Source organism: Scyliorhinus torazame, chromosome 3 (assembly GCF_047496885.1).
Source record: "Scyliorhinus torazame isolate Kashiwa2021f chromosome 3, sScyTor2.1, whole genome shotgun sequence".
NCBI lineage: Eukaryota > Metazoa > Chordata > Chondrichthyes > Carcharhiniformes > Scyliorhinidae > Scyliorhinus > Scyliorhinus torazame.
In genome coordinates, this window is record NC_092709.1 from 273,155,981 (window position 1) to 273,300,159 (window position 144,179).

At 49.6% G+C, this 144,179-nt stretch overlaps 1 long non-coding RNA gene across 1 annotated transcript; it reads left to right on the plus strand.

Annotated features, from left to right (window-relative positions):
- The first annotated feature begins 27,459 nt into the window (after nt 1-27,459).
- On the plus strand, nt 27,460-105,038 carry LOC140409604 (uncharacterized). The gene is made up of 7 exons (XR_011940423.1): nt 27,460-27,515; nt 63,056-63,141; nt 99,942-100,154; nt 100,806-101,084; nt 102,084-102,146; nt 103,744-103,903; nt 104,505-105,038. It is a non-coding gene; the product is annotated as an uncharacterized lncRNA (long non-coding RNA).
- Nucleotides 105,039-144,179: the final 39,141 nt, after the last annotated feature.

Sequence of the window (144,179 nt, forward strand, 5' to 3'; positions counted from 1 at the left end):
AACTCCGGGAGCGTGCCAAAATCCTCTTTGTCGTCCTGTGCGGGAAGGGGGGGGGATTGGTCTGGTGGGGTCAATGGTGGCGGCGCGGTGGGAGGGTGGGGTGCATGGGTGGGGTGGAGCCTGATGGTGCCAGCTCCCTGAGTGAGACAGCATCTTGGCGGCCGTTGGGGCACTCCATGTAGGCATATTGAGGGTTGGCGTGGAGCAGGTGAACCCTGTTCACCAAGGGGTCCGCCTTGTGGAGTCGGACTTGCCTATGGAGAAGGACCGGTCCTGGAGCTGCGAGCCAGGTCGGGAGCGACACCCCGGATGTGGACTTCCTGGGGAAGGTAAAAACATGTTCATAGGGTGTGGTATGAGTGGCGGTGCACAATAGTGACTGGATGGAGTGTAGAGCGTCAGGGAGGAACTCCGGCCAGCGAGAGGCTGGGAGGTTCCTGGACCGTAGGGCCAGCTGGACGGCCCTCCAAACCGTCCCATTCTCCCTTTCTACTTGCCCGTTTCCCAGAGGGTTGTAGCTGGTCGTCCTGCCGGAGGCGATACCCCTGCTGAGCAGGAACTGACACAGCTCATCGCTCATGAATGAGGATCCCCTGTCACTGTGGATGTAGGCGGGAAAAACGAACAGAGCGAATATGGTGTTGAGGGCCTAGATGACGGTGGCAGATGTCATATCGGGTCATGGGATGGCGAAGGGGAATCTAGAGTACTCATCGACCACACTGAGAATGTACGTGTTAGGGTCAGTGGAGGGGAGGGGCCCTTTGAAATCCACGCTGAGGCGTTCAAAGGGACGGGAAGCCTTCACCAGGTGCGCACGGTCTGGCCGGTAGAAGTGCGGCTTGCACTCCGCACAGAACTGGCAGTCCCTGGTGACTGTCCTTACTTCCTCGACGGAATAGGGCAGATTGCGAGCTTTGACCAGATGTTACAATCGAGTGACCCCCGGTGACAAAGGCTGTCGTGTAGGGCCCGGAGTTGGTCTACTTGTGCGCTGGCACATGTACCTCGGGATAGGGCATCTGGGGGCTCATTGAGTTTACCGGGGCAATATGAAATCTCGTAATTTTAGGTGGAGAGCTCGATTCTCCACTGCAAGATTTTATCATTTTTGATCTTGCCCCGCTTTGTGTTATTGAACATGAAGGCTGCCGACCGCTGGTCAGTGAGGAGAGTGAATCTCTTACTGGCCAGGTAATGCCTCCAATGCCGCACAGCTTCAACGATAGCTTGGGCCTCCTTTTCGGCAGATGAGTGTCGTATTTCTGAGGCATGGAGGGTGCGGGAAAAGAATGCCACGGGTCTGCCTGCCTGGTTTAGAGTTTAGAGACTTGCCTGGTCTGAAGCGTCGCTTTCTCCTTGGAAAGGCAGTGATTCGTCCACTGCGCGCATCCCGGCGATGTCTGCTCTGATGCGGGCGAAAGCATGTTGTGCCTCGGCCGCGAGAGGGAATTGGGCGGGCCTTGTCCGCATAGTTTGGGATCTACTGGGCGTAGTAGGAAAAGAACCCCAGGCAGCGTTTGAGGGCCTTGGGGGAGGGGGAGCTCCATGAGGGGGCGCATGCAGTTGGGGTCGGGCCCGAGAAGTCCGTTTTGGACGACATAGCTGAGAATGGCTAACCGGGTCGTGCTGAACATACACTTCTCTTTGTTACAGGTCAGGTTGAGAAGTGAGGTACCCTCAATAATGATGCTTAGAGATTAAACTGTAAAGAAGGCTTTATTAGACCAATAACTATGCTACAGCTATGGACGAGAGCTGACTGCTATACAGACCATGAGGCAGGTCTTTATGTATGGCTCCCAGATGGGCGGAGCCAGAGGCGGAGTCCCCAGGGTTCCAAGCCCGGTCTTAAAGAGGACATCACCTTACATGATGATAAGACAGTAACCGTTCATCACATTCACCCCCTGTTTAAAAAGGAGTCCGGCGGGGGTGAAGTGCCATCATAGGTCCATCCATCTCAGTGGCCGGATTGTCCTCCTCAACCTCCTCAATTTGGGCGGTGGTGCGGCGGGCACGGACGTCCCGGTTGAGGGCACATCCGGCAGCACAGCGGTCGGAGCTTCGGTCCGGGTCGGGGCAGAGGAACTAAGCAGGGCCGGCGCCGGCGGGGTGTGTAAAGGGGGGGCGCAGGGGGGGGCGCACGGTAGGAGCTCACCAATGGGTGGTAGGGCCGGAAGGGGGTGTTTTGTAGGGGGCGACGGGTCCTGCAGGGACCGTTCATCACAAGAAGATTGGAAGTGCGGAGGATTTTATCAAGGCTGGCATTGTGGTCCTGCTGGTCATGACCGCAGATGGTGACGTTATCTAAGTACGGAAAGGTGGCCCGCAAACCGTACTGGTCGACCATTTGGTCCATTTCCCTTTGGAAGACCGAGACCCCGTTTGTGACGCCGAAAAGGACCCTAAGGGCGTGATAGAGCCGACCGTCCGCCTCGAAGGCAGTGTATGGCCGGTCCGACATCCAGATGGGGAGCTGGTGGTAGGCGGATTTCAGGTCAATTGTTGAGAAGACCCGGTACTGCGCAATCTGATTGACCATATAAGATATGCGTGGGAGGGGGTACGCGTTGAGCTGCATGTACCGATTGATGGTCTGGCTGTAGTCCACAACCATCCTGTGTTTCTCCCCAGTTTTAACCACTGCCACTTGGGCTCTCCAGGGGCTGTTGCTGGCCTCGATAATACCCTCCTTAAGCCGGCGCTGGACTTCGGACCTGATGAAGGTCTTGTCCTGGGTGCTGTACCGTCTGCTCCTCGTGGCAACGGGCTTCCAATCCACAGTTAGATTGGCAAAAAGGGATGGGAGATCGACCTTGAGGGTCGCAAGGCCACAAATGGTAAGTGGGGATAAGGGCCTGCTGAATTTGAGGGTGAGGCTCTGGCAGTTGCATTGAAAGTCCAGACCCAACAGGAGTGCAGCGCAGAGATTAGGAAGGACATAGAGGTGGAAGTTACTAAATTCTACAAAAGCCTTGGATCGGGATGGAGTGGGATCCGGATGCTAGTGAGATCCTTTGATTGGCAGGGTGGACCGCGAGAGAGCAGCGCCTTACCGTGTCTGGGTGAACGAAGCTTTCGGTGCTCCCAGAGTCCAGCAGGCACGAGTTTGCATGGCCGTTGATTTTAACCGTCGTCGACACAGTGGCCAGGTTGTGCGGGCGAGATTGGTCCAGCGTCATCGAAGCGAGCTACGGGTAGCCATCGGATGCGTCGGGTGGCGAGCGTGTGTGGTTCCGATGTCGGGATGTCCAGAGACCCTGTGGGGGACAAGATGGCGGCGCCCATGGTGCGCACATTGCGGTGTCGGGACAAGATGGCGGCACCCATGGTGCACACATTGCGGGGTTGGGACAAGATGGCGGCACCCATGGGGCGCACGTGGCCGAAGGGTAACAAGATGGCGGCGCCTATTGGTCGCACATGGACCCAGGAGGAGAAGATGGTGGCTCCCATTGTGCGTCTGGCATGGGAGAGGGTGCGATAGTGGGCTCGATCGCAGCGACTGCGCGGGCCTGGCACACAGCCGCGAAGTGGCCCTTTTTACTGCAGGCTTTACAAACTGCAGTGTGGGCCGGGCAGTGTTGGCGGGGGTGCTTCTGCTAACCGCAGAAGTAGCAGCGGGGACCCCCGGGATGCATGGATCGGTGTGCGGCGCAGGCGTCTTGCGAAGGCAGGGCCCCGGCTGAGGAGGTCATCGGCGGGGTCCAGGAGGGGTAGGAAGGAGTAGAAGGGTGGGCGGCGCGGCGGGAGAGGTACGATTGTACGTTATGGGACGCGACCGTCATGGAGAGCGCTAAGGTTTTCGTCTCCGCCAGTTCGAGCATGGCCCCTTCTAGCAATCGTTCTCGGATGCGGTCTGACGCAATCCCCATCACGAAGGCATCGCGCATGAGGAGATTTGCGTGTTCGGCGGCCGTGATGGCCTGACAGTCACAGTCCCGGACGAGTGGAATTAGGTCCCGCCAGAAGTCTTCGATGGACTCACCAGATGGTTGCGAGTGGGTGGCAAGTACATGCCTGGCGAAGAGCGTGTTCGTCATCTGCGCGTAGTGTTCTTTGAAGAGTTCCATTGCTTTTGTGTAATTTGTGGCATCTTGGATCAACGGGAACACGCTGGAGCTCAGTCTGGAGTACAGGACGTTTATCTTCTGAGCCTCCATTGGCCCGGGGTCTGCCGCGTTGATGTAAGTCTCGAAACATGCTAGCCAGTGAGTAAAGTCTTTCCTGGCGTCGGGCGAGTGCGGATCCAGCTGCAGGCGATCTGGTTTGATTCTGATATTCATTCTGTGGAAAAATCTGACTGCGATAAATTGATGCACGATCAATTGCACAAAGACGCAGATTGGGTATGATTCTATGATAAATTCTATGGTATTCTATGGGTACAACTGTGGCTTTATTGCAGTCTGATGCATGGCCTCCTGCTGCAGCTGGCGAAATGGCAGGGCACTGGAGGTCATACATATTTATACAGACCTTCGTCGGCGGAGCCAGCCGGCAAGGGCTACCGGCGAACCTGTAGTGCAGGTCCTACCTTACATCCCATAATACAGTGGTTCACCACAGAGGTCACATTACTAACTATATGAAGAATTGTGCACAGGCATAGCACCACAGGATTAACAACTGATGTTTGACAGTTCACCTGGGTGGGGGCCAGTGAATCCTCACCTCTGTGCCATGAGCCGACCTCTATGGTGGTCACTGATTTTTCCCCGGCCACCCCTGCGACCTCCAGGGCCTGTTCCTTGTAGGGGGTGAGGACTCTGATGTTCGGCACCTCTCTGCCCATCAGGTCCCTCTCCCTTGGTTGTGGGCCAATCTCTCCTGTGGGGACACAGAGGGGGCATCTTTAGCCGCAGGCGTGGTTCATCATGGGGGGGCTGGGTAGGGGGGTGCTCAGGTGTTGAGGGAGGGGCTTTGGGGGGGTTGGGGTGATACGCCGTATGAGGAGAATGGAGAGTATGGAGGATGGTGAGGGTGGAGAGCATGGGGTGGAAATGGGGTGGCAAGGGCGGAACTGCGGACATGAGTGGGCGGGGCCACGGAATGGTGCTGGGGGTGTCGATGCCAGGTGCATTCTTTTGGGGGAGGCGAGGGATCCAGGGAAAACTCACCCATGCAGACCGGTGGAGGTTGTTGACCTTACGACACTCGATGCTGGTCCTCCTGTTCACACTGCCCGAGCTGATGGCCGCTGCCACTTCCTCCCAGGTGGCAGTGACTGCCCTGTGACTGACCCTCCGAGCCTCGTGGGGGAACAGGGCACCCCGTCTGGCCTCGACCCCATCAAGAAATCTGCCCAGGTATGCATCCCCATCATTGGGCTGGTCATCTCGGTGGCACGGCTGCGAGCTGAGTGGGGTTGGCTGTGCAGGGGCAGTTTAAGTGTTGCTCTCCCTTGTTAGCAGGGGGGTGGCGAGCGCAGTACTGGCGAATCAGCCGGCGGGACCATGATTTGCGACTTGTAGCCCATGGGACCTCCTTAAGTCGACCAATGAACGTTATGTAGCGGTGACGGCCTTGCCGGGGCTGAGCGTTGGAGAGCTCGCGGCAGTTCTGCTCGCTACAACACTTCGAAACCTTTTTGTAAAATCACACCCGTAGCTCTGTTCAGTGAGTGATAGCCACCGCAGTCGGAGCAGGGCATGCCCTGTCCTGCAAATACCTCTCTTTCCCACCATTTTGCTGTTTCTTTCTGACTGCTCGTTCAACATACAAATGCTGATGGCTGATTCCAAGGTTAAATCTTTGCATACTTAATGTTAAAATTTATGATTCTGAGACCAAGACAGCAGCTAATTCATGTCTTCATTGACTTTGATGTCTTAACAAGAAATGTAAATATTCAGGCAGCAAAGGAAAATTAGTTTAAATTTTAAAGTAATTTAAACTGGTTGAGATAAGGAAGTTTGGAGAGACAAATTGACAGATTGTTGTCTGTAATATATAGGTATCGTGGTAAACCGTAGATGGTTCCTTGTTGTGTGGAGATGCTAAAGTTTTCTTTGGTGGTCTTGATAAATATTCTTGTCAGGTTACCAATTCTCGTGCTGTTATGTAACTTTGACCAAGTCAAGGAAGAGTTTATAAGAAATAGTACACCTAAAGCTTCTGAACATTTGATAGGAGTGATTATATCTCCCTGAACCCCATTTCGTGATACCATTGCAGAGTTATGTTAGAAACATCATACTTGATGGCAAAATGAATGTTGCATAGATATTTCTTCTTCGAGCATGGAGCCTCGAACCAGCTCTTAAAAACAAGCATGGAAAGACTTTTTGTAATGGTATCCATACTGGATGTTATGAGACTCAGGTAAAGAAACATCCCCATTTGTATGCTAAGGATAGTGGCCCAACCATTCAGAAACTACTTCGGAAAAGAATCAATACCAACCAAGCAAGTCACTCAGCGCAGACACATACACGGCATGTAACAATAGCTTTGGACTGTTTCCAGAAGAATGAAGTGTCTAATTAAGGAATAGTGTAAAGCATAACTGTGACAGGGGATTGTTAGTTCTGTTAAAAGTCGGCGGGCACACGCTAGAGACAGAAGTGAATTTTATGTGGCCTGCCTACTTTTACATTCAGCGGGCAGACAGATTGGCCAGGCAGCCTTTACATTTTAGCTGTAACATCGATCCAGGGTGGGATGAAATATCAGGGCTGAAATAAAATTTTAAAAAGGTGTCTGGGGACTGAGATTCGTGTTTCGCAAATTAGCCAGCCAACGTGAAATCATCTTCTGCTATCAATCGCTAGCAGAAGGACTTTTCATGCCCGCTCTGAGCCCACCGACTGCACACGCCTAACGGGTGGAAAATCCAGGCCTTAGGTTTTCCATGAAATAGTGGTTCGTCAATGTTGCTATTAATTTGTTTGTTTCAGTAAAACTCTTAAAACTCAAAATCTTGTTATGTGACCATTCCAGTCAGTCACTGGAAATTCAAATATCATTTGAAAAATTACTTGTCTCTACAGAGATTGTGAGACATATGACAAAACGCTATTTATTATTTCGAAATAAAGGTCCCAGGAAAGTGACCTGTAATTTTGCAGATGATTCAAATACACGTGGCTGTAAGTACCTCAGAAGAGAATAGTAAATCACAGGCAAATGTAGTCACAATGGGGAAACACACATATCTGAGAAATATCTCTTTATATGGATAAATATGGTTCTATGCATTAGTCAGGGACAAAACATAGCATATGTTCAACTTGTGGGTTGTATACTGATGGCTACTAAGGCTAAAGACCTGGGAGTCAGTGTGCATGAGTCACTGAAGGTTGAATTGCCAGTGTTGCAGTCAAAGCTATAAAATAGCAAATAGAATAGGATTAAGTACACAATATACACATGTTTTATTGTCTCTTTATGAGGCTTTCATTGGTCCTCATCCACAAACATCTGCCTGAATTTTCAGTCCCAAAGCAGGAGTGCAGTCAGGACAATTCCTGGCTCCAGAAGCCTGACCAGGGACAAAATGCTCCAGATGATCCAATTTGAGGTCCAGTAATGGTGGTGGGTGTGCAGGTGCAAATGAGAGTCATGCTGGGTGATGCTGGGTGTGGAAGACCTGCCTTAGTGCTCCAGCACTTTGTTGAAGATGTCAAAAGATGATTAGAACAAAAAACAGTCCTCACCCCTCACCCATTCCCCATGGCCCATCCATGTATACTCATGGCCCCTCATGCCCTCCATACCAACCCATGTCCCTCACCAACTACTCTTTATAACTATGAGGCCAAATCAGTCAGTATCCATCATAGATGAATCTCAGGACCCATGCTGAGTTTAAATAAAATTCTTACGTGCCTACTGATGTATTCACTATTTTTAAAAACACTCTTATTCATAAAAGCGCATTCACTATATTTAAATTCCTCTCCAATAACAACTATCATTTGTATTCATAGTGCCACTTCAAATACTTTTAAATAACTGTCAATCAAACTGTGAACTGATAGGCACCCCACTATGATAATTATAGGTTATCAAATCAGTCATGCATCTCAGCTCCTGTACTGATAACCTCCTGGCTTATGTCAACAGAGTGAAATAGCAAGTACCCATATTTTTCAATGCTGGAGTGCCTTTCCCTAATATTTAAAGGGCAGGACATTTTAATGCTTTGACAGTTCTCTTGACAGTTCTCTTGAAATTTCCCATGAGATTGTAAATTTTATTTGCATATTCATGTTCATAGAACATAGAACAGTACAGCACAGTACAGGCCCTTCGGCCCACGATGTTGTGCTGATCATTTATCCTAATCTAAGATCAACCTAACCTACACCCCTTCAATTTCCTGCTGTCCATGTGCCTGTCCAAGAGTTGCTTAAATGTCCCTAATGACTCTGACTCTACCACCTCTGCTGGCAGTGCATTCCACACACCCACCACTCTCTGTGTAAAGAACCTACCTCTGACATCTCGTCTATACCTTCCTCCGATCACCTTTAAATTATGTCCCCTCGTGACAGCCATTTCCGCCCTGGGGAAAAGTCTGGCTATCCACTAAATCCATGCCTCTCATCACCTTGTACACCTCTATCAGGTCACCTCTCTTCCTTCTTCGCTCCAGTGGGAAAAACCCTAGCTCCCTCAACCTTTCTTCATAAGACATGCCCTCCAGTCCAGGCAGCATCCTGGTAAATCTCCTCTGCACCCGTTCCAAAGCATCCACATCCTTCCTAGAATGAGGCGACCAGAACTGGACACAATATTCCAAGTGTAGTCTAACCAGGGTTTTAAAAAGCTGCAGCAAAACCTCACGGCTCTTAAACTCAATCCCCCTATTCACGAAAGCCAACACCCCATACACCCCATACACCTCCTTAATAACCCTATCAAGCTGGGTGGCAACTTTGAGGGATCTATGTACGTGGACCCCAATATCCCTCTGTTCCTCCACACTTCCCAAACAATCCCAAAAAGCAACTGACCTCTCCTAAAGGTTTCCTGGTGCCAAATCCAAAAAGGTACCTTACCTCTTGGTGTGAAGAAATACTCTCTTCACAGAATTGATGATCTTTGGGACAAATTGCTGGCATGTACAGTAAGGCAGGGATCACAGTAAACATTCAGATGGAAGCTCGGCAAGTTCCTTTCTCTGCAAAACTACTCAAAGAAGAAAGATGGATGTTGAGCTATGTATCTCCCAGTTACCATTACCTCTTTGACAAATAATGAGTGGAATTCTCCATTTGGGAGAATATGTGTTGATGCTGGGACTGAACTGCATTCCCATTGGGGGTGCCATTTCCCAAGCAATTCAGGACATGCTAATGGGTCAGCACTCTGCCCATGTGGATCGAGAGCAATTCTCATTCTCGCCAACATCGGATTCGCGGGGGCCGGAATTGGCGTCGGAGAGCTGGACGAACTGGAGCTGTATATAAGCACTCCACTACTCACACACAATCAATCCAGCCAAGAATATGGCTCCATGAAGAGCAGCACCAAGCTTCGCAGATGGGAAGCTCAAGGGGATGTTGTTGGATATGGTGGAGGAGAGATCAGACACCTTCTTCACCAGGGTGGGTAGGAGGCTACTGCCTGCGGTCGTTCATCGGGCCAGGGTGGTGGCAGGCCAGGTGCTCAGCGCGGTGAGCCTCACCAGGCTGACTGACACACAGTGCTGCAAGAAGATAACAAACCTCCATAGGGCAGCTCAGGTGAGCCACCATCTGTGTTCCCCTGGCATCACTCCTGTCCCTTACTCCTCACATCATACCCCCACTCGCATATAGACCAATCAAAACCCAACAGCCTGCACCACCCTCCCATCCCACCCTGCACCAAACCCCGACACCTTTATTGTCCTCTTTGACCAAATGTCTTGCACACACATGCCACCAGCTACAAATCCCCATGTAGCTCGCCTCCATGCATCTCACCATGCCGTCCATGTGTCTCCTTGGAAACGACAGCCCATAACAAAAGGGAGTGGAAGAAAACTGGAGGGTGCGTCCCTGACCTCCGGGCTCTCACCCCCGCCTATCAAGGCGATGGCATTATCCAGGGAGGTGCAGGAGAGGGCCATCTCCGATGCGGAGGTCGGCATGTGAGCCCCTAATGCAAAATGATGTCCCGATAGCAAGTGAGTCACCCCTCGCTCCCAGACCATTCCTTCCTAAGATCACACCATGTGTCTTGCTTGTGTCTTGCAGGATCGATGCCAGCCCGTTTGGGGTACTTCACCCCCAGGCACAACCCCAGCACATTCCAGAGGACCAGTCCGGGGATGATTCCGAATTCTCGGCACCGCATTCCCCTGCACCCTCCACCCCTCCACTATTGCAGAGACTATCTACTCGGTGGATCATTTTAGTGAAGAGGATCCTGCGTCACCTTCTGGTGCGCATGTCACTCATGCTGCAGCACATCAGATGGAGGTAGGGTGGTCGGAGGGCTGCCTGATTCCAAGAACCGGCTGTAGTCTGAACAGATATTGCGCTTCTGGAAAATATGATACCATCACTGGTGGAGATGCAAATGCAGAGCCGGGATCTACAGGACGGGGTGTCAGAAAATTTCCAATGCCCCCCCACCACCTTCAGTGCAGGAGATCATGCTGAAAATGCATGGTACCCAGGCAACGAGTGACATTCACAGTGGAAGCTTTGGGTCAAAAAGTCACAGCCATGGGTCAAGACCTCCAAGACTTAGGGCACACTGTGCGGTTAATGGCTGAGGTTCAGGACATGGGAGCCCAGTCGCAGCCATTTACCAGGATCACATGGACATTGCTAGAGCACACCAGAGCTTGGCCCAGTCACAAAGCGTCACGGTTGAGGATGTTAAGAGCATTGGTCGGGCACCGACTGACCTCGGCTAGTTACAGAGGGACATGACTGAGGCGCAGAGGGACATGACTCACTCGCTGAGGGACATGGCCCAGTCTCTTTGCTCCATTTAGGGTATTGAGACCCTGGTTGAGACAAGGGCGAGCCCCCAGGATTAGAAGCGCCAAGTGATGGTGGCGCTTCTGAAGCTCACTCAGGCCTCACGTCCAACCCATGCAGTAGTCCAGGGCCATCGAGCACCCTGAGGGAGGAGGAAATGATGGAGCCCTTGCCGGTGACCCCTGCTTAAATACCTGTTAAGTTGGTGCAGGTGCAGCACATTGGTTAGAGATAGGTGTCAGGGCACACTTATATATATAGTCACTATTAATACATGTTCACCAATATTCCGTTCTACCTCAATCCTCTGAAGGGTGTGAGGGATGGGTAAGGCTGGGTGTAGAGGGTGTGCTGAGTGGTGGTTGTGGGAGGTTGGTGGTGTGGGTGTGGGTATTGGAGGATGGAACGGGGCCTGACTCCAGCACAAGTGAACGGTACATCTGGGGTCACCCTCAGAGGCGGCAGGGAATGGGGTCAGACGTGTGAGGCCATCTTGTAGGCCAGTTTATCTAATGAGTGACCCATCACTTCTCACCATTTCAATACCTGTCCTCTATCCACCCCACCCCCACTGCCTCCAAAGAATCCATGGGCCCGTGAGATGTAGCACACATGCAGGGATCACCTGGGTGGACAGTGGAAGGTGATCCTGATGGCAGAAATTAGACTTAGTCAAATGATGAGGAGCATGAGAGCTCATGTCACAGTGCTTCACCATCATCCTCCATCCCATGGACAAGACCCGCTGCCTGCACACGGCCAACATGATGCTGGTAGGACTCTTGAAGAGGGATAGGGGAGCTGGTGTGGTGGGATTTAGTGAATGGAGGAGGAACAGGGGAGGATGTGAGTGGATATGGAGAAGGGGGCACTTCAATCCATAAGTTTGTGGATGATACGACTGCAGTTGGTTGTATCTCAAACAATGCCAAATCAGACTACAGAAGGGAGGTAGATCACTTGGTTGCATGGTGTACCGAAAACAACCTCTCTCTAAATATCGGCAAAACCAAGGAACTGATCATCGACTTCAGGAAGCGTAGCACGACACACACTCCAGTCTTCATCAATAGCTCTGAAGTGGAGATTGTGGATAGCTTGAAGTTCCTGGGAGCCACCATCGCAAACAGCCTGTCCTGGTCCACTCATGTTGATGCAACAGTCAAGAAAGCCCAACAACGTCTCTACTTCCTGCGGAAGCTAAAGACATTTGGTATGTCGGCATCGACTCTCACAACTGTGGTTTTCTTTATGTTGCTTATTTCAGGATGGTTGACGCAGTGTTCACAAAGATTACAAAATAGCTTGAACTTAAATAAAGCTATAAATTTATTAACACTACTAATTTGGATTCAACACTACTCCTAAAAAATACACAGCAGATTAATAGCATTTAACTACACTCATCTATAGTTAATCTTAATACCGATATAAACTATGATCTGCTCTCACTTACACTATTTGTACTTCTGAGTCTCTCTAGCTAACCTCTGCACACACTCTCCCCACAAGGCTTAGCAACACTGCCTTATACAGTTGTAATTGTAGCTCCCTCTAGTGGCTACTCTAGACACTTCATTAACCGTTGCAATTCTTACAGTTATGATAATACCACACAAACCTCTACAGATGTGCCATAGAGAGCATCCTATCCGATTGCATCACTTGGTATGGCAACTGCTCAGCCCAAGATCACACAAGCTTGTCATCCTCCCATTGATTCTGTCTTCACCTCCCGCTGCCTCAGGAAGGCAGACAGCTTTGTCAGAGACCCCTCACACCCAGGCTTTTGCCCTCTTCTAGACCCTTCCATCAGGCAGAAGATTCAGAATTCTGAAGACCTGCACATCCAGACAAAGGAAAAGCTTCTTCCCCACAGCTATTAGACTCCTCAACGATTCTCCCTCGGACACTGATCTGTTCCCTGGAAGAACATTATTCACGATGCCCTATGCTGCTCTTACTCATGTATTTGCTTTGTTTGGCCCTTGTTCCTCACTGTAACCAATCACTATTTGTTGGTGTACTTTGTTGATTATTCGTTTTGTCTACTATGTTCGTACTGTACGTTCCCTTGGCCACAGAAAAATGCTTTTCACTGTACCTCGGTACACGTGACAATAAATCAATCAATCAATCACTACTTGGGAGCGGTTGGGGTTGGGGGAGAGTATGAAGAGGTGGCACAGGGTGGCAGAGCTGCCGTTGACCAGCCCTCTCAGTAGACAAATTTGGAGGTGATGAGTTCTTCCCATGTGCGGCAGCTCCAGTGCACATATTGGGCAACCTGCCGTGCCAGCCGGCCTCCATGCCCGGTTTGTCCTGACCATCCTCCTTATCAGGTGAGGCCTGGCGTTCTTTCTCCTCCTCCTGCATGTCCCCCTTCTGCTATGCAATATTGCAGTAGGCCAGCATGATGTTTGAGACCCTCCTGGGGCTTTATTGGAGCGCCCCTTCGGAACAGTCCACCGATCGGAAACTGATCTTGAGAAAGCCGATGCACCGCTCAATAATGCTCCTGGTTGCTGCATACGTGTTGTTATAACAGTTCTCCACGTCGTCTGGAGTCTCCAGATAGGTGTCACTATCCAAGACTTCAGTGTGTAACCTTGTCCCCCAAGAACCAACCCCTCACCTGAGGGAGCGCCCCCAAGGTGCCAGGAACCGACAAGTGAGCCAGGATATTCATTTCATTTTTTCATTTCATGCACACCAGGATATCGGGCACAAACATTAATGATATGCAACTGGTGGTTAGTCACCAACTGCACATTCATTGAGTGGAAGCTCTGATGGAAGCCCCGGATGACCTGGTGCTCATAGAGGGACATGTGTGCCATCAATCACCTCCCTGACCTGGGGCATGCCAGCAATGACGGCAAATCCTACTGTTCGGGCATCATGGTGGGCTGAAGTTTATATAGTCCGCTGCCTGGGCGCATAGAACGTCCATTGCAGAGCGGATACAACTGTGTGCAGATGTTTGCGAGATCCCAAACAGGTCCCCGCTTGGCTGCTGGAAAGACCCAGAGGCATAAATGTTTAGGGCGACCGCCACCTTGACGGCCACTGGGACTGGGTGACCTCCTTCAAATCCCTGCGGTGCTAGGTGCTCCAACACCTGGCACAATGCTGCATGGTCTCCTTGGTCAGCCAAAGTCTTTGATGGCAAACGTACTCCGGCATCTCGTCTAAGAACAGACGCTGATGGTATACACATGCCCTGATGAGATGCCTCCTTCGTACCCCATCCTCGACCTGTTGGACGGCTGGTACTGGAGCCTCACTCACTGGCACTAGCTCTTCTTGCTTGCTCCTCTTGTGCAGGGTCACTCCTGAGCAGGCCCTGTGCCTCCAGCCTCCAGCATTCCTGCTTCCACAATTGCAGCTGCGGCCAGGTAGATAGCAAGCATTCCTGGCTGTACTCTGAAATTCTTTCCCTGCAGGGGGGTGGGGAATGAGAAGACATATTAGAAAGATGAGTATTCCCTTGCACATCCAGATAGAACAGACTACATGTTGATGGTGAGTTGCACTTCAGCTCCATCCTCCTCAAATCCACCCTCACCCCTTAGCAGTTCCCCTCGATATATTGCCTTCCACACTGTACTCCTGTCAGCATCAACGAGTGGCACTGGGCATGTGATGTGGGGATCCTCTCTTCTCACCACCCTCCCCTGTCAACAGGGGTACTGGTGGCCACTGTAAACCATATTAGCGATAGGATCTGCTGCGCCTGTCCTGTCTCCCCAGTGGGGTCTACTGTGGGTGTTCTCATTGGGTTGGCCATGTGTTATCCCGCCAGCAGGGTGGCATCTGATTATGCGGTGGAGAGAGTCACTGTGTGCCACCAATCGCCTCCTTAGAGAATTGTGTGTGGGAAGGTCCTGCAGATGGGGGTGAAGCAGGTAGTGTGTGGCTGCTGGGAGCGTAGCTGCATTGTGATGTGGGTCCTGGGTGTGACATTATGACAAACTGACTGGAGACAGAATGGATGGGAGCAGAGGCGCTGTGGGCAGGCAGGACTTGGAGGCAGAGGGTGGTCCTGTGGAGTGGGCTAGCTGATAGTGTATCTGGTGAGGCCTCTGCTCTGAGAGGGGCAGTGTGCCTGGGATGGTGTCAAAGGCTACGGTGCATGGGTCATTTGTTTGCTGTAGGCTCTGTTATCCCCCTGCTTCCCCTGCAGTGGGGTACACTTCTAATGAGTGCACTGAGGAGTGGCAGCACCTGGTGTGTCACTGATTGAGCTTGGCCACGCCCACCCCATTGGGTCACATGGGGTCTGAGGGATTCCAGAGGGTTGGCCTGCATGTGCTCCCAAATGACCAGAGATTCTGTGAACATTGACATGACATCAATGGACACTAGTACAATATAGTCAGGCATTGGAACCCAGCTGTGTGAGGAATCAGAGTCACCGTGTGTGGGGGGTAGGGAACCATGGCTTGACTATTTTTCTGGCAATTGAAATGGTAGTTTCCCCTTCAACATATGTTCCAATGAGATATAGTTGGGCTGGAGCCCAGCCCAGTGATGCACTATCAATTACGACGAGACGAGAGTAGAATGTAATAGAGGCTTTATTACACAGAGATGTGTGGCCTCCTACTGCAGCTGACAAAATGGCTGCTGTTCGGAGAGGACACACATTGATACTCCGCCTACTGGGCGGAGCCAGCAGGCAGGGATCTATCCCCGTACCTGTAGTACAGGGGCCTTACCGTAATACCCATATACACAATATAATACAACAGTAGTACAATAGGGGCTGGTTTAGCTCACTGGGCTAAATCGCTGGCTTTTAAAGCAGACCAAAGCAGGCCAGCAGCACGGTTCAATTCCCGTACCAGCCTCCCTGAACAGGCGCCGGAATATGGCGACTAGCGGCTTTTCAAATTAAACTTCATTTGAAGACTACTTGTGACAATAAGCGATTTTCATTTCATTTCATTTCAGTGGTGACTACCACATTCAACCCCTGTTAAAAATTAGTCCAGCTGGGGTGGTGGAAAACGATATACATACATATTGGTTTAAACATTACAGAGAAGGTTACAAATTTAGATGATCGGGTGTCTTGATCTGTCGTTGAGAGCGGCGCAGTGCTGGTGGCAACTTTGGTGACTCAGGGAGCGTGTCGAAATCCTCTTCATCCTCAGGTGGGAGCAAGGGGAGGACGGGTTGTGCTGGAGCGGGGGCTGCGGTGGGGTGCACAAGGGTAGGGTGGGTGGCACTGGGGCAGTGTGTGGGGACCCAGCTGGTGCCAGGTCCCTGAGGGAGACTGTGTCTTAGCGGCCGTCGGGGTACGCTACATAGGCATGCTGTGGTTTTGCGTGGAGTAGCTGTACCCTCTCAACCAATGGGTCCGCCTTGTGGAGCCGCATGTGCTTGCGGAGGAGAACGGGTCCTGGAGCTGCCAGCCACGTTGGGAGCGAAACCCCGGAGGTGGATTTCCTGGGGAAGGCAAAGAGATGTTCATGGGGGGTTTCATTAGTTGCGGTGCACAGGCGTGACCTAATGGAGTGAAGTGCGTCGGGGAGGACCTCCTGCCAGCGGGAGGCTGGGAGATTTCTGGACCGTAGGGCCAGCTGGACGGCCCTCCAGACCGTCCCATTCTCCCGCTCCACCTGCCCGTTTCCTCTGGGGTTGTAGCTGGTTGTCCTGCTCGAGTCAATGCCCCTGTTGAGCAGGTACTGGCGCAGCTCATCGCTCATAAATGAGGAGAGAAAGATAGCGGCGCCCACTGGCCGCACATGGGGGGTACAGGGACAATAGCGGCGATTGAGCGGGCCTGGCACACTGCAGCGAAATGTTTCTTCTTGCCACAGGCCTTGCAGAGCGCGCTCCGTGCCGGTCAGCGCTGCCGGGGGTGTCTTGTCTGTCCGCAGAAGTAGCACTTGGGTCCTCCCGGGGTTGGTTGGCTGCCGCACGGCACAGGCGTGGGGTTGGCTGAGGGCGGTAGCTGAAGGGGTCCACAATGGACAGGGGGGGGGGGTGGGGGCCGTGCGGTCAGGGGCATAAGCCTATACATTGCGCGAGGTGACCGTGAGCAAGAGCGCTAGTTTCTTGGTCGCCGGGAAGTCAAGCGTGGCCCCTTCTAAGAGGCGCTGGCGGATGTAGTCAGACCCTATGCCCGTAACGAACGCATCTCTCATTAGCATGTTCGAATGTTCAGTGGCCGAAATGGCCTGGCACTCACAGTCTCTCACCAGGGCGAGCAAGGCACGCCAAAAATCTTCCACAGACTCACTGGGAAGTTGGTGCCGCGTGGACAAGAGGTGCCTGGCCTTGTTGATCTTGTTGATCTGCTGAGCGTAATTCTCCTTCAGGAGCGCAATGGCCTCTGTGTAGGTAGGCGCGTCCTGGACGAGGGGAAAAACATTGGAGCTCAGCCGCATGTACAGAATTTGGAGCTTCTGTGCTTCTGAGATTGGGTCTGGCGCAGACCCGATGTATGCTTCAAAGCAAGCTAGCCAATGTTCGAAGTCCTTTTTGCCGTTGGCTGCTTGAGGATGCAGCTGCAGGGGATCCGGCTTGATGCGGAGGTCCCTCTCTGAAAAATATCTGTGTAATAAATTGATGCACTATCAATTACGACAAGACGAGAGTAGAATGTAATCGAGGCTTTATTACACAGAGATGTGTGGCCTCCTACAGCAGCTGACAAAATGGCTGCTGTTCAGAGAGCGCACACATTGATACTCCACCTACTGGGCGGAGCCAGCAGGCAGGGATCTATCCCCGTACCTGTAGTACAGGGGCCTTACCGTAATACCCATATATACAATATAGTACAACAGTGGTGACTACCACACCCAGACACTTCAACAAATATTGTGGTATGACAACTTCCTTTGTTTTGAACATTGGACCAAATCAGCCTCATGCAAATCTTTTGTTCAGGGTTCCAGGCCCTTTTTTGCTTCTCAGCCCGCACTGAGGTATTTTGAGCAATGCAGACAGTGGCCAAACAACATAAAAACAAGTCAGGCTGATTTTACACCTAAAGAAATAGATGTAGAATGTTCAGAAGCATCAATAATTGTTGGTCTATTTTGACAGGTGCATTCCTACTTTGCCAAAAGTTTTGCCATACATCGTGGCACTGTAGTGTCTCTGTATCTGAGACAGCAGTGAATAATAATGGCAATTGCAGATTGCAATGTAAAATATTATTTTCCAAAATCCAGGCAAAAAGAATTCATGATGAATGTTGTTGTTTTTTAAAAATAAATTTAGAGTATCCAATTCTTTTTTTCCAACTAAGGGGCAATGTAGCGTGGCCAATCCACCTACCTTGCACATCTTTGGGTTGTGGGGGAGAGACCCACGCAGGCATGGGGAGAATGTGCAAGCTGCACATGGACAGTGACCTGGGGCAGGGATCGAACCCGGGTCCTCGGTACCTGGAGGCAGCAGTGCTAACCATTGCGCCACCGTACCGCCCCCGAGTTTTGTCGATTTAACGGAAGCTTTTAAAGTGGGTGGGGAGCACTAATTATAACAGCAAAAGTCCTGAATGATTTTACTGCCTTGTGTCACCATCTTTATTTTGATAAAAGAGTGATGATTTACTCTGGGAAATTTGAAGTGAATCTGACTGAAGTTAAGAATTTAACATCATTCTGATTGCTTATAAGCACTGGAGATAGAGGGTGTGGATTTGTGCTTAAATTGATTGAAATTGAAAGTTGAGGCTACTTTCTCTTACTTATGCTGTGGATATTGCTGCAGCAAATGATTCTTATTCAGGTGTGGCCAATAACATAAGGATATTGCATTTTTTTTGCAATAAAACCAGTCCAGAAATCAATATCAAGAAGACCGCAGGGTTTCATTTGATACATAAGAATGAGTCAGTCTTGTATAACTCCAAGGCAAGTTGGTCCCTGAGTAAAGGAGAAGTATGTTACATCATCTGCAGAAATAAAGGGTGAGAATGAGGATTGCATTAATCAACCTGGAAGTCTGAGAACGATGAAAATATTTGAGGGACAAGGGAAAAAAGCTTTAAGTAACTCAGACAGATATATATCAAAATTGGTAGAGGTTCAAATTGGGAAAAAAATAGTTCAAGCAAGGATATGGTCAATAATACTTTTTCTGAAAGATAGAATTTTGAATAGACCCTGAGTTTTAATATTAGTTTGGAGCAAACTGAACTTGATAATACATTGAGCTGGATTCTTTGGCTGCACCCGCCACAAGATCGCCACGGACGGGACGGAGGCCATGTAAATGTCCGTTGACCTCGGGCAGGAATTTCCGATCGGCCAGCGGGCGTGGCCAAAGAATCCCGCCCTTTGGGTGGAATTCTCCCATCTGAGGCTAAGTTTTATAGTGTGGCCGGGAATGGAGAGTGTTTCCAACTCTGGCAACCGATGGGAAACCACGGCGTATCTTCTGGCCCCGACCTCATTAATAATGCCCCTGGGGGTTTAACGGCATATTCCAAGGGGGGTGAGCATGATGGTGTGTGTCCCGACATCATACCTGGGTGTTATGTTGATCCACCGTTGAAGAATGAAGATGAACCTCTGAAAAATAAGATGGACCTCCAGGAACACTCTGAATCTGGAAGATGGACCTCTTTGATAATACCGAATCCAGAAGATCCGCCTGATTGATGCTCCCCTGACCCACCGTGTGGTGTTTTGAGGTCTAGGGATGCTGGCGGCTGCCATCCCGAATTCCTGAGGCAGTCCCAGGCATTCTTCAGGTGAGTCCCGACTTCGTGGCGATTCTCTGCGAGCTCCCTCACACAGATCCTCTTCCGACATCTCTTATAACCGTACTCTATGTTTTATCATGTGTGGAACAAACTGTCTGGACTGCACGCAAAACATTATTTTTCACTGTACCTCGGTACACGTGACAATAAATCAAAATCAAAATCCAATGTGTTGTGGAGGGGAGATTCTGGTCAGGCCTTCATGGGTACCTCATTAGCAGGATGCAAATTAGTTTCACATCGCCATCCAGCGGGTTTCCTTATCCACCATGGCCACCATCAGTATAAGATGCCGCGGAAAATTCACACTGGCATATCACTGATTTTGGACTCCTGCTAAATTTTACGCTCCCCTCATGCCATTGAACCCACCAGTGGGGCAATGGGAGAATTCCACCCACTGTTTAATATGTGTACCACAACATTCCATGATAGGCCACATGCTGTGAAGGTGAGTGGACATTAGAATCAATAGCACACAACTTATATAACTGACTTATATAACTGTTTAAACAGGATGTTAGAATGAAACATAAGAAAACCCTGACCAATAGTACATGTATTTTTATTTGTAGTGTCATTGGCATGACTCCATCAATGACCATTTCCAGTTGCCCATACAAAGTAATGCTAGGGTGGCTTTTTGGAACAACAATGTTATTTTTCAGGCCAGTTCATTGGTACTGAGTAGATGTAGTCAGCTTCTTTCTCTGAAAAGCATGAGTGAAATTTTTGTTTTTTGATGACAATGCATCCTGGCACTGGAGGCATTGCCGGGGTGTGAGAGGGCAATGCCCAGCCTTGTACCTCAAACCTCAAGACTCTAGGCATCTCTGCACCCCCGGCATGGTCATCGCGACTAGTTTTCACTTTTGTAAACCACTAGTGTTTACCGCCGATTTGACATCGATCTGGAGGGGGTGAGGATATGTTGTGGGCGGGCGTTATTATGTCAAGCCCATTAATTACATAAAAATGTATGTAAATTCATAGAAATCAGAGTCATGCCCTCGATGCTCGCGAACCCGTTCACATTGGTGGTGGGGTGGGATGGGGGTGGGGGGGGGTGGGGGGTGGGGGGGGGGGGTGCAACTAGGGGGAAAGGGGAAGACCTGGAACTGAGATCTCGCCGGCGCAAATCCCATTTTTGCCTTCTCGCAAGATTTAGCGACCTCAGCAAACGGGGCCACTAAATCGCAGCCATTGATTTCTGCTAATTATGGCGTGAAGAGGTTGGGCAACTTAAATTTCCTGATCAATTCTTGGTCCGGATGTTGGCATGGACCAGGCAGGCCGTGCCCATTGCGCTGCATGGTTGTTTTATTTCCACGCCACAGGGTAGTGGTGGAATGCAGCAGGTTAACTGTTCTGTCCAAACACCAACTTTGTATTTTTGGGAAAGGAAGACTTCAATGCATTACCAGGCCAGGTTTTGTACTTTACAGATGCTGCACTTAATTCACCGCAACAGATCCTGTTCACTGTGAAATGTGAGGAGGAGAAGGTTTGATTTTCTTCTCAGCCTTTATTGGGTGGGACAGTCTGTCTGTGTTTTCAAGGAGCGCATCTTTCCAGTGAATCTTCAGCAAGATATCTCTTCGCCTGTTGGGCCTGAGACACTGTGCTCTGAGTAGATTAGTGCAGACACTTATTCTGTTGTGATAGAATCACTGGGAAAGAATCACTGGAAAAGGAAAAGTTGAAAAATAGCATTCTCCTTCCATCATACTATGCTTTAAGATGGGTGGTAGGAAGACAGGACATGATTGTTTATGGCATGGTTCAGGATGGCAGAAATGATTTTGCTGATTGCTCTTTTGGTAATGGCTATCAATGACTTCTGCTTTGACAGATCAGAGTGAGGATTTCTTTTACTGCCATCACACTTGCCCAGGGACACAAATTCAATAAGAGTGCAATAGTCAAGAATTTTTTCTTTTAAGTGATGCTGCAGGGTGGAGAGCATCATTGCCAAGGCTGAGTGCGAGGGAAGGGCTTTGCACATAATAATACATGACAGGCACTTAATATTGAAAAACAGCAATCACATAGACTCCAGGTTAATGTTGACTCTTTGTAATATATTTTCCTATCGAGATAGTGTGATAGGAAATTTTAATACATTCCTAGCAAGATAGTGTGATAGGAAATTTTAATACATTTTAGAACAGGATTTTCAAACCCCTGATGTTTGCATTTAAAAGGTTTCAATTTTAATTTAACTCACCAAGTCTCCTTCAACAGCACCTTCTAAATCATGGCTTCTATCATTGAGAAGAACACCACCACCTGCAACTTCTCTTCCAAGTCACACAGCATCCTGACTTTGAACTATATAATGACTCCTTCAGTCCCTCCCCAATAGCACTGGCGGGTGCACCCTAAACCACATAGCTGCAGCAGTTTAGGAAGGTGCTTCAGGTCTGCCTACTCAAGGCCAATGGCTTGATCAAAGGATGAGGCAACGCTATCCTTACATCCCAGAAATAAATAAAAACAGGGAGAATAAAGATAGAGGTATTTTGGCATGTTACTATGACATAATAGACACTGGTGCCTGAAAACAGTTCAAAACGCTGCTTTAAGAAATTTGTAAAATATTTTGTGCACATTACATGTCATAGAATATTTAATAAGAACCTGCACCTAATGGAAAATAAAACTTCACAAATTAGCCATACTTGCACTGTTAATAAATTTAGGTGTATAGAACATAAAGGCAGCATAGAACATAGAACATAGAACAATACAGCGCAGTACAGGCCCTTCGGCCCACGATGTTGCACCGAAACAAAGGCCATCTAACCTACACTATACGATTATCATCCATATGTTTATCCAATAAACTTTTAAATACCCTCAATGTTGGCGAGTTCACTACTGTAGCAGGTAGGGCATTCCACGGCCTCACTACTCTTTGCGTAAAGGTCAGGTTCTTTGCAGGTCAGGTTGATAAGGTGGTGAAGAAGTCATATGATATACTTGCCTTTATTAGCTGAAGCATAGAATATAAGAGCAGGGAGGTTATGATGAAGCTGTATAAAATGCTGGTTAGGCCACAGCTTGAGTACTGTGTGCACTTCTGGGGCGAAATTCTCCCCCAACGGCGCGATGTCCGCCGACTGGCGCCAAAAACGGCGCCAATCAGACTGGCATCGCGCCGGCCCAAAGGTGCGGAATGCTCCGCATCTTTGGGGGCCGAGCCCCAACATTGAGGGGCTAGGCCGGCGCCAGAAGGATTTCCGCCCCGCCAGCTGGCGGAAATGGCGTTTGTTGCCCCGCCAGCTGGCGCGGAAATGCGGCGCATGTGCGGGAGCGTCAGCGGCCGCCGACAGTTTCCCGCGCATGCGCAGTGGGGAGAGTCTCTTCCACCTCTGCCATGATGGAGACCGTGGCGGAGGCGGAAGGGAAAGAGTGCCCCCACGGCACACGCCCGCCCGCGGATCGGTGGGCCCCGATCGCGGGCCAGGCCACCGTGGGGGCACCCCTGGGGTCAGATCGCCCCGCGCCCCCCCCAGGACCCCGGAGCCCGCCCACGCCGCCTGGTCCCGCCGGTAAATCCGGGCCGGAGAATTGAGCGGGGGGTCCCGCCAACTGGCGCGGCCCGATTCCTGCCCCCGCCCAATCTCCGGTACCGGAGACTTCGGCGGGGGCGGGGGCGGGATTCATGGCGGCCAACGGCCATTCTCCGACCCGGCGGGGGGTCGGAGAATGACGCCCCTGGTTGCCACAGTATAGGAGGGAAGTGATTGCATTAGAAAGGGCGCAAAGGAGATTCACTTGGATGTAATAATAATCATCATAATAATAATCTTTATTAGTGTCACAAGTAGGCTTACATTAACACTGCAATGAAGTTACTATAAAAATCTCCCAGTCGCCATACTCTGGCGCCTGTTCGGGTACACTGAGGGAGAATTCAGAATATCCAATTCATCAAACAAACACATCTTTCGGGACTTGTGGGAGGAAACTGGAGCGCCAGGAGGAAACCCATGCCGACACCGGGAGAACATACAGACTCCGCACAGTCAGTGACCCAACCCGGGAATCAAACCTGAATCCTCGGCGCTGTGAAGCAACAGTGCTAACCATTGTGCTACCGTGCCACCCATGTTGCCTGGGCTGGAGCATTTTAGCCATGAAGAGAAGGTTGTCAGCCTGGTGTTGTTTTCAGAGACAGCTGAGTGGGTACCTGATTGAGGTGTACAAACTTATGAAGGATATATATAGGGTAGAAAGGAAGAAACATTTCCCTTTGTAGAGGGGTCAATAACCAAGCGGCATAGATTTAAGGTAAGAGGGAGGAGATTGAGAGGGGATTTGAGAAAAACTTTTTTACCTGGAGGGTTGGTGGAACCTGGAACTCACTGCCTGAAAGGGTAGTAGAGACAACATTTATGTAGCATTTAGAGGAGCACTTGAAACACCATAGCATGCAAAGGTATGTACGAAGTGCTGGGGAATGGGAGCAGAATAGATGGTGCTTGTTGGCCGATACAGACACAATGGACATTTACTTTAAAACTCTATGGGTGGAATTTTGCAATAAAATGACCAAGTGTCATTTCGGGCATGAAATCTCCAAGATCGCTGGCATCAGTCTCCCCATTCGGGCCAGTATTAGTCCTCCCCTGCCAAATCGCCAGCATAATTCGCCCTTCAATCCTCTCTTGCATCAGGTCGCCACCGACCCCCCCCTCCCCGCTCCCCCATTATCACCAGCACAAGTAGCCCCCCATAGTCACCGACATCACTCCCCAACTCCCTACACCACCAAATCACTGGCATCAGGGCCTTCCCAAGTGAGCCGCACTCCGTAATGTGGTCAGCAAAGGACATTTCCCTTGACAGTTCCAAACTGACACTGCCCCCTGGCATCCTGGTGATGCCAATGCCAGATTGGCATAGCCAGGATGCCAAGATGCCAGGGGAAAATGCCATGTCCAGGACCACTTGGGGACGACACTGGCCTCCAACCCCCCCCCCACCCCCCAGCATGGTCAACACATCTGAGGCTGGATTTCCAAAAAATGGGGCTATGTCCCCCAAGCCAGCGTAAAAACGCTGGTGTTTCACTCTTGACTTTCCTTAAAAAAGTTAAGATCGATTCTCTTACCTGCAGGGGGCTGGCGGGGCCCCGGAGTGCTTCTCACAGCTCTGGCTCCGGGTACGGGTCCCCACACTTCCGGTCGGGAGCCCGCGCATGGGGACAGCGGCGGCCTGCAGTGGCTGCGCCGTGCGCGATGGCGGACTTGGACCGCGGACCGACATTTAGAATGTAGGCCTCCCCCCGAGATGGTGCATGCCCACGGACCTGAACCGCCCGATCACTGCCCTAGCTGCACATGAGGCCCCCCCGGTGCTCGATTCCCCCGCCCCCCCCCCCCCTCAGGGCCGCCGGGGACTGTGTCTGCAGCCGCCACCCGAGGTTCCCGACGGCCATTACGTGGTTAAAACCATGCCGTCAGGAACTAGGTCAGTTTTGCCTGGAGAATCGCGGGTGGGGTTATCTGTCAATGGCCCCCCAGCCGTGCCACGTAATCCGCGTGCGAGCGATTCTCCGAAGACCGGAGAATCGTGGGAGCGGCGTTGGCTACAATTTCTGCGTAAAGATCGATTCTCCGTTCCCGCGCCAAACGTGATTTCGGCGTGGGGCTGCAGAGAATCCCACACCTGGGGCGTCATTCTCCGCCGGCGGGAGTCTCTGTTTTGCCGGCGCCCGGGGGTTTCCCGACGGCGTGGGGCTGCCCCACAATGGGAAACCCCACTGACCGGCCGGTGTTACGGAGACTCCCGCCGGCCGGTCGGGGCAGAAATGTGGCGGGGCGGGTAGGAGAATTTCGCCCCAGGTCTCCGTTTGTGGAGACCAAGAGTGATTCCCACAGCCGCCATGTCATGCCTGTGTGTGGGAACGTTGCATGTTTCTGGAAGATTCAGCGTCAAGCTATCTTGCAAATTAAAATGCATTTAAATGCATGGTAATCAGGTTCACGCCCTCGCTGGGAGGGCCCAGAAACATCACAAATTTTCTGGCACCTGGTGCAAACCCCATTTCAGGGCTCTCTTCATACTTTCCCGATAGAGTGGGATTTGTGCAACGCGGCAGGAAAATCACCCTTCTCTGACTATAATCCTACCTGCGGTGTGGAGGACTAGAAGGCTGCTAACATTGTGCCGCTGTTTAAAAAGGAAATAGAGATTGACTGAATAATTGCAAGCAGTCAGCCAATCCTCAGCGGTGGGCAACCTATTGGAAAAAATTCTGAAGGACAGCATTAATCATAATTTAGATCGGCACAGATTTATCAGCAACAGTCAGTATAGATTTGTTCAAGGAAGATCTGACTCTATTGAATTTTTAAAGTAGTTACAAGGAAGGTTGATGAGAGTAATGCATTTGATGTGGTCTATCTGCAATTCTTTTAACTAGTCAGATAAGTAAAATCTCTTTGGGATGCAATGGAAAACAGCAAATTGGATCCAAAATTGTCACACAAAAGGTCGATTGGTGCTTTTGTGTCTGGAAGGCTATTTCCAATGAGGTTCCATTGGCTCAGTATGAGGTCCCTTCTGTTTTGTTGTATATATCAATGATTTAAACTTAAAGATATGGACCATGATTAAGACGTTTACAGATTATACAAATATTAGTTGTGCGGTTGATAGGAAGAAAGTTGTAGCCTACAGAAAGATGGACGAGTCAGGTGAGCAGAAAAGTGGCAAATGGAATTCAATTCTGACAAGTGTGAAGAAGTGTGAGGATGGGGTAGGCAAACCAGGCAAGGGGATACACAATAACTGGGAAGATACTGAGAAGTGTGGGGGAACAGAGAGTCCTTGGAGTGCAAGTCTACAGATACCTAAAGATAGAGAAGGTGGTTAAGAAGGCATACACAATAATTTTAGCTCGGTAATAGAATATAAGAGCAGGAAGGTTCTGGTAGAACTGTGTAAAACACCAAAATGGTCACAGCTAGAGTACTATGTAGAGCTCTGAATACTTAATTACAGGAAGGATGATCACATGGCGGAGGGTTTAAAGGAGATTTGTGAGGATGCTGCCAGGAATGAAAAGTTTCAGCAATAAGGAAAGATCGGCTAGGCTGGGGTTGTTTTCTTTGGAACAAGGATAGTTAAGGAACATTTGATTTAGGTATATGAAGTTATGGGAGGCTTAGGTAAAATGAATAGAAAGGACCAATCACCCATGACAGCGAGCTCAGTAACCAGGGGCACAGAATTATAGCCATTGATAAGAGAGGAGTGGCTTGAAAAGGTGATGGAGGCAGAAACCCTTTTCATATTTAAAAAATGCTTAGATATGTACTTGAAGTGTCGTAAATACATTGCTATGGGTCAAGGACTGGAAAGTGGGATTAGCTAGTAGGGATCTTTCTTTTAGGCTGGTACACACAATGGGCTGAACCCTGTGTTCTGAGCCATATATTTTTATATTTTATATGAATCCATGAAGCATTCACTCCTTTTATTTTCTGGATGCCTGCAAACCCTAAAGTATATCATTTTACATTGTGACAGACATTATGGGGCGGGGAAAGTTTTAACCTGGCAAGCTGGGTTGTTATCTGTGTGTGTGTGTGTGTGTGCAGCAGGTGAAAAGAACAAAAACATTCCAGAGTGTTAGCAAGTCAGCTGGAAACTATCGACTTCTGCATTTAACTAAAGTGCGTTGGTCTTTGCATGGGAAACCCTTCGGCAATTGGGCTCTGCTATTTATTAAAAAGCAACTAAGTGCAATTTTAACCTTGAATTCTGTCTTTCATTGAATAGGTTTCCTGGACTTTCTGGAACTGGCCAAGTAAAACAAGATGAGGATGTAGCATGGACTAATGGTGGTAAGCAATTAACAGGGTCAAAAGCCTTTAAAGATTGTGATTTGACATTTACCTCCTTGGCTCAGTGAGAGTTTCTTGCTTGCCGAACCGCTTTCACTGCTGTGGTGGTGATTTCAGTGCTTTGGGGTTCATATTTGGATTGGATTGGATTTGTTTATTGTCACGTGTACCGAGGTACAGTGAAAAGTATTTTTCTGCGAGCAGCTCAACAGATCATTAAGTACATGAGAAGAAAAGGGAATAAAAGAAAACATAAAAGAGAGGTTAGTAATAATATTAGGTTTAGAATTAAATTTTAAAAGATTAGAACGAGTATAAGTTAAGTAAAAAGTGGATCTGTTTGTGAGAGCTCGCAGAGAGTCGCCTCGCTCTGGCGCCATCTTGGTAAAGGGCCTCGTTCTGGCGCCATCTTGGTAAAAATTTTGCTACAGCAGAACTTTTTAACCATTTGATCTGTGCTTCCCATCCATCAGCAGCCGTACCTTCGACCTTAGATGAGAAAAAAGAGGAGCTGCAGCAGAAACAGCAGCTTCCTTCTCCTCAATTGGTTACTGCTTAACAGGACAGACGGAATCAGCACAGAGCTCCAGATCTCAGGATGAGATATTGCAACATGGGATACACAGGGCAAAGGGTTCATGATCTTGGCATGACTGAGCACCAATACCTTGGAATGCTCAGACTGTCATGCCAGGTCTTTGCTGACATTTGGGATCTCCAGGAAGAAGGCATCCTGTCAAGCGGCCATGTATTGGCAGTGGTGGTCAAAGCTGCCACAGGATTATATTCCTTTGCTTCATGCTCAGCAACAGATCTGCTGGTGATATCTGTAGAATCTCACAATCTACCACCCACAGTCACATGCCCCACTTGACAGATACCACGCTTGATGTGTGCAGATATCTTGGAAGGCTGTCAAGCTGAAGAAGATAATAGAGGTAGGGAGGGCTGAGACCATGGAGAAATTTGGAAACCAGGGTAAGAACTTTAAAATAATAATTTTTATTGTCACAAGTAGGCTAACATTAACACTGCAATGAAGTTACTGTAAAAAACCCTCGTCGCTCCATTCCGGCACCTGTTCGGGTACACAGAGAGAGAAGTCAGAATATCCAATTCACCTAGCAGCACATATTTCGGGACTTGTGGAGGAAACCGAAGCAGCTGGAGGAAACCCACACAGACACAGGGAGAACGTGCAGACTCCACACAAACAGTGACCCAAGCCGGGAATCAAACCTGGGACCCGGGAGCTGTGAAGCAACAGTGCTACCCACTGTGCTACCATGCCACATGAGCACAGGAGTAGTCACTGAGCAATTCATCCAAATGCTGAAGATATGATTCAGGGGTCTGGACATATCTGGAGTTCCTTTCAGTATATACTAGCAAGAGTGCCAGATTGATTGTGGTATGTTGCACCTTGCACAACATGGTGCAGCAACGAGGACTGGAGCTGCAGAGGACTATGTGACCATTCTGCATGCTGGAAAAAAGAGGAAGAGGAGTAACAGGAAGTGGAGGAGGGGTCTAGTGTGGCTCAGGCACCTGTGGCTGCACACATACCTGTCAGTAACGTCCGGGAGGGTCTGATTCAGGCTTGCTTCAGTTAAACTGAGAGTGCAGCCAACTGGCATATCAAATACAAACCCGCTATGCCCCAGCGCCCAGCACAAATCCGTCCCACAGACAACAATACATCCCTCTCACAGATTATGCTTTGTCATCTTTAACTCTTGTCATAATATTCTTCACAAAACATTGGGCAGGTGATAGGCAACAATGAGTAGAATTGGACAATTTGAGCTTTGAAGTAAAGTTTATAGTTCATAAATGTTGAGCCTGTGAGGGACCCACCAAATTCTGTGCCACCTGCACCTGTGTAGGGACAGGCTTCGACTTCAGGACAGGAGGCAGCACTTGGGTAGAGGACAGGAAAGTGGGAATGAGTAGAGATACTGAACAGAGTTCCTACATCTGGCCCCCTAACTCCTTCTTCCTATGATTTATCCAAAGGATAATGTATTCAAATGCATCTGAATGTTTTTTCACTTTCATAATGCAGGTCAAATTAATGGCCACTTACCTTTAAAAAGCACTATAATTGATTATTGGATTAAAACGTATTTAACTTATCATACAGCAATACATTATTAAATGTAAAATTGCTAGCTTTTACCTGTTCAAAGGTTTCCAACTCATGACTAGGCTTTGCCCGTACATAGCTTATGACTCTGCTGAACTGCTGTGAACTGTATCCCCTCCAGAAATCAATAGAATTTCAGGAAGTCTGAAGGGCCCATCCCCTGAATTTGGTAAACAAGTTCATGAGTGCAGCATAAAGGCTCATTATTTGCTTTCTTATTCCAGCCTGCTAAAGATTTCTGGCAACGGGAATGGTGAGTGTATCATAGAATCAAGGTGGCACTGTAGTTAGCAGTGATGTCTCACAGTGCCAGGGATCTGATTCCAGCCTTGGTGATTGTGTGGAATTTGCACTTTCTCCCTGTGTCTGCACGGGTTTCCTCCGGGTGTTCCAGTTTTCTCCCACAACCCAAAGATGTGCAGGTTAGGTACATTGGTCATGCTAAATTGCCCCTTAGAGTCCTAAGGTTAGGTGGGGCTACAGGGTTACGGGGATAAGGCGGGGGAGAGAATCTAGGCCGAGTGCCATTTCAGAGGGTGGGTGCAGACTCGATGGGCCGAATAGCCTCCTTCTGCACCGTATAGATTTTATGGATTCTGTCACTTTTAAAGCCCACCCACCTCCGAATTTTAAAATTCACATCCAAGTTTTGAAGACCCTCTATGGCCTTACCCCTCCCTATCTTTGTAATCTCCTCTATCCCCCACCCTCAGAGATAACTGTGCTTCTCTCATTTCGGTTTCCTGAGTATCTCCAATTTTAATCACTCTCTCATTGGTGGTTGTGCCTTCAGTTGCCTCGGCCCTAAACTCCAGATTATCCTCCCTGCACCTTTCCACCTCTCTATCTGGCTTTCCTCCTTTGAGACACTCCTTAAAACCTACCTCTTTGATCAAGCTTTTGGTCATCTGACCTAGGATCTCCTTAAGTGCCTCCATATCATATTTTGTTTCAAAATACTCCTGTAAGTACCATGGGACATTAGGCACTATAAAGTTACAAGTTGTTGTTGCTATTTCCAAATCATCATTGAACAGATCATTATTATTTTCCTTTGCTTGCTGACAGCAAATCATCGTGTTTGAGTGAGTGTCGTTTGTCATATCGCAATATGATACTTAACTATGTCACCAGGTGGCTGGGAGATCCCATTTCGCCATCTCCAATGGCCATGCATTCCAAGACCAGACTTATCTTCTCCACAGCATCACAATAACAAGTACAGAATGACTAGCCTTGGTTCTCTGCCTCTCATTAGTGTTCTGTGATCTCTTTTGCAAGTCGAGAAAGAGGAGACATACAACTCTGAGAAGTGGAACGTTTTGAGAGGATGGAAGGACAACATTTGTAGAGTAGGACTGTGAGGGATAGGTGTGACATGGCAATAAGATATGGATGAGCATCAGTGATGCCTGGTTAGATAGGAATGTAGGGAGGTCCCTCAGAAAAGAAGGAAGGGTGGACCTGCAAGGTTTGTTGTTTTGAAGAGTGCTGTGCAGGACAAGAGTGGAACAAAGTTGTTTCACTTTCACACCAGTTTTTCTACTGCGAGTGAAAGGGTTGAGGCTGGTATACATCTCAGTCAATTTGTCAAAAACCACACTACATGTTGGGGGAGATATTATACCCTCCCTGTGGCATGTTTGGTAGCAGCAGAGGCAACCATCCATTGGCCAGTGGCGAGATCTTCCGGTTTTGCTGCTGTCAACAGGTTTCCCATTGTTTGCACCGTCCACTTCCATGGCACCCTGAAAAATCTCGCCGGCAGGAATGGCCAGAAAATCCCACCCATTGTGGTGGAGTTTCCACCTATTGGGTGGAAACATACTAATCATACAACAAGGATTGGTATATGATACTGTGCCTTCTTTATTTGAGGTTAAAACTACATATGTACAGTGCTACGTGGGAGACTATGTGAACACATCTGACCTGAACTGCTGCTATTGTAGACTATGTACAGAGTTATGGGACTGCTACATATTATCCTGTGTCAGTGATGTGGTGTTCTTTGTGTTGCTTATTTAGCATGGTTGGTGTAGTTTTCCACAAAGACCACAGTATACCTTTTACTTAAACAAAGCTATGATTTTATTTACGCTGCTAAGCTGGGTTTCGATACTTAGTCCTTAAGAATACAGAAGAATACAGAATTGATCAATAACATCTAACTACACTCACCTACTGCTAATCTTACTACTGGTATAAACTATAATCTAACCTTCTCACACTAACTGCTCTTATGACCTTCACTAGCTGTCTCCTGCATACACTCCTCCCCTAAGGTACAGCATCACTGCCTTATATAGTTGTATCTGCAGCGCACTCTAGTGATTACTCTTGACACTACATTAACCCTTGTAATGCTGATAGTTATGATAATACTACAAGTGACAGTGATTCACAGCAATTTAACATATGCTCCCTTAAAAGTTCTTGCATATCATATCACTATAAATGCCAAACTTTAGTTAAAGAGCTCTGACAAACCCATTGCTCAAATGTTTGGGTTTCTGACCAGTTGCGTAAAGGCCTTATATTTATATTTAACTGCATTCAAATGGAGATCCTGATGTTCAACATCGGGATTTCCATTACATCAAAGACAATTGGAATGGGAAGTCCCACTGGCATAAAAACCATTTTGGGATTCCCACAAGATTTCCTACTCACGTCACCAATCCTGCCCCCCCCAAAAAAAAAACAGGAATGAAAAATCCTCCCCCCTTTTGTTTCAAAGTGAGGTAATTATGTAATAAGATAATTTACTCCATCTGCTCACCCTTCCCATTGCATAATTATGGGGCAAAATTCTCCCGAAATGGTGCGATGTCCGCCGACTGGCGCCCAAAACGGCGCCAATCAGACGGGCATCGCGCCGCCCCGAAGGTGCGGAATGCTCCGCATCTTTGGGGGCCGAGCCCCAACATTGAGGGGCTAGGCCGATGCCGGAGGAATTTCCGCCCCGCCAGCTGGCGGAAACGGCCTTTGTTGCCCCACCAGCTGGCGCGGAAATGACATCCCCGGACGGCGCATGCGCGGGAGCGTCAGCGGCTGCTGACAGTTTCCTACGCATGCGCAGTGGAGAGAGTCTCTTCCACCTCCGCCATGGTGGAGACCGTAGCAGAGGCGGAAGGGAAAGAGTGCCCCCACGGCACAGGCCCGCCCGCGGATCGGTGGGCCCCGATTGCGGGCCAGGCCACCGTGGGGGCACCCCCCGGGGCCAGATCGCCCCGCGCCCCCAGGACCCCGGAGCCCGCCCACGCCACCTTTCCCGCCGTTCAAAAGGTGGTTTAATCCACGCCGGCGGGACAGGCAATTTATCGGCGGGACTTCGGCCGGGCCGGAGAATCCAGCGGGGGGGCCCGCCAACCGGCGCGGCCCGATTCCCTATAATATCTATGATGTATAATGCCAGCCATTCTAGCCTTGCACAAACTAAAATTAAACATACCAACAAAACCCTTAGTAAAGATCGGGGGCGGGATTCTGCGCAAATCGGGAAACAAATGCGCAAACCCTGACGGGAACTACTCTGGCATCGAGCCGCCCCAAAGATGCGGAATCCTCCGCAACTTCGAGGGCTAGGACGGCGCCGGAGTGGTTTGCGCCGCGCTGGCTGGCGGGAAGGGGCTTGGCGCATGTACGGGAGCACCAGCATCTGCTGGCGTCATCCCTGCGCATGCGCAGGGGGGGTTCATCTCCGCGTCGGCCATCGCAGAGGACCACAGCGGCCAACGCGGAGGAATAGAGTGCCCCACGGCACAGGCCCGCCCACGGATCGGTGGGCTACGATCGCGGGCCAGGCCACCGTGGGGGCAACCCCCGGGGGCGGATCGCCCCGACAACCCTATAGGTTGCCCACGGTGCTGGGTCTCGCTGGTAGGGACCAACTTTGATTTACGCCGGTGGGACACTTGTTAAAAGGGCGGGACTTCGGCCCATCACAGCCTGGAGAATTTGGGCGGTCCCGGGGCCCATTGCGTCGCGCCGGTCCCCGCCATTCTCCAAGGCGGGCGGCGTGATTCGTGTCGGGGCAATATTTGGGGGGCTGGAGAATTCGGAGGACAGTGGGGGCGGGATTCACGCCAACCCCCAGCGATTCTCCGACCCGGTGGGGAATCGGAGAATCCTGCCCCTGTAATTAGACTTCATCTGTTTTTTTAAATGCTGTTATGCTGAAGTTGTGATGCACAATTGGGAGGATCCCCACAAAAAAGTCACATCTTGCATGTTCCTTAAAGAATGAGATGAACGGACAGTGGTAGATGAGCAAACTCCATGGTAATATAAATGTACAATGAGTCTGAATTAGTTAATCAACCAAAAAGTCTTGTCTTACTCTGGACACTTTTACACTCTTAACATTTCTCTGTGACTATCAATTCCACAAAGATCTCACTGCCACAGAGCTGTGTCTGAATAATACTACAGGTTTTACATTATAATTCTGATTTTCTCATTGCTAACTCTTTTCCCATAATAGCACTCTAATATTCATTTTCACAGAAATGATGAAAGATGATCATTTTTCAATAAGAAACCCGAGTGGCATGTGAAGTTTGGGACGTCTAATTATTTGGAATCATTCATTTCTTCATGATAAATAATGTTCCCTGCAGTGAACCGTCTTGGTCAGTAATTTAATTCCTTTAAACTATTAACTCAGCTATGTATAATCCAAGAAAGACACAGCTTTTTTAAAAATTTGAAGCGGACCTATTACAAGGAATTCCTTGTTTTGAATCTGTTGTCTGCTTTTACTCAGATTCATGCAATCCATTGACACTTTTCTTTTTACTTTCTGAGCACCGTGCTTGCTTCAATTCCCTCTCAGTGGGAGACACTTGTGGTGATATGCATCTCTGTAAATACACAAGGGGTTAATGTGAACACACTACACCTAGCTAGACACCAGAGGGAGCATCAGAGACATGACACACAGACATTCAACCAATAGGTCAGTACGATAGGACACGACCAATGGGCAGGCACAACACACCCAGATGTGACTCTACCACAGGGGGGCATTACACCAACCCACATATAAGCTCACAGCACACATAATCTTTCTCTTTCCAGTGGAGACACTTAGTGAGTACAGACAGGGTTGATTGAAACACATCACACCCACCACGTAGATTGTAGCAGACTGGTTAGTTAGTCTGAATAGCTACAGCAGGATTAACAGGAGAGTCAAATCCAAGTAGAAGAATTGTTACCAGTTTAATAAATGTGTTAAAGCTATCTCCAAGTCTGAACCTTCCTTTGTCAGAGTGTACATCAAGGAAGCAGCTTATGCTACGTCAAGAGCATAACAAAACATGGTACCAGAGAGTGACTGTTTAAATCCATATAGTTTCAACTCAGCAAACCGTGACAACCAGCAGCAGCATCCAGGCAAGATGTTCGAGATTCCGGTTCCACAGCGGCTCAGGTGCCATGGCAATCTCAGTGCAAACTGGTGTGCATTCCAGCAAAGGTTTATAGAACATAGAACATAGAACAATACAGCGCAGTACAGGCCCTTCGGCCCACGATGTTGCACCGAAACAAAAGCCATCTAACCTACACTATACCATTATCATCCATATGTTTATCCAATAAACTTTTAAATGCCCTCAATGTTGGCGAGTTCACTACTGTAGCAGGTAGGGCATTCCACGGCCTCACTACACTTTGCGTAAAGAACCTACCCCTGACATCTGTCCTATATTTATTACCCTTCAGTTTAAGGCTATGTCCCCTCGTGCTAGCCATTTCCATCCGTGGGAGAAGGCTCTCACTGTCCACCCTATCTAACCCCCTGATCATTTTGTATGCCTCTATTAAGTCTCCTCTTAACCTTCTTCTCTCTAACGAAAACAACCTCAAGTCCATCAGCCTTTCCTCATAAGATTTTCCCTCCATACCAGGCAACATCCTGGTAAATCTCCTCTGCACCCGCTCCAAAGCCTCCACGTCCTTCCTATAATGCGGTGACCAGAACTGTACGCAATACTCCAAATGCGGCCGTACCAGAGTTCTGTACAGCTGCAACATGACCTCCTGACTCCGGAACTCAATCCCTCTACCAATAGCATTCAGCAATAGGTTTGAGATCTTCCTGGTAGCAGCCGACCTACAAGACGTGGCCAATGCTGAAAAGACAGAGCCTCTGCTCACAATTGCAGGTGGAAGTGCAGAACAAATCTTCAAAACCTTCAAGTACTCCAGAGGGCAAGAAAAGCGAGACTTCCAGACAGTCCTGGACAAGTTCCAACAATACTGCGAGGAAAACACAAAGAAACCAACAGAAAACAGTAAAAGAGGCGCCAATACTAACCACGAGGCCGAGGCCGAGGTAGACCAACGAATGACAATTTTGATTGGCGGCCATCTAGGAAAAGGTGCCGCACATGTGCAGTAGAGAGAAGGGCGCAAAGTAAAGGAACAGCGATCTGCGCATGCGCAATCCATTCCTACGCTCTACATCACAAGCGTCATGATGACAGAGGCCCCGGACCACGCCCACTTAAAGGGGACATGTCCCAAAACAAGAAATTTTTTTTTTTAAAGCCTCAAAGCAAGATTCTTTCACCTGGAACGACAGCACAATGCCTGATCTTCGACCAGTGGCTGAAAGTAACCTCCGCAGAACCCTGCAACAAGCAGTTACCACCGCCCTAGAAAATGATACATTCCTTGAAGACTACGACTCAGACCTTGATTTCTTCTTTGGACATCGCGAGCCCAATGCCAGCAGCGACACAAAACGTGGTGATATGGTCCTCGAAGACTACGACTCAGATAATGATTTCATCTTTGGAGATGGCGACCCCACTTCCAAATCCGAACCGCGATGTGATGTGTTGCACAGTGACGAATCCGACACAGAAGCGGATGTGTTCTTCGGATTTGAGGATCTTCAGCCCAGCATATATGACGTCGCGAGTACAGGATTATGCTGCGGCCTGACACCAAGAGACAGAGAGCGGTACAAGCCCACAGAGAGCGGCCTGCTGCCACACAGAGAGTGGTCCACGCACTGCGAAGGGTCCCCGACTCCACACAGAGAGTGGTCCACGCACTGCAAAGAGTCCCTGACTCCACACAGAGAGTAGTCCACGCACCACGAAGGGTCCCAGCCTCCACACAGAAAGCGATGAAAGACTCCACAGCAAGACAACTGCACGTCTCCACACAGAAAGTGACTCCAGTGACACAAGCCTCCACAGCGAGCTCGTGGACAGCCTCCACGAAGCAACGCAAGACTCCAGAGCGCAGTCCTTGCATGAACAAGAAGTGATGATAGTCTCCACAGCGAGACCAATGCACAATTCCACACAGGGAATGCTGCAAGACTCCACAGAGGGAGTGACTCAAGCCTCCACAGCGAGCTCATGAACAGACTCCACGATGGAAGGAACGCAAGACTCCAGAGCGCAGTCCGTGCATGAACAAGATCATGAAGGTCTAGCAACCTCCTCTGAGCAACCAGCAGCAGACGATACACGTCTGCCACGCTCAAGTGAACAACGGAAAGACTATGACAGTCTGCCATGCTCAAGTGAACAGCAAGAAGACTATGACAGTCTGCCACACTCAAGTGAACAGCAATTACCACGCTCAAGTGATCAACAAGAAGACACTGAGGCTCTACCCACTGTATGTGCGACAAGTGACGACGGCATCCCACTTCCCATACAAGTTGTGCAACGTGACAGACCTCAACTAGAATGTACAGAGGCACTCGACAATCACAGTGAGAGTACTGGTGACTCCGGTGACACCACGTTACGTCAAACCTCATTCGCTCGAGTCTCTCCACAAGCAAATGCATTCCTAAATGTTTAGATTCCGGACGGGGAGCATCACGAAACCTCAGCTGACACAGGTGAACCAGAAATGACTCCAGATGGGGAGCATCGACAAGCCAAAGCTGATTCCAGTAAGCCGGACATGACTCCAGACGGGGAGTGCCGCAAACTCAGTGGCGGCACGCTCAAGGAAACAGCAGACGCCACGAAGGACGCTGACACGAGTAACTGTGTGAAGCACTTGTATTATCCACAGTGTGGTCCTTGAGTGCAGCAAACACGACAACAAAACCAATCAACATAACAACAACATCAAAGACAAGAGCAAGAAGAGTACCAGAGGCAACAACGCTGACAGCAAGCACGACAAAAACAACAACAATGGAACTACGACTGGTACGACATGGTACAACTTTGCAAATGCGGGACACTGTTACTGCTCAGCTCAGTACAATGACATACCATGGCAGGACGACACAGATTGCATACATCGTTACCACAAGCATCAAAAGAAAACAAGAGTCCAAATCAGACAATTAAGTGATTTGACCACTTCTTGGTTCCTTACACACAGGGACACTGACGGCGTTCACAAGGACATGCCACCATTAACATCACCAACTCACCAACCAAACAAAAAAGCCACTCGACCATAATAATTACTGAACTTTGGACTTGTACATATGATTTGGACTTATTGTGTAATCATCACTCATCATGATTTGTACATGTCATCACTTATCTACCTATTTTGTTCAATTTTCTTTAACACTGTACAGAAAATATGTAACACGAAAAAAGGGGATGTGGTGACATGCATCACTGTAAGTACACAAGGGGTTAATGTGAACACACTACACCTAGCTAGACACCAGAGGGAGCACCAGAGACATGACACACAGACATTCAACCAATAGGTCAGTAAGATAGGACACGACCAATGGGCAGTCACGACACACGCAGACGTGACACTACCACAGGGGGGCACTACACTAACCCATATATAAGGACACAGCACACATTATCTTCCTCTTTCCAGTGGAGACACTTAGTGAGTACAGACAGGGTTGGTTGAAACACATCACACCCACCACGTGGATTGTAGCAGACTGGTTCGTCAGTCTGAGTAGCTATAGCAGTATTAACAGTAGAGTCAAATCCAAGTAGGAGAATTGTTAATAGTTTAATAAACGTGTTAAAGCTATCTTCAAGTCTGAACCTTCCTTTGTCAGAGTGCACATCAAGGAAGCAGCTTATGCTACGTCAAGAGCATAACAAAACCACACTTACAGAATAATAGAAATGTAATTGTTTCCTGCACTCCCTCCCTTCCACTCCAACCTACTATTTTGCTTTAACTGTGATTAAAAGCTTGATAGACATCCTTTGTAAATATCGGCCACGATTTAGAGGGACAAGTTCGAAGTGCCATAGAGATCGAGTTTTCTCGCAAGCTCCTCAACGGCCGGGTTGGTGAGCCCTTGACGGCTTTTTAACAGCACTTAGTCATTTTTGGGGTCCTGAGCGAGTTTCTCTCTGGGTTAGTCCACACTTAGAATTATTTTCATCACTGGAGGTTGAGCTCTTTGTCCAGACCGGCTCCTCGGAAATCAGGCTGCCATTTTAGAAGGATGCCCCGATTTCTGAGTGAGCTGGAGGGTACCCCACACACCGCACCCACGGACAGTGTCATCCCCTGCACACATGGACATTACCCCACACTCCCCCCAGTGAGGACGCCCTGCCATGGCGTCGCTGAGGACCCCCCCTTTTCAGGTGGTCCCACACCCCCTTTCCCCACCCCTTTCCAAAAACCCAACCGTGCACCCCCAACTTCTGGAGGCCCCTCACGCCCGCCCTTCAACCCCCACCTTCCATTTCATGTGCATCGCTCCCCCAGATCTTGACCCATGGCAGTGACAAACTGCTACCCAGGCACTCTGGCACTGACATCCTGGCACCATGCCAGTGCTCCTGCCAGACTTGAAGTGCCACCCTGTCATCCAGGCAGTGCTAAGGTGCCTGGGTAACAGTGGGGAGAGCTGGTGTGCCTCCCTGCCCTGTCCTTGACTACCCAAGGACCTCCAATAGCCTGGGATACCCCCCAAGTGCTGCTTTGCCTGGTCCTCATTTGTGTTGACCAGGACTAATCGCCGTTCATGGGACCTCTCGCTGGCGAGCCCATTAGATTCCAGGAGGTCGTTAGATTGGTCGGCCATCTCATTAATAGCTTGGATGGCCTTAAGTGGTGATTATTGGGTCTGGATTCCACAAGCCGAAACTGCGATCGGCGCGGGGACGGAGAATGAACGTCAACAATGAAATCCGGTCCTCGGAGAATCGCCGCAAATCACGCACGCACGGTGTACGTGGCGTGGGTAGGGGGCCATTGACAGAGGCCCCTGCAGCGATTCTCCCAGGAAAACTGGCTGAGTTCCCGACAGCGTGGTTCTAACCACGTTTTGCCTGTCAGGAACGGCCGATGGTGGCTACAGATTCATTCTGCGGCCGCCCTGGTGGGGGGGCGGGGGGATCCTTCATCGGGAGTGGGGGCCTCACAGATGGCCAGGCAAGCGATCGGGCGGCACCGATCTGCAGGCGCACGCGATCTTGGGGGTACCTACTTTATTCATCATGGTCCACGGTGTGAGTCTGTCATGTCGCACGGGGCGGCCAAGGAAAGTCCAGAGTGAAACACTCGCGATATAAAGTCCACTTAATGGAAAAACTGAAAGAAGTGCAATAGTTTCATCCTAATGTAGTACAACACGGCAGCACAAAAAAATAATGCACAGCGATATCTGTTGTGAAATTTCAAAAGAAATGATAAATGTATTTCAACAGCAGTCTTGGCTTCAGTTCCTGGAATTATACCAATCAGTGTGTTTCACATCGTAATATTCCTTTAGCTGGCGACAAACAAGGCTTGTTACATTCGACAGGAAGCCTTGCAATTGATAAAGAGACTAGGGAGGGGAATACCAATGGCACCAAAAGTCTGAATTGGGGGAAATAATGTAATGAAAACTATGAGAAAAACCTATTGCCTGTTCGTCTTTCTGATCTCACTGATATTGTGATAAAAGGGGCCTAAACCTTTTTCACATGTTGGCCTTTTTATTTTGTAAATTGAAGTCCCGTGATGTGCATAGGACCTTAGGTGCCACTTGGAAGGCAACTAGCATGTATTCTGCTCACATCACCCAGATAACTGCAGCAATACAGCCAAAAAGAACTACAAAAAAAATCCTAACATCATATTTGTGAGATCAGAAGTACTTTGTGGGCCGCTATTTCCCTGGGAACCCTTTCCTCCACAGCCATTGCCCTTCTTTCACTTGCCTTTGAGCCACCCAATATTGCAATGCATAGGAACCAATGAACTGCAGCAAGCCAACATTTTAGGTTTATCTTGCTGAGGTATTACTGTTCACACCTGTTGGGTATGCTGTAAGAGGACACGGTCAATCTGGAGGGATATGTAAAAGATAACATGGGCAATAGTTTATCCTGTCATATGCTCTGAAGAGCATATTTCAATTTGTAGAGCAGAGAATTAGAGGGGGGGGTAGGGAATCATTTAGCTTTGAAGAAATTCACGATGCCATTGGAAATATTGAAATGTTTCACCCAGATGTGGCTGAAGCAACTTTTGGTATTAACTTAATATATGGAGCTTTATCCTCTTGAGACCTTTACATGTGGCTTGTTGCCTCCCTTCAGGGGGTTGAGTTGGCAAGGTAGACACCATAACAAGGGACATTCATTCATGGTCTGTTGATGAGCGAAATGACCTTTTCTCATTTCATACATTCTTATAGATAGAAATGGGAGCATGCAACAGCACAAACGCTCTGGAACGTATTTCTGAGAACATTACCCCAAAGGTCAATATCCCCACACAACTTTTCTGAAATCAACAGCAATTTTCACTTATCTTCAGACAGCAGACAGGCTTTCTCATCAATAACTGCCAACCAAACCAAATAAAATGCTGTCATGTCACTCTGCCTCATGTTCCTCAAAGTACCTCTTTATTCTCACCTTATTGAGTATTTAAACATTAGGCAAGGAAGAACAAAGATAATGCAGTTCTCACAAAAGTAATAGCAAATTCAACATATATTTTTAATTCCCCATACTTCATTAAATAAAATAAATAAAGAAACCCTAGGCGGGATTCTCCGCTCCTGCGACTAAGTGCCCACGCCATCGTGAACGCCGTTGAGTTTCACGACGGCGCGAAACGGCCCCGATCGCGATCGATTCAGGGCCCGAAAATGGGCTAGGAGCGGGGCCGCGAGGAACTCGGGGGGGCCTGGCGCGAAAGCAGTGTCGTAAGCGCGCGACGCCCGAATGACGCGGCGCTGCGCCATAAATGGCACGATCCGCGCACGGAAGGACCCAGGAGGAGGAAAAGGAGCAGAGATGGCTGAGCCCCGACGAGCCGCACTGAGGTTCCAGGACACGGACCTGGACACGCTCCCGCCCCCCCCCAGGACAAGACAGCTCACAACCAACGTAAGGGTATGAGAACCGGAGGGGTTTCTCCTGTGCTGCACCCTCTAAATGTTTACGGGTAGAGGGCCCTGGACCTCGCTGGCGGATCCGCCACCCGGGAGGTCGCGACAGACAAGGTCGGAGGTGCAGAAGCAAGGGAGACAACCCTGCATGTCCTCACCACCCCCCCCCCCCCGCCCCCAACCCGTCATCGCACCCCTCACACTCTGGTCACTGCACCCTCGATCCCCTCCCCCCTCACACTCTGGTCACTGCACCCTCGATCCCCTCGCCCCTCACACTCTGGCCACGGCACCCTCGATCCCCTCCCCCTCACACTCTGGCCACTGCACCCTCGATCCCCTCCCCCCCTCACACTCTGGCCACTGCACCCTCAATCCCATCCCCCCTCACACTCTGGCCACTGCACCCTCAATCCCATCCCCCCTCACACTCTGGCCACTGCACCCTCGATCCGCACCCTCCTCACACTCTGGCCACTGCACCCTCGACCTCTCCCCCCCACACACTCTGGCCACTGCACCCTCGATCCCCTCTCCCCTCACACTCTGGCCACTGCACCCTCGGTCCCCTTCCCCCTCACATTTTGGCCACTGCACCCTTGATCCTCTCCCCCTTACACTCTGGCCACGGCACCCTCGATCTCCTCCCCCTCACACTCTGGCCACTGCACCCTCGATCCCCTCCCCCCCCTCACACTCTGGCCACTGCACCCTCAATCCCATCCCCCCTCACACTCTGGCCACTGCACCCTCGATCCCCTCCTCCCTCACACTCTGGCCACTGCACCCTCGATCCCCTCCCCCCTCACACTCTGGCCACTGCACCCTCAATCCCATCCCCCCTCCCACTCTGGCCACTGCACCCTCGATCCGCACCCTCCTCACACTCTGGCCACTGCACCCTCGACCTCTCCCCCCCACACACTCTGGCCACTGCACCCTCGATCCCCTCTCCCCTCACACTCTGGCCACTGCACCCTCGGTCCCCTTCCCCCTCACACTTTGGCCACTGCACCCTTGATCCTCTCCCCTTACACTCTGGCCACGGCACCCTCGATCTCCTCCCCCTCACCCTCTGGCCACTGCACCCTCGATCTCCTCCCCCTCACACTCTGGCCACTGCGCCCTCGATCCCCTCCTCCCCCTCACACTCTGGCCACTGCACCCTCAATCCCATCCCCCTCACACTCTGGCCACTGCACCCTCGATCCCCTCCTCCCTCACACTCTGGCCACTGCAACCTCGATCCCCTCACCCCTCACACTCTGGCCACTGCACCCTCGATCCCCTCTCCCCCCTCACACTCTGGCCACTGCACCATCGATCCCCTCCCCCCTCACCCTCTGGCCACTGCACCCTCGATCCCCGCCACCCTCACAGTTTGGCCACTGCACCCTTGATCCCCTCGCCCCTCACACTCTGGCCACTGCACCCTCAATCCCCTCCCCCCTCAAACTCTGGCCACAGCACCCTCGATCCCCTCCCTCCATCACACACTGTCTCCACCACCACCATACACCCGGCCCAGCGTGTCTAACGAACCCCGTATCGTTGTGTTCCCCAGGGCCAGCCGCCGAACGTCCAGGGTCGTCTCAGCCAAGAGACAGCCGACCATCTCCAACCTCAAGCGCACCCAGGGACGCACGCCAGAGGGTGGTAGTCAGTCGGACAGGGGGGCCATCCTCTCAGTCTGGGATGCTGGACGGGGACGCACATACGACGGACAGAGACAATACTGAGGGGCACAGGACGGACAGTGACGATGACGCACAGAGAATGGCCAGACAGTCCAGGGATTCACCTGGAGGGAAACATGACATGGGCTGCATGCACCTTGCGCCGGGCCATGAGGGGGACCAGTACACACCAGGCCTCCTAACGGACGATGACCTCGAGCTAGCGGCACTGCTGTCTCCCACACCATCCACCATCACAGAGACACTCACCTCTGTTGGGCAGATAGGTGATGAGGCTCCCGGGTCACGGTCTGGTGCGCACCACACTGCCGAGCCGGTACAGCAGGTAGAGTTTGGAGCAGCCGAGGGGCTGGACGGTCGGAGGGCAGCTCAGGCCCAGCAACCAGCTGCCACCCAGATGGCTCCCGGGTTCCTGGATGTACTTGACCCTCCCGGACAACCAATGCATGAAGACACCGAGGGACTGAATAACGGGCTGAGGGCCATCTCCCAGGACCTGCACACGCAGTTGGAGGAGTCCATTCGCGCCCAGGAGCAGGGAGTGGTGCCGCCCATTGCAGCCACCCTGTCCGACACCGCACGGTTGACGTCCACGGTGGAGGCAATGGGTGAAACGGTTTCGGTCATTGGTCAGGTTCTGCAAGGCGTTGGACTTCACGTGCACGTGTCATCCAGGGCCCAGGAGAGGGCTGCCCTCTCACAGGTAGCCATGAGCAAGAGCCCAACATGACATTGCCGCCGCTCTCCGGGCCCTGGCCGAGTCTCACCATGGCAGCACGGTAGCATTGTGGATAGCACAATTGCTTCACAGCTCCAGGGTCCCAGGTTCGATTCCGGCTTGGGTCACTGTCTGTGCGGAGTCTGCACATCCTCCCCGTGTGTGCGTGGGTTTCCTCCGGGTGCTCCGGTTTCCTCCCGCAGTCCAAAGATGTGCAGGTTAGGTGGATTGGCCATGCTAAATTGCCCTTAGTGTCCAAAATTGCCCTTAGTGTTGGGTGGGGTTACTGGGTTATGGGGATAGGGCGGAGGTGTTGACCTTGGATAGGGTGCTCTTTCCAAGAGCCGGTGCAGATTCGATGGGCCGAATGGCCTCCTTCTGCACTGTAAATTCTATGATTCTATGATAATCTATACCATGGCCCGGTCCCAGCAGGTGATGGCACAGTTCCAGCAGTCAGTCGCGGAGAGCATAGACCGCCTGGCGCACGTGATGGATGGCGTAGCGCATTCACAGGTTGAGATAGCACAGTCCCTGGCAGGAATGTCGCATTCCCTGGGCTCCATCTCTGCGAACATTCGGACCGTGGTCTATACCACTGCAGGCCCCAGGACTGGCAGCGCCAGGTGCCGGTGGTGCAACGGGGCATGTCTCCGATCGTATCTCCGTCCCACAGTGAGGCCCGGGGGCCACTGAGCTCCCCGAGGGAGGAGGAGGTTCTGGGGCCTGTCCCGGTACCTCCAGCAAGGGACATCCCGGAACACTCGGCCTCCGCCCGTTCCGTCCCTGGCGCATCTGGTGGGCAGCGGGCAGGACAGGGTGGCACCACGCCATCCAGAACGCCCGCCGAGCAGCTTGCCCCATCGAAGCCGGGCCACCACAGGGAATGCATGCCGACAGGGAGCCATGTCACAGGGCGTGATTCTCAGCAGTCCGCCTCCATTCCTGCTGTACCATCTGGGAACACAACTAGATGCAGTGGTAGGGCCCATAAGGCAAAGAAGTTGGCACATAATAAGTTGGCACGGGTGCAGGGCACAGTTTAGTTGTGGGGGTAGGGCATCTGTATGTGAATGTCACAAATAAACTCACTGTTGCACTTAACTTGTAAGACTCTATGCTATGTCCGGTGCCAGGGGGCTCGTGAGGGTGACCGAGTGGCGCTGTGGTTAACGAGCGGTTCAACGTCGGTGCCGGATGTGCTGTCCCTTTCCCTCCTGCGTCCCAAAAACAGACACCGTTGTCCTTGGCACTCCGACGCCAGCTACCCCACACGGGCACGTGATGAAATGTCCGTTACGAAGGCTGTGACCACCGGAGTGCATGGTTCAGCTATAGCCATGAGTCAGACCTTGGCTGGCGAATCTGAGCTCACAGCTCATCGCAGAGCGGGCTGTCATCATTCAACATGGCACTTATCACACCCGCTTACACAATCATCAATGTTGTGCAATCCCGCAGTGGTTCAGTGGTAAGGTGATGTGGAATTGGTGCCGTGACTGCGGTGCGGGGGTGCGGGGGGGTGTTGCTGTGTGGTGTCCGTGTGCAGGACTGACGGTGCAAGTGGCAGTGTTCAGCGAATCCCTCCCCCATGGTGCATGAACCGTGCGGCCACCAACGTGTTGCGTGCCCGCTGTCCTCAACGGTGCCATCGTGCAGCCTCCTGGACGTAACCAGCACCTGGGCAGTGTCTGTGTCCTGCGTCCCTCCCCCCACCCTGATGCACGCCTTCCTCCTCCCCCCCTTCGTTTGCATTAGCTCAGGTGCTGTCGGGTCCTCCTTCTGACTCCTCCACCAGTGCATCTCCCCTCTGCATGGCAATGTTGTGCAGCGCACAGCAGACCACAACTATGCGACCGACCCTGTTGGGCCGGTACTGCTGGGCCCCTCCGGAGCGGTCCAGGCATCTGAATCGCATCTTCAGCAGCCCGAAGCACTGCTCCACCACACCCCTGGTTGCTGCATGTGCCTCGTTGTATAGGCTCTCCGGTGGTATGAGGCCTCCGTATTGGCGTCATCAGCCATGACCTCAACAGATAGCCCTTGTCGCCCAGCAACCAGCCCCTCAGCCGGGGGAGGCATCCATCGAGCATTACGGGGATGAACGACTGTGCCAGAATGTAGGCGTCATGCACACTCCCGGGGTACCTTGCACACACGTGCATGATCTTCATGTGGGGGTCGCACACCACCTGAATGTTCATGGAGTATGCGCCCTTCCTGTTCATGAACACTTCCCTGTTGTCTGCAGGTGGGCGCATGGGGACGTGCACACCATCGATGACACCCTGGACTATCGGTATCCCGGCCACCTTGGCGAATCCACGTGCCCGTGTTTGCTGCTGTGCTCGGTCCTCGGAAAATTTAATGTACCTGTCCGCGATGGCATACAAGGCATCGGTCACGGCCCTGATGCACCTGTGGACCGATGCCTGTGAGATCCCGGATAGGCCCCCGCTCGGCGCCTGGAAGGAACCGGTAGTGTAAAAGTTTAGGGCCACCGTCACCTTGACGGAGACTGGTATCTCGTGTCCTCCACCCGTTCCAAGTGGTGCGAGGTGCGCCACAAGGTGGCATATATGTGCGACCGTCTCCCTGCTGAACCGTAGTCTCCTCCTGCATGTGATGTCCGGTAGGGCCTTGAGCGACATTCTGTCACGGTACACCCTCGGCCTTGCTGGACATCTGTGGCGCCCTGGCACCACCATCATTGGCTCCTCCTCCTCCCCCCCAAGCACTTCGATATCAGTGCCCGCTTCCAGTGCATTCCTCCATGTCGGGGGGGGTCAATGTTCCCCTCGGCATCCCCCTGGACATTCCGGGCCTGAGCGCCTGCGGCCTGCGTGTCGACGACGGGCCACTTCGCGGCCATCCCCTCTGCTGCAGCAGCAACCACTGCATCTTCAGCCACTGTGGGCCGTCTGACTCTACGCTGCCGGATGGCCACCTGCAGAGCTGCGGCTCCAACCACGGCAGTGAACATCGCTGTCTGGTTGGCATACATGGTGACCTGCAGGAGGGTGGTGGGGGCAGAGAAACAACATGTTGCACGGAGGATCTTCCACACCTCGCCAACCGGGTTGCATGGGTTACCTGTGTGCCCCGGTGGCCTGGTCGCGCTGCAGATACGCAGCCAGCCTAACACCTGGTCACTGTCTGCGTCCAACGGTCAGTTCACACCATCTTCCTCCCAGTGTGCCAGTCGCCTGTGCCCATCAGCTACACGACAAACTGTGGCCGTGTCCTCGTCACCATCCTGCCATGTCAGGGTGGCTGACATGTGGCATCCGCTGATGGATGACACTCTCCACACTCTCCCCCCCCGCCCCCCCCCCACCTCCACTCCCCCCCTCCCACCTCTGTCGTGTTGGGTGTTCTGATGCACAAATGATCCAACACGGTGTAGATGGTACAACTCTGTTTTATTGTCTAAACAATGGTAACAACTAACTGCTGGCTTGGGTACGTGCTTCACCAGCTAACCTGTGGACCCAGCCCTATCACTATCTTTGTGAGGCACTCAGCACATGGTCTATGTCTGAGTGGCGCGCTGTGAGCTCTGTGCTCTGAGCTATCTCCTGGTAGAAATGAGCGGGAACTGTGGTGTTCTCTGTTTTATAGTGCGTGTGCTCTCACTGGTGATTGGCTGCGATGTTATGTATGTGCTGTTTGGTCCAACTGCCTGTCCATCAGTGTGTATGTGATTGCACCATGATATGCTGATGTGGATATCATGACATCCCCCCCTTTCACAAAGGCTATGTGCCTCCATGCTAATAAATAGTAATGTGTACTGAGTGCATCTGAGTATGTGTGTGCAATATTTACAACATGTACATGAGGCTAAACGAGATACAGAGGAAGGTGTCAGGTGCAACAGAACAACGAGGTTGAACCAATAACAGAACAAATGCAATCAACAAACGATGAGAGAAAACTTCTGGAACAATGAACGACAAGAAAAGAAACTCGTTAACAGTACTGTAAAACAGTTCATTGAGTCCAATGTGCTAACAGGCTCATAAGTCAAGTCTCTCAGGTGGGCGACGAATTCGGGTTGACCGCCTCAAGGGTGGGTCAGGATCCACCGGCTGAGGAATGGGCCTGGCCACGGGCGAGAGAGGAAGAGGCAGATTGGCAGGTAGCTCAACAAAGTCGACATCAGGGACAACAGGACGGCGTGGCACCGGTGCATGATCTCGTAGTGAGCGTGGAACCAGATGAAGGGCTGGCCGTTTACGGCGGCGAATGGAGCCATCAGGCATATGAACCAGGAATCAGCGGGGAACCACGTGGCGGAGAACCTCGCCGGTTGCCGACCAGCCACCCTCTGGTAGGTGTATGCAGACGTTGTCTCCAGGCGCCAGGGCAGGAAGATCAGTCACCCAAGCGTCATGTGCCACCTTCTGCTGAGCATGCTGTTGTTGCATCCTTCGCAATACGGGAGCATGGTCTCGGTCAGGAACATGAATGGACGGCACAGTGGTCCTGAGGGTGCGACCCATCAACAGCTGGGCTGGTGAGAGGCCCGTGGACAGTGGGGCCGAGCGATAGGCCATCAGGGCTAAACTGAAGTCAGATCCGGCATCAGCAGCCTTGCAGAGGAGCCGCTTCACAATGTGGGCGTCCTTTTCCGCCTTGCCATTTGACTGAGGATGCAAGGAACTGGACGTCACGTGTGTGAAGCTGTATGAAGTGGCAAAGGAAGACCATTCTTGACTCACAAAGCAAGGCCCGTTGTCAGACATGACGGTGAGCGGAATTCCATGGCGAGCAAAGGTTTCTTTGCATGCCCGGATGACAGCTGATGACGTTGTGTCGTGCAGGCGTATGACCTCCAGATAACTTGAGAAGTAGTCAATAAGAATCAGGGGCGTCATTCTCCGACCCGCCAGCGGGTTGGAGAATGGCCGTTGGCCGCCGTGAATCCCGCCCCCGCCAGTTGCCGAAGTCTCCGGTACCGGATATTCGGAGGGGGCGGGAATCGAGCCACGCCGGTTGGCGGGCCCCCCAACTCGATTCTCCGGCCCGGATGGGCCGAAGTCCTGCCAATAAATTGCCTGTCCCGGCGACGTAAATTAGAGTACCTATTTACTGGCGGGACAAGACGGCGTGGGCAGGCTCCGGGGTCCTGGAGGGCAGGAACAGGGCGATTTGACCCCGGGGGGTGCCCCCACGGTGGCCTGGCCCGCGATCGGGGCCCACCGATCCGCGGGCGGGCCTGTGCCTTGGGGGCACTCTTTCCCTTCCGCCTCCGCCACGGTCTCCACCATGGCAGAGGCAGAAGAGACTCTCCCCACTGCGCATGCGCGGGAAACTATCAGCGGCCGCTGACGCTCCCGCGCATGCGCCGCCCTGACATGTCATTTCCGTGCCAGCTGGCGGGGCAACAAAGGCCCTTTCCACCAGCTGGCGGGGCGGAAATCCCTCCGGCGCAGGCCTAGCCCCTCAATGTTGGGGCTCGGCCCCCAAAGATGCGGCGGCGCGATGCCCGTCTGATTGGCGACGTTTTGGGCGCCAGTCGGCAGACATCGCGCCGTTTGGGGAGAATTTCGCCCAATGTAGTCCCTGCCGAGCGCATGAAAGAGGTCCACGCTCACCTTCGCCCAGGGGGACGTGACCAACTCATGGGGCAGAAGGGTCTCAGGGGGTTGCGCCGGCTGAAACCTCTGGCAGGTGGGGCAGTTGAGCACCATGTTGGCGATGTCGTCGCTGATGCCCGGCCAGTACACAGCCTCTCGGGCCCTCCGCCTGCACTTTTCAACTCCGAGGTGGCCTTCATGCAGTTGTTCAAGGACAAGCCGGTGCATGCTGTGAGGGATCACGATCCGGTCCAACTTCAAGAGGACACCATCAATAACGGCCATGTCGTCCTGAACGTTGTAAAATTGTGGGCACTGCCCCTTGAGCCACCCTTCCGTCATGTGGCGTATCACACGTTGTAGAAGGGGGTCAGCCGCAGTCTCACGCCGAAAGTAGGCCAGACGTGCATCAGTGGCCGGCAGATTGGCCGATGTGAAGGTTACTTGTGCGTCGACCTGACAAACGAACCCCACCGAGTCGTGCGGTGTGTTGACCACCCTGGACAGAACATCTGTGATGATTAGATCCTTCCCCGGGGTGTAGACAAGTTGGAAGTCGTACCTCCAGAGCTTGAGCAGAATGCACTGGAGGCGAGGGGTCATGTCATTGAGGTCCTTCTAAATGATGCCGACCAGGGGGCGATGGTCAGTCTCCACAGTGAACTGCGGAAGACCATATACATAGTCGTGAAACTTGTCAATGCCAGTCAACAGGCCTAGGCACTCCTTCGCAATCTGCGCATAAGCGACCGGAGCCCATGATGCGGTGTCGTCCCGTTTCAGGAGTACCGCCCCAATGCCAGACTGGCTGGCGTCAGTTGAGATCTTTGTTTCCCATGTGGTATCGAAAAACGCCAGTACCGGGGCGGTGGTGAGCTTGACCTTGAGCTCCTCCCATTCACTCTGGTGTGCGGGCAGCCACTGGATTTCCGTTGTCTTTTTGACCAGGTGGCGAAGAGCAGTTGTGTGCGAAGCAAGGTTAGGAATGAACTTCCCCAGGAAGTTGACCATCCCGAGAAATCGCAGCACTGCCTTCTTGTCTGACGGCTGCTGCATGGCTGTGATGGCTGCCACTTTGTCGGCATCCGGCCGCACCCCCAACCAGGAGATGTGGTCCCCCCAAAACCTTAGCTCAGTCTGGCCAAAAGAGCACTTGGCTCGGTTGAGGCGCAGGCCCTGATCCCGTATCCATGCAAAGACACGCTGGAGACGACTGATGTGCTCCTGTGGTGTGGTGGACCAGATGATAACGTCATCTACGTAGACGCGTACCCCTTCGATGCCCTCCATCATCTGTTCCATGATGCGATGGAACACTTCGGAGGCCGAGATGATGCCAAACGGCATCCTATTGTAGCAGTATCTGCCAAATGGAGTGTTGAAAGTGCACAGTTTCCTGCTGGACTGACCCAATTGAATCTGCCAAAAGCCCTTTGAGGCATCAAGCTTGGTGAATATTTTTGCCCGAGACATTTCACTCGTGATTTCTTCTCGTTTGGGTTTGGGGTAGTGTTCCCTCATAATGTTGTGATTCAAATCTTTTGGGTCGATACAGATCTGGAGCTCGCCGGAGGGCTTCTTGACGCACACCATGGAGTTGACCCATGGCATTGGCTCCGTGACCCGGGAAAGCACTCCTTGGTCCTGCAGGTCCTGCAGCTGCTGCTTGAGGCAGTCCTTGAGTGGTGCTGGGAACCTACGTGGTGCGTGAATGACCGGGGTGGCATCCGGTTTGAGCCGTGTTTTGTACGTGTCGGGCAGTGTGCCCATGCCCTCGAAAACCTCCTGGTTGTGGGCGAGGAGCGAGTGGAGCTGCGCCCTAAAATCTGCATCCGGGAAATCGGACGTGCATTCTGGAGACAGGGGGCGTCATTCTCCGACCCCCCAGAGGGTCGGAGAATGGCCGTTGGCCGCCGTGAATCCCGCCCCCGCCGGTTGCCGAAGTCTCCGAAGGGAGAAAAGTCGGCGGGGCGTTAATGTCGCCGCTGCCGCGGAGAATGTCACGGGTCTGCGCAAGGCAGCCGAATTTCGGCCTGCCGCTATTCTCCCTTCCGGATGGGCCGAAGTCCCGTCGACGTGATGACCGTTCACGTCGGCGTAAATTAAACCTCTTTTTCATCGGCGTGACCCGGTGCTCCAGGCTCACGCCGACCAGCGTGGAGGTGAGTGACGGCCTGGGGGGTTAGCTCTGGGCAGGCATTGGTGTGGCCGCAGTCTGATTGCGTGAGGAGAGGTGTGTCTCGGGTTGTGTGTGTGTGTGTGCGGTGGGGGGGGGGTGGTTAGAGTATGCTGGGCTCCGGGGGAGTGCCGGGAGGGGGCCCGTGCCGGGGTGGAGGTTGGGGGGGGGTCCGTGCTGGGGTGGAGGTTGGGGGGGGGTCCGTGCCGGGGTGGAGGTTGGGGGGGGGTCCGTGCTGGGGTGGAGGTTGGGGGGAGGGGGGTCCGTGCCGGGGTGGAGGTTGGGGGGGGGGTCCGTGCCGGGGTGGAGGTTGGGGGTTGGGGGGGGACCGTGCTGGGGTGGAGGTTGGGGGGGGGTCCGTGCCGTGCCGGGGTGGAGGTTGGGGGGGTCCGTGCTGGGGTGGAGGTTGGGGGGGGTCCGTGCTGGTGTGGAGGTTGGGGGGGGGTCCGTGCCGGGGTGGAGGTTGGGGGGGGGTCCGTGCCGTGCCAAGGTGGAGGTTGGGGGTTGGGGGGGGTCCGTGCTGGGGTGGAGGTTGGGGGGGGGGGGTCCGTGCCGGGGTGGAGGTTGGGGGGGAGGGTCCGTGCCGGGGTGGAGGTTGGGGGGGGGTCCGTGCTGGGGTGGAGGTTGGGGGGGGGGTCCGTGCCGGGGTGGAGGTTGGGGGGGGGTCCATGCTGGGGTGGAGGTTGGGGGGGGGTCCGTGCCGAGGAGGGGGATGGGAGGGCAAGTGAGTTGGTCCACCTGGAGGTGCCAGCCTCCAACAGTTGGACCCATGCGGTCCATGCCACCTGGCTGGGGGGAGGAGGGGATATGGGCAATGATGACATGTCGTCGTTCCCCTCCCCCCCACCAGGCCGTCATGTTTTCAGATCATCCAGCGATGTTGGCCGCCGTGGTGGCAGCCGCTCATGTCTATGTTGCCCTGTCTGAGGAGGAGGAGGAGGAGGGTGCCAGAGAGGCCGCAGGCTGCCGCAGAGGGGCAGGCGGCAGCCGCCCAGGCTGGAGGGACACCTGACCGACAGGACGAGGAGGGGGAGGAGGACGTCGCGACCCCACGGCAACGGAGGCACCCGAGGGCGCCCCGTGTGTACCGGCCCCGGCAGTCATACCAGGACCTCATGGACCGGGAATGCAGGAGGAGACTCCGGATGAGCCGGGAAACCGTGGCACACATCTGCCACCTGCTGGCACACCTGTCACCGCGTGGCACTGGCGGGGGACACCCTCTCCCCGTGTCCATCAAGGTTACGGTGGCCCTGAACTTTTATGCAACGGGGTCATTCCAGGCACCGAGTGGGGACCTGTCCGGCATATCGCAGACATCGGTGCACCGGTGCATCCGGGCAGTGACAGATGCCCTATATGCCATGGCGCACCGCTACATCCGCTTCCCCGTGGACCGGGCCAGCCAAGATGCCCGGGCCGTGGGCTTCTCTGCCGTGGCCGGGTTCCCCATGGTCCAGGGCGCGATCGATGGGATGCACGTCGCCGTGCGGCCACCTGCAGATAACAGGGCCGTGTTCACTAATAGGAAGGGGACCTATTCGATGAACGTACAGGTGGTCTGCGACCACCGCATGATGATCCTGCACGTCTGCGCCCGTCACCCAGGCAGTGTACACGACTCATTCGTGTTGTCGCGGTCATCCATCCCCGGCATGTACGAGGGACGCCATCCCCGGCTGAGGGGCTGGTTGCTGGGCGACAGGGGCCACCCATTGCGATCGTGGCTGATGACGCCTATACGGAGGCCACGCAATGAGGCGGAGAACCGCTACAATGATGCCCATGTAGCGACAAGGGGAGTGATCGAGAGGTGCTTTGGCGTGCTGAAGATGCGTTTCAGGTGCCTGGACCTCTCTGGGGGCGCCCTCCAGTATCGGTCAGATAGGGTCGGCCGCATCATTGTGGTGTGCTGCGTCCTGCACAACATAGCCCAGCAGAGGGGCGATGTGCCGCAGGCAGAGGAGGGCGGAGTGGAGGAGCAGCAGGAAGAGGCTCAGTCCTCCCCAGATGAGGGGGATGGGGGCAATGGTCAGGGCAGACGGGGTAGACACAGGCGGGTGGCTGTCCACCGTTACCGGCTGGCCCAGCGGGCACGGGACAGACTGATAGACGCCCGCTTCACTGACTAGATGGGCGTGGGAATCGGGTAGTATGGCCACAGACCGCACACCATGGCAACAGCCGACCACCCACACCCCCACCCATCCACCCACCCAGCACCCTCACCCCCCTCCCCAACCCCACCCACCCCACCCGTATGCACACCCCCCCCCCCCAATTGCCGATCCACCTGCGGCACAACGGCCGGGCTCACACAGTTGCGGGTGGACGCGTGTCTATCGCAGGCCATGGAGGATGATGACAACCCGCCCTGCGATGAGCTCCTGGCTCTACATCGTTGGACTATGTCATGGCCACAGTACCACCATCCACCCGGACCATCCCTGCATGCGGCTGTGACACTGCAGCGCACGGTCCCGTCCTCTGCCCGGGGGATGTTGATGGCGGCCCAGGGGGAAGGGGGCAGACTCACCTGGGGCTGAGGTAAGACCACCCCTCACACACACACTTGCGCTCAACGTACATGACACCCCCGCACACTTTGGACAGAGCACAAAGGCAGCTTCGGTAGGTGTAACATTGACTTTAATAACCAAAGGAGTTCATGCACGTGCCCTAGCCCCTAAAACTCATCTGTGCCCTGCACCCGTGCCAACTTATTCAGTGTCTAATTGTTTGGCCTTACGGGCCCTTTGACTACGTTTACGTGGTTCCCCAGACGGTACAGCAGAACTGGTGGTGGACTCCTGTGATACCTGTCCTCTGACACTGGATCCCTTTGGTGGCCGTTTCCTGAGGCGTCCTGGCCTAGATGGGCCAGGCTGCGGCCCGGGCGACAGGGATGGCGAGCTGCCAGCCTGTCCTGCCCGTTGCCCACCCGATACACCTGGGACGGAAGGGGGGGAGTTTGACGTGTCGCGGTGTACCGGGACCTCCCCTACAGAGGGAGCCGGGACGGACCACACCACCTCCTCCTCCCTCGGGGTGCCCGATGGCCCCCAGGCCTCTACATGGGTGGGGGATGCGAACGGACTGGCCAAACGACGCCCCCCTGACATCTGGCGCTGCCAGTCCTGGAGGCCCGTGCTGGTATCGACAGGGGTCTGCAGGTTTGCAGCCATGGAGCCCAGGGGGTTGGCAAACCCTGTCTGTGACAGTGCGACGCCGGCTCGCACATGGCCACTGGCACCGATGCCCTCAGCGATGGCCTGCAGAGACTGGGCCATGGCCTGCAGAGACTGGGCCATGGCCTGCTGAGACAGGGCTATGGCGTTGAGCGCCTCTGCCATCTGGCGCTGGCACTGGCTCATGGCCTCCTGTGAGAGGGCAGCCATTTCCTGGGCCACAGACGCCGCCTGCACGGAAGGCCCCAGGCCTCGCAAACCGTTCCCCATGTCTGACACCGTCGCACCCATTGCCTCCACCGCGGACGCCACCCGTGCAGTGTCGGCCTGGGTGGCACGCATGATTGGCACCACTCCCAGCTCCTGGACGCGGGTGGACTCCTCCACCTGCGACCGCAGCCGCCGCAAGCCGGTCGTCACCCTCTTCGCTCGTCTCCGGGTCGGTGGTTGCATCGGATCTATGGGTGGGTGTGGTAACTCCAGGAACCCGGGATCCATCTGGGCGGCAGATGTTCGCTTGGGCTGGGCTGCCCTCCGACCGCCCGGTCCCTCTGCTGCTCCTACCTCCACCTGCTGTACCGGGACGGCTGTGTTGTGCGCACCAGTGTGTGTACCAGACGCCTCATCACTAAAGTGCCCAACCGTGGTGAGTGTTTCTGCGATGGTGGAGGGTGTTGGTTACAGCAGTGGCATTGTGTCGTGCTCTTCGTCCCACTCTGAGTCCATGGCACTTTGGGGTGGGGGTTCGTCTCCACCCATCCACTCTAAGTCACTGACCGGTATTTCGTCTTCCTGGGTAGTGCTGTCCCGGGTAGGGGTGTCCTGGGTAGTGGTGTCCTGGGTAGTGGTGTCCTGGGTAGTGTTGTCCTGGGTAGTGGTGTCCTGTGTAGTGGTGTCCTGGGTAGTGGTGTCCTGGCTCGGATGTGACGGGGGCCTGTGGCTGCCCCCCTCGTCGCTGGGTGTTCGCTCCCGCACGTGACGGGGGTGTCGTCTCCCTGTTGCTCCAGGTCTCTCTGTCTCCCGTGGTGTGCGAGGGGCATCCTGCGGGCGTCGCATGCTGGAGGGTCCGGGTCTCTCCGTCTCCCGTGGTCTCCGAGGGGCATCCTGCGGGCGTCGCATGCTGGAGGGTGCGGGTCTCTCCGTCTCCTGTGGTCTCCGAGGGGCAACCTGCGGGCGGTCTGCATCTGCGGGGATGGGTGCCTGGACGTTTGGTCCTGCGATACACAATGAAGCATGCATGGTTAGACATCAGGCAGTGATCAGGTGATACGGGGGAGGGGGATATAGGGGAGGGGGGATAAGGGGACGGGCTGTCGGTGGCTCACTCGCTAGTACGCCCCCGACCTCTGCATCAGCAACCTCCCGGTCCTCAGGTCCGCCAGCCAGTTCCAGGGCCCTTTCCTCGTGTACGGTCAGTGGCCTCTCATCAGCGGGCCCTCCTCCAGTCCTCACATGCTCCCTATTGTTGTGTGCGCGCTTCTCCTGTGGGGGGGGGGGGGGGTGGTGGCAGGGGTAAAGGGCAACAGTGTTAGGCAGGTATATGAATGCACGCCATTGGTTGCGCGTGCATTGCAGAGGTTAAGGTTAGGGCTGGATTCACTTGGGGATATGGGGGAGGGGGGGATATGGGGGAGGGGGGATATGGGGGATATGGGGGAGGGGGGATATGGGGGAGGGGGGATATGGGGGAGGGGGGATATGGGGGATATGGGGGAGGGGGGATATGGGGGAGGGGGGATATGGGGGAGGGGGGATATGGGGGATATGGGGAGGGGCGGATATGGGGATATGGGGGATATGTGGAGGGTGAATATGGGGGAGGGGGATATCGGGGATATGGGGGAGGGGGGATATGGGGGAGGGGGGATATGGGGGAGGGGGGATATGAGGGCGGGGGGGATATGGGGAGGGGGGGATATGGGGAGGCTCACCCTGCCTGCTCTGACGAGGTCGTTCACCTTCTTGTGGCACTGGGTGCCTGTCCGTGGTGTCAGGGCCACAGCGGTGACGGCCTCTGCCACTTCCCTCCACAGACGCCGGCTGTGGCGTGGGGCAACTCTGCGGCCGTGCCCGGGATACAGGGCGTCCCTCCTCTGCTCCACCGCGTCCAGGAGCGCCTCCACATCGCGTGACTCGAACCTCGGGGCTGAGCGACGGCCAGCCATCCAGTCGGGTGTTGCGGTCGGGTGTTCCGGTCGGGTGGGGGGGGAGCAGCGCGGCCTTATGAGCCGTCACGCCATGTGGCGCGTATGACGCTGCACGGCGTGAACCACTGCGCAAGCGCGGATCCCGTTACGTCGCTGCTAGCCCATTTCGGGCCGGAGACTATCGACCCATTTTTTCCGACGTGACGCAAGTCGGATTTGCGCCGTTTTCTGCGCCGATCGGCGGACTTTCCGCCGATAACGGAGAATTTCGCCCAGAGTGTGTATCCGCTGAACGAGGTGGAGGATCTTGCACGCCTGTGCACCTAACAGAGAGTCCTTCGAGGATCCTACGATTTCAAATGATAATGTGGATTTGTGTGAGTTGTGTGTAACATCGAGCTGGCAGGACCCCGTGGACGGGATGACGTTTCCATTGTAGTCAACCAGCTGACAGTGGGATGGCAGAATCAGTGGTTGAACATTCAAGGTCTGGAAGGCTGACCATGCAAGGAGATTGGCGGAGACACCAGTGTCCAGTCGAAATGTGATTGGTGATCGGTTGACCGTTAGGGTGGCACACCACTCATCGCCCGGATCAATCACTGGCAGCGGCAGGTGGTTCTGACTTGGGGACATCCGGTTCTTGTGGATTACCGCAATGCGGGAGGGCTCCCTGTCTTCGGTATCGCTGGTCTGCATACTATCAGGATATGACTCAGTGTAGGGGGGCTGAATCGCCCGCACGTCCCTGCGAGGCTGGCGGAATTGTTGGGAGTTGGCAGGTTGAGCTGCTCGACAGCATGCAGCATAGTGGCCCATCCTGCCACAGTGGAGGCATTGTCGCGCATTGGCCGGACATTGCCGTTTTAAGTGGGCAGAGCCACAGTTGCCGCATGTCGTGATGTCATGGCGTTCGTTGCGCCACCGCGCATGCGCGGTGCAGTCCTGCGTAGAGAGCGCCTGGGCATCACGTCCCTCTGCGCCATCGTCTTCTCTTTTGGAGCGTACAAGCGCGGGAGACCTCGGAAAGCGCGTGAAATGGCTGCCCTCGTCCGGGCCCGGGTCGGGAGGAACTCGATCGACTGGACCCGCTCCGCCTCGTAGGACCCGTGCCGTGCCGTTTTGGCCGAATGGATTTGGGAGTACCGGCTGGTCGCGTTCTCATGGAAGACGCAGGTCTCGATGGCAGTCGCTAGGGTGAGGTGCTTTATTTTAAGGAGCTGCTGGCGTAGGGTGTCCGAGATTACCCCAAAAACTATCTGATCCTGTATCATGGAGTCAGAGGTGGCCTCATAGCCGCAGGACTGCGCGAGGATACGGAGGTGTGTCAAGTAAGATTGGAAAGGCTCATCCTTACCCTGCAGGCGCTGCTGGAATAGGTACCTCTCGAAGCTCTCATTGACTTCCACGCTGACGTGTTCCTCGAACTTCAGAAGCACCGTCTTATATTTTGTTTTGTCCTCGCCTTCCACGAATGCCAGGGAGTTATAGATGTGGGTGGCATGTTGCCCCGCCGTGGAGAGGAGGAGGGCGATCTTCCTGGTGTCCCATCTTCCTGGTGTCCGATGCATTCTCCCTGTCTGTGGCTTCTAGGAAGAGGTGGAAGCGCTGTTTAAACAGCTTCCAGTTTACACCGAGATTACCAGCGATTCGGAGAGGCTGCGGCGGGCTGATGTTTTCCATGGAGCAGGATGGCGGATTTCTGGAAGGGTGCAGGTAGGTCTCACAGTCGCTGGTTACCGTCCACTACTGGTATCATGTCGTGTTGGGTGTTCTGATGCACAAATGATCCAACACGGCTGTAGATGGTACAACTCTGTTTTATTGTCTGAACAATGGTAACAACTAACTACTGGCTTGGGTACGTGCTTCACCAGCTAATCTGTGGACCCAACCCTATCACTATCTTAGTGAGGCACTCAGCACATGGTCTATGTTTGAGTGGCACGCTGTGAGCTCTGTGCTCTGAGCTATCTCCTGGTAGAAATTAGCGGGAACTGTGGTGTTCCCTGTTTTATAGCGCATGTGCTCTCACTGGTGATTGGCTGCGATGTTATGTGTGTGCTGGTTGGTCCAACTGCCTGTCCATCAGTGTGTGTGTGATTGCACCATGATATGCTGATGTGGATATCATGACAACCTCCACTCCCCCCCTCCCTCCCTCCCCCCTCCCACCTCCACTCCCTCCCTCCCCCCCACCTCCACTCCCTCCCTCCCCCCCCCACCTCCACTCCCTCCCCCCCACCTCCACTCCCTCCCTCCCCCCCCACCTCCACTCCCTCCCTCACCCCCCCCTCCCACCTCCACTCCCTCCCTCACCCCCTCCCACCTCCACACTCTCCCCCCCGCCCCGTTGACTGCAGCGTTCTCGGGGAAGCTAACCCGGTCTGCAGGAGCTCCGGAACAATCCGCTCACCTCATCACTGCTCAGCATCAGTCAGCACGACTGGCTGACGACTTTATTTACCAGGCGTGAACGGCGACGACGTGAACTGGGGTCACGCCATCGGGACTTTGGCCCATCCGGGCCGGAGAATAGCAGGGGTAGCGGAGAATTGCCATTTTGGGTGTCTCGGGCGATTCTCCAGCCTGCACCGCGCAGAACTCGACGGGGCCATTCTCGTCGCTTGGGTGAATCGCGGGAGGGCGTCGGACCGGCGTCGTGTGGTAAAATGGTGGGCCAGGCGATTCTCTCAGCCGGCGCAGCATCGGAGAATCGCGCCCCTATATTTCACTTTTTTACGTCTATCACATCAATTCTGTCATTTGCATATGCTATCACAGTTCCCAGACTGTGAAGCCGGAGTCAGAAAATCATCAAAGTCATTGGCTGCAGCATGAAAGGAGGCCATTTGACCTTTCATGCCTATGCTAGATCTCTGAAAGAGCAATTTATCTAATCCCACACCCCAACCCTTCCCCCATAACCTTACAAATATTTTCTCTTCAGGTGCTTATCCAGCTCCCTTTTAAAAGTCATGATTAAATTTGCTTCCATTACCCTTTCAGGCAGTTCATTCCAGCTCATAACCATTGCTGAATAAAAATGTCCTTTCTTGTGTTTCCTTTAATTCATCAGTTATTTGATGGAGGACATTATCTGGGATAAACCTTGTTCAACTGCTGGAGCTACTAAGCAAGGGATTTCAACTTGTTGGGAATTAGCACCACTGGGAAGAGGAGACACGTCCTGTGTTTTGATACCAAAGGGGGCAGGCTTTGGGTTTAGCAATATTGGGGTCTTGTTCTAGAATCTTACAGAGCTGCAGTTCAGCCATTTAGCAGTACAGCTGCTGGAACCTTGCAGCATGTGTGGTCATTTCATCCTCAGTGGGGATTTATGGCTTGGCAGAATTATGTGAGAAGTTGGAGGAACTAAGACATAACAAAAAAAAAACTTAATAAAATATAAGTGGCATTTCTCGCAAATTTCTAAACTAAATGAAAAAAATTACTTCTTCTTGGAATCGATAGAATCCATAAATCCATAGAAGCCCTACGGTGCAGAAGTAGGCCATTTGGCCCATTGAATCTACACTAAGCCTCTGAAAGAGCCCCTATCTCGGCCACTCCCCCGCCCTATCCCTGTAACCCCACCTAACCTGCACATCTTCAAATACTAAGGGGCAATTTTTGGCATGGTCAATCCACCTAACCAGCATATCTTTGGAATCAAGTTGTTGCAACATTTATTAATGCAATCAGTGGTGATAATGAAATTGACCATTCATTGAATGATTCGTAACCAATGTAAAATTGTAAATTATTGATAGTTTTTTTATTCGTATAGTATTAAATCATTAACTGAGTTAAAAGGATTAATAGCACTCCCTGAAAGGTCAGTGGTAAACCTACAGAAACCCCAAAGAAATGGCATAAACGGGTTTTTGTTGTTTCTCCAGGGTTTTCTTGAATCTTTCCCCAAATGTTCGAGCTGATAGGTAGAACAACCTTTGCGGAAATGTTTATGTACCTAGAGCATTGACCTCAGAATGGCATGTAAGATTCCAAGGACAGGGGAGATGTGGAAAGGATGTTTCCTCTTGTGGGCAAATCTGGAACTAGGAGTCACTGTTTAAAAATGAGATGTCGGCCATTTCAGACACAGATGAGAAGAAATGTTTCCTCTCAGAGGGTAGTGAGCCTTTGGAACACACAAGACGCAGAGTCCTTGAATATTTTCAAGGCAGAGGTAGATAGATTCTTGATAAACTAGAGGGTGAAAGGTCATCGAGGGTAGGTGGAAGGTTGCCATGATCTTGTTAACTGGAGCAGCAGACTTGAAGGGCCTACACCTGCTCTTTATTTATCTGCTCGCATGTGGTAAAAATAAAGCTAGTGTTTGAGTTGTGTTAGTCTGTAATATTAATATTATAAATTGCAAATATGGGTAAATTATCTGGCGTGGTATATTTATCAATGTTTGTGATTTACATTTGGAGTTGCAAAGTTCTTCTTGCACATTGCAGGGTTGCCAATCTTCGATTTTAACTGCTGAATCAAATCAATTCAATTCCCTGCTGTTAAACTTCCAATTGTTGCCACGCTATTATAGCAGCTGATTATCAAAAGTAATTCAAACATATTATGAATCACCTTATTATTCAATCCATATTGCAGCTGATTTTACATTATTAACTGTGCAAAACTTTAAATAAAGCATTAAATAGACTGTTACATTGCAATCATCAAAGTTAATTTGAAAAAAAAACTTAGGCACAACAGGACCACTTTTTCAATAGCAAATTAAATTGTTAATTAAAATCCCAGCAAATGCATTTTGTCTCCAAATTGCTAGAAGTTTATAGTTGGGAGCATTTGTATTAACTAAAATACAATGTTGAAAAGACTGATTACTTATACTGATAGATTCTGAGTTCAATACAGCATACGGTTTAAATGGCTATTTTAAAGGAGAGTATGTCATTGGGAAGACAAAGGTTATTACATAAATATTAGTAACAGTCACTGAATTTCAAAAAAACAATCATCGTGCGAAGCACTTTGAGAATTTTCAGGGACATAATAAGTGCTATATAAATGCAAAGCCTTTTACTATTATAGTCAAAGGATAAAAAAAATAGTAGCACTGGAATAGACCTCAGTTAATTTCACATCTATTGGCCCATAGAGAAAATGATATTTCCCTTCTCCTTTTCTTTTTCTGAGATATTCTATTCCAACATTTGTCACTTTCCCCAGGCCAGGTACATTTCTGGATAAAATGATGAGAGAATCATATTGTTGGCAACAGGCAACATGAATCCAAAGTATTTTTTCTCAGATGTGCATTGTCTCAGGTATAGTTTTTATCCAATAGATAAATAAATGGCACGATAATCATCTCATGGCGGTAATTTCAACCTCCAAATATGAGCTTGTTTGGGTCAGGTACAATGTTAAAACCTGAAAAATCGCAAGCCCAAACTGAACCCACCGTGAAACCAAAAACTGGTAGTGAGATGGGGAGCAGGAGGGCAGATGACACCCTGCTCTCAGGAGACGGACTACTTGTTGAAACATACATAATGAAACTACTTGCCTCAGATTTTATTCTCTTCCAGGTGTACTGCTGGCCAGAAGGGTGTCCCTCAGGAAACCTGACAGCCAAGGGGCAGCTGGTGGCGGTTAGGACTGTTACATGGGACAGGTAAGTGCTCTGTCAACACTGCTTGTGGGTCAGGCAGAACAGCAATACTTTTCCATTCCAGCTCCACAATCAAAAACGCAAATAACATTTTATGTGACCATAACCATGATGCAACCTCTGTTCTCACCTTTCTTCACTTCAGTGCAGTATTTGATACAGTTAATCACATCATCCTCTTTCAACTTTTCTCATCTGTTGTCCAGCTAACTAAGACTACCTTTCCATCTATCCAATTATAGCAAGAGAATCTGCTGTCGTAACCTTTCTTCCTGTCTTATCTTTACCTTTGGAGTCCTCCAGGGATCTTTCCTTGGTTCTCCTATTTGTCATTTATTTGCACCTCCTTGACCAAAGAGGTGGTTCCACATGAAGAGCCATAACACACTGTTCTCACCCCCCACCCTAACCCCCAAATCTCCCCTGAACTCCCTATCCTCTGGGTTGTCAGTCTGCTTGCCTGAGATGCTTTCATTTCAATTAAGAATTCAGATGGCTAAAGCCATTTTTTTGCAGTTCATCGTGAACTCCATTTCCTCACCAGTCCAAAGATGTGCAGGTTAGGTGGATTGGCCATGCTAAATTGCCCTTAGTGTCCAAAATTGCCCTTAGTGTTGGGTGGCGTTACTGGGTTATGGGGATAGGGTGGAGGTGTGGACTTAGGTAGGGTGCTCTTTCAAAGAGCCGGTGCAGACTCGATGGGCCGAATGGCCTCCTTCTGCACTGTAAATTCTATGATAATTTCACTGCTTTCCCAAAACACTGTCACAGGCTAAGCCAGACAGTTTGCAATCTTGGCATTTTAGTTAACACTAGTCTTATCTTATATCCTCTCCATCACAAAGATTGTCTAATTGCACCTCCACAATGTTTTCTTAATCTGTCACTGCTTCAGGCCATTTCTGCTGCTGAAACCCTTATTCATGCTTTTGTTGCTCCCAGCTTCCACTACCCCAGTATTCTCTTGGTCTCCCACATTTCACCCTCCATAAATAAGCTCATCCAAAATTCTGCTACCAATATTCTAATCAGCATTAAACCTTATTCATCCATTAACCCTGCGCTTATTGCTTTACATTGACACCAAATTCACCAATGCATCAAATATAAAATTCTTATTTGTGTGTTTACATCTCACTACAGTTTTTCCCTCTCTATCTCTATAATGGCCTCCAGCTCTATAACCCTCCATGAGCTCTGCATCATATCCCATGGCCTCTTATGCAGCCTTCACTCACTTCACGCCACGATTGGTTGACATGCCTTCAACCATCTAGGGTCTATTATTGGAATTCACTCCCTTAAGTAGGAGCAGTAGGAGGTGGAGCAAAGTTAGCTATTATAATTGGCTGAAAGTGCCAGTAGCCAAAAGAAGGAAGGCTTCTGAAGACGCGGGCAACAGATAATCTGAGACTAGGTAGGGAGATATGAGCTAGGAGAGTTATTCTAGCTGACATGATGTCCTCGTACTTTATCTTGCATCACAGCCATACCTTAGGTGAATTGGTTTTGTCACCGACCACCGCAGCCACCAACACACACTCATGATGGAAAACCTGTAATTTCCTGCTGTCTGGTGGACAAAAGATGTCCTTCAGCTGTCTGATCACTGCACCAATACTTCGAACATGGAATCAAAAAATTGGGGCTTCTCCTGTTCTAGACGCTGCCCTCAATCATTGGGGTCGCCTGCAGCTAAACTGCACCTCCACTTTTGAAAGGTGCAGGCAGCCATTCATTGACACCTGCAATGTAATACAAATACCCACCACTGGGAGCTCTGGCAGCCTGCCTATTTTATTTTAATAAATCAGACTTCGGGCCCTTGTTATGTCCATGTGATTGGAAGCACTCCGAGCAAGGCATTCATTTGGCAGCCAAAATGCACTGAAGTAAATTTCAACACCTCGGTTTCTAGTCTTAACTTATGGCCAACAACCAATATCAAAAGCAGCAATCCCTTCCCTATCCTTCAAATAATATTTATTCTTTCATAGACATCGTTGGCTAGGTAAGCAATTATTAGGAACATAGGAGTAGGAGCAAACAATTCAGCCCATTGAGTCTGCTTCACCATTCAATTAGGCCATGCCTCAATATCTACCTCATCGCCACTTTCCCACAATATCTGCATATCCCTGGATGTCATTAGTATCCAGAAATCTATCGATCTCAGTCAATGATTGAGCTTCCATAGCTCTCTGGGCTAGAGAATTCCAAAGATTCACCACCCTTTGAGTGAAACAGTTCTTCCTCATCTCAGTCTGAAATAGCCAACCCCTTATTCTCAGACTTCAAGCAAATTTCGAGATCCTGCCAGCAACTAGTTTTGTGGGGAGCTGGAGCAGATTCCCGCCAGTGGGAATACAGTTTATGTTTTCTCCTCTTTCAAAGCAAGCTGATAGTGGATCCGGTTTCCTGCTGACCCATATCCGGAATACCATTACCATGTCGTGAATGCATAAAAGCAGTGCTTCTCGCCGGAATCATGGTCCCCCTCCCAATTTTGCACAACATCAGCTGGAAATTATACCCGTCTGAATCATGTTTGGAAATAAACGGCATGCAGCTTTCGGCCTTCACTTTGCTTGTAACTTTGAGGTGCAAGCAACATTCAAAACCCATCTGCTGCACTGCTACACCGGGTTTTCAGAAATGCCAGTGAGACACTACACTGGTGGGGGTGTAGGGTTGGTCTGTTCACTTGCTTCCTCTGTACTCTATGACGGTGTGTTTTGCACGGCTTAGGCAGGGCTGTGCAATGAGACAGAGACCAGCATTGCCACCGGATAGGGAAGGGAGTGGTGAGTGGGAGGACAAAGGAGACACGACAGACAAAGTGATGGTGAGGTTGGAGGGGATAGACGATGGCAGGCAGTAGGGGCATGGGGGGGTGGGAAAGCTGCAGCCCAATGTGGAAGGCTAGAGCACAGACACAGAAGGGCATGGATGGGAATCGTATTTTATGAATGAAGGTAGATGCATGCAGACTCCAGAATATGAGGGGGGTGGGGGTTCGATTGTGTTCATGTAGCAAGGTGGTGGGGGAGGGGAAAGGCTTGCATATTAGGGATGGTGTGCACAGATCTGACTGTTGCCATCAATAAAGAAGGAACTGGAGAGCTCATTGAAAGGCAGCCAGAGTCCTTGGCCTGTGACAAAGAGGTCACGGTAAGAGATTAAACACACGCTGGGACTTTATTCACCTCAGAGTCAGACTGAGAAATTAAAGGCAGTCCTGGAGCTTTACGAGCGATGCTGCAGGGCTCTGCATGGCACGAACATGGTAGTACCACTCCAGGGAAGGGAAAGGCTGTGTTCGCAATTAGGATGGGGTACAGCTTGGTGTGCAAGGTGTAGTCTTGGTCTTACAGTAGGTGGTATGGGCTTGTCCGGTTTGGTATGAAACTGCAGATGGGATGGTCATGATTATGGCAGGCATCTGAAGCCTTTAGATGGGGAAACTATAATACAGAGCGGGGTATTCAGAAATCTCCTGGGGTGGAGGTCTCCTCTGTACATGACCACAATTACTATGGGATCCAGGAATGCTGGAGAGGCTGGAGAATAACTGGAGGGAACTCTCTGCACACCATGGCGTTCCAGGAAGATTTGAACTACTTGAGCACTGACGAAGGCAGATTTAAGCTAGTCTCCAAATAAAAATGTATCCCCACGATCTTGAAAGCATGAAGTTGTGTTATTGTTTAAAATCAAAGACTAGAAAAGAATCTACGTGGGATCTTAGTCAATATGGAAAGAGTCAAGGGCTGCATATGTTTCACAGTGCCATCAAACTGCTTGGAGTCTCACAATTCAAATAGAGTCAGAGCTGAGAGAAAAAAGGAAGACTGCCTTGAGAAGGTGCGATTGGCACCATTGCCTTTTGTTGTGCTTTAATGAGAGTTATTGGCTTCATAACACAGTTGCTGCATTTGACGTTTAACGGAGGTGTATGTGAGAATGGAAAATCCAGGAAACCATGAAGGAAGTATGGCACAGTAGCACAGTTGTTAGCACTGTTACTTCACAGCTCCAGGGTCCCAGGTTCGATTCCCAGCTTGGGACATTCCCAGCCTGTGCAGAGTTTGCACGTTCTCCCCGTGTCTGCGTGGGTTTCCTCTGGGTGCTCCAGTTTTGTCCCACAGTCCAAAGATGCATCAGTACTGGGGCAGGAGGGACCTGTACCGTTGGGACGGTCTTCATCTGAACCATTCTGGGACCAGTGTTCTAGCGAATAGGATAAATAGGTTGGTCACAAGGACTTTAAATTAGCAAGTTGGGGGGAAGGGTAGGGTAAAGCTATGGACAGTATAATGGTTAATGGAGAGCAAGGCAGCAGGTTATGTGACAGGTTATTATGTAGAGATATGGGTTCAAAGACTAGGAGAAAGGGTAAGAGGAAAAAGAATTTGCGATAAGTTACTGATCAAGGTGTTAGGATTCATAACAAAGACATAAAAAACAGCATAAGTGTACTTTACCTGAATGCTCGTAGTATAAGGAATAAGGTGAATGAGTTGATGGCGCAAATCATCGTGAATGACTATGATTTAGTGGCCACTACTGAAACATGGTTAAAAGATGGTCACGACTGGGAGTTAAATATCCAAGGGTATCAAACTATACGAAAGGATAGAATGGACGGTAGGGGCGGTGGTGTAGCTTTGTTGTTTAAGGATGGCATCCGGGCAATAGTAACGGATGATATTGGTGCTATGGAGGACAAGGTTGAATCAATTTGGGTGGAAATCAGGACTAGTAAGGCAAAAAGGTCACTGATAGGAGTAGTCTATAGGCCACCAAATAGTAACAGAATGGTAGGGCAGGCAATAAGCAAAGAAATAACGGATGCATGTAGAAATGGTACAGCGGTTATCATGGGAGATTTTAATCTGTATGTCGATTGGTTTAACCAGGTTGGTAAAGGCAGCCTTGAGGAGGAGTTTATAGAATGTGTCCGGGATAATTTCCTGGAACAGTATGTAATGGAACCTACAAGGGAACAAGCGGTCCTAGATCTGGTCCTGTGCAATGAGGCAGGATTGATTAATGATCTCATAGTTCGGGATCCTCTTGGAAGGAGCAACCACAATATGGTGGAATTTAAAATGCAGTTGGAGGATGACAAGGTAAAATCAAACACTAGTGTTTTGTGCTTAAACAAAGGCGATTACAATGGGATGAGAGAAGAACTAGCTAAGGTAGACTGGGAGCAAAGACTTCATGGTGAAGCAGTTGAGGAACAGTGGAGAACCTTCCGAGCGATGTTTCACAGTGTTCAGAAAAGGTTCATACCGACAAAAAAGAACGACGGTAGAAAGGGGAAAAATCGACCGTGGATATCAAAGGAGGTGAGGGAGAGTATCGAATTGAAGGAAAAAACATACAAAGTGGCAAAAATTAGTGGGAGACTAGAGGACTGGGAAGTCTTTAGGGGACAACGGAAAGCTACTAAAAAAGCTATAAAGAAGAGTAAGGTAGACTATGAAAGTAAACTGGCTCAGAACATAAAAGCAGATAGTAAAAGCTTCTACAAATATATAAGACAAAAAAGAGTGGCTAAGGTAAATATTGGTCCTTTGGAAGATGAGAAGGGAGATTTAATAATAGGAGACGGGGAAATGGCTGAGGAGCTGAACAGGTTTTTTGGGTCAGTCTTCACAGCGGAAGACACAAATAACATGCCAGTGACTGATGGAAATAAAGATATGATAGGTGAGGACCTTGAAATGATTGTAATCACTAAGGAGGCAGTATTGGGCAAGCTAATGGGGCCAAAGGTAGACAAGTCTCCTGGCCCTGATGGGATGCATCCCAGAGTGTTAAAAGAGATGGCTAGGGAAATTGTAAACGCACTAGTGATAATTTATCAAAATTCACTCGACTCTGGGGTGGTCCCAGAGGATTGGAAAGTAGCAAATGTGACACCACTGTTTAAATAAGGAGGTCAGCAGAAAGCGGGTAATTATAGGCCGGTAAGCTTAACTTCGGTTGTAGGGAAAATGCTGGAATCTATCATTAAGGAGGAAATAGCGGGGCACCTGGAGGGAAATTGTCCCATTGGACAGACGCAGCATGGGTTCATAAAGGGTAGGTCGTGTCTGACTAATTTGGTATAATTTTTTGAGGACGTTACCAGTGCAGTAGATAACGGGGAGCCAATGGATGTGGTATATCTGGATTTCCAGAAAGCTTTTGACAAGGTGCCACACAAAAGGTTGCTGCATAAACTAAAGATGCATGTCATTGAGGGTAAAGTGGTAGCATGGGTAGAGGATTGGTTAACTAACAGAAAGCAGAGAGTGGGAATAAATGGGTGTTTCTCTGGTTGGCAACCTGTAACTAGTGGGGTCCCTCAAGGATCAGTGTTGGGCCCGTAGTTGTTCACAATTTACATAGATGATTTGGAGTTGGGAACCAAGTGCAATGTGGCAAAGTTTGCAGACGACACTAAGATGAGTGGTAAAGCAAAATGAGCAGTGGATACCGGAAGTCTGCAGAAGGATTTGGATAGGTTAGGTGAATGGGCTAGGGTCTGGAATTCAATGTTGCCAAGTGTGAGGCTATCCATTTTGGGAGGAATAACAGCAGAATGAATTATTATTTAAACAGTAAGATGTTAAAACATGCTGCTGTGCAGAGGGACCTGGGTGTGCTGGTGCACGAGTCGCAAAAGGTTGGTGTGCAGGTGCAACAGGTGATTAAGAAGGCTAATCGAGTTTTGTTTTTCATTGCTAGAGGGATGGAGTTCAAGACTAGGGAGGTTATGCTGCAATTGTATAAGGTGTTGGTGAGGCCACATCTGGAGTATTGTGTTCAGTTTTGGTCTCCTTACCTGAGAAAGGACATATTGGCACTGGAGGGAGTGCAGAGGAGATTCACTAGGTTGATCCCAGAGTAGAGGGGATTAGATTATGACGAGAGGTTGAGTAGACTGGGACTGTACTCATTGGAGTTTAGAAGGATGCGGGGGGATCTTATTGAAACATATAAAATTATGAAGGAATAGATAGGATAAATGCGGGCAGGTTGTTTCCACTGGTCGGGGAAAGCAGAACTAGGGGGCATAGCCTCAAAATAAGTGGAAGTAGATTTAGGACCAAGTTTAGGAGGAACTTCTTCACCCAAAGGGTTGTGAATCTCTGGAATTCCTTGCCCAGTGAAGCAGTTGAGGCTCCTTCTTTAAACGTTTTAAAGAAAAAGATAGATACCTTTCTAAAGAATAAAGGGATTCGGGGATATGGTGTACGGGCCGGAGAGTGGAGCTGAGTCCACAAAGATCAGCCATGATCTCATTAAATGGCGGAGCAGGCTCGAGGGGCCAGATGACCTACTCCTGTTCCTAGTTCTTATGTTCTTATGTGCAGGTTACGTGGATTGGCCATGCTAAATTGCTCTTAGCATCCCAAAGAAATAGGTTAGGTGGGGTGACTGGGTTCCGGGGATAGGGTGGAGATGTGGGCTTAAGTAGGGTTCTCTTTCCAAGGGCCGATGCAGACTCGATGGGCCGAATCACCTCCTTCTGCACTGTAAATTATATGATTCTATGAAGCAAAGATACTGCATATCTACCAGATCATCAATTAAAGCCTCTCATATGCTTTCCCTAATTGACTTGGAAAGCAGGCCAAAGGGTATCCAGTCATTGCTGATATGAAAGATGATCTTGATCAGCATACTAGATCAGAGATTACAGGAGTGCATTTGGTAAAGTGGCATTTTTTATGAATGTATCCGATCTTCTCTCAAACCTTGCGGGCTTGAGATGTCAAGTATCAGGGTTGGAATCGTGGTCACTTAGGTCATTCAGAGTGTGCCTCAGCTGCAAGGCTGTATCAGCGAAACACGACTCGTGCAGATGCAGCTCCAAGGCACTGTTATAATAATAATAGCTTATTGTCACAAGTAGGCTTCAATGAAGTTACTGTGAAAAGCCTCTTGTCGCCAAATTCCAGCGCCTGTTCGGGGAGGCTAGAACGGGAATTGAACCTGCGCTGCTGGCCTTGTTCTGCATTACAAGCCAGCTCTTTAGCCCACTGTGCTAAACTAGTCCCTCTTTCTTTATGTTTCTTTGCTGAGTTATGTTTCATTGTTGAGAAAGAGAAAAGTTATGGAGCTTCCCACACTCTGGAATCTTGTAAAATATGGTGAAAGGATTATTAAGAGTGTCGCTCACACAATCAAGATGGTGACCTGCTCAAAGCTCACGCAAACACTCTGCTGACATCACTACACATCACGTGATGGAGAACCAGCAAGAATGTATTCCCAGATACATAAGATCCTTCCCTCTTTACTTCATTAGTGCTACGACAATGACAATGAACATTTATAGAACAGATCCCCTGATATGATATTTCTATACACATTATATAATTCAATTAGAGTGTCTCTGTGGTAGACATATTCCTTTTTGGTCACATTCGGTGCTCTTGAACTAGGCTACTTGCGACCTCAGAAGTGTCCTTCCTTTCTATAGATGATAAGCATGACTTAACAGAAACATTTCAAAACGTCATTTTGGGTGTGATTGGTGGGGTGTTTCTTGATGGCCACTTTGGCAAGATCACAGCCCATGTTTAATGGCATTTAGTGCTGAAAATAAACCCACACAGACTTGGTGCCATTCCTGGCTGTCTCACCGTCTGATTCACCAGACTGGTGCCTCAGCAGCTCACCACTGACAACCATATCTTCAGCAGTACGATGCACCGCTCAATGGCAGCACAGCTGGCAATGTGAGTCTCCGTACATTAGGTCTCCGCCTTAGTCTCTAGCCACCACACTGGCGCCATCAACAGGGACCTCAGCGGGTACCCCTTACCCCCCAAGAGTCAATCTGTCATCCTGGGATTGTCATTGAAGACAGCGGGAATCTCCAGGTGTCCCAGGATGTAGCTGTCAGGCATGCTCCCTGGGAAGTATGCACACATATACATGATCCAGAGGTGGTGGTCGCATACGACTTGAACATTCAGCGAGTGGAACCCTGAATAAAAGGCACTCCCTGATGGCCCAGTGTGCAAAAGGTGACATGCATGCCATCAATTACCCTCTGGACCTGGGGCATCCTGGCGATGGTGGAGAATCCAGCAGTCCGGACATCTTGATGGACTTGGTCCATCTCAAAGTTGACATAATCTGATATCATACAGATATCAAGCTGATATCATACAGGACATCCGTGACCTTACAGATACACTTCTGAGCTGTAGCTTGTGAAATGCTACATAAGTCCTGTCTCGAACACTGGAATGAACCGGTTGCATAAAGTTTAGGACTGTTGTGATCTTCACGGCCACTGCAAGTGAATGTCCTCCTTCTCCATAGGGTGCCAAGTCCATGTGGACATGGCACAGATGCCGCACTGTCTCTTTGCTGAGACGGAGTCTCCTCCAGTACATACTGTCTGTGATCTCTTCAAAAGCCCAATGATGCACATGGGGTGCCGCATTGAGCCTGCATCAATGCTGCTGCCTTCTCTGTTGTCTGGCCGCCTGGGCTGCCACCAGCACCTTGAGGGCATCCTCTGCGGCATTGAACTGAACTAATTTTATTAACAGTACTTGATTTAGAGTTTGACACTTATTCCTATAGTAAACAAATATATTGTTAAAAGACACTCACTAACACTATCTCTATATTCTAACTACAATTATACTCTATCTTACTAGCTCTACAATGCCCTCTACTCCAGTCTCCTCTAAACTTTAATCTACCCTCTCCAGCTCACTCTCCTGGAAATCTCAGATTCAGTGCAATTTATAGTACTGTCCCTTAGCTCCCTCTAGTGGCTAGTTTTAACATAACATTAACTCTTCACATACTGTACATTTGTATAATGTCACATCGCCTTCTCTCAGAGTGCCATCCACTGTGTCCGGTGTGCTGTAACACCACATTCACCCCCAGCCAGAGCAGGAGCCACTGGAACAACAGACCCAGACCTCTGCCAGGAACATTAGGGAGATTGTGCTCAGGTGCTCTCTCCAGATCGACACACTCCCTTTTGGTCACAAGGATATTCCCAATGCTGAAGTCCAGCTCTTGAGTATTTGATTGTTGGTTGCTGCCTCTCAGGGCTGATGCTTCTAGAGGTGACGCAAACTGTTCAGAATTCAAAGTTTGATTGAAATGCGTTTCAATAATCATCTTCTGAGACATGGCACAGGTACCCAAGAGAATCCACTTGAGAATATTTTGTGGACTAAACGTTCAACCGTACCCGCACATAAAAAGATAAAAATCAACTACTTAACAGTCCATAAATCACACTAATCATTCGTCAACAAGGAAAAGGCACGGAGCTTTCCACTACAGCACAAAGCTACAACAGTTCATTTGTACAAAGAAAACCAAACACTCTGCATCACCCCATGCAGGTCCTCAACAGAATGGAGGAGTTGCTTTGCGATTTTAAGGATCAGGCTCTGTCCATGAGCCTCCGTCATACGGCCTAATTGCGTTGAAACCAAAGCTTGGCATCGACATGTTACACTGATGTTCAAGGTGCAGTAAAATAGCCTCGACGTCCAGCTTTGGCTGGCGGTGTAGTGTTTGTCGATATTCACCACACTCCCAGTAAAATCACCAGCAATCTGCAAACGCATTTCTTCAACACTTTCAGCAAATTGCTCATTTGGATCAATCCTCCACTCTCTCTCTCCCTCCTGCAGCTCCCAGCAGTAGACTCCCCACCAGTGGAAAATCGCACCAACCCAGAGCACGCCAGAAGAGGGAAAAAACTCCCCTTCCCCTTCTCCAGCCCAGGCAGCAGGTAATTTTAGCATATTCCCTTTCCTTACTCCAGGCCACAAAGGCAAAGATGTGGCAGCAAACGCCCAGCCTTCAGGCAGCTGCAACTGCAAGCAGCAAACACCACTCATTCAGATCAATCTTCCTCTATCTCCGCCTCCTGCAGCTCCCAGCAGTAGATTCCTCAGGAGTGGAAAGTTGCACCAACCCAGAGCATGCGAGAAGAGGGAAAGAGCTCCCCTTCCCCTTCTCCAGCCCAGGCACCAGGTCACCTTCCCATACTCCCTTTCCTTACTGCAGGGTACAGTAAAAGAAAGAAACAGCAGCAGTAACCTCCAGGCATTTGCAGCTGCAAACAGCAGCAAGCAGCAAACACAACCTGCAGCACCACTTGAGCATGTTTTGTTGATTAAATGGTCAACAGTAACAATGGTATGCAAACCAACCACTTAACATTCCACATATCCCACTAGCCATTACACAATGAGGAAACGTCATTGTTCCATATTGGTACCAATACAAAGCTATATCAGCTCACGTTTGCAAAAAAAACTAAACACAGAGTGTCACCCCTAACAGGTACCTTAACAAAAATGAAGGATAAGCCTGAGAATGTGTTAGCATGTCCAGAACTTTTTTGTAGAAATAATATGTCCATCAATGTGTTACTTGTTCCACATATCAGTGCCATTCTCCGACCAGGAGCCGCAGCTGTGCAGGCCCTCCCTCACTGCCCAGTCTCACCAGAACTAATTCCTGGCATCCACATATTCCACCAGCGCTCAAGATGCAGTTGAACATCCTTGACCTCCAGTGTGTTTAACCCACAGTGATGTGCCAGTTATATGCAGCACTCACCACACCAGCAACAAAAGCATCAGCAATCTGTGAAAGCATTTCTTCAAAAACATCATTAGGTGGCCCATTTGGATCAATGTCACGCACCAGGTCCCGCAGCGTCTTCATGCTTCAAATCAGATTGCTTTCTGGACTTATATGTCCCTCTGAGCCCGGTGTTCCAGAACCCAGGTATCTTAGAAAAAATTGCCCTTCTTTCCGGCTACAGAAAAGGAAGGAAACAGCAACAGCAGCCTCCAGGTATTTGCAGCCACCAGCAAGAGCAAGTAGCAAACACAACCTGCAGCTGTGAAATGCCCTCACAACTAACAAGGCTAATTCCTGAAATTAGAGGCTGTTACAGTCAAAGGGAGTTAAAGCGACGATCAGCATGTAAGAACAGGGCTCTGTCCTGAAAGTGTTTTATGGGACAGAAAGGGAGTAGCTGTTGTTGCCCCTGTTATGGGTATCCACAATATTTAAAGATGGCTTGAAGGACTCAAGGGACCCCCACCCCACCCCAAGCATTGGGGCAGTAGCCCCAGTGACCTTGAGCTGTGTGCTCTAAATTGGAATTGTCTACTCAGCTCCTCAGTTCCCCTTAGCAGCAATTTTGCCAGCTTTACCTTTTTAAAAAGGAGTGCTAAATGACGCCTGCGTGATTTCTCGCCAGGGAGCTGATTAATTCCCCGAAGGCCGGTACATTTAACTTCAATCTCGCTCATGAGATGAAAGTTGATGCAAATTGCTGTCAATGATATGCTCGCCATAGTTGGGTGCGATTCGGAACTCGCCATCGGGAGCGGGTCAGTTAGATAGCAAACTGATACACGCTCGGCGTAAATCTCAATTTTGGCCTTTCCCACTATTTAACCAGCACACCCAGATCCGTGCCAGGCATAACAAGGCAGTTAAATCGCGCCCAGTACTTCTTGAGTAGTTATTTCAGTGCCTGTCACTGTAGGCATTAAAAAGTCCTCAAAAGCAGAATCTGAACTTGTCACTGTCATGATATGCACTCAGTAGGCATCAGCACTCTGCCTCTTTCCACTGGTGACAACTGTAGTGACAGTCAGGGTGTATATCTCAGTTAGCACCTTCTACACGTGGCTCAGAGCTAGTCGGGTCTAGTTAGCTATAGTTAGCACACTTAGATTAGTAATGTAAATGTTAATCGCTTATTGTCACATGTAGGCTTCAAATGAAGTTACTGTGAAAAGCCCCTAGTCGCCACATTCCGGCGCCTGTTCGGGGAGGCTGGCACAGGAATTGAACCATGCGGCTGGCCTGCCTTGGTCTGCTTTAAAAGCCAGCAATTTAGCCCTGTGCTAAACCAGCCCCCAGTAGAGTGTCAACCCACAGCAAGCTGTGTGCACTGCTCCAGAAGTTCAATAAAAACGTATTGAACAAACGTTTAAGTTTGGTGTCTACTTTGCAGTCCGTGTTAACCTAAGGTGAATAACACTACCAAGTACCAGTAGACTACTTTATCTAAATGGTTAACCTCGAGTGATTCAGTGACGACCAGTGAGTGCCTTCCAGCGGAATGGAGAAGATCCAGGCCCCTCCACAGCTCCGGATCACCGGCAATCTCAATCAATTAGTAGAGTGTCAACCCACAGCAACTGGCGGGGCTTCAAGCAGAGATTCCTTCTCTACATTGAGGCCTCAGGCCTCGAGGGTGCGTCCGATGCCAGAAAAATCGCGCTGCTCCTATCAACTGCGGGGGACCAAGCCATCCAAATTTTGAACTAGCTCACTTTTGCTGACGGTGAGGATAAGACCAAATTTAAGACCGTTTTAGCTAAATTTGACAGTCACTATGAAGTTGAAAAGAACGAGAGCTTTGAGCGCTATGTCTTCCAGAAACTCAGGAACTGGCAAAAGCTGACGTACGATGCTCATGCTACAGATTTACCTGTGCTATCTCTGGAAGATGCTGTTCGCATGAAGCTACCTGATGGAGACTGGTCAACCCCAGCTGTTGTTTTTCAACAGGCTGCTCCCAGATCGTTTGTAGTTCGTATGGCTGATGGCTCCATTGTCAGACGCAACAGAAGGGCACTACGCAAACTTGCCTGCCCACCATCAAATCTCACCTTACCAGATGTTGTTATGCCGCCTCTGGATACCTCGCACCATGAGGCCACCAATCTGGCAGCAATCCCGCCTGTCAAGGCGCCGTTGTCCCCACCTCCACCTCTCAGGCGGTCGACAAGGATCCAACGCCAGCCCCAAAGATTGGACTTGTAGACATTAATCTTGTAAATATTGTTCTGTATCTGCATGCTAGACTCCTTTCATGTACATATTCATTCACTCGCCATTTAATGTAAATAGTTATACATGTACATACAGTCGCCTATGGTCCAAGCAACCGACAAATTCTTTTTTTAAAAGGGAGGATATCATGATATGCACTCATGCACATAATGAGATACAGGCAGGCAGTGACAGACACCCAGTACAGCCAATCAACACACAGGACAGAACACAGCCAATCACCAGGCAAAACACTAGAGGGGGGGTTTCCCACTATAAAACACACGAGGCATCAGCACTCTGACTCTTTCCATTGGTGACAACTGTAGTGACAGTCAGGGTGTATATACCAGTTAGCACCTTCTACACGTGGCTCAGAGCTAGTTAGGTCTAGTTAGTAGAATAGATTAATAGAGTGTCAACCCACAGCAAGCTGTGTGCATTGCTCCAGCAGTTCAATAAAAACATATTGAACTAACGTCTAAGTTTGGTGTCTACTTTACAGTACAAGTGTATCCAGTTGCAATCCGTGTTACCCCAGGGTGAATAACATGACAGTCACTGTCTCTGGTCTCTGTTCCAATGCATAAGTCTCAAGATCTTCTAAAGGTGGAACCTCTTTGAGAAGCTTCTGCAAACTCACTTTGTGCAGCAAGTAACTGATCAGCATGACGTTGCCAAACTCTTTCATCATCCGGCTGTGCCAACCATTCCCACAGATGTAATCGGTGTAAAGGTGAATTGTTCCTTGGTTTTGCACAAGATTGGCAATGCCCAACTTTCTCTTCAATTTAGCATCTAATCCTGGCCACCAAAAATAACTGTGTACCAATTCCTTCATCTTTACCACACCAGGATGCCCCTCATGCAGTTGGTCAAGGACTTTACTACGTAAGCACGGAGGAATAATCACATGGATTTCCAATAATAGAATTCCATTTTGCACTGTCAACTCAAGGTTTCATGTGATGTAGATCTGGATTTTTCCCATGAATATATGACGCTGTTCCTTTTTGGATCAAGTTCATCACCTTTCCCATCACTGGATCGGTTCTTGTATATCTTTGAACTTGAGATTAAGTTATGGGTACAGTATCCACAAGCATGAAATACAACATATTGACAAAATTCCCTTCTGGATCATGCTTGACTTGCAAAGGCAATCATGATAAAACAACAGCATGTCATGCTGCTCGGACTTACGATACTGAATATCGCAAATATGTACCAACAATATCAATGACCATTTTTGCAATCTACTAGTTGCCAAAGAAGGAATACCTTTATATGGCCAAAGATTATAGTTAAAGATCAATGATCAATCAAATGGGTAAAATGATGCCCTTGGAAGTAATGATGGAACCTTTTTAACAACAAAAATGATGCAGAAAGCTTCTTTTTCTAGCTGAGCGTAATTCATTTCTGTGCTATTAATAGTGCATGAAGCAAATACTATCAGTCGCTCCTCTTCTGAAGGCATAATATGCAAGACAACTGCACGATCCGTAGGGTGAGGCATCGCAACCTATTGTAACTAAAGTTTTAGATGTTTTGGTTTATAATGAACCGACAACTCTGACTTCAGTAAAGCCTTTTACACTTCATTGTATGCATTTTCACGAACAATCCCTTGAACAAGCAACAAGGAATTCTTTCCCCTTTTGCCTAAGTAGATTTTGACTTTTCACCTGAGCAGATGAGCGGCAGACTTTGAAATCCCTGTTCCCCACAGCCAGGATTCCTGTGTAGTTTCACCATATGCGTAGTCTCGACAGCTCAGACCCCACTCACTTTAATGCAAGCAAGTCTTCCCCAACTGTCAGTCTTCTTACTCACAGTTGCTGTCGAAAACTTTTGTTCGATCTTCACATCGGTGGTGTCATGATATTCAAACACACACATCATGATGGACACACTAACAGGCAAATCAGAGTACACAACACCACAACCAATCACAGACAAGAACACCAACCACATAAAAAGCACGAGCACGACACCTGGAGGTCAGTAGGTCTGGGGAGAAGGAAACAAGAAAGAGCTGTTGAAACACCACAAGCAGGGAGCCCCCCACGTGCAGAGTGCAAAGACCAAGTTGTAAATAGTGAGTTTAAATAAAGAAGCGTTGTACCATATGCAACTGTGTTGGCTCTTCTGTGTGTCAGAACACCCAACACCACATGGTACAGGAGTGGATCGATACCTGCCTACTAACCTGCCATTCTGGACATGGACCACACCGGCAAACCGCAGCCGATGCAAGTCACGGGGAACCTAGGCACCAACTGGAAGCTCGACAGGCAGCGATTTGACCTGTACATCCGTGCCACCGAAAAACAGAATGCCTCGGATGATTCGAAGATTGCAATGCTCCTCTTCTACGCAGGCCCCCACCCAAACGATGTTTTTAATTCACTGGTGTTCGAGGAAGGCGAAAACCAGGCCAAATATGACACGGTCATCCTCAAAATGGACCAGCACTTTCAAACTGAAGTAAACGAAACTTTCGAAAGATACATCTTTCAGCAACGCCTGCAAGGTAAGGAGGAGCTCTTTCAACCCTTTTTGACGCACCTCCGGATTCTAGCGCAGTCCTGCGGTTACGGCACCACTACAGAGTCCATGATCAGGGACCAGATTGTTTTTGGCGTTGCCTCTAGTGGCCTACGCCAGCAGCTTCTTAAAATAAAGAGCCTCACCTTAGCGTCTGCTGTGGAAGCCTGTGTCCTCCATGAAAATGCTACCTGCCGTTTTGCCCGATTTCAGGCGTCCGAGTTGGCACGGAGGGGGTCCCCAGCCGTCGAATCGGCAAGCCAGGCCGCCCACGACGTCGAACGCATCCAGGCCGTCGATTTCTTCCCGCCCCACGGCCCGGACGACAGCGGCCGCTTCCCGCGCTTTTCGCGGTCTCCCGCGCAGGTGCGCGCCAAAAATAACGGCCACAACGAGGGACGCACTGCGCAGGCGCGCCCACCGCAAGATCGCACTGCGCATGCGCAGTGGCGCAACGAACGTCGTGACGTCATGACGTGCAGCAATTGTGGAGGTCTACACTTAAAAGGGCAATGTCCTGCAAAATACCGACAGTGCAACAGATGTGCCATGATAGGCCACTACGCAGCCCGCTGTCGTGCGGCTCAACCCATGGATCCGGCGCATCCTCGACAACCTCGCACACGAGTCAGGACCGTCCAGCCCACGCATCACGACTTCCAGTTAAGTGATGCAGAAGACCAGGATGACTTCCGAGTTGCCGTCATTGATGTCAACAAGGTCAATGCCATCAATCCAGACGATGAGTGGTGTGCCACCCTGACGGTCAACCGATCGCGCGTCGCCTTCCGTCTGGACACCGGCGCATCCGCCAACCTGATTGCTTACTCTGCAGTCCAGGCCATGAAGGTCAAACCACCCATCACACCATCCCGGCTTAAGATGGTTGACTATAACGGGAACGTTATCCCGTCCGTAGGATCTTGCCAGCTACAGGTGACTCACAAGAGGTACACGGCCACACTCCCCTTCGAAGTTGTGGGCTCATCAAAGGACTCGTTACTGGGCGCACAAGCGTGTAAGGTCCTTCACCTGGTACAGCGCATCATGTCTCTCTCTCCAGATGAGATATCCGACTTCCCGGATGCTGAGTTCCACGCGAATCTCCATTCCCTCCTCGCTCACAACCAGGAGGTTTTTGAAGGCATGGGGACATTGCCACACACGTACAAGATTCGACTCAGACCGGACGCCATCCCTGTCGTTCACGCACCTCGCAGGGTTCCTGCGCCTCTCAAAGACCGCCTCAAGGCACAACTGCAGATTCTTCAGGACCAAGGGGTCCTATCCAAGGTCACGGAGCCCACGCCATGGGTCAGCTCCATGGTCTGTGTAAAGAAGCCCTCTGGCGAGCTCCGTATATGTATAGATCCAAAAGATCTGAAAAACAACATCATGCGGGAACACTATCCCATCCCGAAACGAGAAGACCTCACCAGCGAGATGGCGCGAGCCAACATATTCACTAAATTGGATGCGTCCAAAGGATTCTGGCAGATCCAACTGGACCCGGCCAGCCGAAGACTATGCACATTCAACACCCCTTTTGGCAGATTCTGCTACAACCGGATGCCATTCGGCATCATTTCGGCATCTGAAGTATTCCACCGCATTATGGAGCAGATGATGGAAGGCATCGAAGGGGTACGTGTATATGTGGACGATATCATCATTTGGTCCACCACTCCGCAGGAACACATGCATCGTCTTCGACGTGTCTTCACCCGCATACGGCAAAATGGCCTGCGTCTCAACCGTGCGAAGTGTGCTTTCAGCCAGACGGAGCTGAAATTCCTCGGGGACCACATCTCAAGGTCCGGGGTCCGTCCCGATGCAGACAAGGTTAGCGCCATCACAGCCATGCCACGACCGGCTGACAAGAAGGCTGTCTTAAGATTCCTGGGCATGGTCAACTTCCTTGGGAAGTTCATTCCCAACCTGGCTTCTCATACAACAAACATGCGCCATCTCGTAAAAAAATCGACGGAATTCAACTGGCACCAGTCGCATCAGCGGGAATGGGAGGAGCTCAAGCACAAACTGGTCACGGCACCAGTGCTGGCCTTCTTTGACGCGACTCGCCCTACAAAGATCTCAACAGACGCCAGCCAATCTGGTATTGGAGCGGTACTCCTGCAAAAAGACAGCACGTCATCATGGGCCCCGGTTGCGTATGCCTCACGAGCCATGACCCCTACCGAACAGCGCTACGCGCAAATCGAAAAAGAATGCCTGGGCTTGTTAACTGGACTGGACAAGTTCCACGACTATGTGTATGGCCTGCCACGATTCACGGTCGAAACTGACCACCGCCCCCTGGTCAACATCATTAACAAAGACCTGAACGACATGACTCCTCGCCTCCAGCGCATCTTACTTAAACTCAGGAGGTACGATTTTGAACTGATCTACACTCCGGGGAAGGAACTCATAGTGGCGGACACTCTTTCCCGAGCAGTGAGCACACCACCAGATGCGGAGGGGTTCGTGCGTCAAATTGAGGCACACGTGACTCTGACAGCAGCAAATATGCCAGCTGATGATCCTTGTCTGGCCCACATACGCGCAGAGACGGCGACTGACCCTCTGCTGCAGCGAGTGATGCGCCACATGACGGAAGGGTGGCTAAAAGGGCAGTGCCCCCAGTTTTATAATGTGCGAGATGATCTCACCAATATAGACGGGGTCCTTATGAAATCGCAGAGGATCGTCATTCCACACAGTGTGCGCCAGATGATTCTTCGTCAACTACACGAAGGCCACTTGGGCGTCGAAAAATGCAGACGAAGGGCCCGGGCGGCGGTATATTGGCCGGGTATTAATGAAGACATAGCCAACATGGTGCTCAACTGCACAACCTGTCAGAGGTTTCAGCCAGCGCAACCTCCGGAAACACTTCTACCACACGAGATGGTGACGTCCCCCTGGGCGAAGGTGGGTGTTGACCTATTTCACGCGCTCGGCAGAGATTACATTGTTATTATAGACTACTTCTCAAACTACCCGGAAGTCATGCCTCTCCATGATCTGACGTCGTCCGCAGTCATTGGGGCCTGCAAGGAAACGTTTGCTCGCCATGGCATTCCAAGGACTGTCATGTCAGACAATGGACCTTGTTTTGCCAGCCGTGAATGGTCGTCCTTTGCCGCAGCATATGGTTTCACTCATGTGACATCCAGCCCTCTGCATCCACAATCGAACGGGAAGGCTGAAAAGGGTGTCCACATCGCAAAGCGGCTCCTGTGCAAGGCGGCTGATGCCGGATCGGACTTTAACCTTGCCTTGCTGGCCTATCGATCGGCCCCGTTATCCACGGGCCTCTCGCCAGCGCAGCTACTAATGGGTCGCTCCCTCAGGACGACGGTACCTTCCGTCCTGGCACCGACAACAGACCATGAGGCGGTTCTTCGGGACATGCAACTGCAGCGTGATCGCCAGAAAGGTCGGTACGACACACGAGCGACGGACCTGCCCCCCCTGTCCTCCGGAGACAAAGTACGCGTCCATCAACCGTATGGTGGCTGGTCAGCACCGGCCGAAGTCCTCCGACAAGTGGCTCCCCGCTCGTTCCTGGTTCGCATGCCGGATGGTTCCGTGCATCGGCGCGCCCTTCGCCGACTTCCACGCTCACAGCCACACAACACGCCAGATCCTCAACAGGCTTCCGAGGATGACTTTGTGGAGCTGCCGCACATCACGCCCTTTCCATCGCCACCCATGGCCATGCCTGCACAGCAGCCGGTGGTTCTTGATCCACCCTTAAGGCGGTCAACCCGAATTCGTCGCAAACCCATTAGAATGGACTTATAATACAGTTCATATGTTTAATAAGTTGGACAATTTTACATGATAACCTGTTGTTGTTTATCGTTCCGGATGTCGTCTGACTGGACAACTGTTCAAATTTTTTTTCTTCTTCTCTCGTTCGCATTTCTGTTATGTTATGGTACAACTGGATTCATGTGACGCACTCGACATCGCCCCATGTACATAGTTCCGTCATAGACACATGCTGCACACGACACACACACACTCTTAGATGCACTCACGTCACGATCATATTTATTACCACGTAGGCACATATCTTTGTAAAAAGGGGGGATGTCATGATATTCAAACACACACATCATGATGGACACACTAACAGGCAAATCAGAGTACACAACACCACAACCAATCACAGACAAGAACACCAACCACATAAAAAGCACGAGCACGACACCTGGAGGTCAGTAGGTCTGGGGAGAAGGAAACAAGAAAGAGCTGTTGAAACACCACAAGCAGGGAGCCCCCCACGTGCAGAGTGCAAAGACCAAGTTGTAAATAGTGAGTTTAAATAAAGAAGCGTTGTACCATATGCAACTGTGTTGGCTCTTCTGTGTGTCAGAACACCCAACACCACAGGTGGAAGAGCTCTCCCGATGACTGTGCGTGTGTGAGTGCGATCCCAAGAATCTTCTGTTGCTCCCACAATTAGTCGGTGAAATTTCTGCCTCAATCCTCGGTGCTAGTTTTCTCTCCTGTTACATTTTTTTGTTGCCGCAAAGAGAAAAGATGTGGAGGTGCCCAAACTCTGGAATTTTGTAAAACACGATTAGAGCTTTATTAAGGGTGTTGCTCATACCATCAAGGTGGTGATCTGCCCAACGCCTGCACAAACACTCTGTTGATCACGTGATGCAGAATTAGCATGAATGTATTCTCAGATACATAACAGGCATGTCATTGGCTTTCTGTTTGCGAGTGAAAGTCTGCAGTACCATACCTGTCCAGTGTTCCTTAATCTTTTGCATCCATCAGTTCCCAAGGAGAAGAAGGATTGAGTAATGGAGCCTGTGTCCAATGCTGCCTTCTTGATGGCAGTAATCCAATTGAGGAGGAGAAGAACCCGGTACCGCCCAGTGCGGCTTCAAGAGGAGGCCCATCCTCGTGTCCATAGTTCAGGGTAGTCCCAGCAAAAGCCACAGTATGAGGTACTTAAACCCATCCCACAGAGACAACGCGCGCAACCAAGGGTCAAGAGAAGAAGAGTTTCCTATCTGGGGAAAGAAAAAGACAATGTGTTTGTTGGCGATGTGGTAGATCATATCTGCCACGTTCTGCAGGAGGATCTAATGCCCCATGGACTGAAGGGACATCCCCTGCCAATGGCCCTGAAGGTCATCACTGTGCTCAATTCATTTGCCAGTGGTTCTTTCCAGGGATTCGCACAGGATCTAAGCGGCATCTTACAGTCCTCAATGTATAAATGTATAAATGGGGTGATAGATGCCCTCAGTCCTGAGGCTCATCATTATGTCAACTTTACACTCAGTGAAGCTAGCCAGGCTGCTAGGTTTCTGGGGTTTGCAGCTACCTCAATCTTCCCCAGAATTCATGGTGTGATTGATTGCACACATGTGGCTTTGAGAGCTCCATAACATCAGCCCCTGATGTTCTTTAAAGAAAAAGGTTCCACTTCCTGTATGTTCAACTGATGTGCAATGATCTAATGGACATCATGCACGTTTGTGCCTGATACCTTGTGAGTTCCCATGACTCATACATCCTAGCCCCTCCCATGTGCCTCACATATTCAAAGGGCTTCAAGGATTGCAGGAAGGCTGCTTGGAGATAAGGGTAGCAACTCACATGATGGCCTATGACACATATTCATCATCCTCAAGTTACTCGGAGGAAAGACACAACACGGCACATAAAGTGACATGACAAGCAGATCATTAGAATCCTGAAAATGTGCTTCCGATGTTTGGATCGCTCAGGTGGGGCCCCGTAGTACCCTCCACAGAGGGTGTCCTGCATAATCGGTGTTTGTTTCACCCTTCACAACCTGAGGGTTCAAAGGTGAGATGCTTAACAGAGGGAGACATGGAAGATACTGGGGTCTCCTTAGATGTGGAAGAGCTGGAAGAGCAGGAACCAGAATTGGGAGATGAGGGTCAGCTTCCACATGAGGATGTCACTGAGGAAGCACAACATGGAAGACGTGCCCATGCCACTCTGATAGCCACAAAATTCCAGGAGGAATAAGGTGCAGGCAATGGGGCATGGCCACATTCCTTCTGTCCCTTAGTGCCACGCCAGAAGACCGAAAGGCCTTTAAAACCAATAATATCAAGAGCAAATTCAGCATTTGAATTCATCCCTTCAACTCTCACGATTCACCAGGCCCTAATGTTTGGAAAGGCCAAAGGAGAACCCTGTATCCTTGTGAACTGAGAAGTGAAAGTCAACACAACAGCTGCGTCAAAGGAATTAATGCAGTCGTCACTACCTTTATGACAAACATTTAGCGGACAGTGATGCCTGCGCATAGTTGAGGAGACCATCATGGATGCAAATCATGTGCTCTGGCACTACCAGCTAAGATACCTTCTAATTTTGAGAGACAATTACAGCTAACCTCCTAGACTGATGAGCATGCCTAACTCCAAGCTGCCCTGTAAGGAGTATGGTTACGAATGCATTTTGCAGATGCTCACAGTGAAGTGTTTAACACACCTCCCTGACATAACACAAGGGTATAGTAACTATCATGAGCCAGCCAAACCACTTGAATGTGAGGTTCATAAAGGGATGTGAACACACCAAGTGGGAACATGGCTCACCCTCGCTATAAGAAGGCACTTAGATGCATATACATGTGACTTTCAAATGACGGGACCATTCTCAGGAACAGAAAATGTGTTTACAAAGATGTATGATATAAACAGTGGTTGAACACCCGTGACCCAGATGAGATGTCAAATGTTCTTAATTTTTCTAACCCTACCACTACGTCTAATTGCAGTAGAGGTGGAGGTAAATTTCTGACAGCGATGTCCTTTTGTCTTTGATGACTTTAATGGACATCCTCTTGAGGACCAAGTGCTTGAGGGCCCCAGCTTTCTTTGGGTATCCTGTTGAGCGGCAGGTGCACCCTCCTCGGCCTGCACAGCTCCAGGTGATGGAGTAACAGGCAGAGGAGATTAGATAAGGTTGAACACTATCAGAGTCGCTTGGCTGGAAGGCCTTGGAGTCTACAAATGCAGGTCTTCCTGCCTGTGGGCGCATGAGGGCGCCTATCTGACTCCCTGAGGAGAAGGGTCACCAGGATGGAGTTTAAAGTGCCCCGCCCCTTCTTTCCAAGTCACTGATCGATCTTGCCAATGCTTATATTGATGGAGTGCAGGTCCAAATGCAAATCCAACAGGAGACCCTGAAACAAGGTCTTCAAGGCAGTCACAACTCATCCCATGGACACATCGAGGTGCCCGCATGTCAGGTCACCTCAATCCTTCACTCTAATCTGTTGACTGCCTCTCGCAAGTCTATCTGGTTTTCCGTCGCCTGTCGTTGCATCTCCAGCATTTGTGATATGGCCATTTCCAAAGGTCATGGGACATGGTAAGCAGCAGGCTGCTACCACCAACGCTCAGCTCACAGCAGGTTATCATCACCATCCTACCTTCGACAGTGACCCGCTGACAGGTCCATCACCTGGAGTGATGCAACACAGACTCTGGGAGGTTAGAATCGGGTGGTTGGGCGTGAGGAGGGGGAGAATAGATGGGGTAGCAGGGGATGACCTGGGCCCGTTGAGGATGGGAGACCAGGTGTGGTGGGTGGGAAAGGTGAGTGGACGAGGTGAGATAATAATAGGAAATACTGGACAATCTCAGCAGGTCTGTGAAGCGGAAAGGGAGCTAACGTTCAGAGTCTGGATGACTCTTTGTCAAAGATGAGGTGAGATGATGGACGAAGCCACGACCTATGAGAAACAGGTGAGGATGAGGGCCTTCCTGGCCCTCCGAGCAAGCCGGACCCTTACTGCTGCTGCCTGTCCTCCATCCTCCCGCTGGTCCTGTGCATCCTGCCTGGGCTCGTCCTCCAGCCCCTCCTCATCGGGCGCCTCCTCATCCTCTTCCTCGGTGGTGGACACATGTTCCTCCCCCTCGACCTCCAGCAAGTCACCCTGCTGCTGTGCCAGGTTGTGGAGGACTTAGCAGGCCACCACAATGTGGGCAAATGGAGGGGGGGGGGTGTACTGTAGTGCACCCCAAAGTGTTTGAGGCATCAGGTCTGCATTTTGAGCAGTCTGATGCACCACTCAATAGCAGCCCGGGTGGCCGCATGGGCCTTATTGTATTGGGTCTCCGCATTGGTCACCGCCCTCCCTGCAGGCATCATTACTGGCATTCTCAGGTGATCCATAAGACAGAGAAGCAGAATTAGGCCACTCAGCCCATCATGTTTGCTCCGCCATTCAATCATAGATTTCATAGAATTTACAGTGCAGAAGGAGGCCATTCGGCCCATCGAGTCTGCACCGGCTCTTTGAAAGAGCACCCTACCCAAGCCCACATCTCCACCCTATCCCCATAACCCAGTAACTCCACCCAACACTCAGGGCAATTTTGAATACTAAGGGTAACTTAGCATGGACAATCCACCTAACCTGCACATCTTTGGACTGTGGGAGGAAACCGGAGCACCCGGAGGAAACCCACGCACACACGGGGAGAACGTGCAGACTCCGCACAGACAGTGAACCAAGCCGGGAATCGAACCTGGGACCAGGTTCGTGGCTGATATTTTTCTCATCCCCATTCTCTTGCCTTCGGGGATCTCCGAATGCCGCAGGATGTAGCTTTCATGCACACTCCCTGGGAAGTATGCACTCACATGCGTGATCCAGAGGTGGTGGACGTTCAGGGAGTGGAACCAGTTCCCGTTAATGTAAGGCTTTCCTGATGTGCTGGTGGATGCAAGGCGACATGCATGCCATCTATTACTCCCTGGACTTGGGGCATCCCAGCAATGGCGGAGAATCCTGCTGTTCAGGCATCTTGTTGGGCCTGGTCCATGTCAAAGTTTATAAAGGTAGCTGCCTAGGCAAACAGGGCATTCGTGACCTCACGGATGTACTTATGGGCTGTAGCTTGTGAGATGCAACGCAAGACCCCACTCAAGCCCTGGAATGATCCTGAGACGTGGCCTCCACGGAGGACTAAGATATCAACCATCTCTGGTAATATCTGGAAGGAATTGGAGAGGGAGCGAGACGGACACCCAGTGATGCCTTCCACCCAAGACCCTCTAATCCCATATGGTTTTCCCCCTCCACCTCTCCTGCCATCCCTCAGGGTGCCATCCAACATGTCTTGCCCATGGACCCCCAATCATAGCGGGGCACCTGGGCACCAGACCCCAGACACTGTACCCCAAACACCCGCTGGTAACGTTACTGGACCAGGTGTTGGATCCCTCACTGGTGAACACACCCACCCTCTGGTCGCAGGAATGTCCCCAGTTCTGAGGTCCAGCCCCTGGGTTTTTGCATGTTGCTTGCTGTGTCTGTGGTATTGAGACCCCCAATGTTCAGGCAAATTATCCAGGCCTGACGGTCCGATTGGGATGCGAGGCAATGCTCCCACCTCTGGCATGACACGCCTACCCACGTAATTGACCCCTCTACCCTAGGAAAAAGCCTCCGACTATCCACTTTGCCTATGCCCCTCATAATTTTGTAGACCTCTATCAGGTCGCCCCTCAACTTCCGTCATTCCAGTGAGAACAAACCGAGTTTATTCAATTGCTCCTCATAGCTAATGACCTCCATACCAGGCAACATCCTGGTAAATCTCTTCTGCACCCTCTCTAAAGCCTCCACATCCTTCTGGTAGTGTGGCGACCAGAATTGAACACTATACTCCAAGTGTGGCCGAACTAAGATTCCATACAGCTGCAACATGACTTGCCAATTCTCATACTCAATGCCCCGGCCAATGAAGGCAAGCATGCCGTATGCCTTCTTGACTGGAGATTGAAGACGGTACGGTGGTGCAGTAATTAGAACTGCTGCTTCACGTCATTGAAGGACCCGGGTTCAATCCCGGCCCCAGGTCACTGCCTGTGTGGAGTTTGCACATTCCACAAGTGTCTGCATGAATCTCACCCCCCCACAACCAAAGATGTGCAGGATAGGTGGATTGGCAAAATTGCCCCTTAATTGGAAACGTTTTTTTAAAATGATATGGAATTTGGATTTAATTGCCGATTATTGGTTTCTGCCACGCCATGGCGGGATTCAGTTCTCACCATCTAGGACAGGGCGGTTAGATTGCAAACCGATTGACGCCTGGCATGGTTCCTGATTTTGGCCCCTCCTATGACCTAACGGTCACGTCGTGCTCTTGCTCTAGCACCCATTAACCCGCGCCCATTATATTTGGTCCCGACACCCAAATCATTTATATAGGTTGTGAACAGCTGTGGCCCCAGCACTAATCCTTGTGCTACTCCAAGAGTAACAGGCTGCCAACCTGAGAATGGCCTGTTTATTCCTCTTCTGTTTTCTGGTTGTTAATCAATTCTCAATCCATACCCAATTGGCGCTAAACCCAAGTGCTCTAATTTTGTTTGCTATTCTGTGTGGGACCTTATCTAAAGCCTTTTAAAAATCCAAAAACACAGGAGGTATGCGGAAGAACCTGAGGAAGGATTGTTGAGGAAGAGGCGCAGCCTACAGGCCGGATTCGACCTGGTGACCACGAGGAAGGCGGAGGAGCAGTGGAGGAAGGCCCAGGGGGCAGTCTACGAGTATGGGGAAAAGGCAAGCCGGATGCTGGCGCATCAGCTTCGGAAGTGGGACGCAGCTAGGGAGATCGGGGGAGTTAAGGACAGGGGAGGGAGCGTGGTGCGGAGTGGGGTTGGCATCAATGGGGTCTTCAGGGATTTCTACGAGGAATTGTACCAATCCGAGCCCCCACAGGAGGAGGGAGGGATGGGCCGTTTCCTGGACCAATTGAGGTTTCCAAAGGTGGAAGAGGGACTGGTGGCGGGACTGGGGGCCCCGATTGGGCTGGAGGAGCTGATCAAAGGGATAGGAAGCATGCAGGCGGGGAAGGCACCGGGGCCGGACGGTTTCCCGGTCGAGTTCTATAAAAAATATATGGACCTGTTGGGCCCGCTGTTAGTTAGGATCTTCAATGAGGCAAGGGAGGGGGGGGGGCTTTACCCCCGATGATGTCCCGGGCACTGATCTCCTTGATCCTGAAGCGGGACAAGGATCCCCTGCAATGTGGGTCTAACAGACCGATTTCCTTGCTAAATGTAGATGCCAAGGTGCTGGCGAAGGTCTTAGCCACGAGGATTGAGGATTGTGTGCCGCAGATCATCCATGAAGACCAGACGGGGTTTGTGAAGGGGAGACAGTTGAACGCGAATGTGTGGAGGCTTTTGAACGTTATCATGATGCAGGCGAGGGAGGGGGAGGCGGAGATAGTGGTGGCGATGGACGCTGAGAAAGCCTTCGATAGGGTAGAGTGGGGGTACCTGTGGGAGGTGCTGAAGAGGTTCGGGTTTGGGGAGGGGTTTGTCAGGTGGGTTAGGCTGTTGTATGAGGTCCCGATGGCGAGTGTGGCCACAAATAGGAGGAGGTCCGAGTACTTTCGGTTGCACCGAGGGACGAGACAGGGGTGTCCCCTGTCCCCCCTGCTCTTCGCACTGGCGATTGAACCCCTGGCTATGGCACTGAGAGAGTCGAGGAACTGGAGGGGGTTGGTGCGGAGTGGGGAGGAGCATAGGGTGTCACTTTATGCGGACGACCTGCTGCTGTATGTGGCGGACCCGGTGGGAGGAATGCCAGAGGTAATGAGGATCCTTAGGGAATTTGGGGACTTTTCGGGGTACAAGCTCAATATGGGGAAGAGCGAGCTGTTCGTAGTTCAGCTAGGGGACCAGGAGAGGGGGATTGGCGAGCTCCCACGAAAAAGGGCGGAGAGGAGTTTCAGATATTTGTGGGGCTACATTTGTTACTTTCCAGTCTGTAGGATCTTTAGGATTTTGAAAATAATCAGCAATGCATCTACTCCACCTATAACCATCTCCTTCAACACTCTGGAATGTAGCTCATCAGGTCCAGGGGATTTGTCTGTATCTTCCTTCACAGCATTAGTGCCAATTAGGTTTACCCAATCTATATGCAAATTGAAGTCAACCATTATTGCGGTGTTACCGATGTTACATGCAGCTCTAATTTCTTGATTAATAATGTGTCCAACATTGCCATTATACTTTGGAAACCTATAAACAACTCCCATCAATGTTTCCTGCCCATTGCTGTTTCTTAGTTCCACCCAAACTGATTCCACAGCTTGATCCTTCGACTTAAGATCCTTTCTCAATAATGTACTGATCTCGCCTCTTATTAAAAGAACTACCTCAAGTCCTTTTCCTTTTCGTCTATCCAGCCTAAATGACAGACATCCTTGAAAATTCACTTCTCCATCTCAGTCACTTTAGAACCGAGTCTCCATAATGGCAGTTGAATCATAGGCATTTACCTCTATTTGTGCCGTCAAATGATCTACCTTGCGATGAATGCTGTGTTTTTAAAAATGTATTCTTTCATGGGATGTAGGTATTACTGAGAAGGCTAATATTTGTTGCATATCCCTAATTTCCCTAGAACCAAGTGGCTTGCAGCACCCTTTCAGAAAGGGTTGTTTAGAATTAACCACATTGCTGTTGGACTGGAGTCAGGCCAGTAAGGACATCAGATTTCCTTTCCTGAAGGGTATTAGGAACCATTTTTACGACAATGGTTTCATGGTCACCATTACTGAGACTAGCTTTGCATCTGTCTTTACCAAGGACATGGTGAGAGATGAGGAAATACTGTCCCTTGGAGGGTTCAAAATTGATGCACCCCTCCCCCCGTTTCCCCCCCCACCCCCCCCCCCCCCCCACCACCAGCTGGGTCCCCCCCTGGCAGTATTGCTCCCCCCATGGCACTCCCGTAAGTCAGCTGACTCCTGCTGACCCCGGCCTCTCCCGCCACTTTGTTGACCCCCCAGTGTGAGAATCCCTCCTCCCCCTCCTGGCAGTCAGCGTGCGCTTCTCTCCAACACCGCCCTTCCCCATGGCCCCTTCCTTCCTTCCCTACCGTGGGAAAAAGCCCGCTTTCCACCAGGTCTGCCCTGCCCTCTCTGGCGCAGCTCCCTTTTGAGGCCTTATCTCAGCTCCCCAACCTCGGGCCTCCCCTTCCGCCCACTCCCCCCGCCCCCCCCCCCCCCCCCCCGCCCCCCGGCGGGCCCCCGTCCTTCCAACGCCCACACTCTCACACAACACCCACTTCGAACCATTTACCCAACCCCACCCATCACCAAAGAAATCAGAACAGAACATCCCGCAAAACACAATAACCACAATAACCCCCCCTCGACACCCCCTCCCAACAAACCCTCAGTCCGTGTCCAACTTTTTGGATTGGATAAAGGACCATGCCTCCTCCGGCATCTCAAAGTAACGGTGTTTGTCCTTAAATGTGATCCACAATCGCGCCGGCTGCAGCATCCCGAATTTGACCCCCTTCCGATGCAGAACCACCTTAGCCCGGTTGTACCTGGCCCTCTTCTTGGCCACCTCCGCGCTCCAGTCCTGCTATATACAGATCTCTGCGTTCTCCCACCTGCTTCTCCGCTCCTTTTTAGCTCATCTCAGGACACACTCCCTGTCCACCAAGCAGTGGAACCGCACCAATACCGCCCGCGGCAGCTCGATGGCCTTGGGCCTCCTCGCCAGGACTCGGTGAGTCCCATCCAGCTCCAGGGGCCTCAGGAAAGCTCAGCGTGTTCAGCATCGTGACCACGTATGCTCCAGCATCCGACCCCTCCACTCCCTCCGGGAGACCCAGAATCCAAAGGTTCTTCCTCCTCGACCGATTCTCCATGTCTTCAAACTTTTCTTGCCACTTCTTGTGCAGCGCCTCGTGCGCCTCCACCTTCACCGCCAGGCCCAAGATCTCGTCCTCGTTTTCCGAAGCCTTTTGCCGCACCTCCCACCGGGGATCGTCGCCCCTTGGGCCTTCTGGGTCTCGACCAGCTTATCGATCGATGCCTTCATCGGCTCCGGCAGCTCTGCCTTCCGGTCCGCAAAACAGCACTTGAGGAACTCCTGCTGCTCTTGCGACCATTGCACCCACGCTGCCTGGTCTCCACCTGCCACCATCTTGGCTCTCCTCCCTCGCACTTTTCGCTGCACCAAAATCACTTTTTTCACCGCTCCACTCCTGGTCCAATCCATACAGTGCTGGGGGATCGTACTGTCGCCTTCCCACACTGGGAACCGTCGAACAAATGCCGCTGGGGCCCCTAAAAAGAGCCCCAAAGTCCGTTTCAGACGGGAGCTGCTGAACGTGCCACTTAGCTCAGCATAGCTGCAATCGGAAGTCGCTGGCATGGATTTCTAAAGGGCAAATTATGTTTAACTAACTTGCTGTAGTTTTTTGAAGGGATAACTGAAAGGGTCGATGCAGGTAATGCTGTTGATGTGGTGTACATAGACTTTCAAAAGTCGTTTGATATCGTGCCACACGACTACCTAGTGAGAAAAGCTGATGGGATAAAAGAGACAGTAGCAATGTGGATACAAAATTGGCTGAATACTCGGAAGCAGTGAGTAATGGTCAATGGATAATTTTTGGGCTGGAGGAAAGTTTGTAGTGGTGTTCCCCAGGGGTAAGAATTAGGATCCTTACTTTTCCTGATACATATTAATGATCTAGATCTTGGTGTGGAGGGAAAAATTTCAAAGTTAGTGTATGATACACAACTTGGAAGTATTGTAAACTGTAGAGGACAATGTAGAAATTCAAAAGGACACAGAGAAGCTGGTGGAGTGGACAGATAGGTGGCAGATGAAGTTCGATGTGGAGAAGTGTGAGATGGTTCATTGGTAGGAAGAACATGGAGGAACAATATGAAATAATGGTGAAATTCTTAAAGTGGTGCAGGAGCAGAGGGACCTTTGTGTATATGCGTATAGATCATTCAAGGTGGCAGGATAAGTGGGATTTATTAATCGGGGCATAGAGTACAAGAGCAAGGAGGTTATGCTGAACTTGGGGTGGCATGGTGGCACAATGGCTAGTTCTGCTGCCTCACAGCTACAGGGATCCGGGTTCAATTCTGACCTCGGGTGACTGTGTGGAGTTTGCACTTTTTCTCTGTGTCTGCGTGGATTTCCTCTGGGTGCTCCGGTTTCCTCCCACAGTCCAATGATGTGCAGGTTAGGTGGACTGGCCATGCTAAATTGCCCTTTAGTGTCCAAAGATTAGGTGGGTTTATTGGGTTACGGGGATAGGGTGGAGACGTGGGCTTAGATAGGGTGCTCTTTCAAGGGCCAGTGTACACCTGATTGACTTCCTTCTGCACTGTACATTATATGGTATCTATGATGATAACTTATACAGTAACTAGTTAGAAACTAGAATATAGTGTACAGTTCTGGGAGCCATACTATTATAATGATGTGAACACATTGGAGAGAGAGGAGAAATTGATAAAAATGGTTCCCAGGATGAGAAACTTCAGTTATATGGATAGATTGGAGAGGTAGGTCCAAGAGTAAATTTAATAAGAGATGTTCAAATTCATGAAGGGGCCTGTGGCCATCTGAAATGGCCACCTGCAAAGAATTATGGGAATTGTGGTCAGGTTTGGACACAGATGGTACACAGACCTTGTGTATTGTGCAAAGGGAAACCAGACCTAACTGAAACTCAAACATGCTAAAGGTCAATCATCGATTTCCCCAGGACAATGTGACACAGATTGAAACCTAGCAGCAGTAGCAGACTCGGGGGTGCCTAGTTATCTTATTTGGGAGTGCATACGTGCCTTGGACAATAGCAGCAGGGACCAGCCCAGCCATCTAGGTACCTGCCCCTAATTGGCCAGAATCGATTAGGGTGATCGAAACCCTATCAATCCATTAGATCCCGAGTTGGGACCGCCCAAAAGAGCGCGAAAGATCGGGGGATAAGAAAAACTGCGCAACCAGCATTCTGTCTCTTTTGGGGACCGGCCTCTGCCTCACCAATCGCAGCATATCGACCAGCCAAGTTCAAGGACCCACAATCGCTACCCGAAGGACGAGCTGCAGCTGAGACGAACCTGACAACTTCCAGCCGCCACACGTGAGGATCCAGATAAATTATCTAATCTGCACAGAGCCGGTCACTTGGAAGTTAAGTAAAGGTCTTTTCAATTATTAGGTATAGTTTAATGTGTGGCCGCCTGTTTAATAATAAACTATAATTGAACTAATTTACTGGTTGTGTGGTCATTTGTCCAATGCAAGGAACGTACTCTCGTCTTGTGGTTCTGATAAAAGAGCAACAGGCCACACAGAGTAGATAGAGAGAGACTGTTCCCGCTCGATAAAGGATAAAGAACGCGAGGCCACCGATTTAAGGTGATTTGCAAAAGAAGCAAATGTGATGTGAGATTTGTTTTCCCATGCAACGAGTGGAATGCACTGCATGGAAGTATGGTGGAGGTAGGTTCTATCGAGGCATTTGAGAAGACATTGGATATTAACTGGAATACAAATAATGTACAGGGGTATGGGGAAAAGGCAGGTGAAAGGCACTAGTTCTCCTTTGGAGAGCCAGTGGAGACAGGATGGGCCAAATGGCCTCTTCTGAGCCATAACAATTCTATGATTCAATTCCAGATTATTAATTGAATTTACCTTGCTGGGATTTGAACCTTTGTTCCCAGAACATTAGCCTGGGCCTTTGCATTACACCGTCTCCCCTTCTGCATTCAGATAGAGTACCGTCAACTTTGATCTTTTATGAATCCACATTCTGATCCTATTCCATGCTTGTCCTCGCTTCATCTGCCTTCAATTTTGTTTCCTACTTTTCTTAATCCTATTACCAGTTTTGTTTCTCTCCAATCTGAGCTCCCTCTCAGGTTCCCATCTGCATGCTAATCTAGTTTAAATCCTCGGCAAGAGCACCAGCAAATCTCCTTGTGAGAATGTTAGTCCTGGTGTCCTGGCTAGATGCAACCTGCCCATCTTTTGCAGCTCCCATCTTCCCCAGAACTGATCCCAATGCCTCAGAAATCTAATGCCCTCACTCGTTCATCAATTAATTATAATAGAATTTACAGAATTTACAGTGCAGAAGGAGGCCATTCGGCCCATCAAGTCTGCACCGGCTCTTGGAAAGAGCACTCAGCCCAAGGTCAACACCTCCACCCTATCCCCATAACCCAATAACCCCACCCAACGCTAAGGGCAATTTTGGACACTAAGGGCAATTTATCATGGTCAATCCACCTAACCCGCACATCTTTGGACTGTGGGAGGAAACCGGAGCACCCGGAGGAAACCCACGCACACACGGGGCGGATGTGCAGACTCCGCACAGACAGTGACCCAAGCCGGAATCGATCCTGGGACCCTGGAGCTGTGAAGCAATGGTGCTATCCACAATGCTACCGTGCTGCCCCCTAATTCTCCTGCCACGTGTTCAATCATTAACCCTCTTAATGCATTCTTATGCACACTAGCATGTGACACTGGGAGAAATCCTAAGAATATTGTTTATGAGGTCCTTTTTTAATTTCTTTCCTAGCTCCTTAAAATTTGCTTTCAGGGTTTCAGCCTTCTCCCTACCTTTGTTGTTGTATCAATGTGGACCATGGCCTCAAATCAGGAAATTGTAGAATCATAGAAAGTTTATGGCACAGAAAGAGTCCACTTGGCCAATTAGCACCAGCAGAAAAATGAGCCCAATCCAACTTACCAACATTTGGCCCATAGCACTGCAGGTTACAGCACTTTGGGTGCATATCCAGACACCTTTAAATTGAGTTGAGGATTTCTGCCTCCATCACCCTCTCAGGCAGTGAATTCCAGATGCAAACTACCGTTTGGTGAAAGAAAATGTCCTCATCTCCCCTCTCATGTTTCTAAAATCACTATGCCCTTAGTTATTGAACTCTCTGCTCAGATAAATAGGTCCTTCCCATCCACTCTATCTTGGCCCTTTGTAATTTTAAAGCTCCAATGTTTCAGTCCTGGCAACATTCTCATAAGTCTCCTCTGTACCCTTTCTAATACAATTATATATTTTATGTGATGAGGTGACTAGAACTGCATACAGTATTCAAGTTGTTGCTTAATTTATGTTTTATATAGTTCCAGCATAACGTCCCTGCTCTTATATGCTATACCTTGACCAATAAATGAAAGGATTCCATATGTCTTCTTAACTATCTTTTCAACCTGTCCTGCTAACTTCAGGGATCTATGAGCATTCATTCCAAGGTCCATCGCTTCCGCTACACCTCTCAGTATTCTCCCATTAATTGTGTATTCCTTTGTCTTGTTTGACCTCCACAAATGCATCTCACTTCTCCAGATTGAATTCCATTTGCCATGTTTCTACCCTTTCTGCAAGTCAACACTTTCTGCCTCACTCACAACTACAAACTTCTTGATCATGCTCCCTATGTTTACATCCAAATTGTTAATATATACCACAAGAAATCCGGGGACCTGGTACTGGGTCATACAGAACTCCACTTGAAAAAACTTTCCATTCATAAAATCAATTGTTTTCTGTGCCACTTTTGCATCTATCTTGCTACATTCCCATGGATCCTTAGGGCTTTTATTTTTTTAAATAGTCTTCCATGTGAGACTCAGTACAGTGAAGCTGGCACCTTATCCAGCTATCCCTCATTGGCAGGTATACTTACAAACACAGCCTCATGTACACCTAGTTAATGCATTGATTAAATGACACTATAACAAGGCATCCGGGGGTTAAATTGGGATTTGCCTCCTAAGGCCGCAACATGTCAGGTAGGGAATGAAATTATGATTGGAAACATGGTGCCTCCCACATTGGGTGAGGGCAATCAGCATGCAACCTTAACCCAGGCAGCATCTCTAACTCAGGGGCTTGAGCCCTGCTTTAGATCGCCACCATAACATTGGTTTGCCCTGCAGCAGACAGCACCAGCCCCAATATTTTTTAAAATTATTTTGTGGGATGTGAGCATCACTGGCAAAGCCTTTTAGTTTCTCGTCCATAATTGCTCTTGGGAATCCAACACTCAACAGTGATATTCCATTAAAAATTTAAAAAATGAAAGTAAGTACTTACCACAGTCACCATCCAAAACACAACTGTTCCTGGCCCATAAGTCCCTAATCTCCAAATTTTGGGTCCTGGTCGTGACTGAAGATCCCTTACCCTCCCGCTCTGTCCCCACTTCCCAATATTAGTAACATATTTGCCAAATTTTATTGCATTTGGTGAATAAAAATGATTTAATGGGCCCAACAACCCTTTCCTTTAGTGCAATCATTTGCTGCAATAATACTGGGCAGTAGCTTCACTCTTTTGAGATCATTAAGCATATAAATGCTGATGATGTTGTTAATTGGAACTTTTTCTCTCATATGCGACTGTGAAATTGCTAGGTACTGTTAAACCAGGTATTGTGTTAAGTCAGCAGTGTGTTTCCCAACAGGGCCCTGATGCAGCAACTTCAGATGAGAACTGACCTGGCAACAAGTGACATTGGCTCCATTTGGCAGATGTTTCGTTCAGACCTTTGAGAACTGAAACATTAAACGTGCCTGTTTTGTGCTGTTGATTGCATTACTGGTACAGATAAAATGAAAACAGCTCATTTCACTCATGACCATAAAGTGGCATCTTGTATTTTTTTCCCTGTATATATGCTGACATAATTCTATAAAGAGAAGCTTCAGTGTAGCACTAAGCACCGCAAATGTTAACTACTTACCTCAAAGTGAACTAAAGTACATACGCTGTTTCTTTTCGCAACATCGAGTTTTCAAATTATTGCTGTATGCCATATGCAGGACTCCTTTAGAAATCACCTGACTGATCCATTTCAGTTCAACAGTTCACTGGATGTTTGGGGGGAATGTGAACTAAAGAGATCCCCATGGACAGCATGCATGCTTATCACTGATGGTGTCAACCAGCATAAGCTGTTTATGAGCTGAACATAAGACCACCCCTCTTTTTTCCCCCTCCTCTGTTTTCAATCTTTGCAAAATATATTTGCTAACTGGATAACAGGCTCTCAGCCCTGTGATTATTTGTAGCTGGTGACACAACACTACCATTAAATAGTGAGGCATTACACTCAGGCATATCTGGTCTAATCCTGCTATAAAAGGAGATGGATGTAGGAATTCGCCAAGAAGCCCGGTAAAGAAGGACATTTGTAAAACTGATTTAATGTAGAAATAATTTTAAACATTGATTTATAGGTAAATACTTACCATTTCTAGTGATTTAATTATGAAAGGGAAAGAAGGGTTTGAAACATGCCTTTTCATTTAAAATTTTTTTCCAAAAAATGAATATATGATTTGGTAACCATAAGGGTAATAATAAAGAAACACTTGTGATAGGTTTGCACATGTATCTTGAAGTGGTCGATGTTTGCAAAAGCTAATACCATCATGGATACAAAGGTGTCTTGGTGACAATTAGGGACCTGCAGCAATCTTTCATTAAAAATAAAAATGTGGGTGTCTGTGCTATGTTTTGGTTTTGCTTTTTCCAGCAGTGACCATGATATCACCAGCTAGTAGAATCCGTCAGTGAAAACCAATGAACTCTGCGATAATCACTGTCTGTGGTCAACTGTTTACCCATAATTGGAAGTCAGCACGACCGTTTAAATACTAATATTTGTGAAGATACAACTTCAGAAAGGAAAGACATCATAACAGCATTTTACACCGAAGTATACAGCTTGAAAAATAAGATATGTTTGGTTAGTCCTAAAAAAAACTGCTGATTTTACATCTGTAAGTGTCTCCACTGTTTACCCTGCAGCTCAGCTTCAATTTGGATCATGTTGATTTTTATTAAATCTGAGGTATCTACAGCTTTGCTATGACTCTAAGGTGTATGTTGAATGATATTAAATTAAAGTGTGAAACCAGTACACACTCATAAGAGGCAAGTGGGAATTTAAGTCAACCTGTTTACACCAACATGATTTAAATCTGTTTATATGGAAATTGCTTTTAATCTAAATTCGGCATTGGACATCACCAAAGCCTTGTACAAACAAATCCAAATAAATAGATGTAACAACATTGCTGTATGCAACAGGGTTAGAGCGTTAACGATGAATAGTAGGCATGAATCCTCATTTTAATGAAGTAACCATTATGTCCAAAGAGATAAAAACCGTTTTAATAAAAAGAAAATAAGTGAGTAAACTATTATTTTGACCTAAATCTGGATTACCTCAAGATGTTAAAGCAAAAGTTTATTGATTAATTGTAGTTGTGTGTTTTACTATTATATAAAGCATACAGTGCTAAAAATGACAATAATTTTCAGGAAAGGGCAATGGAGCTTTATACAATTTGAACCTTTTTGGTTTAGCTAATTCATTTCTCATTCTTCATTTCAGGATCAGTGGAGTCTACCATGTAGAAGAAATAGGAACTATAAACCTAAATTATAGTCGATCAGATTTTATTCACAGCTGAACTGCTAGACAAATTGCAGCTCATAAAATTTGCCATGGGTCACAAGACTGAGTAATTTCATTTTAATCAGTCTTATTTGAACCAGGAATAGAACTGTGCAGCTGACTGCATTGCCTGAATCCCTGCTAGGCACCAGAGTCAAGGGATGCTTGATGTGAACAGCTTTAATACATCTTCTGATATCATCAAATTCTAATGAAGTGAGATGCTTTTTTTTATAATTCAATAATCATAGTGCATATATGCAAGAAGATCAATGTATATGTTAACTATGGTACATGGGACAAATCTTTTGCTGGTTAGCGCAGCTCTTCAGCTATTTAATTTGGCTTACAGAGAAAGGGAGACAGGAATATCGCAGAAAAGTGGAAAGGAAATGAGGGCGAGAGACAAATGAGGACATGCATTTTCTTGAATAAGAGTCTGGTGTTACTATGAGAGCAACAGTTGAATTTGTTTTCTCATTCTTTTAACTCCAAAGAAATGTGTTATATTCTTTCAAACCATACTTTGTTGCATCGGTGTATCAGTAGAGGTTTAACTAGAAAATATTGCATTATTGAATCATGGGTTGTCAGTCACCATCTTGTCTAATTGTTGATTTTAGTTCTATTGCTGCCATTACAAAATAATAATCTTGAAGATCTCAGCTACTCGTAAAACAAATGATGATTATTAATTCTAATCTTTATCTACTACAACGATGAAAGCCTTGTGCAAATCCTGTCTGTATCAAAGGATTGTTCTGGAGACAATGGATTAATCCTGCTTTTTTTTTCGCTGTAACCCTGATGAATACTGTTGGGTTCCAGCTGCTTAGTTCGCACATCTCTTTAAAAAAAGCTGTATTAAAAGCCTTTCTTCGACCAGACTATTCGTACAAGATTGCTATTCTATATTTATTGGAGATTATATCATAACTTGGTTTATCTGGATTTAAACAGATGCATGAATAGGTACAGGCATTCATTTAAAAGATATTTAGGCTATACTGGGCATTATTAATAAATTGGTATGAATATTTAAATAGAACAGCTCAAAAACACTATGCACATCAGTAATGGAATTGTTCCAGCAACAAGGGAAGTGCAGGCACAGTTTCAGTTTAAGACTACTTAAACCTTTAATAGCAAGGTGGTAGATTAATTTTGCACCAGTTTGATTCACATTTTACTGGGTACACGTTTTCTGTTTTGCAGATGCTAATGTTCCTATCATGTGTATTTGGTCATTTCTCAATGAGGTTGGCTGGAAGACTGAAGGTGGAGTCTCTGTCGAACACATCATTCTCATGATTCCTCTTCAAATGTTGTCATTTAGAATAAAGACTTAAATGGAACGTGAATCTGCCTCTATGGGCTGAGAGACAAGAATATTATCATCAGACCAACTTTGGATAGGTGATAGGTTGAGTGTGGTTGGATCCCCAGACTGGAATCTTTGCTCCCTGAAACCTCTTTATGATGGTGGAAAGATTATCATAAAGGTCAAGGAAGTTCTACGCCAAGTAGATAGGTGTAGATCCATAGTTCGCTCCCTGGCCTCTGCTTATTTTGCTTTGATTGGGTGAGATACTCTGGCCTCTGCCTGGTGTGTTTCTTGGTGGTGGGAGGCGGCCCACTGTCTACCAGGGATGGGATTGTCTGGTCCTGCCGCTCTCAATGGGATTTCCCACTGAATCTACCCCACGTCGCTGGGAAACCGGGATGCACCAACGGCAGGACTGGAAGATCCCGCCTGCGTGAACTGCCAGAAAATACGCCCATTATCTTATTTATGAAACCATTCACACCATGGAATGAAAATAATCATCAATGGTTCCAAAGCAGCTGATGGAATCCAAGTTTCAGCTCTTGCTTTCTATTTTTTTTTAGAATTAATTTATTTGGTTATTATTGAATGCTGACCAGATACATAGGCAGACAAACATGACCAAATGAACCAATTCTCAATCGGCTTACCTATTTGTTGCTCTTGTTTAGTCTGCACCTTTTAAAATAAAGGTGCAGTGGGATGAAAAAGCAACCAAACAAAACATTAATTCTCATCTTTCATTATTGTGTAAGTAGGGAATGGGGATGACTGTGATTTTCTTGGATTGTTCTTCTCAATTAGTGATCTCACACAAGGTTGCTGTGTTGTTGTTTAACTCATAACTAATTCTGTAGATTAATTAAAGCTACAAAAAATGATTTATTTCCACATCTGTACACTAGTTAATCTATGTCCAAATAACCTTTAATTACTCTGTTGAAAAGATTACAACACATATAGTTCATCTTTCTGAAGCAAGTAAGTGGAAAGGTCTTCATAGATTGCTGTTCCGCCAACCAGCCAGACTTGTGAATCATGTGTTTACAAAAAATGAGCAAAACCAGAGGCTTAACTGGCCAAAATCACCATTGCTGATGCAAGCTCATGCAAATCAGAACAATGGTAAGTGGTCAACACATTCATCTGTCCCCTTAATTTTAGAGTAAATCTCAATATATGATGCTCTCAGTCAATAAATAGGACAGTTCGTTGAAGCTCAGAGAAAGTGAAATCAGCAGCTGACATCGATACATATGTGTGGTAACCTGGTTTCTTTGAATGCTAACCAATTTCAGCCTCTACCATGTAACCTGCTTTACTACAATTGTAATTTCTTTGCAGATGCAACATTATTGTCAGTATTTCTCAACAGATCTATTTACGTAATCTTCCAGCACTAAAGATAACACATTATATCCAATTGTGAAACAAGTATTCTGACTCCAGAGTACCAGGGAACTCAAATCTACAATCTATGGTACACAAAAGAACATAATGAGAAAAAGCCACATTCTGATTTAATCTGCTGTTCATTTCCTCTTTCAGGACCCAATCTAGCCATTTATAATCTTTCATGAACCCAAAAGCAATATCCTTCTACTCTTTTCTGAAATTATCCGATTTCCTTCTGAATTAATAATGATGACACAGAGTGCAGTAACTTGAAAAAAATAAAATCAACTCTGGAGATGAAGATTCTCCCTTGGTAAGTTTATCATATGGTTTATTTTCCTCTTATGTTGCATTTAAAAAAGAAGCAGCATAGGATGCATGACCTCAAATAATTTGGGAATGACCAGAAGAACTGTTTTACTTTGCAGTGACAGGATGCGAGGTTCCACAAACAGCAGAGAAAGAATCAGTCTGCTGCATCTTCCTAATTGATAAAGCAAACAAGAACAATGACGATACAAAATAACAATTAACTTCACCATTTTATTCAAATTTTCTTCCCTTATTCACCATCAAATTATAAATAAAAACATTAATCATTTGCTGAGCTTAGAAAACATAGGACATTCTGCCAAACACGTACGATTTCACTGCAAGTATTAGTTCCCCACCTCAGGCATGTTGTTGTGGGGAAGTGTTGACCAGCAAACAGGCAGTTTTTCACAGGAGGTGAGGCAAAAAGATCAGAGAGCTGATCACCTGGGCGCACATCCATTCAGCCACCAAAATAGTGGATGCCTTGCAATAGAATACGTGAAGGAGTGTGGAATCAAATTATAAATTTAATTGCAAAATTACAAAAGAAAACCTGCAATTGTTTTGGATAGTCACTGATCCCATTATTCTCTTTATAGATTACAGTTGTGCTGATGGAAGAACATAGACCAGCTAGGAACAAAAGAGCTTTTTCAATGTGGTATGTCCAGGACCATATGGACCTGTGGAGCCTTCTCCCCTTATCTTTCAGCAACCACACTAGTTTCCAGACAATATTTCACTTAGATCCCCAGCCACAGGTGCCATGGATAATAGAGGAGACCATGACCATGTCCATTGGCACGTACTCATGAGAGAAAATTCGGAAGAAATTCGCATAAATTCTGTAACAGTGCAGAATTATTTTGAAAGCAGCAGGATTTTGAAAGTTGTTCTCATATTATTGTTTGAAATGTTACTATACAAACCACAGGGTTAATCATCATACTCTATCTTTATGACACGTAAGTTCTATGTTACAGTATGCAGTTAACTTCTTGCTTGGCTAAGAATTGCTGAATGTACGAATTAGCCAACACAGTTTGATTTGCTGTATATAATACATCACCTTAATGATTAAGTTATGCAAATGTAGTAATTAGTGCTTATATTTCTCTAAACACTTGATTAAAATGCTGGGGCAGCACTTTTGTCTTCAGCTACTAATTTGACGATATTATCTGTGTTTTTTATTGACTGAATTTCATTATTGCAGCGATGCAGCCTTTTCCCCTTTTTCACATGATATTCATTAGCATAATTCTATACACTAATGGTTACTAAGATAAAATGGCAGTAAAAGATGTTGCTTGCACCACATGATGCAGCAGTCGTTAGTGCTCAGCATGCTCAAGGATGTTTTATAGCTTACAGCAATGTAATAGTCTGCTATACAGGGAAAATATAAATCACAATGTCTTCATTGAAACTTTTTTCATGCTTCTTAAAGGACAACTCAACCTTGGTGGTACAAGTTTGCTTTCTAACCTGATGTGGTCAGTGCACTGCCTGGTGGTCCAGTTTACCTCCCACTAATAAGAACGGGTTTCATCAGTTCCAAACTGAGCCACTGGATGGTGTGTTGTGCTGTGGTGGGATAGCTTGCCACAGAAAAAGGAAAATACTGACACAAAATGTCTACAAGTGCATTTCTGAGTGATTTTATAGCAGCAATCACAAATTTGCAGAAAGAGATTTTTGAATATTAATGGAAGAAAACCTGTTCCATGGAAAATGGCTCCTGGAATGGGGTTAGGGTTGAAGACTGATGCAACATGCACTGTTTTGAACGGTTTCTTGCTGTTAGTTTAAAGCTTGAGCTGTTTAATTTAATGTATTCTTTATTGCAAGCTATTTCATTGAAAAATACAGTTTAAATGATAAAACATTTTCAAGTCCTATTTCTGGGAAGAATATGATATCAGAGAGGTTCAGAAGATATGAAGGCATTAGAAAGGCTAGGAAGGATGTGAAGGCATTAGAAAGGGGGAAGAATGGATATCCAAACATGATTCGAGGGATGAGGGAATTCATTTATACGGATAGATTGGGGGAGCTGGGACTGGCCTTAGGGAAGAGAAGATTAAGAAGAGATTTGATAGAGGTGTTCAAAATCATGAGGAATCTGGGAAGAGTAGACACTGAGAAACTGTTCCCATTAATAGAAGGGTTGAGAAACAGAGGACGTAGTTTATGGTTGATGGCAAAAGAATCAAAGGCGATATGCTGAAAATCTTTTTCATGCAACGAGTGGATAAGATCTGATAAGGGCCGCCTGAGAGTGTGATGGAAACAAATTCAATTGTGGCTTTTGAAAGCGACTTCTCAAGGGAAAAGAATTGCAGGATAAGGAGCACAGGCAAGAGAACTGGACTAGCTGAGATGCTTTTGCACAGACCCAGCATGGACACAATGGGCTGAATGATCTCCTTCTGTGCTGCAGCCATTCTATGATCACTTGGAGTAACCAATCTTCATTAGTTCCCTACACCCACTGGTGTTTTTGTACATGCAGTGAATTTTTAAAAAACGAATGAGAAACAAATATGCAATGTAATTAACAGTTACATTGTTCAGAGATCGTCAATGTTTAGTGTAAAAGGTTTTAGAAACTTCATCTGGGATTTTTGATATGAGTACTTATTCATAATTCTTCATCTCTACAGCTGTTGTTATAACTGTGAACAATATGTTCACGGTGGTTGTATCACATCCCTGTCCATTAAAGTGAAGTTCCCCTTTTAATTCAAAGCACTAATTTGCATTAGATAAATCCATCAACTGTACTACCTTTCAAAATTATTTATTATATCTGGGAAACAACATGTTGCAAGAATAATTGGTTCTATTTTAGTGCTATCTGAAACATAGCTAATTTATTCTTATTTATAATGTAATATAAAACAATTTATTTTAATTATGAAAATGTTTCTTTCTTGATGACGTTCCCTCGGTTACCCTTGACCCGACACCTCTGAGTTGCGTTCCAACACTCCCTGGGAGACTGAAATGTAAAACCTATAGCACGTTTGGTGGATGCCACCCTACCTACAATTGAATGCAGACTGGTCCTGTAAACAGTCAAACCGGCAAGCCCAATACATAAACCAGTGGTTCACATTTAGAAATTCAAAATCGATTAGTGATTTCTTGATATTTAGCTAGACTCTTAAACCAGATGGTCAAAATCATTCCTATGTTTTTAATTTTCTCAGAAAATGAACAGAATCACAAAATTGGAATCTGAAGTAGTTTTTTAAAAAATTGATTTCCATTGTAATAAAAATGTCATGCTAATATGTTTATCAATTTTGCTGAATTAATCTGAATGCTATTGCATCTAAAAAATAATATAATAATATATTTTAATATTACCTTGCACATCATTAATATTCAAAGATTGAATCAAAAGAAGTGCTACAGATCCTGTCTATTTAATTCCAAAATGCAGCTTTAATATTTGCAAAGAAGCACATACTGAAATATTGAAATCACCCGCTGCACTCAAAATTGTGAAGATAATGTGAAGATATGAGCACCTCAATGATTTTTGAAACAGTGTAAGTGACATTGCTAAATTTCTCGCATGACCACAATTGTCTCAATGGTAATTAGGATTAAATGTCTCTTTAACGTGTCAAAAATTAAATATGTTTTGAACGAAAAATTATTCTGATTAAATATTATCAGAAGTGTAAACAATGTAATTTGGGAGCAATAAACTTTTATTTTATGATAGGAATGACTAATAAGCTAATGGAAGGCCCTGGAAGAAAATGACACTGCAATGAATTTTTATGTAAGGATTCTATCTGTGCAGTCTTTCAGGTGTGTAATAACCACAAATTGAAGCTGCAAATGTTTAAATAGTCTGATAAACGGTTCACCAAACTTTCTAAAGGTTTGCGAATTGTTTTATTTACCATATATTGATCATAAAACACATTCATCTGAGACTTTATGTCTATGTTGAAAATAATATACATTTAGCAGATACTAGAATGGGAGCTTTTGATAAAATGGAGGAATCCTATGAGATGTATGTGTTCCCCTCCCTCCAAGAACCAAGATTCAGTTTCCCTTCACTTCACCTTGCACCCACCGGCCACCATGTTAAATGCCATATATGATACCAGCAAAAAAGCATGTCTTCCTCTTCCATCCCATTTCAGCATTCTAAGTAGACTGTCCCCTCAATGATGACCAAGGCCATTGTTCTGTCACCCCTCAACAACCTCTCCTTTTCCTATGGAATCTTCCCATTCAAGCAGATGAGATACAACACCTGCTCTTTTACCTTATTTCTTCTCACTATCCAAGTTCCCAAACACTTCTTATATAAGGAACAGCAATTTACTTGTACCTCTTTCGTTTAGTGTTCTGTATTCACTCCTCACACCGCAGTCTAGTATTCCAAGCAAGGCTCTAATTGATGGAAATCAGGGGGGAAATTCTCAACTGGTTGAGATCAACCTAGCACAAAGGAGGATGGCTGTGCCTGTTGAAGGTCAATCACCTCAGTCTGAGGATATTGCTGCAGAACTCCTCAGGGAAGTGTTCTAGGACATCCGCTGCTGCTTCATTAAGATAGTGGTTAAAAACCCAGTTGGTTCACTAATGTCCTTTCGGGAGGGATATCTGCCATCCTTACCTGGTCTGGCTTGCATCTGTTTCTCGACCAACAGCAATGTGGTTGACTTTAAAATGCCCTCTGAAATGGCCCAGCAAGCCATTCAGTTGTACCAAACTGATCAGCACTGGGGTAGAACCTATACCACATGGACTGCAGAAGTTCAAGAAGGTAGCTCACCAACACCTTCTCAAGGGCAATTAGGAATGGACAGTAAATATTGAGCTAGCCAGTGAAGCCCACATCCCATGAATTAATTAAAAAAATATTTATCCATTTCTGACCTTATGATAGGGCAAAGTACATTGTCCTCTTCATTGATGATTGCACAATGTTGACCACCATGACACCTCAAATAGTCTGTATGCATATGTAGCAACACCTGGACAGCATTCAGGCTTGGACTGATAAGTTGCAAGTAACATTCACACCACACAATTGCCATAGAATGGCCATCTCCAACAAGAGAGAAGCTAACCATCTTCCCTTGACATTCAATGGGCATTACCAACACGGCATCACCAGTATCAATGTGCTGGGGTTTACTATTGACCAGAAACTGACTAGCCATATGAATAAGGTGGCTAAAAAGTTTGCAGTAGAGTATCTCCCAAATTGCAATGGGCTAGCCTCACTCTGGGCCAACCACCTTAATGATCATAGTTTCTCCCCTCCCAGGTATGTAAGAGCATGTCAGAGGTTGGAATTCTGCATTGAGTAACTCAGCTCATGACTCCTCAAAGCCTATCTCCCATCAACAAGGCACAAGTCAGGAGTGTGGTCTCTATTTGCCTGGATGAATGCAGCTCCAAAAATACTCAATAAGCTCTCCATCACCCAGAACAAAGCAGCCAACTAGATTGACCCCATCCACCACCTTCAACTTTCACTCCCAACACCACCAACATACAATTGTACCGTTGCAACTCACCCAGGCTCCAGCCCTCTGTCTCTTTTTTTAAAATCAGCCTTTCTTTGTTCACAGTTTGAGGTAGGCTGTAGCTCAGCAAAATCCCTTCCAACCTGAGCCCGTAACCAGGGACAGATAGCACAACTGAGGCAGTTGTCTATTGGTGATATTTCTGGACTGGCAAACCAGAAGAATGTAAGTTTAAATCTCACCATAAATGTTTAACAAAACTGGTTTTGATAAAAGTGATCCTCCGCACCATCAGGGGCTAGGCCGGCGGCGGCAGAGTTGGCCCCGCGCCAGCCGGCGCAATAGGGATTGGCGAAGCGCCAACTGGCGCCAAAGGGCCTCTGCTGGTCGGCGCGAGTTGGCGCATGCGCGGGAGCGCCAGCGTGTGCTGGCATCATCCCAGCGCATTCGCAGGGGGGTACTTCTCCGCGCCGGCCAGTTTAACAACAGCCGGCGTGGAGGGAAAGAGTGCGCCCACGGCACAGGCCCGCCTTCGGATCGGTGGGCCCCAATCGCGGGCCAGGCCACCGTGGGGGCACTCCCCGGGGCCAGATCCCCCCCGCGCGCCCCCCCCCCCCCCCCCCGAGGACTCTGCAGGCCGCCCGTAGAGCCAGGTCCCACCGGTACGGACCTGGTTTGATTTACGCCGGCGGGGCTGGCCGAAAACGGGCGTCCACTCAGCCCATCGCGGGCCGGAGAATCGCTGGGGGGGCCGCTGCTAGCGGCCGCCGACCGGCACGGCGCGTTTCCCGCCCCCCCACAAAAAAACGGCGGCGGGGCGGCGGCGTGAATCTCGCCCCGCCGCCCCCCGGCGATTCTCCGACCCGGCGGGGGGGGGGGGTCGGAGAATCCCGCCCATGCTGTGCATACTCTGTGTGGGCTACGGGTAACTCCAGTCCAAAACATGCATGATTGACTCTGACCCAATCTGGTCAAGCAAACCTTTTTAAAAGTTATGTTATGGGCTACAGTTGTCACTAGCAAGGCCAGCATTCATTGCCCATGCCTAATTGCCCTTGAACTGAGTAGCTTTCTAGGCCATTTCAGCTGACCACATTGCTGTGAGTCTGGAGTCACATGTCGTCCTGATCAGATAACAATGTCAGATTTCCTCCCCTAAAGGACATTAGTGAACCAGACAGGTTTTTACAATAATCAATGATAGCTTTTCATGATCATAATTACTGAGAGTGGCTTTCAATTCCAGATTTTATTAATTGTCATGCCACAGTGGGAATTGAGCCATAGTGGGAATTGAACCCATGTCCCCAGAGCATTCGCCTGGGCCTATGGATTATTAATTCAGTAATATTACCACTCCATCACTATCTTCCCCTGAAGCTACTCAGTTGTATCTCGGGATTACCAACAAATCCTGACATTGTTGGTGGCCCCTCATTCTGAGAATAAAAAATAACCTTTCAGGGTCTCCAATTCTTCTTTGACAGGTTTTACTGAACATGGCTTTGCCAGCAGGCAACCCACACAGTACAGTGTTAAAAGTCCTTTGATGCCTGTGTGCATCACAGTACACTCAGCAGTGTATATGTTAATGAATTGGATACTTTAACCATTGGGAGAAAAACAAGTGGTTCACTTGCTGTGGATTGGGAATGGAACAACAATTAGAATAGCTCTATCTTAACTCCGATTTGACAAAACCTTCACTGGGTGCTGTTATATTACTCTTGGTGGTAATATGTTGTGTTCTTTGTCTTTTGTTTCAGAATGGTCCGTTAAGTTGATGACAAAGAATCCACCAATCATTAGATTGAAATAAAACTAATTTATTGGATAACGATGAATCAAATGAAGTTCGCACACGCTACTGAGCTACAGTTAATAATAAAGTAATATTGAATCTGTCCAGCAGTAATCTATAATCTAATAGTCACTAATAATATCCTCATGTTAACTCTCTCTCATCTAATCTTCTCCTAGTGCTGGTCTCAGGCGTTCTCCTTCACTAACACTACCCAGCATTCCCTGAGGTCTGATTTATATACAGAGAAATGGTGGAGCATTCTAGTATTTGATTTACACAGAGATGTAATAATTAACCCTTCACTAGCTTGCCTATATACCTATCATTACAGGTGCAAGGAGTTAAACGTGCCTTTTAATGTAATTATTGTGATGTACTGTGTTATGATATCTGTCGGAGAACTGTAAACCAAAAGAACAAGATTAAATTACCCCCAAATAAACAAATTACCAACAAGTTTTCACATTTTGTAACTTTTATTTTCACATAAAGCAAAACCAATGCAAATTAAACAAGAAGTAACAGACAAATGGTACCTCAAACAAGAAAGGTAATTTCACTTTTGATAGCCAATGCAACAAAGATGCAACATACACCACAACACTTCCCACAAACATGCGGCACTATGTAGCTACACAGTTGACAATAGCTACGCAATATGCTTTATTCATGCAGGGTAGCTCAGGAGTCTTATCCAATAGCAGGTTTCACTTCTGCGTTAACATCAGCAAGACACACTTGTATGCACTCTCTCTCCCTCAAGTCGGAACAGTCCTAATGGTATAGCTTTTCAGAGTTCCCTTTCAAATGACCGACCAATAATACCTTGGCTCATGATTTGGTCACTTATAGTAAGGCATTGAGCTATTTAGCGTCTCTGAGTTATCCACACAGCCTTCCAGGTTTGAGACCTTTTAGCTGGCTTGCACATTGTTCCCAAGGGGTCATGTCTCCTGTCCTGCAAAACAGAAAAATTGCCCACTTTCTGAGTGAGATGTGCTTCTCCTCACAATGATTTGTATGTTCCTCTTTCTGTTTCTGTCTCTGTCAGCTTTTTCTTTGTTCCTGCATCAGTAGCTTCCCTGCACCTGGCCACATGGCTTTTTCATTCCGATTGCCTTCGTGTTGGTACTGCTTCCAGGTCAAGTGTCACTAGAGCACATGGAGGAGTACTTATTATTCAAGGAAACTATGATTGATCCCTTTGCCTAAGCTTTCCTTTCAAATATTCTTAAAAATCAATTACATATTCCACAGTCATTTTAACACATTTTCCTGACTGCTGCATGTGGATCAAAAGTCATCACAGCTGCCAAGGTAATGCTAGCTTAATCTGCGGTATCATGTAATAGTTATAGCTCACATATATTGCAAAATGCACGACAGAGGAACAGTGATACACAAGCCAACTTGATTTTTAATTATGAAAGATGGTCCATCGATTTTCCCAAATTAGCATATTGGATTTAAATGTATTTAAATCTATTAGTGCCAATAACAGTGACTAAAACTATCATACCTCGCATTAAATAATATGCAGTTTACAACATGAAGAGGCAGATACAGAGAACAAGTAAAGGAATTAAGAATGAATACGGACAAAGTTTTCAGAGGCTTTCGAATACAGAAAATGAGGTGACAAGGCAAAATTGATTTTGAGGTGCATTTCCGAGGAGATTTTGAGGGGAATGTTTGCTTCTGGCCTTGGGTGATTGCAGAGTTCGTATGTTCTCCCCGTGTCTGCATGGGTTTCCTCCGGATGCTCCGATTTCCTCCCACAGCCCAAAGATATGAAGATTAGATGGTTTGACCATGCTAAATTGCCTTTTAGTGTTCAGAGATGTCCAGGTTAGGTGGGGTTATGGGGATAGGGTGTGTGGGGGAGTGGAACTCAGTAGAGTGCTCATTCGGAGGGTCGATGCAGATTCGATGGGGCGCATGACCTCCTTCTGCACTGTGGGGATTCTATGATTCTATGATGGTAGGGACCTTTCAATAATAATCTTTATTATCACAAGTAATGAGGTTATTGTGAAAAGCCCCCAGACGCCACATTCCGGCGCCTGTTCGGGTAATGTCCAAATTACCTAAAAGCACGTCTTTCGGGACTTGTGGGAGGAAACTGGGGCACCCGGAGGAAACCCACGCATACACGGGGAAAACGTACAGACTCCGCTCTGACAGTGACCTGTCATGATATACATCAGCACATCATGGTACAATCACACACACACTGACACACTGATGGACATACAGTAGGACCAACCAGCATACACAACATCGCAGCCAACCACCAGTGAGAGCACACGCACTATAAAGACAGGGGACACCAGAGCTCCCGCTCACTCAAGCAGCAGCCAGCTCAGAGCACAGAGCTCACAGCCTGCCTCTCAGACATTCACCATGTGCTGAGTGCCTCACCTAGATAGTGATAGGACAGGGTCCACAGATAAGCTGGTAATGCACGTACCCAAGCTTACAGTATGTTATTACAGTTGAGCTGTTAATAAAATAGAGTTACACCATCTCCAGCCGTGTTAACCTGTTTGTAGAGCAGAACACCCAACACGACATGATTCCAGGAGTTGACGCATACTAGCCCCTGTGAGACCTACCTGCAACTTATCAGCAATCCGCCATCCTGCAGCATGGAGAACATCAACCCGCCGCCGCCGCTACGCATCGCTGGCAATCTTGGGGTGAATTGGAAGCGTCTTAAACAGCGCTTCCAGCTCTTCCTAGAGGCCACAGACAAGGAGAATGCATTGGACACCAGGAAGATTGCCTTTCTTCCCTCCACGGCAGGGCAACGCGCCATCCACATCTTTAACTCCCTTACATTCGCGGACGGCGAGGACAAAACCAAATACAAGACGGTGCTCCTAAAATTTGATGAACACTTCAGCGTTGAAGTTAACGAAAGCTTCAAAAGGTACCTGTTCCAGCAGCGCCCGCAGGGTAAGGACGAGCCTTTCCAGTCTTATTTAACGCATCTCCGCATCCTCGCGCAGTCCTGCGGTTATGGGAACACCTCTGACTCCATGATACGCGACCAGATAGTTTTCGGGGTCATGTCGGACGCCCTGCGCCAGCAGCTCCTTAAAATCAAGCAATTCACCCTAGCGACGGCCATCGAGACCTGCGTCCTGCATGAGAACACCACCAGCCGGTACTCACACATCCAGGCGGCTGAAAGGACACGGCAGGGGCCCCACGAGGTGGAGCGGGTCCAGACGATCGAGTACCTCCCGGCCCGCGGCCGGGAGATGGACGGCCGTTTCGCGCGGTTTCCGAGGCCTCCCGCACTTGTACGTGCCAAAAGAGGGGACGTTGACGCGGAGGAACGCGATGCGGAGGCGCGCACTACGCAAGACCGCACCGCGCATGCGCGGTGGCGCAACAAACGCACTGATGTCATGACTTGCGGCAACTGTGGCTCCGCGCATTTAAAGCGGCAATGTCCGGCCAAAGCGCGACAATGCCAACGCTGTGGCAGGCTTGGCCACTATGCTGCCTGCTGTCGAGCACCTCAGCCTGCCAACTCGCAACAGTGTAACCAGCCTCGCAGAAAGGTTCGGACAATTCTACCCACGTTCACTGAGTCCGATCCTGACATCATACAGACCAGTGACACTGAGGACAGGGAGCCTTTCCGCATTGCTGTCATCAACAATAACAAGCTGTCCCCGAGTCGAACGCACCAGCCGCTGTCGGTGCACAGCATTGATCCGGACGACGAGTGGTGGGCCACCCTGATGGTCAACCGATCCCAGATCACATTCCGCCTGGACACGGGTGCTTCCGCAAATCTCCTCGCATGGTCAGCACTTCAAACCCTGAGGGTCAATCCAGCAATTTTTCCATCCATCTGTCAACTGGTTGACTATAATGGCAACGTCATCCCCGCCACGGGGTTGTGCCAAACCGAAGTGACGCACAACTCGCAAAAAGCCATCCTACCCTTCGAGATCGTGGGCTCTTCAAAGGACTCTCTGCTAGGCGCACAGGCGTGCAAACTCCTCCACCTCGTTCAGCGAGTAAACTCTCTCTCTCCAGAAGGCACGTCTGACTTCCAAGATGCGGAATTCAGGGCGCAACTAAACTCAATCCTCTCACAACCAGGATGCTTTCAAGGGAATGGGTACACTCCCCTACACAGACAAAATCCTGCTCAAACAGGATGCCACCCCGGTAGTTCATGCACCTCGCAGAGTCCCAGCACCTCTCAAGGACCGCCTCAAGCAGCAGCTGCAGGACCTTCAGGACCAAGGAGTGCTTACCCGGGTGACGGAGCCAACTGCATGGGTCAGCTCCATGGTGTGCGTCAAGAAGCCTTCCGGCGAGCTCCGGATCTGTATTGACCCGAAAGACTTAAATCGCAATATAATGAGGGAACATTACCCTATTCCCAAAAGTGAGGCGATCACATGCGAGATGGCTCGGGAAAAAATATTCACCAAGTTTGATGCCTCAAAGGGCTTCTGGCAGATTCAATTGGATCAGTCCAGCAGGAAGCTGTGTACCTTCAACACTCCATTTGGCAGATACTGCTACAATAGGATGCCATTTGGAATCATATCGGCCTCTGAATTTTTCCATCGCATCATGGATCAGATGATGGAGGGCATCGAAGGCATGTGCGTCTATGTGGACGATATCATTATTTGGTCTACCACACCGCAGGAGCATATCAATCGCCTCCAACACGTCTTTCAACGGATACAGGACCAGGGCCAGCGCCTTAACAGAGCCAAATGTTCTTTTGGACAAACTGAGCTCAAGTTCTTGGGGGACCACATCTCCCGGTTGGGGGTGCGGCCGGATGCCGACAAGGTGGCAGCCATCACGGCTATGCAGAAGCCGACAGACAAGAAGGTGGTGCTACGCTTCCGAGGAGTGGCCAACTTCCTGGGAAAATTCATCCCTAACCTCGCTTCCCACACCACAGCTCTCCGGCACCTTGTCAGGAAGACAACTGAATTACAGTGACTTCCCACCAACCAGCATGAATGGGAGGAGCTCAAGGCAAGCTCACTACCGCCCCGGTACTGGCGTTCTTCGATCCTGCAAGGGAGACAAAGATCTCGACTGACGCCAGCCAATCCGGCATTGGGGTGGTCCTCCTGCAACGGGATGATGCCTCATCATGGGCCCCTGTTCCCTATGCGTCACGTGCCATGACCTCCACAGAGCAGCGCTATGCGCAAATTGAGAAGGAGTGCCTAGGCCTGTTGACTGGCGTTGACAAGTTCCACGACTATGTGTATGGCCTTCCCCAGTTCACTGTGGAGACCGACCATCGCCCGCTGGTTGGCATCATCCAAAAGGACCTTACTGACATGACCCCTCGCCTCCAGCGCATTCTGCTCAAACTCCGGAGGTACGACTTCCAACATGTATACACCCCGAGTAAGGACCTGATCACAGCAGACGCTCTGTCCAGGGCAATCGACACTCCGTCCGACCGAGAGGGGTTCGTTGGCCAAGTCGACGCACATGTAGCCTTCACTTCTGCCAATCTGCCGGCCATTGACGAACGCCTTGCCCACATTCGCCGTGAGACTGCGGCTGACCCCCTTCTGCAACATGTGATGCGCCACATGACGGACGGGTGGCTCAAGGGACAATGTCCACAGTTTTACAACATTCGGGACGACTTGGCTGTCGTGGATGGTGTCCTCCTGAAGCTGGATCGCATTGTGATCCCAAACAGCATGCACCAGCTTGTCTTAGAACAGCTGCACGAAGGCCATCTCGGCATTGAGAAGTGCCGACGGAGGGCCCGAGAGGCTGTACACTGGCCGGGAATAAATGAGGACATTGCCAACACTGTTCTCAACTGCCCCACTTGTCAGCGGTTCCAGCCGGCACAACCACGTGAGACCCTTCAGCCCCATGAGTTGGTCACGTCCCCCTGGTCGAAGGTAGGCGTGGACCTGCTCCATGCGCTCGGCAGGGACTACATCATCATCATCGACTACTTTTCCAGCTATCCTGAGGCCTGCACAACACCACGTCATCGGCTGTTATCCGGGCCTGTAAGGAGACCTTTGCTCGCCACGGCATTCCGCTCACCGTGATGTCAGACAATGGCCCCTGCTTCGCGAGTCAGGAATGGTCTTCCTTTGCTAGTGCATACAACTTTGCAAACGTGACGTCCAGTCCTCTGCACCCTCAGTCAAATGGCAAAGCAGAGAAGGGCGTCCACATTGTAAAAGGGCTCCTCTGCAAGGCTGCTGATGCAGGATCTGACTTCTGCCTCGCCTTGCTGGCCTATCACCCGGCCCCATTGTCCACGGGCCTATCGCCGGCCCAACTGCTTATGGGTCGCACCCTCAGGACCACTGTGCCGTCCATTCACGTCCCAGATCTCGACCATGCTCCGGTACTTCAGCAGATGCAACAAGAGCGTGAGCAACACAAGACGGCTCGTGATGCTCGGGTGACTGAGCTTCCTGCCCTGGTGCCTGGAGATCATGTCCGCATACATCTTCCGGAGGGTGGCTGGTCGGCAACCGCTGAGGTTCTTAGACAGGTGGCTCCCTGCTCGTTTCTGGTTCGTTTGCCTGATGGCTCCATTCGCCGCCGCAATTGACGTGCCCTTAGTCTGGTTCCACGCTCGCTACGAAATTCTGCACCGGTGCCACGCCCTCCTGTTGTCCCTGACATGGACTTTGTTGAGCTTCCGGATACCCTGCCTGCTCCTCACTCTGCCGTGGCCCGGCCCGTTCCTCAGCCGGTGGCTCCTGACCCACCCTTGAGGCGGTCAACCCGAATTCGTCGCCCACCCCAAAGACTTGATTTATAAACCTTGCACTATTGGACTCACTGACTTGTTCTGCCGTACTGTTTAAGAGTTTTTCATTGTTTGTTAATAGCATGGTGTAACATAGTTTTCCTCTGCACCTGGCAGCTTCCCGTGTATATAACATAGCTATGTGTACATATTGATGCAAATAATGCACACACATGATCAGACACACTCACTACACTTTATTTATTCTCATGCAGGCACATATTCTTTGTGAAAAGGGGGGATGTCACGATATACATCAACATATCATGGTGCAATCACACACACACACTGACACACTGATGGACATGCAGTAGGACCAACCAGCATACACAACATGGCAGCCAATCACCAGTGAAAGCACACGCACTATAAAGACAGGGGACACCAGAGTTCCCGCTCACTCTAGCAGCAGCCAGCTCAGAGCACAGAGCTCACAGCCTGCCTCTCAGACATTCGCCATGTGCTGAGTGCCTCACCTAGATAGTGATAGGACAGGGTCCACAGATAAGCTGGTAATGCACGTACCCAAGCTCACGAAGGCCGGGAATCTAACCTGGGACCCTGGTGCTGTGCTACTAGGTAATTTGGACATTCTGAATACTCCCTCTGTGTACCCGAACAGGCGCCAGAATGTGGCAACTAGGGGCTTTTCACTGTAACTTCATTGCAGTGTGTGGCAATCACCACTGTTGTATATATTAGGAGATGTGTGGTAAGGCCCTGTACTACAGGTACGGGGGTAGTCCCTGCCTGCTGGCTCCGCCCAGTAGGCGGAGTATAAATATGTATGCTCCCTATACAGCAGCCATTTTACCAGCTGCTGTAGGAGGCCACACATCTTAGAGTAATAAAGCCTCAGTTGTATTCAACTCTCGTCTCTGTGCAATTGATCGTGCATCACAGTGTTAATGTAAGCCTACTTGTGACAATAAAGATTATTGTTATTAGGAGCTTGGGGCTAAATTCAACAACAGAATATCCAAGGTTATAATCTATAGATTATTACCTGAGCTGCCTGAAAATCGGCTTAGGGTACATAAAATTAGAGAGATTAATATGTGGCTCAAAGACTGGTGCTATAGAAGAGGGATTTGGTTTGTGGGGCACTGGCATCATCACTGGGGAAAGTGGGGCTGTACTGTTGGAATGGCCTACATTGAACTGTGCTGGTACTAGTGTTATTGTAAACCACATAACGAGTTAAGTACAGAGGGTTTTAAAGTGTGTTATGGTTCTGGAGGCTTACAAAGTAAAAGCATATGGTCGCATTGCAAGGCAGCTATTTAGGTAATGATACCTAGAATGTGACAGGAAGGGACAGATTGTACAAGCATTAAAAAAACACAAGCTAAATAGGATCAAAAGGGGAAAACTGTTGAAAAGACAAAATTAATGACTCTTTACTCAAAGACAAGTAGTATTCAGCACAAAATAAATGGATTCATGACAGAAATTGAGATGAATAGCTGCTTACCGCCATTACAGAGACATGATGACCAGGAAATCAAAACTGGGAACTAAATATTCAGGGGCATGTGACTTTTCGTAAGGACAGACAGGAAGGAAAGAGTGGTGGGGTAGCTTTGTTAGTACGAAACGGAATAAGTACAATAGCAAGAAATGATCTTGGATCGGAAGATTTAGAATCCATAAGGGCCAAGGTAAGAAATAACATGGGGAAAAAGACACTGGTGGGAGTAGTCTATAGGCCCAATAGCAGTAGCTGTAATGTAGGATGAAGAATAAATCAGGAGACAATGAGAGCAGGAGAAAAGGCAGTAAGTTAATCAGAGGTGACTTTATTCTGCGTGTGGATTGAGAAAATCAAATTGTCTGGGACAATTACCCAGAATAATATGTTATGGATCCAAACAGGGATCAGGTTATTTTGGATCTGGTAATGTATAATAAGGTAGGTTTAAAAAACAACCTCAGAGTAAAAACTCCCCTAGGAAACAGTGACCATAATATGGTAGAATTTAGCTTTCAGTTTGAGCGTGAAAAACTTAGGTCAGAAACAACTGTGCTAAGCTTAAATCATCGTCATTACCAAGGGATGAGTGCAGAAATGACTGGAGTGCATTGGGAAAGGAGTTTAGCAGAAAAGATGGTTGATCGGTGATGACAGACATTTATGAAAATAGTTCATGACTCACAATAAAGATATATCCGAACTGAAGAGCTAGGTACTAAATTAAACAACAGAATCTTGAAGGTTATAATCTATGGATTATTACCTGAGCTGCTTGAAAATCCTCATCACAATGGACATCTCGGCACTCTACACCATCATCCCCCATGACGACGGCATTGCTGCAACAGTCTCAGTACTCAACACCGACAACTGCCAATCTCCAGACACAATTCTACTACTCATCCGCTTCATCCTGGATCCAACGTCTTCACATTTGACAACAAGTTCTTCATCCAGACACATGGAACAGCCAGGGGGACCAAATTTGCACCTCAATATGCCAACATCTTTATTCATGCACAAGTTTGAAGAACACCTACTCACCGCACAGGACCTTTAACTGCCGTTATACACCAGATACAACAATGACATTTTTTTCTTTGGACCCATGGCGAAGAATCACTGAAACGACTACATAGTGACATCAGAAGTTCCATCCCACCATCTGACCCACCATGGACTACTCTCCAGAATCGGTTGCATTCTTGGGCACACTCATTTTCATCAAGGACGGTCACCTCAGCACTTTGCTTTACCGGAAGCCCCCGGATAACTTCATGATGCTCCACTTCTCCAGCTTCGACCCTAAATACATGAAAGAAGCCATCACCTATGGACAAGCCCACCATATGCACAGGAACTACTCAGACGAGGAGGAATGTAACAAACATCTACAGACGCTGAAAGATGCCTTGTACAAACGGGATATGCCGCTCGACTCATCGATCAACAGTTCTAATACCCCACAGCAAATAACTGCACCAACCTCCTCAGAAGAAATGAAATGAAATAAAAATCGCTTATTGTCACAAGTAGGCTTCAAATGAAGTTACTGTGAAAAGCCCCTCGTCGCCACATTCCGGCACCTGTTCGGGGAGGCTGTTACGGGAATTGAACCATGCTGCTGGCCTGCCTTGGTCTGCTTTCAAAGCCAGCGATTACCGACAGAGTACCCATCGTCGTCCAGTACTTCCCCGGAGTGGAGAAACTACGGCATCTTCTTCAAAGCCTTCAACAAGTCATCGATGAAGACGAACATCTTGCCAAAGCTATTCCCACACCCCACTACTTGCCTTCAAACAACAGCGCAACCTCAAACAGACCATTGTTTGCAGCAAACTAACCAGCCTTCATGAAAACAGCGACCATGACACCACACAACCCTGCCATGGCAACCTCTGCAAGACGTGCCAGATCATCGACATCTTAGAATCTTAGAATTTTACAGTGCAGAAGGAGGCCATTTGGCCCATCGAGCCTGCACCGTCCCTTACAAAGAGCACCCTACTGAAGCCCACATATGTACCTATCCCCGGAACCCAGTAACCCCTACTTAACATTTTTTGGACGCTAAGGGCAAATTATCGTGGCCAATCCACCTAACTCGCACATCTTTGGACTGTGGGAGGAAACCGGAACACCCTGAGGAAACCCACGCAGACACAGGGAGAACATGCAGACTCTGCACAGACAGTGACCCAGCCGGGAATCCAACCTGGGACCAAGGAGCTGTGAAGCAACTGTGCTAACCACTGCGCTACCGTCCTGCCCATGGGTACCACCATTACACTTGAGAACATCACCCACCAGGTACACGGTACATATTCGTGCAACTCGGCCAACGTTGCTTCATACACTGCAGGAAAGGATGTCCCGAGGCGTGGTACATTGGTGAGACTTGTCTAATAAAACAACAGCATTAAATCTATGCTACAGTAATCCATAATGTCTTTCTAATGCAACTAACACTCTGAGCTGGATTCTCCGATTTGGAGACTATGTCCCCACTCCGTCGTGGGAACGGTAGTGGAAAACTGGCGCAAAGTGGCCTCCAGTTCCCCGTTTTGCTGGGGTCTTGCAGCAAGGCAGCGTTGAGCACCCTGCTCTAGCTGCTGATACACTCCGGAGAATTGCCGGGTCCGTGCCCGTGCATGTGCACAGCTTCAGGCGGATGCCGCTCGCGGACATAGGCCGTGAAATAGTCCACCCCTTCTGCCGGCTCGCGCGCCCCGGACCGCCCCACCACAGTGCCCCCAGCCCTGAATATGTCCAACCCTGCAGGCGGATCGGCCCTCCCCCGACTATGGCGGCGCTGGACTGAGTCCGCAGCCGCCACGCCGAGTTCCCGACGGGTGACACCATGATAGACCCACACCGTCAGGAACTAGGCCGGTTGGGGACAGAGCATCAGGGGCGGGCCTCAGGCAATGGCCTGAGGCTGTGGATTGTGGCACGGCATACTCTGAGGGAACAGAGCATCGCGGAAGCGACGCCACCCCCGATTCTGTCGGGAATTTGGATTCTCCGGCCCGTTGTCAAACACGATTTCAGCATCGCTGACTGGAGAATCCCTCTCAACCTCTCACTATCCTTCTCCTCAACCTTCTCCCAGAATGCTTAGAGACACAGACTTTATAAGACTACTCAGTGATGCCATCTAGTTTTGAGATTCATGAACATCACCTTGTTAACCCTTTACACTCCTTAGATTATACATATCATTACAATCACTAAAATGCTCCCCCACCACCACCTCAACCACCTGTTGCCTTCATTCCCAGGAATTAGAACCAGACCTGCACCACCCCTTGTATTAACAAATTGACCTTAAAGGCTCTCTTGTACACATTTTAGGAAATCCACTTCATCTAAGCCCTTAACGCTATTACTATTCCAATTAATGTTGGGGAAGTTGAAATCACCTAACATAATTGCCCTATTGTTATTATTTTTACACAGTTCCCTGAATTGTGCACATGTGTGCTCCTCAATTTTCCGCTGACTATCTGGGGGTCAATAAAAAAGACTTAGCAATGTAGCTGCCCATTTTTATTCCTAAACTTCATTCGATGCCCCGTCCAAGATATTGGGGTGAATTCGCCATTTGAGAGACTAAGAGCTGACGCCGAGACTGAATCGTGAATGTTCTGCATGGATGAAAGCGGTGCCAGTCAAGAAACGATTCAGGTCCCGTTAATGGGCTAGCACCGGCGCCACATAGAACTCACACAATTCCAATGCATGCCAACTCTCATCCCAGCCAACATGATGGCATTGGTTCTGCTGGCGCACAGCCATCCTGTTGATGCATCAGCTGGGACCAGAGGGTTCTGAGAGGTGTGGTCCCATTAACATGTCCAACCCAACATTTTCCAGGCCTTCCGTGATGCTCCACCTCTGCCAGGAGGAATTACCGATGGCAAGGTTCACTTGTGGTATTTCAAATAGAAAAACAGGCGACATGGCTGCTGAGGGTGCGGGAGGGCATACAAACTATGTCCAACATCGCCATTGTTTACTACAGTTGTGCCGCTGACCGTCGGGGTGCTTGCCGGGGGGAGCATAGAGGTGGCTTCGAGGTGGTCTGTGGGGTTGGGGTGGCCGGGCATGGACCGCCATTGCCGCAGCCTGCAAGGCAAACATGCAGCTGTGCACGCCGCTGACTTCCCACTGGGAACTTAGCGCCATGGGTCGTATGGGCACCCATTCGCTTCCTTCCACAAGTCGCTTCAGTTGCGGCGTGACCACCTCCCTAAACATGTTATCCACGATTCTCTCAGGCTTACGGAAACTCCACGTCAACACTTAGCCTCAGGATCAGAGAATCCCGCCCAATAACTATCACTAAAGAAAATATACTATGGAAACTAATGGGGCTAAAGGCCAATCAATCCCCTGAACCTGATGGGTTGCACCTGAGGATATTAAAGAAAGTAACTACAGAGGTAATGGGTATACCCTTTTCCAAGATTTCTCAAATTCTGGAAAAGTCCCGGGGGACAACGAGGTTTGCTAGTGTCACACGGGAGGGTTTAAACTAGTGTGGCAGGGGGATGGGCACGGGAGCAATAGGTCAGAAGGTGAAAGCATTGAGTGAGAACTAGGGAATAGGGCCAGTATGGCTCTGAGGCAGAGCAGAAAGGGAGAAGTTGCTGAACAGAGCGGGTCTGGTGGCCTGAAGTGCATATGTTTTAATGCAAGAGGTATTATGGCTAAGACAGACGAACTTAGAGCTTGGATTAGTACTTGGAACTATGATGTTGTTGCCATTACAGAGACCTGGTTGCGGGAAGGACAGGATTGGCAGTTAAACGTTCCAGGATTTAGATGCTTCAGGCGGGATATAGGGGGATGTAAAAGGGGTGGCGGAGTTGCGCTACTGGTTAGGGAGAATATCACAGCTGTACTACGGGAGGACACCTCAGAGGACAGTGAGGCTATATGGGTAGAGATCAGGAATAAGAAGGGTGTAGTCACAATGTTGGGGGCTAACTACAGGCCTCCCAACAGCCAGCGGGAGATAGGGCAGATAGGTATACAGATTTTGGAAACGCGTAAAAACAACAGGGTTGTTGTGATGGGAGACTTCAACTTCCCCAAAGTTGACTGGGACTCACTTAGTGCCAGGGGCTTAGATGGGGCAGAGTTTGTAAGGAGCATCCAGGTGGGCTTCTTAAAACAATATGTAGAAAGTCCAACTAGGGAAGGGGCTGTACTGGACCTAGTATTGGGGAATGAGCCCAGCCAGGTGGTAGATGTTTCAGTTGGGGAGCATTTCGGGAACAGTGACCACAATTCAGTAAGTTTTAAAGTGTTGGTGGACAAGGATAAGAGTGGTCCTAGGGTGAATGTGCTAAATTGAGGGAAGGCTAATTAGAACAATATTAGGCGGGAACTGAAGAACCTAGATTGGGGGCGGATGTTTGAGGGCAAATCAACATCTGACATGTGGGAGGCTTTCAAGTGTTGAAAGGAATTCAGGATCGGCATGTTCCTGTGAGGAAGAAGGATAATACGGCAAATTTCGGGAATCTTGGATGACGAGAGATATTGTAGGCCTCATCAAAAAGACAAAGGAGGCATTTGTCAGGGCTAGAATGCTGGGAACAGACGAAGCCTGTGTGGAATATAAGGAAAGTAGGAAGGAACTTAAGCAAGGAGTCAGGAGGGCTAGAAGGGGTCACGAAAAGTCATTGGTAAATAGGGTTAAGGAAAATCCCAAGGCTTTCACGCATACATAAAAAGCAAGAGGGTAGCCAGGGAAAGGGTTGGCCCACTGAAGGATAGGCAGGGGAATCTATGTGTGGAGCCAGAGGAAATGGGTGAGGTACTAAATGAATACTTTGCATCAGTATTCACCAAAGAGAATGAATTGGTGGATGTTGAGTCGGAGAAGGGTGTGTAGATAGCCTGGGTCACATTGAGATCCAAAAAGACGAGGTGTTGGGCGTCTTGAAAAATATTAAGGTAGATAAGTCCCCAGGGCCTGATCGGATCTACCCCAGAATACTGAAGGAGGCTAGAGAGGAAATTGCTAAGGCCTTGACAGAAATCTTTGGATCCTCACTGTCTTCAGGTGATGTCCCGGAGGACTGGAGAATAGCCAATGTTGTCCCTTTGTTTAAGAAGGGTAGCAAGGATAATCCAGGGAACTACAGGCAAGTGAGCCTTACGTCAGTGGTAGGGAAATTACTGGAGAGAATTCTTTGAGACAGAATCTACTCCCATTTGGAAGCAAATGGACGTATTAGTGCGAGTCAGCATTGTTTTGTGAAGGGGAGGTCGTGTCTCACTAACTTGATAGAGTTTTATGAAGAGGTCACAAAGATGATTGATGCAGGTAGGGCAGTGGATGTTGTCTATATGGACTTCAGTAAGGCCTTTGACAAGGTCCCTCATGGTAGAATGGTACAAAAGTCACACGGGATCAGGGATGAGCTGGCAAGGTGGATACAGAACTGGCTAGGTCATAGAAAGCAGAGATTAGCGATGGAAAGGTGCTTTTCTAATTGGAGGGCTGTGACTAGTGGTGTTCCGCAGGGATCAGTGCTGGGACCTTTGCTGTTCATAGTATATTTAAATGATTTGGAGGAAAATATAACTGGTCTGATTAGTAAGTTTGCAGCCGACACAAAGGTTGGTGGAATTGTGGATAGCGATGAGGACTGTAAGAGGATACAGCAGGATTTAGATTGTTTGAAGACTTGGGTGGAGAGATGGCAGATGGAGTTTAATCCGGACAAATGTGAGGTCATGCATTTTGGAAAGTCTAATGCAGGTAGGGAATACACAGTGAATGGTAGAACCCTCAAGAGTATTGAAAGTCAGAGAGATCTAGGTGTACAGGTCCACAAGTCACTGAAAGGGGCAACACAGGTGGAGAAGGTAGTCAAGAAGGCATACGGCATGCTTGACTTCATTGGCCAGGGCATTGAGTATAAGAATTGGCAAGTCATGTTGCAGCTGTCTCGTACCTTAGTTAGGCCACACTTGGAGTATAATGGTCAATTCTGGTCACCACACTACCAGAAGGATGTGGAGGCTTTCGAGAGGGTGCAGAAGAGATTTACCAGGACATTGCCTGGTATGGAGGGCATTAGCTATGAGGAGCGGTTGAATAAACTCGGTTTGTTCTCACTGGAACAACGGAGGTTGAGGGGCGACCTGATAGAGGTCTACAAAATTATGAGGGGCATAGACAAAGTGGATAGTCAGAGGCTTTTTCCCAGGGTAGAGGGGTCAATTACTAGGGGGCATAGATTTAAGGTGCAAGGGGCAAGGTTTAGAATAGATGCATGAGGCAAGTTTTTTACACAGAGGGTAGTGGGTGCCTGGAACTCGCTGCCGGAGGAGGTAGTGGAAGCAGGGATGATAGTGACAAATACATGAATAGGATGGGAATAGAGGGATACGGATTCCGGAAGTGTTGAAGGTTGTAGTTAAGTTGGGGAGCATGGTCGGCACGGGCTTGGAGGGCCGAAGGGCCTGTTCCTATGCTGTACTTTTCTTTGTTCTTTGTTCTTTGCTCTTTGACTGGGCAACTGCTTTTATTCAAAAAGGGAGGAAGACAAAAAAACACAGTTAGCTTAACATCTGTCATTGCGTTAGTGTCCAATAAAAAGGATGTCACTGTGAAGTATTTAAAAATGCATAATATAATCAAGTAAAATCAGAATGCTTTCATGTAGGGGAATTCATGCCCAATAAATTTATTAGAAATCTTTAATGTGGTAAGGAGCAGGATAGATAAAGGGGAACGAGCAGATGTTATTGTAATGATATGTATATTGACTGGGATGTAAAGAGTTAACAAGTTAATGATATTGATTCATACCACTAGAGGGAACCACAGAACAGTCATACATGCCATGTGACTTGGGGATTCTGGGATGAGAAGATGATTAGGAGAGAGCTGGAAGAGTGTCAGGCAGAGAGAGCAATTGTATACTTGAGAGTTCTGTAAATTAGAGACAGCAGTTTTATACAATAAACTTCTACTTTAGGAATGTGAATATATCTTAGTTAGTCGTGTAATAAATTTATGGTTTGTACGTTAACACAGCTTTGTGTTCTTTATTCAGCACTATGCATCCGAGCCATCCAGGTATAGCAGAATAGAGAATACAACAGTTATATACTTGGATTTTCAAAAAGCGTTCGATAAATTACCGGACAAAAGGCTACTTTTTAAGATAAGAGCCCATGGTGTTGGGGATAGTACATTATACGGATAGATAATTGGCTAACTAATAGAAGAAAGAGAGTTGGGATAAGACGGGCATTTTAAGAATGGCAACCTGTAACTACTGGAATGCCACACGACTCGGTGCTCGGGCCACAATTATTGACCATATACATTAATGACTTGGATAAGGAAAATGAATGTACTATTGCCACGTGTGCAGATGACACAAAAATAGATGGAAAGGTAAGTAGTGAGGATGGCACAAAGAATCTACAGACAGATATAGACATGTTAAGTGAGTGGGTATAAATTTGGAAAGTGAAATATAATGGAGTAAAATGCATGGTTATGCACTTTGGTAGTACGAATAAGGGAGCTGAATATTATTTAAATGGAGAAAGATTGCAGAAAGCTTCAGCACAGAGAGATGTGGGGGGCCACGTGCATAGATCCTAAAAAGTTAGCATGCAAGTTCAGCAGGCAATAGGGAACCCAATTGGAATGTTGGTTTTTACTTCAAACTGAATGTAGTGTAGCAAAAATTATACAAGGCACGAGTTAGACCATGCCTGGAATACTGTTAACAGTTTTGGTCCCCTTACCAAAGGCAAGATGTACTGACATTAGAGGCAGTCCTGAGAATGTTCACTTGGTTGATCCCAGAAATGGAGGATTTTCTTCTAAGGAGTAGTTGAGTAAATTGGGCCTGTAGTCACTGGAGTTTAGAAGAATTAGAGGTGACCTTCTTGAGACACATATGGTTCTCAGGGTGGATGCTGACAGATTGTTTCCCCTTGTGGCAGAGTTTAGGACCAGAGGGCATAATCTCACAGTAAGGGGTCACCTATTGCAGACAGAGTAGAGGAGGAATTTCTTTTCTCAGAGGGTAGTGAATCTGTGGAATTCTTTACCGCAGAGAGCTAGAGCGGTTGGGTCGTTCAGTATGCTTAAGGCTGAGATAGACAGATTTTAAATCAGTAAGAGAATTAAGGGTTATATAAATAAGGAAGGAAAGTGTCATGATCTCATTGAATGGCATAGGGAACTAAGTGGACTGAATGGCCAACTTCTGCTCCCTTATCTTATGGTCTCTGGTCTTATGGCCTATTGTGACCAAAACACAATAGAATAAGGAGCGCACAGTGGCACGGTGGCACAGTGGTTTGCACTGCCACCTCTCAGCTTTGGGTGACTGTGCGGAGTTTGCACATTCTCCCCGTGTCTGTGGGTTTATTCCGGGTGCAGGTTAGGTGAATTAGCCAAGCTAAATTCCCCCTTAGTGTTCAAAGTTGTGCAGGCTAGGTGGATTAGCCATGATCAATACGCAAGGTCACGGGGATAGGGCTAGGGAGTGGGCCTGTGGTAGGGTTCTCTTTTGGAGGGTCAGTGAATATTCGATGGGCTGAATAGCCTCCTTCTGTACTGTAGGGGTTCTGTGGATTCTATGGAATCTTCCATTGGAACAGTAGGTGAAGAAGTACTATCTGAAAGTAGGTCCTATATCTAAACAAAGGAAGCTATGTTCAGATGAGGTTTAAGTTGGCTGAGATAGATTGGGGAAATACATTAAATGTGGACAAGCGATGGGGAAGAGTTAAGGAATGAATGTATGCATTGTGACAGTTATACATTCTTTTCTGGTGCAAAAACACAAGGTAAGTGTTCCACAACCACGGCTAACAAAATATATTATGGCTAGTATTTGATCCCAGTATTGGATCATTGGATCATTGGGATGTCTTTGAGAGATGGTGTGACCTATTCAAGCAGGATGGGTTACACCTAAACTGGAGGGGCACTAATACCCTAGGAGGGATCTTTGTTAATGTGGTTTGGGAGAATTAAACTAGTATGGCAGGTGTGCGGTAACCGGAGCCGCAGGCCAGCAAGTGTAGAGACTGTGGAGGAGCTTGAGACTAAGACAAATATAGCAAAGAGGGAGAGCAGACAGAGGGAAGTAGTTGATCTCATTGGATCTGGAGGTCTGCAGTGTTTTTACCTCAAAGCAAGAAGTATAACAGGTAACATAGGTGAACTTAGAGCTTGGATTAATGTGGGGAATTATGATATTGTTGCTATTACAGAGCCATGGTTAAAGGAGGGACAGGACTGGGAGCTTAACGTTCCAGGTTATCAATGTTTTAGACGAGACAGAGGGGGTAGCTGAAAGGGTGGGGGAGTTGCAATACTGGTTAGGGAACATAACACAGCTGTGATGAGGGAGGACATCTTGGAGGAATCCTGCAGTGAAGCACTATGGGTAGTGCTCACAAATAGATGAATAGGAAGGGTGCAATCACAATGTTGACGTTGTACTGTAGCCTCCCAACAGCCAGCGGGATACAGAATAACAAACATGTAGTCAGATTCTGGAAATATGAGAAAATAGCAGGGTTGTTGTGGTGGGTGATTTTAATTTTCACCATATTGACTGGTATTCGATTAGTGCCAGAGGTATGGATGGAGAACAATTTGTTAGGTGTGCCCAAGAGGTTTTTGAAACAGAATGTTGATAGTCCAACTAGGAAGGGGGCCTTACTGGGCCCTAGGATTGGGGAATGAGCCCAGCTAGGTGACCAAAGTTTCAGTCGGGGAACATTTTGGAAATAGTGATCATAATTCCATAGGTTATTGAAAACTCATGGATAAGGACAGCAGTGGTCCCCGAGTAAGGGTGCTAAATTGGTGGAAAGCTAACTACAACATGATTTGGCAAGAACTGGAGAATGTGGATTGGGAGCGGCCAAGGGTAAATCCACATTTGATATGTGGGAGTCTTTTAAACATCAGTTGATGAGAGCGCAGGACAGGCACCATGTGAAAATGAAGGACAGAAATGGCAGGATTAGGGAACCATGGATGACTGGGGAAATTGTGAGGCTTGTGAATAAATTTTTAAAAAACATTCATAAGGTCTACGCAACTGAAAATAGATGAACAGTGGCAGGACGGTAGCCTTGTGGATAGCACAATTGCTTCACAGCTCCAGGGTTCCAGGTTCGATTCCAGCTTGGGTCACTGTCTGTGCGGAGTCTGTACATCCTCCCTGTGTGTGCGTGGGTTTCCTCCGGGTGCTCCAGTTTCCCCCCACAGTCCAAAGATGTGCAGGTTAGGTGGATTGGCCATGATAAATTGCCTTTAGTGTCCAAAATTGCCCTTAGTGTTGGGTGGGGTTACTGGGTTATGGGGATAGGGTGGCAGTGTTGACCTTGGGTAGGGTGCTCTTTCCAAGAGCCGGTGCAGACCCGATGGGCCGAATGGCCTCCTTCTGCACTATAAGTTCTGTGATTCTATGATAATCTATGAAGCTTTTGAAGAATAAAGGGAAAGGAGGAACAAACTCAAATGGAGAGTTGGGACAGCTAAAAGAGGCCATGAAATGTCATTGGCAAGCAGGGTCAAGGAAAATCCCAAGGCCTTTTATACTTCTATAAGGAGCAAGAGGGTAGCTGGGCAAAGAGTAGGCCCACTCAAGGACAAAGGAGGGACGTTACGCGTGGAGTCAGAGGAAGTGGGTGAGATCCTTAATGAATACTTTGCATTGGTATTCACCAAGGAAAGGGACATTATGGATGTTGAGGTTCGGAATGGGTGTGTGAATACTCTCGGACATGTCAGCATAATGAAGGAGTAAGTGTTGGATATTTTAAAATGCTTTAAGGTAACACGTCCCCTGGGCCAGATAGATATATCCTAGGCTACTGTGGGAGGAAGACAGGAAATAGCTGGGGCCTTAACAGATATTTTTGCATCATCTTTGACCACAGGTAAGGTTCCAGAGGACTGGAAAAAAGCCAATATTGTCCCTTTGTTTAAGAAGGGACAGTACGAAGTCTTACAACACCAGGTTAAAGTCCAACGGGTTTGTTTCGATGTCACTAGCTTTCAGAGCGCTGCTCCTTCCTCAGGTGAATGAAGAGGTATGTTCCAGAAACACATATATGGACAAATTCAAAGATGCCAAACAATGCTAGGAATGCGACCATTAGCAGGTGATTAAATCTTTACAGATCCAGAGATGGGGTAACCCCAGGTTAAAGAGGTGTGAATTGTATCAAGCCAGGACAGTTGGTAGGATTTTGCAGGCCAGATGGTGGGGGATGAATGTAATGCGACATGAATCCCAGGTCCCGGTTGAGGCCGCACTCATGTGTGCGGAACTTGGCTATAAGTTTCTGCTCGGCGATTCTGCGTTGTCGCGCGTCCTGAAGGCCGCCTTGGAGAACGCTTACCCGGAGATCAGAGGCTGAATGCCCTTGACTGCTGAAGTGTTCCCCGACTGGAAGGGAACAATCTTGCCTGGTGATTGTTGCGCGATGTCCGTTCATTCGTTGTCGCAGCGTCTGCATGGTCTCGCCAATGTACCACGCTTCGGGACATCCTTTCCTGCAGCGTATGAGGTAGACAACGTTGGCCGAGTCGCACGAGTATGTACCGCGTACCTGGTGGGTGGTGTTCTCACGTGTAATAGTGGTATCCATGTCGATGACCTGGCACGTCTTGCAGAAATTGCCATGGCAGGGTTGTGTGGTGTCGTGCTCACTGTTCTGAAGACTGGGTAGTTTGCTGCAAACAATGGTTCGTTTGAGGTTGCGCGGTTGTTTGAAGGCAAGTAGTGGGGGTGTGGGGATGACCTTGGCAAGATGTTCATCGTCGTCAATGATGTGTTGAAGGCTGTGAAGAAGATGACGTAGTTTCTCCGCTCCGGGGAAGTACTGGACGACGAAGGGTATTCTGTCGGTTGTGTCCCATGTTTGTCTTCTGAGGAGGTCGGTGCGGTTTTTTGCTGTGGCGCGTGGACTATATGGACTTTAAGAAGGGAAGCAGGGATAATCCAAGTAATTATAGGCCGGTGCGTCTGATGCCAGTGATGGGGAAGCTGCTTGAGAAGCTATTGAGGGACGGGATTTATTCACATTTGGAAGAGAATGGACTTGTTGGTGATAGCAACATGGTTTTGTATGGGGAAGGTCACGTCTTACCAACTTGATAAAATTTTCTGAGGAGATGACAAAATTAATTGATGAGGGAAGGGCTGTGGATGACGTCTATATGGACTTTAGTAAGGTATTTGATAAGGACCCTCATGGAAGGCTGGTATAAAAGGTAAAGTCACATGGGATTTGCGGTGTGCTTGCGGATGAAGAACTGGCTTGGCAACTGGAGACAGAGAGTGAGAGTGAAAGAGAGTTTTTCAGAATGGAGATCTGTAACTCGTGGTTTTCCACAGGGATCAATGCTGGGACCACTGTTGTTTGCAATATGTTTGGAATAAATTAACTTGAGGAAAATGTAGATGGTCTGTTCAGCAAGTTTGCAGATGACACTAAGAGAGTGGAGTTGCAGATAGTGAAGGGGACTGTCAGAGAGTACAGCAGAATATAGATAGATTGCAGAGTTGGGCAGAGAAATGGCAGATAGAGTTGAATCCAGACTAATGTGAGGTGATGCATTTTGGAAGATCAGATTCTGGGGCGAAATTCTCCGTTATTTCTAGGTTTGCACTGAGTGCTGAATTTGGTGCTTTTTGAGTGCTATAGTAAGAGTTTGGTGACCGAGGGAGTATAAGACTTCATTTTTATCTAAAGTTTAGTCTTTCTTTTATTTAGTTAATTAACTTAAAAGTTGCTGTTTGGTTTAGAAGAAGGTGAATTTTCAATCAGCTTTAAACAGGCTTCTACTTGTAGGCACTTGCAGCTGGAGCTTGTTAATTAGTTAATTGGATTAGGCCAATTTTCAGAGGCTAGATTCACAGTCTAAAAGTGATCCCTTACAGTGCAGACTTTGTTTGCACTGAGTGCTGAATTTGGTGCTTTTTGGGTGCTATAGTAAGAGTTTGGTGACCGAGGGAGTTAGGTGAGGAGGGAGTAAGGTGCTCCTTTCATTTTGTTTCCGACATTTCCGCAAAGAGTGCGAAGAGAGCCGGGAGTTTACAGAAAGTGTAGCTGGCTGGGAGCAGAGTCGGAGGGCGGAGATCTAGTTAGTCCACACGGCAGCTATATTCTGTAAGGTAAGAGGGGATGGAGGCTAGGCCAGTTGCATGCTCCTCCTGTAGGATGTGGGTGGTGAGGGATACCACTGGTGTCCCCGCTGACTATACCTGTGGGAAGTGCACCCAACTTCAGCTCCTCAAAGACCGTGTTAGGGAACTGGAGCTGAAGCTGGATGAACTTTGGATCATCCGGGAGGCAGAGGGGGTGATTGAGAAGAGTTACAGGGAGGTTACCACACCCAAGGTACAGGGCAAGAATAGCTGGGTTACAGTCAGGGGGAAAAAAACAAACAGGCAGACAGTGCAGGGATCCCTCGTGGCCGTTCCCCTTCAAAACAAGTATATCGTTTTGGATGTTGTTGGGGGGGATGACCTACCAGGGGAAGGCCCTAGCGGCCAGGTCTCTGGCACTGAGTCTGGCTCTGGGGCTCAGAAGGGAAGGGGGGAGAATAGAAAAGCAATAGTTGTAGGAGATTCAATGGTTAGGGGAATAGATAGGAGATTCTGTGGTCGCGAGCGAGACTCCCGGAAGGTATGTTGCCTCCCGGGTGCCAGGGCCAGGGATGTCTCAGATCATGTCTTCAGGATCCTTAAGGGGGAGGGGTGAGCAGCCAGAAGTCGTGGTGCACGTTGGTACCAACGACATAGGTAGGAAAAGGGGTGTGGAGGTAATAAACAAGTTTAGGGAGTTAGGCTGGAAGTTAAAAGCCAGGACAGACAGAGTTGTCATCTCTGGTTTGTTGCCGGTGCCACGTGATAGCGAGGCTAGGAATAGGGAGAGAGTGCAGCTGAACACGTGGCTGCAGGAATGGTGTAGGAGGGAGGGCTTCAGGTATTTGGATAATTGGAGCGCATTCTGGGGAAGGTGGGACCTGTACAAGCAGGACGGGTTGCATCTGAACCAGAGGGGCACCAATATCCTGGGAGGGAGGTTTTCTAGTACTCTTCGGGAGGGTTTAAACTAATTTGGCAGGGGAATGGGAACCGGATTTGTAGTCCAGCAACTAAGGTAGCAGATATTCAGGACACCAAAGCGTGTAATGAGGCAGTGGGGAAGGGAACACTGACAAAGGAGAGTACTTACAGGCACGGAGGTGATTTGAAGTGTGTATACTTCAACGCAAGAAGCATCAGGAATAAGGTGGGTGAACTTAAGGCATGGATCGGTACTTGGGACCACGATGTGGTGGCCATCACGGAAACTTGGATAGAAGAGGGGCAGAAATGGTTGTTGGAGGTCCCAGGTTATAGATGTTTCAATAAGATTAGGGAGGGTGGTAAAAGAGGGGGTGGCATTATTAATTAGAGATAGTATAACAGCTGCAGAAAGGCAGTTCGAGGAGTATCAGCCTACTGAGGTAGTATGGGTTGAAGTCAGAAATAGGAAAGGAGCAGTCACCTTGTTAGGAGTTTTCTATAGGCCCCCCAATAGTAGCAGAGATGTGGAGGAACAGATTGGGAAACAGATTATGGAAAGGTGCAGAAGTCATCGGGTAGTAGTCATGGGTGACTTTAACTTCCCAAATATTGAGTGGAAACGCTTAAGATCAAATAGTTTGGATGGGGTGGTGTTTGTACAGTGTGTCCAGGAAGCTTTTCTAACACAGTATGTAGATTGTCCGACCAGAGGAGGGGCAATATTGGATTTAGTACTTGGTAATGAACCAGGGCAAGTGATAGATTTGTTAGTGGGGGAGCATTTTGGAGATAGTGACCACAATTCTGTGACTTTCACTTTAGTAATGGAGAGGGATAGGTACGTGCAACAGGGCAAGGTTTACAATTGGGGGAAGGGTAAATACGATGTTGTCAGACAAGAATTGAAGTGCATAGGCTGGCAGGGAAGGACACAAGTGAAATGTGGAACTTGTTTAAGGAACAGGTGCTACGTGTCCTTGATATGTATGTCCCTGTCAGGCAGGGAAGAGATGGTCAAGTGAGGGAACCATGGTTGACAAGAGAGGTTGAATGTCTTGTTAAGAGGAAAAAGGAGACTTATGTAAGGCTGAGGAAACAAGGTTCAGACAGGGCATTGGAGGGATACAAGATAGCCAGGAGGGAACTGAAGAAAGGGATTAGGAGAGCTAAGAGAGGGCATGAACAATCTTTGGCGGGTAGCATCAAGGAAAACCCCAAGGCCTTTTACACATATGTGAGAAATATGAGAATGCCTAGAGCGAGGGTAGGTCCGATCAAGGACAATAGCGGGAGATTGTGTATTGAGTCTGAAGAGATAGGAGAGGTCTTGAACGAGTACTTTTCTTCTGTATTTACAAATGAGAGGGGCGATATTGTTGGAGAGGACAGTGTGAAACAGATTGGTAACCTCGAGGAAATACTTGTTAGGAATGAAGATGTGTTGGGCATTTTGAAAAACTTGAGGATAGACAAGTCCCCCGGGCCTGACGGGATATATCCAAGGATTCTATGGGAAGCAAGAGATAAAATTGCAGAGCCGTTGGCAATGATCTTTTCGTCCTCACTGTCAACAGGGGTGGTACCAGGGGATTGGAGAGTGGCGAATGTCGTGCCCCTGTTCAAAAAAGGGACTAGGGGTAACCCTGGGAATTACAGGCCAGTTAGTCTTACTTCGGTGTTAGGCAAAGTAATGGAAAAGGTACTGAAGGATAGGATTTCTGAGCATCTGGAAAGACACTGCTTGATTAGGGATAGTCAGCACGGATTTGTGAGGGGTAGGTCTTGCCTTACAAGTCTTATTGAATTCTTTGAGGAGGTGACCAAGCATGTGGATAAAGGTAAAGCAGTGGATGTAGTGTACATGGATTTTAGTAAGGCATTTGATAAGGTTCCCCATGGTAGGCTTATCCAGAAAGTAAGGAGGCATGGGATAGTGGGAAATTTGGCCAGTTGGATAATGAACTGGCTAACCGATAGAAGTCAGAGAGTGGTGGTGGATGGCAAATATTCAGCCTGGATCCCAGTTACCAGTGGCGTACCGCAGGGATCAGTTCTGGGTCCTCTGCTGTTTGTGATTTTCATCAATGACTTGGATGCGGGAGTTGAAGGGTGGGTCAGTAAATTTGCAGACGATACGAAGATTGGTGGAGTTGTGGATAGTAAGGAGGGCTGTTGTCGGCTGCAAAGAGACATAGATAGGATGCAGAGCTGGGCTGAGAAGTAGCAGATGGAGTTTAACCCTGAAAAGTGTGAGGTTGTCCATTTTGGAAGGACAAATATGAATGCGGAATACAGGGTTAACGGTAGAGTTCTTGGCAATGTGGAGGAGCAGAGAGATCTTGGGGTCTATGTTCATACATCTTTGAAAGTTGCCACTCAAGTGGATAGAGCTGTGAAGAAGGCCTATGTTGTGCTCGCATTCATTAACAGAGGGATTGAATTTAAGAGCCGTGAGGTGATGATGCAGCTGTACAAAACTTTGGTAAGGCCACATTTGGAGTACTGTGTACAGTTCTGGCCGCCTCATTTTAGGAAGGCTGTGGAAGCTTTGGAAAAGGTGCAAAGAAGATTTACCAGGGTGTTGCCTGGAATGGAGAGTAAGTCTTACGAGGAAAGGTTGAGGGTGCTAGGCCTTTTCTCATTAGAACGGAGAAGGATGAGGGGCGACTTGATAGAGGTTTATAAGATGATCAGGGGAATAGATAGAGTAGACAGTCAGAGACTTTTTCCCCGGGTGGAACAAACCAATACAAGGGGACATAAATTTAAGGTGAAAGGTGGAAGATATAGGAAGGATATCAGAGGTAGGTTCTTTATCCAGAGAGTAGTGGGGGCATGGAATGCACTGCCTGTGGAAGTAGTTGAGTCGGAAACATTAGGGACCTTCAAGCAGCTATTGGATAGGTACATGGATTACGGTAAAATGATATAGTGTAGATTTATTTGTTCTTAAGGGCAGCACGGTAGCATTGCGGATCGCACAATTGCTTCACAGATCCAGGGTCCCAGGTTCGATTCCGGCTTGAGTCACTGTCTGTGCGGAGTCTGCACGTCCTCCCCGTGTCTGCGTGGGTTTCCTCCGGGTGCTCCGGTTTCCTCCCACAGTCCAAAGGTGTGCAGGTTAGGTGAATTGGCCAATGATAAATTGCCCTTAATGTCCAAAATTGCCCTTGGTGTTGGGTGGAGGTGTTGAGTTTGGATAGGGTGCTCTTTCCAAGAGCCGGTGCAGACTCAAAGGGCCGAATGGCCTCCTTCTGCACTGTAAATTCAATGATAATCTATGATTAATCTAGGACAAAGGTTCGGCACACATCGTGGGCCGAAGGGCCTGTTCTGTGCTGTATTTTCTATGTTCTATGTTCTATGTTATTGGCGCAAAGTCCGCCGATCAGCGCCAAAAACGGCGCAAATCCGACCTTCATCACGCCGCCCCAAATGTTGCAAAGTCTCCGGCCCGGAATGGGCTGGCAGCGACGTGACGGGATCTGCGCTTGCTCACGTGGTTCACGGCGTGCGGCGTCATACACGCCGCACGGAGTGACGGCTCATAAGGACGCGCTGCTCCCCCCACCCGACCGGAACACCCGACCGGAACACCCGACCGGATGGCCGCCCGCCGCTCAGCCCCGAGGTTCCAGTCACAGAATGTGGAGGCGCTCCTGGACGCAGTGGAGCAGAGGAGTGACGCCCTGTATCCCGGACACGTCCGCAGAGTTGCCCCACGCCACAGCCGGCGTCTGTGGAGGGAGGTGGCAGAGGCCGTCACCGTTGTGGCCCTGACACCACGGCAAGGTATCCAGTGCCACAGGAAGGTGAACAACCTCGTCAGAGCAGCCAGGGTGAGCCTGCCCCCCCGCCCGATATCCATATCCCCCATATCCCCCCTCCCCCATATCCCCCATATCCCCCATATTCCCCCATATCCCCCATATCCCCCCTCCCCATATCCACCATATCCCCCTCCCCCATATCCCCCTCCCCATATCCCCCAAATCCCCCTCCCCATATCCCCCATATCCCCCTCCCCATATCCCCCATATCCCCCCTCCCCCATATCCCCCCTCCCCCATATACCCCATATACCCCTCCCCCATATCCCCATATCCCCCTCCCCCATATCCCCCTCCCCATATCCCCCATATCCCCCTCCCCATATCCCCCATATCACCCTCCCCATATCCCCCTCCCCATATCCCACATATCCCCCTCCCCATATCCCCCTTCCCCATATCCCCCATATCCCCCCTCCCCCATATCCCCCATATCCCCCCTCCCCATATCCCCCATATCCCCCCTCCACATATCCCCCATATCCCCCATATTCCCCCTCCCCCATATCCCCCCTCCCCATATCCACCATATCCCCCCTCCCCCATATCCCCCTCCCCATATCCCTCATATCCCCCTCCCCCATATCCCCCTCCCCCATATACCCCATACCCCCCTCCCCCATATCCCCCATATCCCCCTCCCCATATCCCCCATATCCCCCCTCCCCCATATCCCCCATATCCCCCTCCCCATATCCCCATATCCCCCTCCCCATATCCCCCCTCCCCCATATCCCCCTCCCCCATATCCCCCATATCCCCCTCCCCATATCCCCATATCCCCCTCCCCATATCCCCCATATCCCACCTCCCCATATCCCCCATATCCCCCCTCCCCCATATCCCCCATATCCCCCTCCCCATATCCCCATAACCCCCTCCCCATATCCCCCTCCCCCATATCCCCATATCCCCCTCCCCATATCCCATATCCCCCTCCCCATATCCCCCTCCCCATATCGTATATATCCCCCATATCCCCCATATCACCCTCCCCCATATCCCCCATATCCCCCTCCCACATCCCCCATAGCCCCCTCCCCATATCCCCATATCCCCCTCCCCCATATCCCCCCTCCCCCATATCTCCCATATCCCCCCTCCCCCATATCCCCCATATCCCCCTCCCCATATCCCCCATATCCCCCTCCCATATCCCCCTCCCCATATCCCCCTCCCCATATCCCCCCCTCTCCCATATCCCCCATATCCCCCCTCCCCCATATCCCCCATATCCCCCCTCCCCATATCCCCCATATCCTCCCTCCCCATATCCCCCATATCCCCCCTCCCCCATATCCCCATATCCCCCCTCCCCCATATCCGCCTTCCCCCATTTCCCCAAGTGAATCCAGCCCTAACCTTAACCTCTGCAATACACACGCAACCGATGGCGTGCAATCATGTACCTGTCTAAGACTGTTGCCTTTTACCCCTGCCACCAGCGCCCCGCCCCCCCACAGGAGAAACGCGCACACAACAAGAGGGAGCATGTGAGGACTGGAGGAGGCCCCGCTGATGAGAGGCCACTGACCGAACACTGACCGAAAGGGTCCTAGAACTGGCTGGCGGACCTGAGGACCGGGAGGTTGCTGATGCAGAGGTCGGGGGCCCACCAGCAAGTGAGCCCCCGACAGCCTGTCCCCATATCCCCCCTCCCCCATATCACCTGATCACTGCCTGATGTCTAACCATGCATGCTTCATTGTGTATCGCAGGAGCAAACGTCGAGGCACCCATCCCCGCAGATGCAGACCGCCCGCATGATGCCCCTCGGAGGCCACGGGAGACGGAGAGACCCGGACCCTCCGGCATGCGACGCCCGCAGGATGCCCCTCGCACACCATGGGAGACGGAGAGACCCGGACCCTCCGGTATGCGACGCCCGCAGGATGCCCCTCACACACCACGGGAGACGGAGGGACACGGACCCTCCGGCATGCGACGCCCGCAGGATGTCACTTGGAGACCACTGGAGACGGAGAGACCTGGAGCAACAGGGAGACGACGCCCCCGTCTCGTGCAGGTGCGACGACGCAGGCGTGTGCCACCCAGCGACGAGAGGGTCAGCCACAGGCCCCCGTCACAGCCGAGCCAGGACACCACTCCCCAGGACACCACTACCCAGGACACCACTACCCAGGACACCCCTACCAGGGACAGCACTACCCAGGAAAACAAAATACCGGACAGTGACACAGAGTGGATGGGTGGAGACGAACCGCCACCCCAAAGTGCCATGGACTCAGAGTGGGACGAAGAGCACGACACAATGCCACTGCTGTCACCAACACCCTCCACCATCGCAAAACACTCACCTGGGCACTTCAGTGATGAGGTGTCTGGTACACTCACTGGTGCGCTCAACACAGCCGTCCCGGTACAGCAGGCGGAGGTAGGAGCAGCAGAGGGGCCGGGCGGTCGGAGGGCAGCCCAGCCCAAGCGAACATCTGCCGCCCAGATGGATCCCGGGTTCCTGGAGTTACCACACCCACACATAGATCCGATGCAACCACCGACCCGGAGACGAGCGAAGAGGGTGACGGCCGGCTTGCGGCGGCTGCAGTCGCAGGTGGAGGAGTCCACCCGCGTCCAGGAGCTGGGAGTGGTGCCGGTCATGTGTGCCACCCAGGCCGACACCGCACGGGTGGCGTCCGCAGTGGAGGCAATGGGTGCGACGGTGTCAGACATGGGGAACAGTTTGCGAGGCCTGGGGCTTTCCGTGCAGGCGGCATCTGTGGCCCAGGACATGGCTGCCCTCTCACAGGAGGCCATGAGCCAGTGCCAGCGCCAGATGGCCGAGGCGCTCAACGCCGTGGCCCAGTCTCAGCAGGCCATGGCCCAGTCTCTGCAGGCCATGGCCCAGTCTCAGCAGGCCATGGCCCAGTCTCAGCAGGCCATGGCCCAGTCTCTGCAGGCCATGGTCCAGTCTCAGCAGGCCATCGCTGAGGGCATCGGCGCCATTGGCCATGTGCGAGCCGGCGTCGCACAGTCACAGACAGGGTTTGCCAATCCCCTGAGCTCCATGGCTGCAAACCTGCAGACCCCTGTCGATACCAGCACTGGCCTCCAGGACTGGCAGCGCCAGATGTCGGGGGGGGCGTCGGATGGCCAGACCGTTCGCATCCCCCACCCATGTAGAGGCCTGGGGGCTATCGGGCACCCCGAGGGAGGAGGAGGTGCTGTGGTCCGTCCCGGCTCCCCCTGTAGGGGAGGTCCCGGGACACCGCGACACCTCGGACTCTCCCCCTTCCATCCCAGGTGCATCGGTTGGGCAACGGGCAGGACAGGCTGGCAACTCGCCATCCCAGTCGCCCGGGCTGCAGCCTGGCCCATCTAGGCCAGGGCGCCCCAGGAAACGGCCGCCAAAGGGATCCCGTGTCAGAGGGCAGGAATCACAGGAATCCTCCATGGCCTGCAATAGACACGCGTCCACCGGCAACTGTGTGAGCCGGGCCGTTGTGCCGCAGGTGGATCGGCAATGGGGGGTGGTGTGCATGCGGGTAGGGTGGGTGGGGTTGGGGAGGGGGGTGAGAGTGCTGGGTGGGTGGATGGGTGGGGGGTGTGGGTGGTCGGCTGTTGCCATGGTGTGCGGTCTGTGGCCATACGACCCGATTCCCACGCTCATCTAGTCAGTGAAGCGGGCGGCTATCAGCCTGTCCCGTGCCCGCTGGCCCAGCCGGTAACGGTGGACAGCCACCCGCCCTTGTCTAGCCCGTCTGCCCTGACCATTGCCCCCATCCCCCTCATCTGGGGAGGACTGCGCCTCTTCCTGCTGCTCCTCCACTCCGCCCTCCTCTGCCTGCGGCACATCGCCCTTCTGCTGGGCTATGTTGTGCAGGACGCAGCACGCCACAATGATGCGGCCGACCCTATCTGACCGATACTGGAGGGCGCCCCCAGAGAGGTCCAGGCACCTGAAACGTATCTTCAGCACGCCAAAGCACCTCTCTATCACTCCCCTTGTCACTACATGGGCATCATTGTAGAGGTTCACCGCCTCATTGCGTGGCCTCCGTATAGGCGTCATCAGCCACGATCGCAATGGGTGGCCCCTGTCACCCAGCAACCAGCCCCTCAGCCGGGGATGGTGTCCCTCGTACATGCCGGTGACGTATGACCGCGACAACACGTATGAGTCGTGTACACTGCCCGAGTAACGGGCGCAGACGTGCAGGATCATCATGCGGTGGTCGCAGACCACCTGTATGTTCATCGAATAGGTCCCCTTCCTATTGGTGAACATGGCCCTGTTATCTGCAGGTGGCCGCATGGCGACGTGCATCCCATCAATCGTGCCCTGGACCATGGGGAACCCGGCCACGGCAGAGAAGCCCACGGCCCGGGCATCTTGGCTGGCCCGGTCCACAGGGAAGCGGATGTAGCGGTGCACCATGTCATATAGGGCTTCTGTCACTGCCCGGATGCACCGGTGCACCGATGTCTGCGATATGCCGGACAGGTCCCCACTCGGTGCCTGGAATGACCCCGTTGCATAAAAGTTCAGGGTCACCGTAACCTTGACGGACACGGGGAGAGGGTGTCCCCCGCCAGTGCCACGCGGTGATAGGTGTGCCAGCAGGTGGCAGATGTGTGCCACGGTTTCCCGCCTCATCCGGAGTCTCCTCCTGCATTCCCGGTCCGTGAGGTCCTGGTATGACTGCCGGGGCCGGTACACACGGGGCGCCCTCGGGTGCCTCCGTTGCCGTGGGGCCGCGACGTCCTCCTCCCCCTCCTCGTCCTGTCGGTCAGGTGTCCCTCCAGCCTGGGCGGCTGCCGCCTGCCCCTCTGCGGCAGCCTGCGCCGCCTCTCTGGCACGCCCCTCCTCCTCCTCCTCCTCCTCATCCAGGGCAACATAGACATTAGCGGCTGCCGCCACGGCGGCCAACATCGCTGGCTGATCGGAAAACATGACGGCCTGGTGGGGGGAGGGGGGAACGACGACATGTCATCATTGCCCATACCCCTTCCTCCCCCCAGCCAGGTGGCATGGACCGCATGGGTCCAACTGTTGGAGGCTGGCACCTGGCCAGGTGGACCAACTCATGGAACATAGAACATAGAACATAGAACAATACAGCGCAGTACAGGCCCTTCAGCCCACGATGTTGCACCGAAACAAAAGCCATCTAACCTACACTATGCCATTATCATCCATATGTTTATCCAATAAACTTTTAAATGCCCTCAATGTTGGCGAGTTCACTACTGTAGCAGGTAGGGCATTCCACGGCCTCACTGCTCTTTGCGTAAAGAACCTAAACTCACTTGCCCTCGCACCCCCCTCCCCTGCACGGACCCCCCCATCTCCCCTCCCCGGCCCTCCCCGGCACGGACCCCCCCATCCCCGGCATTGACACCCCCATCCTCCACCCCGGCCCTCCCCGGCACGGACCCCCCCAGCGCCCCTCCCCGGCACAGACACCCCCATCCTCCTCCCTGGCATGGACCCCCCCATCCTCCTCCCCGGCCCTCCCTGGCACGGACGCCCCCCCATCCCCCCTCCCCGGCACGGACCCCCCCATCCTCCTCCCCGGCACGGAACCCCCCCATCCTCCTACCCGGCACTCCCCGGCACGGACCCCCCCATGCCCCCTCCCTGGCACGGACCCCCCCATCCCCTCTCCCCGGCACGGACCCCCCAGCCTCCTCTCTGGCACGGACCCCCCCCATCCTCCTACCCGGCACGGACCCCCCCATGCCCCCTCCCCGGCACGGACACCCCCATCCCCCCTCCCCGGCACAGAACCCCCCATCCTCCTCCC